The 122,601-nt window shown below is 36.7% G+C and overlaps 18 protein-coding genes and 1 pseudogene across 37 annotated transcripts; 9 read left to right on the top strand and 10 right to left on the bottom strand.

Annotated features, from left to right (window-relative positions):
- The first annotated feature begins 1,090 nt into the window (after window positions 1-1,090).
- Window positions 1,091-4,706, top strand: LOC114734092 (triose phosphate/phosphate translocator, chloroplastic-like). The gene is given in 13 exon segments (XM_028921599.1): window positions 1,091-1,184; window positions 1,187-1,361; window positions 1,468-1,542; window positions 1,715-1,780; window positions 2,338-2,416; window positions 2,634-2,754; window positions 2,837-2,932; window positions 3,226-3,338; window positions 3,446-3,523; window positions 3,616-3,732; window positions 3,956-4,055; window positions 4,160-4,260; window positions 4,370-4,706. Coding segments are annotated over 13 exon segments (1,218 nt in total). The 5' UTR covers window positions 1,091-1,105; the 3' UTR covers window positions 4,388-4,706.
- A 1,724-nt stretch (window positions 4,707-6,430) lies between these two features.
- Window positions 6,431-16,387, top strand: LOC114734098 (homeobox-DDT domain protein RLT1). Of its 3 annotated transcripts, none has more exons than XM_028921612.1 (18): window positions 6,431-7,188; window positions 7,347-7,772; window positions 8,228-8,307; window positions 9,230-9,640; window positions 9,724-9,813; window positions 9,901-10,065; window positions 10,176-10,398; window positions 10,495-10,595; window positions 10,926-11,012; window positions 11,114-11,263; window positions 11,362-11,517; window positions 11,840-12,049; window positions 12,121-12,789; window positions 12,895-13,431; window positions 13,935-14,552; window positions 14,674-14,778; window positions 14,875-15,141; window positions 15,325-16,387. In XM_028921612.1, exons 1-18 carry the CDS (start codon window positions 7,008-7,010, stop codon window positions 16,093-16,095), a joined length of 5,247 nt encoding a protein of 1,748 aa, XP_028777445.1. In that variant the 5' UTR covers window positions 6,431-7,007; the 3' UTR covers window positions 16,096-16,387. The 3 variants fall into 3 exon arrangements, with proteins under 3 accessions (XP_028777445.1, XP_028777444.1, XP_028777443.1); XM_028921611.1 differs by having other exon boundaries at window positions 6,432-7,188; window positions 8,231-8,307; window positions 11,837-12,049; XM_028921610.1 differs by having other exon boundaries at window positions 6,432-7,188; window positions 11,837-12,049.
- Window positions 16,388-18,454: 2,067 nt separating this feature from the next.
- LOC114734093 (dnaJ homolog subfamily B member 4-like) lies at window positions 18,455-20,910 on the bottom strand. Its single transcript, XM_028921600.1, has 3 exons — window positions 20,490-20,910; window positions 19,735-20,147; window positions 18,455-19,073 (listed from the first exon to the last, which is right to left on the bottom strand). Exons 1-3 carry the CDS (start codon window positions 20,652-20,654, stop codon window positions 18,635-18,637), a joined length of 1,017 nt encoding a protein of 338 aa, XP_028777433.1. The 5' UTR covers window positions 20,655-20,910; the 3' UTR covers window positions 18,455-18,634.
- Window positions 20,911-21,533: 623 nt separating this feature from the next.
- LOC114734095 (50S ribosomal protein L31, chloroplastic) lies at window positions 21,534-24,338 on the bottom strand. 3 transcript variants are annotated; one of them, XM_028921603.1, is made up of 3 exons: window positions 24,209-24,338; window positions 23,757-24,115; window positions 21,534-21,780 (listed from the first exon to the last, which is right to left on the bottom strand). In XM_028921603.1, exons 1-2 carry the CDS (start codon window positions 24,290-24,292, stop codon window positions 23,786-23,788), a joined length of 414 nt encoding a protein of 137 aa, XP_028777436.1. In that variant the 5' UTR covers window positions 24,293-24,338; the 3' UTR covers window positions 21,534-21,780; window positions 23,757-23,785. The 3 variants fall into 3 exon arrangements, with proteins under 3 accessions (XP_028777436.1, XP_028777437.1, XP_028777438.1); XM_028921604.1 differs by having other exon boundaries at window positions 23,778-24,115; XM_028921605.1 differs by having other exon boundaries at window positions 24,215-24,338.
- Window positions 24,339-30,382: 6,044 nt separating this feature from the next.
- Window positions 30,383-34,335, top strand: LOC114734120 (uncharacterized). 4 transcript variants are annotated; one of them, XM_028921654.1, is made up of 9 exons: window positions 30,383-30,624; window positions 31,007-31,134; window positions 31,882-31,929; window positions 32,079-32,192; window positions 33,156-33,224; window positions 33,344-33,384; window positions 33,535-33,616; window positions 33,746-33,826; window positions 33,948-34,335. In XM_028921654.1, exons 1-9 carry the CDS (start codon window positions 30,489-30,491, stop codon window positions 34,008-34,010), a joined length of 762 nt encoding a protein of 253 aa, XP_028777487.1. In that variant the 5' UTR covers window positions 30,383-30,488; the 3' UTR covers window positions 34,011-34,335. The 4 variants fall into 4 exon arrangements, with proteins under 4 accessions (XP_028777487.1, XP_028777486.1, XP_028777485.1 ...); XM_028921653.1 differs by having other exon boundaries at window positions 33,487-33,616; XM_028921652.1 differs by having other exon boundaries at window positions 33,344-33,400; window positions 33,476-33,616.
- A 3,807-nt stretch (window positions 34,336-38,142) lies between these two features.
- LOC114734119 (protein E6) lies at window positions 38,143-39,413 on the top strand. The gene has a single exon (XM_028921651.1). It carries the CDS (start codon window positions 38,158-38,160, stop codon window positions 39,127-39,129), a length of 972 nt encoding a protein of 323 aa, XP_028777484.1. The 5' UTR covers window positions 38,143-38,157; the 3' UTR covers window positions 39,130-39,413.
- Window positions 39,414-48,126: 8,713 nt separating this feature from the next.
- On the top strand, window positions 48,127-51,426 carry LOC114734121 (uncharacterized). 2 transcript variants are annotated; one of them, XM_028921656.1, is made up of 3 exons: window positions 48,127-48,238; window positions 50,158-50,316; window positions 50,891-51,426. In XM_028921656.1, exons 1-3 carry the CDS (start codon window positions 48,227-48,229, stop codon window positions 51,146-51,148), a joined length of 429 nt encoding a protein of 142 aa, XP_028777489.1. In that variant the 5' UTR covers window positions 48,127-48,226; the 3' UTR covers window positions 51,149-51,426. The 2 variants fall into 2 exon arrangements, with proteins under 2 accessions (XP_028777489.1, XP_028777490.1); XM_028921657.1 differs by lacking the exon at window positions 48,127-48,238 and adding an exon at window positions 48,941-49,704.
- Window positions 51,427-53,412: 1,986 nt separating this feature from the next.
- Window positions 53,413-56,129, top strand: LOC114734097 (protein NUCLEAR FUSION DEFECTIVE 6, chloroplastic/mitochondrial-like). Of its 8 annotated transcripts, none has more exons than XR_003739136.1 (4): window positions 53,413-53,582; window positions 53,670-53,791; window positions 54,986-55,056; window positions 55,920-56,129. XR_003739136.1 is itself a non-coding variant. In XM_028921607.1 (3 exons), the coding sequence occupies exons 1-3, from the start codon at window positions 53,431-53,433 to the stop codon at window positions 55,925-55,927; spliced, it is 282 nt and encodes a 93-aa protein (XP_028777440.1). In that variant the 5' UTR covers window positions 53,413-53,430; the 3' UTR covers window positions 55,928-56,129. The 8 variants fall into 8 exon arrangements, 3 of the variants coding, with proteins under 3 accessions (XP_028777440.1, XP_028777442.1, XP_028777439.1); XR_003739134.1 differs by lacking the exon at window positions 54,986-55,056 and adding an exon at window positions 54,472-54,545; XR_003739135.1 differs by lacking the exon at window positions 55,920-56,129 and adding an exon at window positions 55,694-55,892.
- Window positions 56,130-57,403: 1,274 nt separating this feature from the next.
- LOC114734117 (uncharacterized protein At4g28440-like) lies at window positions 57,404-60,735 on the bottom strand. The gene is made up of 2 exons (XM_028921645.1): window positions 60,379-60,735; window positions 57,404-57,861 (listed from the first exon to the last, which is right to left on the bottom strand). Exons 1-2 carry the CDS (start codon window positions 60,626-60,628, stop codon window positions 57,671-57,673), a joined length of 441 nt encoding a protein of 146 aa, XP_028777478.1. The 5' UTR covers window positions 60,629-60,735; the 3' UTR covers window positions 57,404-57,670.
- Window positions 60,736-62,515: 1,780 nt separating this feature from the next.
- On the top strand, window positions 62,516-65,983 carry LOC114734118 (protein NUCLEAR FUSION DEFECTIVE 6, chloroplastic/mitochondrial). Of its 4 annotated transcripts, none has more exons than XM_028921649.1 (3): window positions 62,516-62,768; window positions 62,847-62,968; window positions 65,247-65,983. In XM_028921649.1, the coding sequence occupies exons 1-3, from the start codon at window positions 62,605-62,607 to the stop codon at window positions 65,252-65,254; spliced, it is 294 nt and encodes a 97-aa protein (XP_028777482.1). In that variant the 5' UTR covers window positions 62,516-62,604; the 3' UTR covers window positions 65,255-65,983. The 4 variants fall into 4 exon arrangements, with proteins under 4 accessions (XP_028777482.1, XP_028777479.1, XP_028777481.1 ...); XM_028921646.1 differs by lacking the exon at window positions 65,247-65,983 and adding an exon at window positions 64,954-65,200; XM_028921648.1 differs by lacking the exon at window positions 65,247-65,983 and adding an exon at window positions 64,307-64,540.
- A 211-nt stretch (window positions 65,984-66,194) lies between these two features.
- On the bottom strand, window positions 66,195-68,657 carry LOC114734124 (uncharacterized protein At4g28440). Its single transcript, XM_028921660.1, has 2 exons — window positions 68,318-68,657; window positions 66,195-66,700 (listed from the first exon to the last, which is right to left on the bottom strand). Exons 1-2 carry the CDS (start codon window positions 68,565-68,567, stop codon window positions 66,510-66,512), a joined length of 441 nt encoding a protein of 146 aa, XP_028777493.1. The 5' UTR covers window positions 68,568-68,657; the 3' UTR covers window positions 66,195-66,509.
- A 1,251-nt stretch (window positions 68,658-69,908) lies between these two features.
- LOC114734094 (protein DEHYDRATION-INDUCED 19 homolog 4) lies at window positions 69,909-72,960 on the top strand. 2 transcript variants are annotated; one of them, XM_028921601.1, is made up of 5 exons: window positions 69,909-70,281; window positions 70,406-70,539; window positions 71,625-71,702; window positions 72,063-72,367; window positions 72,532-72,960. In XM_028921601.1, exons 1-5 carry the CDS (start codon window positions 70,200-70,202, stop codon window positions 72,641-72,643), a joined length of 711 nt encoding a protein of 236 aa, XP_028777434.1. In that variant the 5' UTR covers window positions 69,909-70,199; the 3' UTR covers window positions 72,644-72,960. The 2 variants fall into 2 exon arrangements, with proteins under 2 accessions (XP_028777434.1, XP_028777435.1); XM_028921602.1 differs by having other exon boundaries at window positions 69,914-70,281; window positions 72,535-72,960.
- Window positions 72,961-83,329: 10,369 nt separating this feature from the next.
- LOC114734099 (17.3 kDa class I heat shock protein-like) lies at window positions 83,330-84,001 on the bottom strand. Its single transcript, XM_028921613.1, has one exon. It carries the CDS (start codon window positions 83,923-83,925, stop codon window positions 83,455-83,457), a length of 471 nt encoding a protein of 156 aa, XP_028777446.1. The 5' UTR covers window positions 83,926-84,001; the 3' UTR covers window positions 83,330-83,454.
- Window positions 84,002-92,848: 8,847 nt separating this feature from the next.
- LOC114734101 (17.3 kDa class I heat shock protein-like) lies at window positions 92,849-93,662 on the bottom strand. Its single transcript, XM_028921615.1, has one exon. The coding sequence runs from the start codon at window positions 93,528-93,530 to the stop codon at window positions 93,063-93,065; it is 468 nt and encodes a 155-aa protein (XP_028777448.1). The 5' UTR covers window positions 93,531-93,662; the 3' UTR covers window positions 92,849-93,062.
- On the bottom strand, window positions 92,851-100,322 carry LOC114734102 (17.3 kDa class I heat shock protein-like). Its single transcript, XM_028921616.1, has 2 exons — window positions 99,815-100,322; window positions 92,851-93,069 (listed from the first exon to the last, which is right to left on the bottom strand). The coding sequence occupies exon 1, from the start codon at window positions 100,280-100,282 to the stop codon at window positions 99,815-99,817; it is 468 nt and encodes a 155-aa protein (XP_028777449.1). The 5' UTR covers window positions 100,283-100,322; the 3' UTR covers window positions 92,851-93,069.
- Window positions 96,444-96,961, bottom strand: LOC114734100 (17.3 kDa class I heat shock protein-like). Its single transcript, XM_028921614.1, has one exon. The coding sequence runs from the start codon at window positions 96,950-96,952 to the stop codon at window positions 96,482-96,484; it is 471 nt and encodes a 156-aa protein (XP_028777447.1). The 5' UTR covers window positions 96,953-96,961; the 3' UTR covers window positions 96,444-96,481.
- Window positions 100,323-103,596: 3,274 nt separating the features above from the next.
- Window positions 103,597-104,449, bottom strand: LOC114734103 (17.3 kDa class I heat shock protein-like). Its single transcript, XM_028921617.1, has one exon. It carries the CDS (start codon window positions 104,379-104,381, stop codon window positions 103,914-103,916), a length of 468 nt encoding a protein of 155 aa, XP_028777450.1. The 5' UTR covers window positions 104,382-104,449; the 3' UTR covers window positions 103,597-103,913.
- A 1,522-nt stretch (window positions 104,450-105,971) lies between these two features.
- Window positions 105,972-108,698, bottom strand: LOC114734125 (MACPF domain-containing protein NSL1). The gene is made up of 7 exons (XM_028921661.1): window positions 108,418-108,698; window positions 107,943-108,181; window positions 107,602-107,806; window positions 107,424-107,507; window positions 107,133-107,319; window positions 106,871-107,043; window positions 105,972-106,787 (listed from the first exon to the last, which is right to left on the bottom strand). The coding sequence occupies exons 1-7, from the start codon at window positions 108,691-108,693 to the stop codon at window positions 106,077-106,079; spliced, it is 1,875 nt and encodes a 624-aa protein (XP_028777494.1). The 5' UTR covers window positions 108,694-108,698; the 3' UTR covers window positions 105,972-106,076.
- Window positions 108,699-117,753: 9,055 nt separating this feature from the next.
- Window positions 117,754-118,606, top strand: LOC114734122 (ethylene-responsive transcription factor 4-like; annotated as a pseudogene).
- The last annotated feature ends 3,995 nt before the right edge of the window (window positions 118,607-122,601 follow it).

Genomic DNA, 122,601 nt, shown 5'->3' with positions numbered 1-122,601 from the left:
TTTCTTTGCAGTTCATATCTTCAGAGAGGTTGAGGGTATTTTAGTCTTCTAACGAATTGACAAAATTCCAGATTGATACCCCATACCCATTTAGTCATTTCAGTTATTTGTATACCCATTTTGTCATTTCAATTTCAACCGTCTTTTTCTGTTCATTTTCCCATAATACTTCCCATCCTAATTATAAAATTGTATTTATAATTTATAAATGAGATCTTATAATTAGGATCAAAGGTATTATTTTTTATTATTGTTCATATGTGAAATATAAAGTGAGAATTAGATATGGATATATGCATAACTGTCCAAGATTATATCACTGCAAACTTAAATCCAAGTAATATTGTGTTTAAGCCATATCTAGTGGAACCATGCGCCATTGAAAAATAGTTTGTTAAAGAAAGACCAACGGGATTGGGTCTAGCTGAAGGGATCATAGTATGACAAACTAAGATTCGAATTCCTGTTGAGGGATGATGTTCATATTTAGTATATAACAGTATCTTAAATAAGATTGTACATGAGGACACTTATATTTTAGTAAAAAACAAAAAAAAAAACTTCATCAGAAAGAGAATAGTAGGTGTTGTTGATGGAAACTTCACTCGATAACGCAGGAAGTCCGTGAGATTTTTCACTTCGGCGATAGAGAGGAATAGTGATGTCTGATGAGATGGAGAGGAGCAGCGGAGGAAAAGACGCGGGATAAGGCATCATCACATTGGCCAATCCTCGCTTCTCTCTCTTTCTCCTTCACATATCTCTCTCTCAGGATAAGAGGGCCCCACTTATCCCCTTCCCTCCCCCCCCCCCCCCCCGCCCTCGCGATTCCCCCTCGCCCCCCCAAAAGAACAATGCCCCTGCTCCCTCACATCTCTCACCCTTCCTTCCACATCCAACGCTCCCCATTTTCCCATCTTTTTTCCCTCGACGCACCCGATCACCCACCCTCAGGCAGTTAAACTGCAGCCACACGTCACAAAAACTGTTCCTGTACTTGGCTCTGCCATTTCTGTGCCACTCTCACCCTTCCCTCCCTACTCTATATTACGGCCGCATTTTTGATTTTTCCGTTTGGTTCTTCTCTCTGTTCGCTGCTGATTCCATGGAGTCGCGAGTGTTGTCACGCGCCACCGCCTTCTCCTCCTCCTCTCTCCCCTTCCTCCGCAGGCTCCGCGCGACTCCCACGGTGCTTCCTTCCTCTCTGTCAAGCCGATCGGTGCCGTTGCCGACGGCGGCAATCTTATCTGGGGAAGGCAGCTCCGTCCCGAGCTATGCTCGCCGGCGCTGAGGAAAGACGCTCCCCTCCGGCCTTGCCTCGCCGCTGCCTCCTCTCCGGCTGAGGGAAGTGATTCCGCCGGGTGAGGTCCGTTCCCTCCGTTCTTACTCGGTTCCCTCGCTGTCGTCTGTGTCCTTATCGACTTTGTTGTTGTGGTTTTGTTTCTTTCTTTCCTTTTCTTTTTACAGGGAGGCGAAAGTGGCTCCGGTCGGGTTTTTCGATAAGTATCCGGCGCTGGTGACTGGATTCTTCTTCTTCATGTGGTAGGTGACCTGATTCGCTGCATCCTCTCCGACTGTGTGTGCCTTTCTCTTCTACTTCTGTTTCTCTGCTATACGCTGAGCTATGCTCTAATTTCCGTTATCTAGCCGTGTTTCTCTCCGTGATCATCGCTTCGCGTTCTGAAATTATGCCTGTGTCCTTTTACCTTTGCAGGTACTTTTTGAATGTGATCTTTAACATCCTCAACAAGAAGATCTACAATTACTTCCCGTATCCATAGTAAGCACTGTTATTATATTCATCAAATTAATGTTTAATTTAGAGTGTTGCTTGTTAATACATTGATTAAGCAAGAGTTCCTGGTGTAATGTAAGATGCTAATGGCGTCCAGGTTTCAATAACGAAACGAAGAAGTCGACATACTAGCTCAATGCATTATATGTTAATTCGAGTTCAAATCTCACATTAAATTATAAGTTTCCTAGATCCGTTACAAATAGTATATTTCAATATCTTGGGACTAAACACTTAGTTTCATGCTTTTGGCGACATGCTTCCCTGTGAGCTTCTTTATTATCTTGTGAAGGTAGGTGTGAAAGAGATAATAGTAACAAGATTGAGATTGATGGTGGACAGTAAAATCTCAGGCTCTATTATTGGAGATGAGCAGTTAAAAGTTACGTAGAAGTTAGTATGAAAGTGCTATGATTTTTTTTTTTGACCAGAGAAAGTGTTATGATTTGATAGTAATTGTCGCTGCTAATCAGTACTAGTAATTGACTTCGACTAACTAATAATAACTTACGGCCGAAATAACCTATTATGGGTGTATGCAGCTTTGTCTCGGTTATCCATTTATTCGTGGGCGTGGCGTACTGTCTTGTGAGCTGGGCCGTGGGCCTACCCAAGCGAGCTGTAAGTAAACTTCAAATTCACTCGGCCCATATCTCATCATCATCGCCCAAAAACGTCCAAAATCCGCAATGTAGGAGAACGTGTTAAAACGTTTGGAGACATGAGAAACACTACTATCAATTTATCGCAATTTTCTAAAAATCATATCTACAATTTTTGTTCATTTATCAATGGCATGTATTCTGATACGTGAATGGCATATTTATATGCTTTGTAGCCCATAGACTCGAACCTGCTGAAGGTGCTGATTCCTGTGGCAGTGTGTCACGCGCTAGGCCACGTGACCAGCAATGTGTCATTTGCAGCTGTTGCGGTTTCCTTCACACACACCGTTAAAGGTGATCAAATTTCTAAAAATTGCCTCAAACTCGTTATATTTGTAATTTTGTAATGTAATCATTGTGAGCTCTTTTGTTTCAGCTCTGGAGCCATTCTTCAATGCCGCTGCTTCCCAATTCATACTTGGCCAGCCAATTCCTTTTACCCTCTGGCTCTCTCTGGCTCCTGTTGTTATTGGTATGATCGTCTCTTGACGGTGGTTGTTTCTCTCCCACGGTTCACCATCTTCTATCAAATTTTAATGTCATACATGACTATCCTCTATGAACTTGGGATAATGAATATGCTTGCTTTAGAACCAAGATATAATAGAGGTAATATTATATAAGGATAAATGTGAATCCGACGTAACATATAATAAGTTATTTGAATGAAACAGTTAAATCAAGATGATATATGTTCAACCATATCAACAAAATTTAATCAAATATTTTTAAGTCAAAGTTTGATTGTTGTGAGGGAATATGCAGGTGTGTCAATGGCTTCACTGACTGAGCTCTCATTCAATTGGACTGGTTTTATAAGCGCTATGATTTCAAACATTTCATTCACATATCGCAGTATCTATTCAAAGAAGGCTATGGTAATATTCCTCTTCTCTCTCCATTGGTCACATTGATCATTACTAAGAAATTGAGACTTGACTGAACCATATTATGCGCTCCCTGACACGACTCTATTATTCTGCAGACTGATATGGACAGTACAAATGTGTATGCCTACATTTCCATAATTGCCCTAATTGTCTGCATACCACCAGCCATAATTGTGAGTAAATTTGTACTTGCGGCCCTCGTGATGAATACAAAAACCTTCATATAACCCATGGACTTCTTATCGTTCATTATTTGATCACACAGTTCGAGGGGCCTGCACTGATGAAGGGTGGTTTCAGTGATGCAATTGCTAAAGTTGGTACTGTCAAGTTCGTGTCAGATCTTTTCTGGGTCGGAATGTTTTACCACCTCTACAATCAGGTAAGCATATGCCACCAGATGAACTTATTCGATGCCTTACCCTTTTTTTTTTTTGTTGGGAGCAAAATTTGATGCCTTATCAATCTAGCAAAAATACACTAACTTTACCAAAGAAGACATATTCTTTCACACACAATTACATTTTCTTTCCTGTGTTATTTTCTTCAAGTACATGATTGTATGATAGATGGAGTTAACAAATTGTTGGCGTTCTTATCACCAGCTGGCCACCAACACTCTGGAGAGGGTGGCTCCTCTGACTCATGCAGTTGGGAATGTACTGAAACGTGTGTTTGTGATTGGCTTCTCAATCATAATCTTTGGTAAGCATATTTTCCTCTTCCATTTTGGAGCTCTAGTTTAGTTAGTTTCAATTTTGATTGCTTTAATAATCTAAATGAATGGTTCTTGCGTTCGTACATGACAGGCAACAAGATCTCCACCCAAACTGGTATTGGAACATGCATTGCAATAGCAGGAGTGGCCATCTATTCTTTCATCAAAGCCAAGATGGAAGAGGAGAAACGAGTGAGTGCAAATGAAACGACTGAAGAATAATAATATATATTTACAGTGAGTTGTATATGATTATGCTTTTGTATGATGGTTTTCATTTGTTCTGCTCCTCGTGTGGCAGCAAGCGAAAGCGGCATAAGGAAAAAGAGACGTGCGTCTGAGCGCTGGAAATCATATCAATCATCACAGATTTGCTTCAAAAATAATAGAGTGATGGCTCCATATTGTATTATCCTTTCCTTGTAATAATTTCTGTTTCTTCCTCTCCCTCTCACCCTTGTCAATTTTCTCATCCTCTTTTTTGATTCTATCAAAAACCAAAGTATTTCTGTTTGCTGATTCGCAATCATCTCATGTTGACTGAACCATGATGTATTCATGATTCCCTCGGGACATGTTTAAGCTCTCCTTTTCAATTCCCTTGGTCTCAGAAATTGATAATAATACTGCTTCTCATATATGAAAAGTAGCCAGCTATACATGGAAGTCATTGGCTTGTTGAGTGGACTAATAATGAGTAGAACGAAAATCAACGCAAGGGGATTAACAAAATTTATTCCTTAAATGAGCATATAACATGGCTTTAAGATATTTTATTCTTGTTAATATGACTTTGATATATATATATATATATATCCAATCAGCTAAAAAAGTTGTTTATTCATACGAAAGAGGAGTGAGGAGCTCAGTTCCCGCCATGTTTTATTTTGTTTTAAATATACAAAACTTATACATAAATTACTTATTTTTCGTACATGTTCGTGTCATTTTGAGTCCATTTGATAAAAGTTTTCCCAGTGTAAACTTTTCAACCTACGCTGTTGTTATCTATAGTTTGCTTCGTTTAAAAAAAAAAAAAAACCTCAGAAAACTGCTCTGCGTCTACTTTTCTTACTAGGTTGTGTCAAAATATTTTATGGAGCAATTGTACAGAAAAAAAGGATACTCCTCCGGTTCTAAATGTAAGATCCTTATACACACTAGTATAAAGGTCTTATATTTAGGACCGGAGGAGTATTTTATTATGAAACAAAAAGACATCGAAGTAAAATAAAATGTCGAGATTGGCTTTGTGAAGTATTCTTAATTCTTAATATAATTTACCTCGTTCTTTATTACTTTTAAGCTTTAGATGGTTGCGGCCAAGCTACAATAATAAAAAATTGTGGCCAACCCATGAAACTGCTTCTGTAGTTTGAGGAAATTGAATAAAGAGTTAATATTTGAGTGCCCCTTATTTTCTTGCCTATTATATTTTGTTATGATTATTTAATAACATTTTTATTTCTTCAATAAAAATATAAAATGCATTTTAAACACATTGTTGTTCTCTTATTCTTACTCTAAAAGATAGAATTTATTCTGCACACAAAATTAAATACTACCTCCAATGGTCCTTAATATAAGGGTTGTTTGAATTTTATTTTGATCCTAATTATAAGATTTCAATTCACTTTTGTTTTCATATTATTCATTTTTTCTAAAGCAATCTTAATAATAATGGTTGTTATAACCAATATACTTGGTTAGCAAGAATATTTTAAAAAATATAAACTTATTTATTATAAATAATTAACTTAAATAATTTTAATCTATTTAAATTAATCAATAAACTCTTATATTAAGGAACATGAGATTTAGTATAATGAAAAATAAAATTAAAATGACCCCCCGCGATATCCACTTTCTTGACCCAAAACTAAATGACTTAATCCGTATTAAAGCCCAATGAAAAAGCCCATAGGAGGGAAGAGAAAAACGGAAGGCACATCAAACTGGGCCCAAAGAAACAAAAACACGAAACATCGATTCGCTGATCGCATCAGACGCGAAAGATCCCAAAGAGCAGAGCCAATCAGAAGGAGCCTTCAGAAAAATTTAAAGAACTCCATTCAAAACGCAACAAAACACAGTAACTTGTAATTCAATTTCAAACACTCGCACATCACCATGATCCCACACACACGCACACTAATTAAATTCACCGAAACAACAACCCCCGAAATTGCTAAACCTTAAAATTAAAAGAACTTAAAAAAACGAAAATTCTGACAAGAACCGTGGAATAAAGGTTCATCGAAATTAGAACAACGTGTAGAGATAGAGAGAGACAAGTCAGACAACACAGATTTCATCTCATCAAATAAAAAAGGAAAAACGCAAAAAGAAAAAAAAACTGAACTTGTTAACAAAAGTCATCTCTTTTTTTGATTTTTGTTTTTAGTCATCGTTACCGAGTTCTCGTTTGACACGAACATTCATCACACCGTTAATAAAAAGAGAAACAAAAAAGCCAGTATTTAGTATTTACGAAGGAAAATAAAAACGAATTATGAAAGGTGGTGGAGGAATTGTACTTGTAGGAGTCAAGGGAAACTGTTGTTGGCTTATCTTTGTTTTTCGATTTTTGTTATTAATATTATTATTGTTTTTCGGTTTGTTCTTTTATTCTTCAATCGTTGTTCTTTCTTTTCAATCCCTCATTGTACGCTGATGCTTTTTCTTATTTATTATGTTATTTCTAATTATTTTTCATCCCAGGATAATAATCTTGTGCCTTTTCAATCCTTGACTATTACGGAATTTTGGTTTAAGAGAGAGGAAGGTAGAGATGAGACGGTATAGATAAGGGAGAAATATTGATTCTTTTCGGTAGCCCTAATTTTCTGTTTTGGTTCCTTTTTCTTGAGCGTTCTGGATTTCTTCTGGGGGTTTGAAGAAGGTAACTTCAGGGAACCTTCGATCTTGATCGTTCTTCAATGGAGGCCGAGTCTGTGTCTGACGGGGAGAATAATCGGAAAAGGGACGCCGCTGATGAGTACAATGACAACAATAATGGAAGTAACAAAAAAATTGTAAATTCCAATGAAGGGCAGAGCAAGCCCAAGCGTCAGATGAAGACTCCTTTCCAGCTTGAGGCTCTGGAGAAAGCTTATGCTTGTTAGTTCCCTTCTTCAATTTTTTGATCTCCCTCTCTATCTGTAGTTTTTTGTTTTATTTAAATTTTTACGTGTTTTTTTTATTTTTTCAATTTGAAGATTTTGTTTGATATGCGTTCAATCCGTTTGCTAATGGAATGGACTATTTCTGTTGATTAGTGGAGACGTACCCGTCGGAGGCGATGAGGGCAGAACTGTCGCAGAAGTTGGGGCTGTCGGATCGGCAATTGCAGATGTGGTTCTGCCATAGGAGGTTGAAAGACAAGAAGGACGTGCCCAAGTCTTCAAGAAAGGCGCCACCGCCGTTGCCCGCTTCACCGACGGACGAGTTGAGGATGGAGACTGAACTTGCCAATGATTATGGATCCGGGTCGGGTTCGGGCTCAAGCCCGTTTACTCGTTCAGAGTTGCGGAATGTAGTACCTAGGGGTGTTCCTGGGTACTATGAGTCGCAGCAGGCTCTTATGGAGCTCAGAGCAATTGCTTGTGTGGAGGCGCAGTTAGGAGAACCCTTAAGGGAGGATGGACCTATTTTAGGAATTGAGTTTGATCCATTGCCGCCAGATGCATTTGGAGCACCTATCGGTATAACGCTTAGTGCTTTTGTTTTTTCCTCACATCAAGATTGTGTTAACTCATCTTCAGTTTATGCCTTGTCTTTATATGTTTTATTGTTCATTTTTATTTGTTTTTTTATTTTTTGCTAGGACTATCGGTCTCTTACAGTCTTGTATATAACAATTTAACTGTTAAATCAAGTGGGCATGGTTAGAATCTTCACATTGTTCAATTACTTAGGTATCATGAGTTTGTTGGTGTCTGTTTTGTTTCTTAAACATTCTGTATTGTATGAATGTTGTAGCGATTAATGTTCATATACAGCATCTTTGACCACCTCTGGGCCTTTTTTGATAGTAGACATGGTTGCTAGAATCAATAACTTATGTGGCATGAAGGGTTGATAAACTTCTGTTAGTTTTGCGTGCTTCTGTTTTGTTTGGCTGCTGACAATTTGGCGACTTGTTTTTTTCTTGGAGCAGCAGTTAATGAGCAGCAGAAGCGGCCTAGTCTTGGCTTTGATAGTAAAGTCTATGAAAGACACGATGTTAGAACAAACAAGGTTGGTTTTCTGTTATCTGTATTAATAACAGAATTGTTTATTAGATTGCATGCAAGTTTATATGCATTTAGTTGCATGTGACTCGCAAGAGATCATTTTTTGTCATCACCGTGGTTGAGTGAGAGATACTTATGATGATTGAGTACCTTTCTGAATGCTTATCCTATTCACTCAAAAGCCCTTAAGATTTTCACTAGTTAATCCACTTGTACCAGGTATTGTAACTTGCTTACTGTTTTGATTTTCGCCGTTTTTCAACATCTTGTCTCTGTTGTTAGCATGAAACATGAAATAAAGTGTTTAGTAACTTCACAACCATATAATCGTGTTGGAACTAGTTTTGACATCCTCAGCTTGAGTGATTATTCATTTGTATTCTTATGTTTCGATTCAATTCGCCGTATTTTTGTTGTTTATTCCACTTTTGTCCTTTTTCCTCTCTGGTTTTGAAGATTATATGTTTGAATGCTCAGTTAATGCAAATTCAGATTGTAGAATGTGTTCCTTTAATTCATAGAAAACATGTTACTGCCTCCATTATCAAATATAAGTAACTAATGAAGCTAGTCACACATATTAGGAAACAGTTTAGTGTCTAAACCAGTATTTTATCTTTTCTATTTTGCCTCCAATAAAGATATGTAGTTGGCCCAATGGTTATTACTCTTCATTGGAAAATGGAGAGTCCAGTGGTTATTTATGGGGGGCATTTTTGTAAAAATCAAGTGAAACATTTATGGAAGTTTGCAATGTTTCTTATTTCTGATAGCAAAGGATTCTCTTAATTTATTGCTTATATTTGATAATAAGGGAGTATTTTTAAAATATAATCTTAAAACTGCTTGTTCTGCTAGATAAGAATTTTGTTTACTGCTTGGTTGCTTTTCTTAGAGTCTTTGATTTTAATTTAGCTCCTTTCCAGGCTATGACAAGGGCCTTCCATGAATATCCATTTCTCCCAAACCACTCCAGTATTAGATCTGATGCTTATGGACAATTGACACAATCTCATTTACTTGATCCGATGGATGGTCCAGCCAGAACTCCGTCTTTTGTAGTAAAAAATGAACAGCTTCCCAGGATTCATGCTGCCCAAGGCCATTCGTCACGTGTTCGTGTTTCATCTCTACAAGATAAGCAAGGGCTTCCCTTTCCGTCGCCCTCTCGTGATGATGATGGCCCTTCTCAAAGGGAATCTTACCCAAACCTAAATATTGGAATGAACTCTCACTTTACTGATCACCCAATTGTTGGACCAGAAAACCCTTATGGGGTAGTTGGTGGACAAATCTTCCCTAGCGATGCAATATTACGGGTTGACAGGAAACGAAAGGTATTCTTTATTGAGCATCGTTTTTATGTTTTATTTCTCCAAACAGTCTTTGCCGAGAATTTATAATTATAAACTTTATGCAGAGTGATGATTCTAGAACTGCAAGAGAAGCTGAAGCCCATGAGATGAGGATCCAGAAGGAGATAGAGAAACAAGATAACATTAGGCGAAAGGTTGTTTTTGAAATGAAGTGTGAAATTTATGAATAGATGTTGAATATGCTTGATCTGATTCCCTTTTGTTCTTCCTCTCGGTTTTAGAATGAAGAGAGAATGAGGAAAGAGATGGAGAGGCAAGATCGTGAAAGAAGGAAGGAAGAAGAGAGGCTGATGCGTGAGAGACAGAGAGAAGAAGAAAGAACAAAGCGTGAGCAAAGACGTGAAATTGAACGAAGGGAAAAGTTTCTGATGAAGGAAAATTTAAGAGTAAGTCTGTTTGTGAGCCTTGTAGCATGATCATCTGTTAGCTAATATTGAAACCTTTGAGGATATGTAATGTATCCTACTGACATGTATCATGGTCTATCTGTTGAAAGGCTGAGAAAAGGAGGCAAAAAGAAGAGCTTCGAAAAGAGAAAGAAGCAGAGAGAAGAAAAGCTGCTCTTGAGAAGGCAGTTGCCCGCAGAATAGCTAAAGAATCTATGGAGCTTATTGAGGATGAACAACTGGAATTGATGGAGTTGGCCGTAGCAAGCAAGGGACTTCCCTCAATTATAAATCTTGATCTTGACACCTTGCAAAACCTTGATATGTTTCGGGGTGAGCAATATAATTTTAAATTGTCTAATTAGCACAATTTGGTTTGGGGTGAAGGCGAATGAGGTCCCAATACTGATACTCATTTGTTTACTGTAGATTCATTGTGCACTTTTCCACCCAAGAGTGTAAAGCTGAAAAAACCATTTGCCATCCAACCCTGGATCAAATCTGAGGAGCATGTTGGCAACCTTCTCATGGTTTGTCCTTATTATCACTTTTACTTGTTTGAAGCGTTAATTGTGGTTTAGCATTTAAGCTTTAGTTATTTAATTAACAATTCTTATAGTCTTAGATTAATTTTGTATTTATTCGTGATCCTTTTTGAGCAGTGGCTCTTTCGGCATGTAGTCTTGTGTACCCTGAAAATAATAAAATATTCTTCGGTTGCCTTGCTGTTATGTCTGGGTTTCTGGATGCGCTGCTTTCTCTAGCTCATGTTATCTTTTTAGTTTTATTTATTATTTAGACAATAGATTGATTTGTGACTTCCGAGTTCAAGGTTTTAAAGCTTTGGTGGTATATTACAGGTTTGGAGATTTCTGATTACATTTGCGGATGTCCTTGAGTTGTGGCCTTTTACTCTTGATGAATTTTTGCAGGCATTTCATGACTATGTGAGTCCATATGTTTTGAGCTGTTAAAATGAATTGTTCTATGCATTTTTTCCCTTCCCTTTTCACTTTGTGGGTTCAATCTGCAAACCGTTGGATCTCAGGATTCAAGATTATTTGGTGAGATACATGTTGCTCTTCTCAAGGTGATAATAAAGGACATCGAAGATGTTGCAAGGACACCTACAGGATTAGGTACTAACCAGAATGGGGCTGCTAATCCTGGTGGTGGCCATCCAGAGATTGTGGAAGGGGTAAGTCTATATATTTCCAAAATATTCTGTACTTTTTAGTCAATCAGTAGGTTTTTTCAATGTAATGTTGTTTTAATTTATTTATTTTTAAATATTAGGCGTATGCCTGGGGCTTTGATATAAGAAATTGGCAGAAGCACTTGAATCAATCAACATGGCCAGAAATTTTCCGACAGTTAGCATTGTCTGCAGGGTTTGGACCACGGCTGAAAAAAAGAAATATCACATGGTCATATGCAAATGATAAAGATGAGGTTCATCATTCTTCTTTATGATAATTGACTTCGTTAATTTCAGGACTTCTGGTATTTCCTATGTTACGTTAATACTCCATTGTTTTAATTCCAAATTTGAGGGGAGCACACTATTTTGGATATTGCTTCTCTTTGTTGCAGTCTTGAGATTTTTTATGTTCAATTTGAATCTTGGGACGAGAGCATTTCTGTTGCCATTGAATGGTTGGCTGAGCAATTTGTCTGCATCTATTTATCAACAATTGAACTTTTTCCTTTTTATTTTTTATTTTTTATTGTGTTTCACGGACTAAATGAGGAATGATTCTATGTGTTACAGCAGGGTAGAAGTTGTGAAGACATCATCTCCACTCTTCGCAATGGTTCAGCAGCTGAAAATGCTGTGGCAAAAATGCAAGAGAAAGGTCTGTTAGCCCCTCGGAGAAATAGGCACCGGTTGACTCCTGGAACGGTCAAGTTTGCAGCATTTCATGTTTTGTCTCTCGAGGGTGGCAAGGGCTTGACTGTACTAGAGCTTGCAGAGAAAATTCAGGTGAATTGTCTCTCTTAATATTTAAATATTCCATTAAGTTATCCTCTTTATTCTTATGCTTTTTTTGTCAGAAATCTGGACTTAGGGACCTGACAACCAGCAAGACACCTGAGGCATCAATTTCTGTTGCTTTGACCAGAGATGCTAAGCTTTTTGAAAGAATAGCTCCCTCAACATATCGAGTTCGAGCTGCATATCGAAAAGATCCTGCTGATGCAGAGGCCATTCTTTCAGATGCTAGAAAGAAAATTCAGATATTTGAAAATGGGTTTCCTGCTGTTGAAGATGCTGATGATGTTGAAAGAGAAGAAGAGTCAGAAAGTGATGAAGTTGATGAGGATCCTGAAGTAGATGATTTAGTAAACCCCCTAAGTGATAACAAAACATCTGAACAGTATGATGACCTGAACAATTGCTCTACAAATGGGGGAGAAAACATGAGCCATGACATGGAACTTGTTCAAAATGAGTTTGGCAAGGATCTTCCTTGCGTTCCTGAGAGTTGTTCTAAAGATGCTGATTGCCCAGGTGCTGTTACTGGACAGCAGGTTATTGAAGATTTGAATACTGCAAATCCTGACGATAACATGGAAATTGATGAAAGCAAGTCTGGAGAGTCATGGGTTCAAGGCCTTACAGAAGGAGAATATTCTGACCTTAGCGTAGAAGAACGTCTTAATGCACTAGTAGCATTAGTTGGTGTTGCGAATGAAGGAAATTCAATACGTCTTGTTCTTGAGGTATATTTTATTCCATATAGTCTTGAATTTGGATTGAAGCTGCATTTATTTACTTGCCCTCTCCTTTTTTCTTTTTAATATATATTGACATGAAGAGCTTTACAGGACCGTTTGGAGGCAGCAAATGCTCTGAAGAAGCAAATGTGGGCAGAAGCACAGATAGATAAAGTTCGGCAGAAAGATGATAATTCTAATAAATCAGATTTTCCATCTCTTGCTGCAAATAAAGTTGAGACACAATATACGGGCCCATCTGCAGAGGGAAACCAGAGCCCATTGCTTGACATCAATATTAATAATAATGAGGCATCACCCAGCACTGCAGAAAATCAAAAGGAAGTTCTGGGTGCACAGAACATGCCTATTGAAAAGCCCTCAGTAGTTCAAGATCTCTTTTTAGGTCCAGACAACCCGCAGATTCTATCTGCACATGCTTCAAAAAGGTCTCGTTCACAGTTGAAGTCTTATATTGCGCATATAGCGGAAGAGATGTATGTATATAGGTCCTTGCCCCTTGGTCAAGATAGGAGACGTAACCGATATTGGCAATTTGTTGCATCCGCTTCCAGCAGTGATCCTGGTGCCGGCAGGGTCTTCATGGAATTGCATGATGGCAGTTGGCGGCTTATTGATTCTGAAGAGGTAAATTGTGTGTTGCTGAATTGTTGGTCTCAGTGGTTGATCCATTCATTTCAGACTAATTACTGGATATGTTGGTTTTAATATGTTTCTCATGTTTCAGTACATGCCTTAGCGACCTGCTTACCACATGGATGCCTACTCATTATTACTTCGTTATGCTTCCAATGTTGAGTCAAATCCAGATTTTTTGAAATTGAGTCCTCAAATGATGGTTCTAATGAAGATAACCACTGGAGATTGAATACCTGCTCTGGCCTTTAAACACGAGAATATTTTTTGTTTTGACACCCCACGGGGGGGAAAAGGAAGAATATTTTTGTTATTCACAAAATTGTATTGCTCTACATTCTTAACTTTTTGGGCACTTAGTCTATTTTTGTGACTCTGAATCTTTGAGCTAGATTGTTATTTTCCTCAGGTTTCAAGGGTTATGTGAACTTGACGTATTCTTGTGCTTTCATCCTAGTTGATGAGATATAATTTTTTCTTCCAACTTTATGCAGGATTTCGATGCGCTCTTGACATCCCTCGATTCACGTGGAATTAGGGAATCTCATTTACGCTTAATGTTGCAGAAGATTGAGAATTCCTTCAAGGAAAATGTTCGAAAGAATGCTCAATTTAATAAAAATGCCACCAGATCAATTAAAAATGAAGCTGATGAAGTAGAATTGGTTCCTGAATGCCGTGCTGGATCAGACAGTTCTAGCAGTAGTCTCTGTGGTTTGAGTTCTGACTGTACATTGGAAACAACTTCATCATTTAAAATTGAGCTGGGGAGAAGTGAGAGTGAAAAAAAAGCTGCCTTGACCAAGTATCAAGATGTTCAAAAGTGGATATGGAAAGAATGTTATAATTCATCAACATTATGTTCATTGAAATATGGGCAAAGGAGATGCAAATCACTTCTGGAAATATGTGATATGTGTTTGAATCCATATTTCTTTGAGGATTCCCATTGTAATTTTTGCCACCATACTTTTGCTACTAATAATGGATTTAATTTTTCTAAACATGCATTTCAATGTGGAGAGAAGTTAGATTCCAAAGGTATTTCTACTTGGGATTGTTCTCTTCCCTTGCGGATAAGGTTGCTCAAGGCCTTCTTGGCTTGTATTGAGGTAAACTGACAATAGCTTAGTGTGTGCTTTTAGTGATTTTCATTTAGACCCGTTATCTCTCCAGTAGTGTATTTTTCCTAATAATTCAGTGGTTATTTTGTTTTGTCATTTTGTATTTCAGGCTTCTGTTCCTCTTGAATCATTGCAATCAATTTGGACAGAAGAGTATAGGAAGCAGTGGGGTGTGAAGCTGAGCAAATCATCTACAACTGATGAACTCTTGCAGGTTTTATGGAATATCATTAAGTGCAAGTTCATCTTGCAAATCCCTGTATCATTTTGACGTTTTTTGTATTTATAAATTGGGCAATGCATTCTGCAGTTATTGACCTTGTTGGAGAGAGCAGTACAGCGAGACTTTCTGTCATCAAACTTCTCCACAACAGAAGAAATGTTGGGATCAAGCTGTATGCCAGATGATGCTGTAAATGCTTCTACAGATACTGAATCAGTTCATGTGCTGCCATGGGTGCCACAAACCACTGCAGCTGTGTCGTTGAGAATCTTTGAATTTGATGCATCCATCAGTTACATACCAGTTGAGAAGCCTGAGCTACCTGTTGAGGAGAAAGAAGTGAGAGAATATGTGGTGAGTTCTTTCTCTCCTTGTTTATGTCTAGCTCATTCACCAAGCAGACTAGATTGAAGGCTCCCTTTATATGCGGGTTCCTTTTGTTATGCTTATATTTGAGTGAGGTGGAAGTTTAGCTGAAAAGCTTTTGTGCTGCTCATATTTAAAGTTATAATCTTGTTCTGGTTTTCTTTTCCGCAGAAGCTTCCTTCAAGATATGCTCCCTTCAAGTCTGGTAGAGCTATTGAATCAGCAGAATTGGACCATGACGAATTCATCAAGGAAGACAAATCTAATAGAAGTGTTCGAAGGAGCAATAAACGTGGACGGGGGTCTCATGATCAGGGCCGGGGCAAGAAGTTGTCTAGAAGAACACAAGAGCCAAAACAACATGCTGGGCGCCGGAATGTTAAAGGCACTGAGAGTTTGGGTGCGGGATTAAAACAGCAGGGGAGAGGGACACAAGGACAACCTGGTGGACGTGGTCGCCGAACTGTCAGGAAAAGGAGAGTGGAAAAAAGGGCTGTTGAGGACTTATTACTTGGCCACAAGGGTGTCGGTCGTAGTCCCAAAATTGGCAGAGGATCATTGAGAAGCTTGGAAGAGGAATGGGATGGCGAGAAGGAAGCAAGTCCTATCCAAATGGATGGTGTTGATAACAGTAACAGTGCTGAGGAAGTGGAATCTGATGACAATGGACAAGCAGTGGAGTATGAGCAAGGAAACTGGGAGGTAGGTTTCAATGGTGGTAGTTCCAACAGATGGGATGGGGATATGGTTGGAGCGAGCGATGAAGAAGTGGTGGGTGCTTCTGAAGATGACAATGGCATTGAGGAGGGAGAAGAGGAGTTGGAAGAAGATTCAGAGGAGGAAGTTATGAGTGAAGGAGAGGATTCAGATGGTGATGCCAATAGAATGATGGTAAATGAAGAGGGCTCAGACTCAGCTGTCTCTGAGGATTCTTCTGATTAGAACATTGGATATTTTAATTGATCAAGTGAAGGGAATTGAATTGCATCCCAAGGCTGCATTGCATTTTTTTAACATTGCCGCTGGATAAGTGCCTGAGAAGTTATCTCATGGCTTGAGGGGGAGAGAGGAGCCAGTAGAATTATGATGTATATGCTCCATGCAAAATGGAGCCCCTGTATTTTTAAATTAGAGTTGAAGTTGAGGGCTTTCGTAGCCCAGCCTCATTTCGATTTTGTTTTCTCATGTCATAGATATTCATTAATTTATAGAAATATAATACCTTCATATATAAGCTCTTCTTTGTGGCCCCAAGCAAATCTTCGGTTGGAAATTATCACGCTTAAAGGGTTACCTTTGTGTGGAGGAAACAAAAGGGTATGCTGCGGGTAATTCGAACTATTCATATGAAAGGTAGTTTGGATTAATGTTATTACGAGGTCATACCGTTGGCAGGATGTAGCATTCAGACTCTGTTGGAGCTTCACCCCATATTTGAAATTCTTAAAAGTCCACATCTTTAGTATTTTTATTCTGTAACTATATTTTCACATATGATAATGAGATGGAAAATCAATATTCTTAATTTATAAAGTGATGATTCTATTTATTGTCTTTATAATTTGCTTGTATAAATACCACCTCGCTAAAAGCATGAGATTGGCAAATTCGAATTAATTGGATTTTTAAACGAAGAAAATCCTTAGAAAAAAAAATTTCATGAAAAAAAAATCATTTCAAAATTCTAAATTAGTTTTGTTTCCTGCATTTTAATAATGATTTAATACATTTAAAAATTAAATCACAATATATTTTTGCTACAATTCTTAATTTGAAATTTTAAAATATTCAAATAATATTTTTTTGGAATTTTTCCAAATTCTTCTTATGTAACATGAAATAGAATTGGAAAGAAATAAAATAAAATAAATTCTGTAGATGCAAATATTATTTAATGTTTTGGTAAAAAATGTTATTTAATGTTTTAAATGAAAAATAAGTATGTAGAAATGGCAGAGATATAATAAAAATATACTCTTAATTTCTTATACAGTAAAAATAGCTCCTCTTTCTCGATAGCACTGCATCTAAATGGGGCCAAAAATTATGTTATCTCCAGCATTGACCTTAATTTTTTTTTTAACCATTTGGATTAATTTAGACAATATGCATAAGTTATGTAAATATTAACTAAGAGTCGGGACCCTTTGCTGATGGGAGAATCTAATTGGTTAATAAACTCTCCAGCATTGAATTTTTTTTTTTTTACCCATTGGACTAATTTAGATAATATGAATAAGGCATGTAAAATCAGCCTAACTCTTCGAGCCATGAGATGAGGCTTTCTCCAATCCTAATTACGCAACTCATTTAAATTATTTTTGCACCAAAAAATATCTAGATTATAAATTCTCAAATCAAGGGAAGGCTGGTCAAATGAAAAGTTTCAAAGACCCACCAAGAGTTCATTAATTTTGATTTCTGTACATGATTTTAGCCCTTTCTGATTAATTATTTTCTGAATCCTATTGATTAAGCATCTATCGATGACTTTTAAATGCAAGTCAATAATAAAAATCCTTTTTTAGCCAGAATAATTGAAATCAAAATGGAATTCATATTACAATCATTAAGGATGATATTTACAATTTATACAGTGATTGAAATTAAAAACTGATGAGAAATACTACATACTGCCATGTCATTAATGTTCTCTCCAATAAAAATGCTTCCAGTGCCTTTCTTGTGAGCTCTACAAATTTCTATCATAATGAGTTATGAAGAAGAAAAAGTAATGAAGAGAAAATGGAGCATTTCCATTAGGGAGAGCATGGATTACATGGCACTCCAAGGGTATATTTCTCCTTAAAATATACAAATAAATCCTTATATATTTATTTTAACTTTCAAATTAAAAAACAGCTAAGAGGAGGGGTAAAATTGTCCCAAGGCCCTCCCGGTCAAATTAATGAGCAACATCTACTTGCACTTGTTGGGTGAGAACAAGTGAATATGACATCACGACAAAGTTTTTTAATGGGTCTTTTATCAGTAAAATCTATATTATTTTTCACGAATAAATGTCGAGTGATTGCTTCTTAGATTAGCAGTATAGCACCATGGTTAGTGCCTGTTTGCATTAAAATCGAAGAAAACTTAATAAAACAAAATCAGATTACACTAGATAGCAGAGAGAGAGAGAGATATATATATATATATATTTTCCCCTTCCTCCCCTTACATAAACACTTTCTTATAAGCAATGACCAACCAAATGGATTTAATTTTTGACTATCTGTTTCGATTTTCACAAATTCAGTTATTCACGTCCAAATGCTTCATCCTGTGCAAGACTGACTCCTTCAATCCTCAATCTAATTTTGCTGGGTTTTATTACTTGTGAAAATGTTTCAACCTAACACACAAACCAGCGACACAGAAAGGCCATCTAACAGGAGATGGAAAAGGAGGAGGAGAAGGTGATGATGATATACACAAGATAGAGAATATTATACACAGCCTCCATTAAGGCACTAAGGTCTCATGGTCCTAAAAGTCTCTTGATTCCAGCTTTCTGCTCCGATGTCAACCTTGTTGGGAATTTGATATTGAACTTAATCCTAAGGTTGCCCCTCCTTGAAGGATCTTTAGCAATTGGCATGCCTTCCTTTGGGACAACCTCTTCATAGGTTGGATGTATTACGTTGTTAATGGGAATGTTCAAAGTCCTACCATCCAGAGTAGTGAGATGCACGGTGTAGCCTGTTAGCGCTTCTGCAAGTGATATCTTTTGTGTCACTATCAGATCATTGCCGTCCCTTGTAAACACACTGTGGGGTTTCTCATCGATGATGAATACCAGATCTGCAGGGGTCACATTTGGCTGCTCGTTTCCTTTCTCCGGGAAGGTGATCTTCGTCCCCTTTTTCCAACCCGGTTTGATTTCAATGGTTAAGATTTCCTCCACTGGTAAAGTTTTTCTGCATAAACATGCCAAATAATAAAAATGCAGCTTGCAAATGCAATAGAACAAGTGGAAGAACAAAAACTAGTTTCCTACATTATCTGAGGCAGCTAGAAAAATCCTGTTACACAGTTAATAATGGCAATCTCATGCTTAACACCAAATCAACTCCAGCATCAATATAGGTTATGGCACAGCGGCTATATTTATAGATACTGGACACAACCCTTATGTGGCCCAATCGGTTTGATGACCTAATAGATGTTTTAAGTTGATCCAATGAATTTGAAAATTTCCAGTCAACTTGTACTAGACATTTGACAGTTTCTTCCAATGCCATGGTGAAAATTTTGTCAACCAATGAACCAAAAGAAAAGGAGGAAATAGAAAGGAGCTGGAGGAATATACAGTTCAGACACTGCAGTACAACCAACCCCACGCATGCTGCTTGAAAAAAAATCATAACCTCTACTTATCAAAGCTAGAAAGTCAAGAGTCAAGACATTAACCAATGCCCAAAGCGAAGATAATAATTTGTGAGTTCAGACCACTAAAACGAAAATTCAACATTCAAAACTTTGGTTTCATTATTATTCAGTCTGGTCATGAAAGGAAGTTTGGCCACGCTTTGCGTAAAAGCTGCAGTGAGATTGGAAGGATGAGTAAATGATACTTACCCGCTTGCATCTACAAGTTCCCTTGAGATCTTCATCTTCTTGGTAGTCCCCTTATAGAGCTCCTCAAGGCTGCAAGGCAATGTGTTTTCAATAGGAGGCGCCTTCCGTGGACCTTGACTCATAGGCCTGCCTTCTCCAAATGAGCTGAATATATCATCCCCAAACATTCCACCAAAGGACCTTGAGCCGCCTCTCATGCCGCCTCCGCCGCCCATTCCACCAAATGGACTTGAAAACCCGAAAAATTCAGCAAAAATGTCGTCTGCATTTCTGGGGTTAAACCTAAAAGTTGTTGGACCATTTCCAGGATGGAAGAATGAAGCCCCACCAGCATCTGGAGGTGGCACCTGCCCTTTGAGCCCTTCTTCTCCATACTGATCATAAACTGCTCTCTTCTGGGGATCACTTAGAACCTGCACAAGATCAATGTACAAAGTGAGACCCTTCATCAAACACAGTTACAGATCCTGGACAACATAAAATTTTAAATGTGTCAAGCTGATAATAGCTTGGGCAAGGAATAGCCCAAACAAAGTCCAAAAATACCTGATCACATAAAAACATGGCAAAAGAGAGAGACACTCACTGAGATTGAAAATTTAGAAAATCTCGATAGCATCGTCAAACTTCTGGCAACCGTTATTAAAGTGAAGGAATCACTTGATAAATGGACGAGCTAACACAGATTGAATAGCGTCTACAAATAGTTGACTAGTGTTCTTAAAGTGAAGGAAGTAATTGATAATTAGCTTTACCTCGTAGGCTTCTGAGACTTGTTTGAATTTGGCCTCGGCCTCTTTCTTATTGTTTGGGTTCTTATCAGGGTGCCATTTCATGGCAAGCTTTCGGTAAGCTTTCTTCAAGTCTTCATCGGTGGCATTCTTGTCAACCTGCAGAACCTTATAATAGTCCACACCCATACTCGTTCGTCTCCAGAAGGCTAGAACTTCGGAGTTAGATTCTGTAAATACTTAGATTTTCCCTTCAAGGGAGTCTTCCCTCAAGCTTCGCTTCTGTTCGTTTGCCAGTAAGTGCGATGGATAACAGGAAACGGTAGAGAGAGTTAAAGCTATACCCCGATTAGCGAAGGAAAAAGATCTGTCTGGAAGGTGCGCATTTCTCCAAAACGACCAGAAAAATGTGGAACTTTCGAGAGGAGATGAATATAAACTGTTTCGGGCCGGGACATGTCTTGCGCGGTAAATTAACTAATCCGGATGCAATACGGTTATCGCCTCAGTCCTCAAAACGGCAACAATTACGCGTCGTTTAGTGATCTCCTTTAACGGACCCGTCCTCCGTTGCAAAAGAAAGCCATCGTTTTCTTTTATATTTTTAGGATGAGATATAAACTAGAAAGTCACCCGTTTTGTGTCTGGAAAATTTCTGCCCCTATCTGCAATCTTCATGTTTGTTCCAAGTTTGAAAAAAAAAAATTTCCTAAGATTACGAGCAATGGGATAAAAGGTTGCATTTTTTCAAAATAATTAAGTTCTCATAAAAATTGCATTATTAACATTCCTAATGTAATGCATCCATGCCCCATATCCTGTCATTGTCCCATTCAATGAATATTAGTTTTTTTTTTTTGCCTTACTGTAATACTAATAGCTGGGAAAATTTTGTTTTGACAACACCTGCACCTTCGCCCTCTTATTGAACTCTCGGAATTAATATGCTATATGCAGTTATGATCATTACTGTATTGTTTTTTAAGTACAAAATTATATACGACGGTGCAAGATTTTCTGGTAAAGAAATGGTTGTGTTAAATATTCTAGTCATCTTTCAAATGACGGTTAAGAAAAATGTCATCTTTCAAATAAAGGTTTAGTTTTCTTCAACTAGGAATTCGCATTAGATGTTTGTGTTGCTCCTTCTTGTAATGAAGAATCATCATGAGGTTACAAAATCAAGATAAAACTACCAAGGAAAATCTACACGAGACATCATCTGGGTTCTCAGGCTAAGAATATCGTAAATATGTTATATTCCCAGATATCTTTACACCACTTTCAAGTCTTCATCTATGGCATACTTGTCAACCTGCAAAGCTTAAAAGGAGATACATGAGAAAAATATATAAATATTTAATAAAATTCAAAGCTACACTTGTATGTGATTTGTGAGGGATGTGTAGAACAATTCTGCTGCTCAAGTATAATGCATTATGCAAGCTCCTTTTTAGAACAATATAAAACAACTTCTGAGATTATATATCCGTGGCATAAAATCATTAGCATTGAAGAGATGTCAGCATTTAATACAGGCACATATATACATCTAGACAGAACCACTTGTTGTTCAAGCTTAAAAGGTTAAATTTAGATGTCAATGATGGAATTGAATCAGATGGTGTGGACCACTGGAACAAAACTGGCACCCGGCAAGTATTGATGGCCCAGATCTTTGAAATCTTTGAAACATGTTAGCCTGAGTTTTACAAGTTCAATTTTGTTTTGAACTAACTAACCGCTCCTTGTTCGCGCTAAAATATATGTATGTAATGCTCAAAGCAGAAGATGCATTGAAAATGAAAAATGTTTGCGATGAAAGCCTACAGCCTGAGGTCAAACTAGCAGCATGAATTTTCATTGGACCGCTCATGATGCGAGCAATCCTCTGCTCAAGCGTGTGGGTTTTCCGCCCATTTTCATTGTCAGTAACAGTGGTATACTGACACGTCAGAAATCAGAATTTGAGTTTGCTGTTGTATAACTATTCTTCAAGTCAACAAAATAAGAGACAGAAGGACCTAAATTATAACAAGATTCCATCATGAGGTCAGACAGTGTTTATGTTTTCGTCTCCAGAGTTAATGCAAGTATCAATGAATGAAAATGCTTAAACCCCTAAGACTTGGGTGCAATCACATGCGCACACAGATTATGCCTAAGGTACTCTCTCTAGCATACGTACGTGGTGGGTTCTTGTCACATCAACACAATTATTTACTTTGTTTCATTAACCATTTATACAAAATTGAAGTTGTAGATAACATCGATTATTTACTGTTAAAACGAACCTTTGACTTCAGTCTACCATTAAATAGTTTTGATGATTACAAAGAATCTTAAATCATTTCAATCTGATTTACCAAGAGATTGTGGCTAATCAAAATATCTGTTTTGATTGTAGTTCAAATCAAAATATCTGATTTGAATGAGCTGTGCCATGAGTAATTGAATGAGTTGTAGGTGAACTTGTTATAAAACTTACAAAAGTTGTGGTTAGTTGGTTATAGTGGAAAAATCTCTTGAAAGTTTCAAGGGAATTGGAAGGATAACTTGACTGTGTTCATTTTTCTACTCTTACTTTAATTTCCATCATCTATACACAAACACACACTATCATTTACTGATCTTGGAAATATTAGTCTTGCCTCGGGTTATTCAGGCACAATAGTTTGTTGAGTATGCCATTAGGATTTATAACGTTGTAGGGAGGGAAAATTTGCATTTCAGAAGTTACATTTCCAGTTTCTGTTTCCAGTATTTATTCAGAGCACATGCAAGGGGATCACTACAGCAGAACTATCTATTGGATATGCAAACAAAGCATGCCAATCATGTGGATAGCATCAAGAAAATGTCCTCCGTCAGAAGCAAATTTTATGTTTCTGATTGCAAGCTTGTACCTTAATCTCCATATCAAGCCACTAGACATGTAACAACCAAGACTGTGTTTTCTTCTTTCAAGTTCAAGAAAGGAGAACCAGGATCCAAGACGCTATAAAAACATCACTCGGACAGAACAATTTAGTCTCATTTACAAGGCCAAACCATAAATTGCAAGTCACGGTAATGTTGTTATATAACCAGGTAAACTATCCTGTTTAATTTATTTCAACAACTAAAATTATGCCACATGCCTACATATGATAAAAAAAACCGATTACTAAAACATATTGCAGCAAATTAGCAAACAGTACACGGGCGTTTATTCGTACTGGGAACACCCCGTGTGGACTGAACAATCAAATCTCCCCAAAGAAATAAAGGCATAGATTTATCGTGAATTACCAGGTGAAACGAGCGTATTACGACGTCGCCTACTTCTTCTTGCCTCCCTTGGGAGAAATTCCCCTACGCCTAGAGGGAAGGACAATCTCTCCTTTGAGGACTGGAATCTCCATAATCTGAGACAGCTCACCGAACTTCTTCCTGAACTTCTCTACTTGGTCGGCGTCCACCAAGACGCCGGATCGGTTGCCGAGGTAGAATGGGTGGTTGCCGGACCAAACATCGACCGCATACTCCTTCTGAGTACCTCCAGTAGTCATCACCAGCTCTCCATTGCAGTACACCTTCGCGTCCTCGTAGAACTGTGGGTGTATGTCCTTCTTCCTGCATGTCACGGAAGTTACTCGTGTGCTCCCCACCTGAAAGAGTTCAAGGATTTTCCGAGTAAGGGACAGAACAGAATTTCAGAATACAAAGCAGAAAAGAGGAAGAAGGACTCTGAAAGAACTCGCCATTACATTGCTGGTGGGGAGAGGCCGAACTGGAACGACAGGTTTTCCCCGCAGAAAGGTGTTTGTTAGTAGAGCCTGCGCCATTTTTCCGCTTCGGATGAGAAGGGTGAGATTATGTGGTCTCCAGACACCAAGGCCACCTGTGTTATTCTCGCCGGTGCATTTATATTTTTACATTAATTATTAATTAATAATTAACAAATAGGGAAAATCACAAATAAAGACCCTGAATATACAAAATCACAATTTAGGTCCTTGAATTTATATAATGCTTGTCAGAGAGCCGGTCCCAAATAAGAATTATGAAATGTTGGTTAAAATACCCTTTTACTTTCTTCAATCCTCTGCCCACATGCTCTTTTTTTTTTTTAATACTCCCCGACTCATCTTCCTCTTCCTTTCTTATGTTAATAATGGGGAAGACGGTTCGCAATTGAATGAAGGAAGGCAACATGAGGGAATGAGCGACAGCAAGGATGACAAGTGATTGTTTCGGGTTCAATTTTCCCTCCCCGAGTCGTCTCCCTCTTCCTTACTAGGGCCCCTCGTGGCTGCCATGGATGCTATGAGAGCAGAGTCATCCCGTCATCGTCATGTTGCTACTACTAGTCCCCCCTTAATTTCATTGTAGCAAGATCGATTAACTTGAACAAGAGGTAATAGTTCATTACCCATACTTTGTTCAAAACTTTGATCCTTTTATTTTTGTAATCCACGGAAGATGTCATTTAATTGCGGGTTTCACCAAGGGGAATGGGTTTTCTGCTTCATCTTGTTGCACCTAGTATTCATGCGTAAGTTTGCTGCTTATGATTCCCTGGTTTCACCGGGGGGAATGGGTTTGGTGGTTCATGATTTTCTGTTTGAAGCTTATTGTGTGAGGAAAAAACCCCTTGGAGTTCGGTGAATGGCTGGCTTTTCTCAATTATCTGCAATCGCGTCTTTTTTCCCTAGGTCTGTTTGGTTTGAGGGGGGAAGGGGAGGGAAGAGGAGGGAGGGGGAGGGGAGGTTTTATCCTCACCTTGTTTGGTTTGATTAAATTTGGTTTGATTAAAAAGGAAGGGAGGGGAGGGTATTTAATGATCCCTTGTTTGGTTCAAGGAGGGGAGGGATAGTAATAATCAATTTACCATTTTACCCTTACATATTAGTTATATTTTTATTGATTTATATAAAATTAATTTACATCTTAATTTAAATTATATACTTAATAAAAATTCAATCTTATCATGTTAATATGTGTATTAAAAAATTGGTAGTATAGTAATTTTTATTCTAATTAATATAATAATATATTTAAAATAATCAAATTAACAAATTTTATATGTTCTAAGAAAATGAAATTTTATTTCTTTAAGCTATCTTTTTTTCAGCTTTAAAATATATTTAATAAATAATATATTTATAAAAAACAATTAATTTTATATATTATAATTTTTTATTAAATAATTTTTTATTTTTAAATAATTTTTATAATATATTTTTAATTATAATAAGTATATATTTTTTATTTTTTTACTTAGGATAATATATTTTTATTTGAAATAAATATTATAATAATATATTTTATGGATAGAAGTGAAATATTAAAAAAAACATAAGGGCATAATAGTCTAAAATTTTGGCTCCCCTCCAAAAACCCCCAATTTGGAGGGGAGCCAAAATGGGGGAGGGGAGGGAGGGGACATTTTAGCTCCCCTCCCCTCCAAAAATTTTAACCAAATGAGGGAGGGGCTCCCCTCCCTCCTCCCCTCCCCTCCCTCCAACCAACACACCCCAAGACAACTCTTGAGTAATAATTTCATTTTTGAACAGCTGCAAGGCTAGCTGATGAGACGACTCTCGTGGTAATGAAAATATTAAGCTCTTCTTTGTTGTTTTCTTTAAAAACTTTCTTTAGATTATGTAGTTCATTGATATCCTCTATGACATTTGGTGTTATTGTTTTTACTTCAGCATCTTTTGTTTATTTCAAACAAGGTCCCTTGGTAAGGCTGCTAGCATGTTTTTTGGGACACAAAAGAAATGTGCTACCTGCAGCAAAACTGCTTATCCAATGGAGAAGGTACAGTTCTAGATTTTCCAGAAGCAAATTCTGTGATGATATTTGATTTAGGTTATGTTTTTGTTATGATATGTGAGCAACAGAAAAAATGGTATTCATATTACAAATTGATGTTTAAAGGATGTAGGCAGTTAACTACTCAGTGTTGCTTATTTATCATGATCACCATGAACATGTTTAAACTAAAAGGCTCGAGTGCTGATGTGATATATTAATTCTGAAAACAATAAATATAAGGAAGTGGTGACACTGGTGTTCAACTCAGTGAGTAAGATCACAACCAACTCTTTCTTCACTGAAAGTCAGTAACTAAATATATTTTGTGCTTTACCGAAATGAACAAACCCCGTATCGTCGTAGTCATGTTGAACTAAAATGTCCTAGTTTATTTGTCATCATTTATAAAAGGCAATTATTCTGGGTGTAGGTAATCGCGGAGGGTCAAGCCTTTCAAGTGTTCACATGGTGGCTATCGTATATCACCATCAAATTATGCTGCTCTTGATGGTTTTGCTTTAAATGTTCAAGGCGGCTATTCCATGTTATGTTTTCTAATGTAATAAAGCGAGAAAACTGACAAGAAACAGGATAAAAAGTGTTACTATGATGATTATGGCAATGACTTTTGTTTTGATGATGGTGAAGAATGTTATTACGAAGAATATTTTATTTGTATTATAAAAGTAGTTATTATTATAGGCATGCTAGTTTTTTGTTATTAGCCATAAGAACGTTGTTATTTTTAATATAAATGTTGTTATTAGTATACTAGTGATGATGAATATTTTATTTGGATTGCAAAAAGTTGTTATTTCACTAACGTCTTGTTATTTTTAAACATAAACTTGTTATTTCTAATTATGAATTTGTTTTTTTATATCAAATTTGTCAATTCGTCATATTCAACTTGTTGTTTCCCAACAGTTTACCAAACTTGTCATTTTCAATTATAAACTTGTTATTTTCTATACAAAATTTATCAATTTGTCATCCTTAACTTGTTATTCCCAACTGCTTAATAAACTTGTTATTTTTAGTTATAAAATTATTATTTCCTATACAAAATTTGTCAATCTATCATACTCAACCTCTTATTCCCAACTATTTAGCAAAGTTGTTATTTCTAATTGTGAATTTATTATTTTTCATACAAAACTTGTCAATTCGTCATATTTAACTTGTTATTTCTAATTATAAACTTGTTATTTTCTATATATAACTTATCAATTCGTTATACTCAACTTGTTATTTCTAACTACTTAATCAACTTGTTATTTCTAATTATAAACTTGTTATTTTCTATACAAAACTTGTTAATTTATCATACTCAATTTGTTATTTTCAACTACTTAACAAACTTGTTATTTCTAATTATGAAATTGTTATTTCCTATAAAAAAAACTTATCAATTCGTCATACTCAACTTGTTATTTTTAATTACTTAACAAATTTGTTATTTCTAATTATACACTTGTTATTTTTTATACAAAACTTATAAGTCCCTTGTACTAAATTTTTTATTTCCAACTATTTAACAAACTTGTCATTTCTAATTGTTATTTTATATACAAAACTTGTCAATTTATCATACTAAACTTGTTATTCCCAACTATTTAATAAACTTGTTATTTCTAATTATGAACTTGTTATTTCCTATACAAAACGTGCTAATTTGTCATACTCAACTTGTTATTCCTAACAACTTACCAAACTTGTTACTTTTAATCATAAACTTGTTATTTTTTATATAAAACTTGTAAATTCATCATACCCAACTTGTTATTTCTAACTACTTAACAACCATATTATTTCTATTTATGAACTTGCTATTTCCTCCACAAAATTTATCAATTTGTCCACACTTCAAAAACTTCTCAACAAAATAAAGCTTATCATCAAACTTGCTCACTGCCAATGATCACGCCTACACGACCAAATTTAACCTTAAAATCAAACATTATTATTCATGGTCTTCCTTCCTTTGCCTTGTCACCTTCTTTGTCTCGTATAAACTTCCTTCCTTTGACTTGAAGGACGAGTAATCATTTATGACCAAAGAGAAAGAACAAATCAAAAAATATTAAAGGGACATCCTCTGCATTCAACTTCATCTCTGCTTACAAAACTCGGGAAGAAAAAAACAAAGACGAGCATATTCAAATCCCCCTCTTTAGATATAGCAAGGAACTAATCAATGAATCCAAAGGACAAACAAGAAAGCTCGATTCTTATGGAGGAAAGCACACCCCCAAAATCCATGAAGGAACAGAGATGGCCTTGAAGCAACAAAAAAAATCATGGGGTTTTGATCGGTTCAAAAGATGAAAGAAGAGTGAATTAGAAGATGAAACACTTTCATCTCAAGCTACGATAGTGAATTAGAAGATTAAACACTTTCATCTCAAGCTAATATACATGGAGAGCATCTGCCGCGAAATGAGAGCGATTCCTTCCCGTTAGCAGCACTTGCCGTCGTCGCTGCAACCATCTTCGACTTCAACGCAGAACTCGGTGACAAAGTGGAACCCAATTCCTTGCCGAAGCTAGGCTTCAACAATATCCAGCAGGAATTTTGTTGAGCTTAATTATTGTTTCCCTTGGCATCCTTCTTCTAAGTCCTGTTATTCACTTGTTTTGGGAGAAGGAACAAAGAAGATGACAGAGGGAAAAGAGAGAATGAGAGAAGTTGGGGGAGATGGGGTTAAAGACAAGGAAGTGGGACTGGAGAAGAAGGAGAAGGAAGGGAAATGAGATGAGGAGGAGGAAAAAGAAGCACGGAGAGAAGGATAGAGGGGAAGAAAAGGAAAGAGAAGGAGAGGATAAGATGAAAAAAAGACAAGGAGAAGCAGAAGGGTATTTTTTACTTTTAATCAACATTTCATAATTCTTATTTGGGATTGGGTCTCTGACAAGCATTATATAAATTCAAGGACCCAAATTGTGATTTTGTATATTCCAGGGTCTTTATTTACGATTTTCCTAACAAATATATATACTAATATAAATATCTTACGATAATTGTAAACATATTAGTCCTAATTTGAATTGATTAAAAAATTTATTAAATTAATTATTTATAATAAATAAGTTTTGTTAAATATATTTACTAATCATATATATTAGTTAAAACTATCATTAATAAAATATTTAATATATATAATTATTATAAAAATTATTTAAAAAATTATAAATAAGAGTGACAAAATTAAAAGTGAAATTAATTATTAATTACTGTAGGTAGTACATATTAAAGACTAAGGGCCTGTTGGTTTGAGGGGAGGGAAGGGGAGGAGGGGTAGGAAAGGGGAGGGGAGGTTTTATCCTCACTTTGTTTGGTTTGATTAAAAAGGAGGGGAGGGGAGGGTATTTAATGATCCCTTGTTTGGTTCAAGGAGGGGAGGGGAGGGATAGTAATAATTAATTTACCATTTTACCCTTACATATTAGTTTATGTTTTTTATTGATATATTATATAAATTAATTTACATCTTAATTTAAATTATATAATTTAATAAAAATTCAGTCTTATCATGTTAATATGTGTATTAAAAAATTGGTATAGTAATTTTTTATTCTAATTAATATAATAATATATTTAAAATAATCAAATTAACAAATTTTATATGCTCTAAGAAAAATGAAATTTTATTTTCTTTAGGCTATCTTTTTTTCCAACTTTAAAATATATTTAATAAATAATATTTATAAAAAATTAATTTTATATATTATAATTTTTTATTTAAATAATTTTTTATTTTTAAATAATTTTTAAAATATTTTTAATTATAATAATGTATATATTTTTATTTTTTACTTAGGATAATATATTTTTATTTGAAATAAATATTATAATAATATATTTTATGGGTAGAAGTGGAATATTAAAAAAACCATAAGAGCATAATGGTCCAAAATTTTGACTCCCCTCCAAAAACCCCCAATTTAGAGGGAAGCCAAAATAGGAGAGGGGAGTCCAAAATTTTTAACCAAATAAAAGGAGTGGCTCATTTTCCCTCCCCTCCCTTCCAACCAAACACCCTAAAAGTTCTTATTTTTGTTGGCACTTTGCAATTCCTTCAAGTCTTTGATGTGATATTCGCCTGCAAAGAGTTTGTCTGACTGGGATTTATTGATGATCGATGCATCTTATGTTTTATAGCGCAGTATAGATTTCACAGGGAAGACCTCTGAAGGTTGAGAGTGGAGACTGCGGAAATGTATCGCTTCGCATTTCTGCTTCTTACTATATCGGCAACACTCTTTCCTCTCCTCAGCATCACGTTTTCAGCTGAACCAGTTGACGATTTCATCTCCCAATTGCATCAAGCCAAGTTCCGAATCGCTCAGTTAGGTAATGGATGATATGCATTACTAATTGCATATTTGTCACTGTTTTTACTCTTCTTCAACGGATGGCTCGGATTCAATCGTTTTTGTAAATGCCTCTAATTTCTACTGGTTTATCTTTTGGATCATCTTTGGGCAGTAGTGTTATGTATGGTCCGCTAATTTGCAAATTGCTTTATATATATATATATATATATATATATATATATTCTCCTGCATAGCTTTGTTCTAAGCCTGCTTGTGAGAATCTAGCAGAAGAAAATAAATAGAGTATGAATCTGCCGTTTTCTTCTTCTCCGGCGTATATTAGCTCCTGCATGCCAATTCTGTGTTGAGAAACCGCTTTCTTTTCTTTGCATATCGTTATGAGAGATAATTGAATGCAGAATCCACTCTTGAAGAAAACAATCAGAAGTTGAGCGAAAGAAGCCTCTATCTCAAAGAATGTGAGAAGCGAATAGATGAAATGTCGGAAAAAATCCATGATCTCCAGTCTACTCTATCTAGCATTAAGGTTGGTCTTCTAGCAGTTCTAAATAACTCGACCTTCATGCTTTAAAAAATTTCCAAATTTTTGTCTGCTTTTGATCATCCCAAAGCCAATTCAACTATTTTTCGTCAGCGTTAGAGCATGATAAGGTAGCAATACCCCCTTAGCTTTCCTTTTTGTTCACGCCTATCTGATTATTTCCCCTTATTTAGGAGACCTAGAGTTCCATGCTCGTCGAATGTATATACCTACCATGGATTAGCCTCCTGTTTTAGTTAGGGAAGTTAGTGAACCCCACTCCCCGAAAAAAAAGAACATTGCAGAAGAAAATTTATTGAAGAGCTGAACAATGGATCCAAAATTCCAAATCAATGGAGACTGAGCGAAAACCTGAAAAATGAAGCCCAACATTTCAAAGTTCCTTTTCAATTGAAACTTCCTTGAAGAGACCTTAAATAGAGGTATGCCAAAAGAACAATAATCTTATCCAGCAACTTATTTATGGATAGGAAAAACACTTAAAAATAAGAGCATTCCATTCCAGCCTAAAACAAACATCATAGGTATCATATCAACCCAAATGAAATCAAATTAATGAAATATCTCCAAATGTGCAGGGCAACACCATGAAATGAATTTTTTCTTACTTTCGCTGTTAGTAAGAATGTTATCTAGACAACCTGCAGGGAGTGCTTTATTCTGACATATGCTCATAGCGATAACTTCCTGCAAATGATATGTTGGTTAATCAGATATTGGCCTGTCTTGCAGGCTGATTCGTTTCATGCTGAGAAGGGACTCAAAGCTCTGGAGGAAGAGGTTTTGGTTTTTCTCTCCCTTTTGTTACTCTGTGTCGTTTTTCTTACATAACTAGTTATGGCATATGAAGCAGCATAGATCACAGAATTTTCTCTTCTAGAATATTTAGAAATTATTAAATTATTTGAGCTGGACTTGATGATATTTAGGTACAACTTCTTTGGGCTAATTCAAGAAAGAACAACTTTGATCTCCATATTTTGGAATCTAAAGCACAAGATGCTGAAAAGAGACTCAAAGAGGTCACTTCAGTAGTTGAAAAGGTTAGACAATTGTATGATGCATATTGAAAATGAAGTCCTTCTATATAGTGAGGAAATAAATGATTTCCCACCAGTCTGGCCCCTAAACATTGAAATCTGCAGTGTAGTTCCACAAAATTTACTAAATCTTGATCATTCATTTGTTTGGCAATGGAGTTTCACCTTTGACAAGGGCTGTGGAGTGGGGGCCTTAAAAAATGTATTCAATGAGAGTGAGCAGAAATATTGCGCAAGAGAAAATCAGTTTTTGTGGGGGGTGTTTGGCTAACCTGAAAATCACTTTTAAGAAGTACTTTCACACAAGTCTAGACAAAACTCCCCTCATATACTTCTTTCACACAAGTCTAGACAAAACTCCTCTGATATACTTATTTCTCATATTGTAAAATCACTTTTAAAACTATAATTTGATCTCCATCCGAACATCCTTTTTGTTTGAAATACATCAAAGAGACCATTCAGGAATATTCAGTCCGTTCAGGAGTATTCTAGCTGATGCTCCAACATTAATTTGGCTTTTGTTTTGCATCATTTTCCGGCAGAGGAGCTTCTGTTGCATGCCATTCTTTCTCTTTTCTTCCATCTAACTTTGGGGTTTGAGATGACCAAAGGGGAAATAGTGGCGTTGGAACTAATTACCAAAGGTGTAGTGTACCTTGCTACCTTGGGGCTTCTAATTTAGCCTTTCCTAGTGAGCCACCTGCTATTGAGTTTTTTAGTTCTGGTAGGATTGATGAGTGAAATGGAATGCATAAAATAGTATTTGTGCTGCAAGAAAAGTTGGAGGGGATTAAGATTTAAGAATGCCGGCAATCCCTTTCATATGCAGCGTGTAAAACATGGTTTCTCAAAAAGGGGTCAGCTATTGTGATTGTGCCATTATGATATTTCTTGTTTTCATTCAGTTTAGCGTTTCTTCCTATCTACATTAACTAGCTGTTATTGTTTCACTCTTCCATTCAGATAGGTGACATAGTGACAGAGCAGTGGATTCAAGTTCAGCATCTTGAGCAGGCTCTTCATATTACTGAAGTAATGTTCATTTCATAGTTTCTAATTGGAAACCTTGATAAATAATCATTACCTTGTCCTGTTTTGGATTCTCTAAAATTTGTTATTGTCCTTGTTTATGTATGTCTGTATATGCAAAGATGAGGACAATGAAGGCTCGAAGGTTAGGAGGCTTTACAAGGTGCACATTCTTCAAGGTATTTTTTATTTTTTTATTTTTAAATAACTAACTTGTTCACCTCAATCACCTTACATATTTATTTGTCCTCAAGTTCTTCAACAGCATTCTTGACGATTTCCGGGCAGTACAATCATATCTGTTTGGTGACAGGAGTACAACCAATTCTCTCATCTCACAGGCTACGAATCAGATGAAGAGATGTTTTTTATTGGCCAAAACCTATCACCACCAGGTCTGCATGATAATATCATATTTATCTCCATGTATGCATGTTATGTAGCTTCAAGCTTTCATCAAGTTTACATGTTTTCAGGCTAGGTGTGTGCACTAACAAATTCTTTGCCGCATGCATGTTATGTAGCTTCAAGCTTTCATCAAGGATTTGATGAAAAGACATAAACTGACTGCAGCGTTTGCGAATGATGAATTAGTTTTCTTCCTGGTATGATTTAGATATCCTTTACCACCCAATTTGAAAATTATAGATAATTCACTAGAACATCTCTGCAGATCTTTGTCATTTCTTATGATATCACCCTTTGATCAAGTTTACGTGTTTTCAGGCTTCTGCTCTAATTACCTTTCCAGTGATGAGTGCCTGGATGTTGCTCTCATCTAGAACTTAAGAGCACCAAGCACACAATACTGCCTTCCAAAGGAGAGTGTCCTCCATGCTGCTTTGAGTGATAACCTTCTCCCAACTCGTGCTAGGAGGACTAAGTGGTAGATCGATCTAATTTTGATATTTAATAGTAGATAGTAGCGGCAAATGATTCGCTGGGTTTGAATTTTGATAGCTGAATTTTTTTTGTTGGGGGTCAATTTGTATGATTTAATCCTCGGCCAAGATAGCTGAATTTTGATTAGTGAAGCTTAACTGCTCTAGTCGAATAATATGAAACCCAAATTATGTTTATCTTCTTGAAAGATGCGAACTACATGTTATTAGTCTGTCTTGTCGGCATCATCTTCGTTTTCTGCTATTTTTAAGGTGATAAATGAATTATGGTACAATCTTATAATAAATAGATAAATAATTGAGGGTAAAAAAAATAGAGTGAATTTTATGGACTCACTTCTCTTTTTTTTTTTTTAAAAAAAAAATGATGATGAACTTTATTAAACCACATGAAAGGATCTGTTAAACTTGGCATCACCAAAGCAAAAACCAACGAGAGAATCCAAACTTAAACGAGTATATAAGCGAAGCTAACAAAGCATCACAGATTCAACGCAGACGCAGGGTGAAGATCAGAGCTGAGGATTCAAATTATGTCCAGCTTCTTATCCTATCAACGAGGATACAGGTACCACCCATCTCCTTGAGTGCCTTCTACAGTGAAGGTATTCCGTAGGATATAGAAATGGCCACTGATGACAAGAACCGAAGCTTAACAAGGAGATAAGTGCGCTTCTCATTCTTTTACATTGCTCTTGTCTACTTGCCTGAGAAATTGACAATGGAAAGCTCGAAGAAACCAGAAGTTAATCCAAGCTTTATTAACCTGAAAACCGAGAAGCATAAGCAAGACCTGCAAACGAACTAGAAAAAATTACAAAGAGACCAAAAGCCGAGTAGCCTAACAAAGAAAAGGACGACTTGAAAAAACCCAGAAGTCAATCCAACCAAATTTTTTATGTGATATGTGGATCATGGATGCTTGGTCTGTTTTTGGTAAAATGTAGTAGCGGGTTAGCATTCAAGTTCTGTAGTTTTCTCGTTTGAGAGGATTTGAACTGACCGTGCCTCCCGCGCTACCTCGACCTTATTGCTTAATTTTCAAAGGTGGCAACTTTAGGAACTTTGATTGAACCTTTCTTTCGGGCGATGGATTCTGAATATATTTTAAATTTGAGTTTGATAAATTTGAAATGATGAGGGATATAAAAAGAAGAAAAGAAAATTCTCATGGAAATTTTATTCACTTTATCACTCCTTAAAATACAAAAAACAATTCACAAGCATCTTAACTCTTTTTTTTTTTTTTCAAAAAAACACCTATCCTACACCCCCTCCCCAATAATTTTGCACAACATCTTCTATGGGGCAGGTCTCACAAGACTATAAATAAAATTACTTTCAAAATGATATTAATGCGTTTTTCCCAAAAATATACTCTATTAAAATTTTTATAAAATATTTAAATTACATTATTCCTTCATATATGATGACTATATATTCTTAAAATCAAACATGACCACACCATTTTTAAAAATATGAACTATTAAATCATGTTATTAATTTGTGTAAAATTTTATTATTTATCTGTTTGATGTTTCAAATTTGATGTTTATCTGTCAAATAAACATCAATTTATGCTATAAAAAACATATATAATGTGTGTTATAATCCTAAATTAAAAAAAAAAAAGAAGAGAATTGAGAAACGATGCTGCCGTCAATTTATGCTATAAACCAGGGAGGAAAACAAGTTAAAAAAAATAAAAAATTAGGGTTGTATTCTTAAATGCGCCCCTCCATTCCCGAGTCAAAACGGCGGGATGGACAAAAAGAAAAGTGAACGCCTTGGTTTACTTTTTCCCCCCACCATTTGGACTTTTCTTATTTGCTTCCTCTTTTCACTTTGTTCTTCTTTGTTCTTTTCTTTATCTTTCCTTCCTTTCGGAAATAACGCAGAAACCAGACAGTGATTGATTTCGCCAATTACGATCCCAATTAAGCTCCACCGAAGACAAAAATGAAATATATTAATATAACCCAGCAACACAAAGCTAACAACTCCAACTGAACAGAGCTCCATCATGAATAATTTTAGTCTTAGCATTATACTTGTTTATCTGAACCATACCGTACAAATCATAAAAGCCTCCAAGAGGTTTCTTGGACGGATTGCTTACTCTTATTTCTCTGTTTCAAGATATTAATGTCTAACCTTTTATGTGTGCAGGGCTTTAGACTGGTCATGTAGAGGAACTTTACCCCTTTTACTTTTATAAACTAACTGGTAACAACCATGATTCTAGGTGCACCTTCTTCAGTCTCTTTAGTTAAGTAATAATTAAATGAGAAACAGATTTTAGGTGGACGAATGAGAGACAGAAGCTTCTTTCCCTTTCATTTCTTCTTTTCATATTTGTTCATGATCCCTCCTTTATTTCCCTCTCTATCCCTTTCTATTGATGGGTATTCCAGTTCTTTCTTCAAAGTCTCAAATGCATTAAAAGAAAGTGCAACATCTGACCAAATCCGTGACCTACTAAGAGGAATCTGAATTTGGTTGTTATTTCCTTCTTGTTGAAATTATTCAGAACATGCCAGAAATTATCCGGATAATGCATATCTTGCTCAGTTATAGGTTGATCCCCAACTTACCTGCTCTTCTATGACCTTAACCAAGATGATGTATTAGCATTTCACATCACTTCCCTCAATTATTGCACATGGCCGACCCTGAGTAGTTGGCTGGGCTCAACTGCAACTTATAGATGGATAGAGAACTGGTGAATGGTTCAATCTACCAGATGCAGGAGGAGGTTACAGGAGGTAGAAACCATAATTTGATTTATTGAGGAAAGCTACTTGTCTGTAAATTTGGTTTGAAATAAAAACCCAAATGAAATGCAGGAGTTTATTAAAGAAAGGAACCATATTTCTCAATTTTGATTTATGTTAAGGGAAGTTGTTCCTTTGTCACGGTTAGGTTTGATGTCAATACTCATTAATGGAAACTTTCATTGCATAAAGCTCTTCCATCAGATTGATCAGCCTTGATTTCAGAGCCTAAAGCTCTGATCATAGAGAGGATAACTTGAAATTACATACCCAATTGATAGAGATGTAAGTTTTGATTTGACACGTGAATTACCTTGTCTGCTCTTCAATGCTAGGCTCCCTTTGTAAGCTACATTGCTCGAATTTTAATTTGATATTCACTGAACAGAAAACTGTAGTTTTAGCAGTAGTCGGACTGTTTGAGAAAATGCCAAAGACAAAGTCAAGTACAATTACCCCTCCAAATTGACAGAGATGAATTTAGAAAAAAGTTAAGTGAGGAGCCTTCATTAGGGCAATCGCTCCTAAAACGTAGTTAAAGGAGGGGTAGGTGCATCCCATATTGTAGACACGGCAAAGAGAGCACATGCTGCGTGCACCAGATGTCATTATGCTCATGTCCCACACATTCCTCAATCAACGCATAATTACTCGGGCCATTCCTCCTTCTTGTTTCCATACTATCATAAGAGCCCTATCCTCCCTCATGGCTTTAACTTTTTTGGGAACACTATCAGGTACCCCACAATTTAAGGCTGTTCTGAAGTCTTGATCACATTCACCAGCTGGGTTTTACTGGGGCTAACTTTTGCTTGGTTGAGAACAAATGATTCTGGTTTCCCAATAGGCACCATGTAAAACATTGGTAAGTAGATTGTATCATGCCTAAGTTGTGATGGGTCTGCCTGCAGGCCACAAGAAACAAAATTATGAAAGATTAGTTAAAGGTATAGGTCTCTTTGGATTCTGCTATGGCTATGGAAGGATTTGGAATTCATAATGTTGTTTACCATTAGAAAAAACAGTAGAATCTTGACAAAATAATTAAATTTGATTAACGAGAAGTAAAAAAATTGAGGAGAGGGGCCCACTTCAATCAACTAAATTTTCTCTTGTGGAGGGACCACAATCATCCAACATCATCACAAACGTCCCCGTCCCATTTGCACCTAATGAGCGGAAAAATCAGAAGGAGAGAGGGAAAAAGAAAGGGTTAAAGTTCTCTATATAACATACTTACTACCATAGTTGCTCATCAGTATGCACACACTCCAAACTCTCCAAGCCAAACCCACCTTCCTCTCTTTCACTGTCATGGCATCCATGGCTGCCTCCTTCTCAAATTGCATTTCTCTTCTTCTCCTCATAACCCTTTTCATGTCTCCGCAAATTCATGCCAGAGACAGTCAGTTCTTCAGCAAAGTTACCCATGTCACCATCCCCACCCACAACAACAACAATGTTGTTAAAGAGACAGAGCCTCCCAAAAAGGAAGAACCCGTAAACAAACCAGAGCAAGAGCCTTCTTTCATGCCTGAGACTGAAAGCAGCTATGGCCTATACGGCCATGAGTCTGGTCAGTTTGCCCCAACCACCACCACCACCACAACTTACAAGCCATACAAGACAGAGCCCGAGCAGCACACAGACAAGTACCCCAACAAGTACTATTTCAACAACGATGCCTACAATACCAACCAAAATGAATTCACCAACACCAAGCTCACAGGAACTGGTTACAGCAACAACAACAACTACTACAACTACAAGACTGACGCCTATGGAAGAAACCAAAATGAGTTCAACTCTGTGGCGAATCAGAACAACCACCAGAAATATTACTACAACAATGACAACAGTGCAGTCAACGACAGGTACTTCGACAACAACAACAACGCTGTCAATGACAGATACTTCTACAACAAACATGCTACAAAGAACAGTTACCACTCCAACAATAATGTTGCAAATAACAGGTACAATGGTGAGAAGCAAGGCATGAGTGACACAAGGTTTATGGAGGGTGGGAAATACTTCTATGATATTAACTCAGAGAAGTATGACCAAACCCTCTACGGAGATTCATCCAGAGGAGTGAACTCTAGGGGCTGGGAAAACAACAAGGGTTATTTTGGCAACAACAATGCAAAATCCTATGAGAACAATAACTCATTTGAGGGTTACCAGAACCAGGAGGAGTTTGAGGAAGAACCCGAGGACTTTGAGCCATGAGCATGTTGGATCGTGGACAGAGTGAAGAATTCACTTTGCCTTTGGGTGTTGGGTGTGTCTGTTTCATGTTTTCTCATGCTTTAGATTAAAAGATTTACAAAAATGTCGAGGAATATGTTTATTTATGGTGGGTTCTTACTTAGCAGTAATACTATCAGATCTTGTTTCTGGATTTGCGTAGTTTGTGTTATGATCTGGAAATTTGCATAAAGTATATTGTAAACATGATATTTTTGCTTATAGCTATCAGTAAGTGGTATGACTGAGGTAAGCTTGCTTCTTTCTCTCTTTTATCTTAAATTTTCCTTTTCCGGGTTATTTTGCTCCTTCAAAACATCCCACTATAAAAGGAGATAAAAGAAAGGAAGAAGAAGCAGAGACGGACAAAACCCATAAGGTAGTAGCATAATATCCCAATTGTTGTCGTAATTGTCCTACCTAGCGACCTAGAAAATCATAATTCTGGATGTATTAAGTTTATCAAGTGTCTGCATTTTTGTTGGATGCTGCGAAGGAGTATTGTTAGACTCTGGAGTTGACTGATGATACATGTCCATTTCCTTGTTTGCATGCCCGTTGGCAGCATATTGGACAAATCACCTTCCATTAGCTGCTGATATGACCATCTCTTGCAACTGGAGACAAATCAATTTCCCTAATTTTCCTACACTGCTTTGTTCACATTTGTGCATAAATTATCTCCTTTCCCTTGAAACATTTGGTTCGGGGACACTGGACATGGATCTCTGAACTTGATACTCAACTTTAATTTCATGACTTAAACAAATTAGCCAAATTTGATGGGTTCAGGCTCAAATTATCTGTTAAAAAGACAGATCTAGATATGGCAAGTGATTCTTGTCTTGGGACCCCTTTTTTCCTTTGATAGTCACCAGACAACATTATTATGGAACTACATTATTAATCGGATGTGAAAATCATGCATCAAGCAATAAGCCATACCCGGCAAGGAGCAAACTACATAATCACACGTTACATCAGACAAGCCAGTAATGCCAAAACATGTTAGGTACTATTTTCAGATAAATGTTTAAACTATTAAGCAAGGATTCAACGAGTTTTGATATAATCTCTAACATCATCTGTCCCTAAAGCAGTGGGTTTTTACACTATATATCAATCTTAAGTGGGCAGTTAAAAAAACTAAACATTATTGCAAAGGCTATTTCAGCCTAAAAGTTTAATACTACCTCCTGTCCTAATTATAAAACCTCATTTGTAACGACATCTTATAATTAGGACCAAAAGTAGTATAATAATTGAAAGGTCAAATAATTTGATGTCACTGAAAGTTTAAATAATTCTACCTCCATATATTGATAAAGTGAGATATAGTGATCAATGTGCTTGCTTGTAGTGGGAGCTAACCATAAATGATGAACCCACTCCCCGGCCATAAATGTGACAAAGCAAAGGTAAAAAGCATTAAAAAAGAACACACATTAATTATTTACTTTGGCAGTTGTGGAAGGTTGTACATGTACCATCATTTTCTGCCTCTTCAGTTGTCCCAGGCGAACTATTTGAAGAAATAAACCAGAAACCAAAAACTAAAAAAATTTCCTTAATTCCAAGGAAATTTGAAGCCATTGCCCTTATGGCATTAAGAAACAAATTACATTTAATTACTCAATCTTAGTATCAGCTTCTTAATGACAGGAAAAGGCTGAAAGTTCTGCCAATATCAGTTTAAAGGAATAGAGCTGTGAAGATGCTGCCAATTTGGCTTTACAGTATGTGCACAAGTCAAGAGAATGAGCTATCCTTTTCAAATGCGAATTGTTCATTTAATGATTTAGTAAGTGGGAAGAGGCATTATTAAAATAATGAAAATATTGGCGCAAATATGGTTGGTCTTTTCTTTCGCCCGTGATTGGCGGAGGGACAAGATCCCATGTTTGATTAAGCTTTGTTATGGTCATAACTGGGGGATTTGGGTCTGCGAGTGGGTCACCAGTTTTTTTGACTTGGGCAATCTACAGCACTGGCATGTTTTGTGTCCTCAGCTAGAAGGCAGTATTTAGCTTTTGACGCCTAAAAAGGCTAAAAATCTTATATTAAAATAAAAGAGAGAGGGGAGAGGGAGAGAGCACTTAAGAATGTTGTTAGGTTTTTAGGTAAAGCAAACATAAAGACATATCAAACTAACCTAACACGTTCGGGCATTTTAATATGGGGCGATGTCTCTTTTAACGAGGCTGTGGCTATGGATTAATAACTTTCACCAAGGAAGGGTTAATTATCATTTTGATGGCCCAGCTTATTATCTGTTTGTTTCAATTTAGCCACCCCCTGCTAGCCAAAAAAAACTTAGCCACCCCCCAAATTTTTTGGTTTTAATTTGAATATCATATTCATCTCTTAAATTTGCTTCGGTGAAAGTAATGACCAAGAGTGAAATGAGGGAACTTGAAAGTTAGGAGCCTAAGTTGAAATAAATTAATTAATTTAGAGATCAATCATAATTAAGTTATACAGTTAATATAATCTTTAATTCATCAAGTTTACCTTCAGTTGGTTTTAGCTCCTCAAATTTCAAATCATGGGTTTTGATCGCTCAATAGGCAAAATGATCCAGGTTTTTATTACATTACAATGACTAATATTTTAAATAAAAAAAATTGAGAAATCAAAGCTTATAATATAAAACTTGAGAGATCAAACCTAAAATGAAGGTAAATTTGAAGGAGCAAAAATCATATTCATTATATATACAATTTTAGAGAATTTAGAAAAGACTCGGGATTTTTTTTAATTTTAAAAATTTATAAAAATGATATATATTATAAAATTAAAAAAATTTCCACTTTTTTAGTATTAGATTTAATGATTTTTCTTCATAATCTCTCTCTTTTTTTTAATTAGGTGAGTTGCTATGAAGTCTTAAATAAAGAAAATAATTATTAAAAAGTCCCAATAATAAATGAGAAGTTAATATTTTTTATACTAAAACTTATCATTACATGATACCATTAAGACTTCTTGGTGATTATATTCTTTTACGAAGTTTTATAGCAATTCTCTCTCTCTCTAATTTTGTGGGTTGGGAATAAAAATTCAAAACCCTTGCGCATTATACGAAAAGTTGCTCTGGTAGTGACATCATCCAAGTCAAGAAGGTGTTATATTGCCCTAAATTCATTTGATATTTTGAAAGTTGAAACCATGTTATTGGCAATTAAGGCGAGAATAGAGATCAAGTTTCAAATATTTGCGTTGAATGATGAATGGTGTTAGTCATTTGATGAGACAGAAGGCAAGAATTAATTTAAAGTGCAAGTGCAGGCCTTTGTAATAAATAAGCGATGGATGGCTAATCAATTTGGTAGGCCCAAATTAATGTGTGCCCTACAAGGACGCCTTAATTTGAGTCGCTTCCATTCTTGAAGCGGCGTATTTAAGGGTTTGCCCAATCCACGCAATAATAATAGCAGCAATAATACAGCATCATATTTTTTCTCTTTCGGCCAACATTTGTTTTTTTTTTTTTTGGTTATTTGTTGGGGGCTCTCAAGCGTGAAAACCAGGAAGAGTGAGATTCCAATGCACCCTGGTTATTACTCCTTCCGTTCCTTATTATAAGAGACAAATAACCGAAGTACGTTGATCAAAAAAACAGTTAAAATTAGTTAAGAACAATTAATGTGTAAAAAGTATAATTTTTTTCTAAAAATGCCCTCATTAATAAGGAGAGAGAGCATAAGAGAGAACAATTAAATTATTAAAAAAAAGAGAAGTGGGAGGGAGAGAGAGTGTGAGTTGGAGATAATAAATATGGGTAAAATAGTAAATCAACACAAAAAAGTAGAGACAACTTGTAAGTGTCTCTTATATATAGAAACATGCCATAAGCATCAAATGTCTCTTATAATAAGGAACGGAGGGAGTATTATAAATATTACTTCGCTGATCCTATTTCTAGAGTATTTTCAGTATGTTTCATATAAATTAAAAAAAAATTAAATTGCACTAACTCTCTCTTAAAGTAGCAACTTTCAAACTTTACTCTTATTTAGTATATGTATCTTTTAAAAAAAAATATCCGCAACATAATAAATAATTAACAAAATAATATGTTCATGCTAAAAATCAAATTAAGTAACTTATATATAGGATCAAGGAAAGCATTCTCTTTATAAATAGGACAAGAAAACTATTACTCATCATCAATATATACACATATAATTGAACCCCACCAAATATACATGTTCCTTATACGCCTCATATAAAGAGAAAAATGATTTTTTTGCCGCCAGAAAAAAGAAAAATTGGTTTTTTATTTTTATAGTTTTAAGTTTTAACTCAATTGAAACTTGGTGTCTTGAATGTAACTCTCCCAATTTTTGGTTCAATTAAAACTCTAATTTTAATATTTGTGATGTTTATATTTTTGTGTGTTTATAGTCTCTATCCACTAACTTCTATATATAAAATGTATAAATAGCAGTCATTATCTACGGAAAGGAGGAAGTGGGACTTAAAAACCGAATGGTGCTTATTCCTAGATTAAATTATAAATGTTTAAGAAACTTCAAATGATATGTAATTAAATAAAAAATATCAAAATCAATCAGTTGACAATCCTTCTGTCTTTAATATAAGACATAATTATTGAGTTAATCTTAGTTTTAAATGTAAGATATATTTCTTATATTTATCATTTTTTTAAAATTATTCCTATTAATACTCCCTCAACCATAATTAAGTAAGAAATATAGGGTTAATATTAAGAAAGATAATTATGATGTTTTAAAAAAATATATTATATTTTTTATAATTAACTAACTTATCTAACTTATTTAATCTAATAAATTAGTTAAATGAGTTTTATATCAAGAATGATTACAATAATTTATTTGACTGGCCGATTCTGATTTGTTTAAATAGTTGAATCTGTTTGTTACTGTAGCAAGTGTGACTAAATGACTTATACGTGTATTTATAATGGCAGGAAATTATAAGCAATGTCTGGGTTTATTTTATTGTCTTCTGTTTTTGTGGGGTTCTGGTTTCATTGACTAAATAGCCGAATATGCTGAACTCAACTCTTCTCTTTTCTTTTATATTCTTTTTATTGACGTATGATATGAAGGAGAACTTTTTTTTTTCCCTTAATTGAAGATCGACTATTTTAATTTCCTTTCAAGGTAAATTAACATGATGAGAAATTTATTAGTAAATGCCAAAAATATAATACGTCCAATATCATCATGTCGGATTAGTTTTTTTTGGGCCGAATGGGTTTTTTGGGCCGATGAAATGGGTTTCATTTATAGGCTTTTTAGATGGGGCTTTAGAGGACAGTTATGTTGGGCTCTGTTGATCTTTTTAAGGACCAAAAACAAAACTAGGAAATAATACGCTTGTTATTCGGTCTGTGCAAGCATGGTTTTAGAACACTGGTTAAAAAAAAGGCATGGTTTAGAACACAATATTTTCTTTTATTTCAAAATTAAGTATTTTCTTTATTAAATTAAAATACACGTTAAATAAACCTTACATGAATTAATAATAAGTTACAACTGTTCATTTTCATTAAGATATTTATACATATTAATATTTAAATAATAGAGTACGGGTATTTTCCACTACCAACTTATAGTATTTAGTATTTACTACTCTATTATTGTGGATGGCAAGGCAAAATGTTGCTTAATTTTTGTTAGGTGACAAAAATGTTGCTTAATTAAATTCATTAATTCCTTGAAAGGAGACCATGTTTAGAGATCCAAGGAAACAAATGGCATGAAGCCATTATGAACCTCCCTCGCTCAGCGAATGATCCCACAACTGAAACTTATTACCTCCTGACCTAATTTTAATACCTTGTTTGTATACTACAATGAGGTTTTATAATTAAAACCGGAAGTAATATACTTTTTAGTGTGAACTTTCACTCAACAAAAATATTTTTTTTTACTAACGTATAGGTATCATTTTATTACAGACAATCCTATTCGAGACATTAATAACTCAACAAAAGAATTTTTTTATTAGCCCATGGTCATTCTCCATCTTTTTTTTTTAATTTAAACAATTTATTAAGGAAAGCATCACACACCCACATTTAGTTGACAACATATACAGGGTACAGAACCCACAACCTCTTAAATAAGAGGAACTGTGGGGTGTCATGTAAGTTATGAGTTCTTATTAGCATTCTCAACCTTTCTATAATAGGTGAAAGACAATCAAAGATATTAAAAAATAATACCGTCTGTATCACGACTATGTTTAGATGATGATGCTAGTTAAATTTGATACGGTAGTAAGAACAGCCTTTTAAAATTACAGCTTGCACCCAAAAAAGCCAATATAATAGCAGATAGGCTAGTAAAGGATAATCTTAGTAGCAGTCATAGTTTTAGGTTACTCACATGTTGAGATCTTTATCCTATAATTTTGCAGCACATGATTGATTGGGATTTTGCCTTCTCTTATTATATTGTGATAGAAAACGAGGAGTGTGCATTGGTATTTGATTTCCCTGGAAACAAAAATTCACAGAAATTAACATGCCACGATGTCTTGAAAGGGGTGATTTATGGTAAGGTGCCTTTCATTGCAACTATGTTTCCGGCCTCAACACAATGACACGGGAAACTGGAAACCTCCGCAAAGCGAAATGAATCCTCGGCACCACCAAACCAATCCTCAAAAACCTCACACATTGCTACGTGGGGCCCCTTCCCCCGAGGATGAATGCCAATTGCCACACGTAACTCATGGATACTAGGCGTAACTCACGGGGACAACCCCAAGCAGAGACCCAGGGAGGAAGAAGGTCAAGTGAAATCCAGGTGGGGTGATATGATTGGCTCGTAACTGTGACAGACGTGGACGTCTTTCCCGCTGCCTTGGCTGACGTGGGACCGCCACCCCCCACCGGACCTATGAGCTGTTGCTGACGTGGCGGACTCTTCTGACCCCCAGGCGGTCAAATATGCAGTAGGAGTACGTTAGCCCATGTTGGCTCATGCCGCCAACTATGAATAACCGACACATTCGTTTTTTGGCCTCTTCCTCCTTATCACGACCCGCACGGCGCACACACTCTCTTTTCCTCTCCGCCTTTTTAGGGCCTCTAATTAACTAATTTTATTATATTAAAAAAATTAGTTAAATTAATTATTTATAATAAATAGGTATTTGTTTTTTTAATTATCTTTGCCAGTTAAGTAATTAGCTAGAACTACTATTATTATAAGAATTATTTTGACAAAATAGATAAATACGAGAGAGACAACATAAATTGAGGTTTTGTATTTAAAACCAAAATAAAAATCAAATACAATTTTATATTAAGAATCAGAGTCCAGAAGTAGTAATGTAGTATTTTATTTGCTTTCTTAAATTCAGCTCCCATTTCTATACCCACAATCATACAAATTTTCGCTTGTACTTAAAATCTTATTACTAGAGCCAACAAAAAGATTAGTTCAGTTAGTAAGAAGTTATCTCATAACCCCTGAAATTGTGAAGTTAAGTCTCAGTGTCAATAAAAAAAATATTGTTGATAAACGATTTATAAATATATATGTAAAAGCTCATTAAATTTGGAGACATGTCTTAATACTATTAGGTCTCGGGCCCACTTACCTAAACTTCTTTCTTGTGAGAAATTCTTATTACAGGAGAAAAATGAACTTGTCTCATTTGCTATGGGGTCTTGCTTCACAATAAGGCTACATCCATTAATTATACTTCTCCTCATGTGCTGTCAACGCTAATCTTTTTAAAATACTGACGGATTGTATCTAGATTATCACGATCAATTATTCAATCCCAACCAAATGACAAGGGAAATTATCAAATTCTCACACCAGTTTGTGGGTTTGTTCATGACTTTTCGTTCGACTAGATAACGACTACATGATTTGTTATTACATTAAAAAAAAAACTGGTATATAAAAATAACTAAGTACTTGTCACATGACAATTAACTATTCCACATGCCATTTGCCTCCTTATATCATAAAAACCAAAAAAAAAAAAATAACATTTCGTATCACTGTACTGTAGTGTCAATAATCTTGAGGGGAAAAATTAATTAACATGAGAATTTTGGCCTTTATAATGATGATTAGACATTAGTCCGGGAGAGAAAGAAAGCCGTAGGTTTCAAACTCTTGATAATTAAGGTAACGGCAAACAAATTACTGATTCTGGGCAAAGAAAAGAAAATCATGTCGCGGGGAAAAGTAAAGAAAAGTAATAAGTGGTTAATTATATCAAAATATAAAGTAAATAGTTCTTTCCCCTGCTTCAATTGTTTAAGAAAAAAACTCGTAACCACAAGATCAAAACATTCCAATTAACACAATCAAACAACAAGGCCAAAGCGCGTACCAAACAGTACTTAGGTAGTAAGTTTGTTTCAGTTTAGTGCAATAATCAAAATTATTAAATAAAAAAATTGCATCACTAGTTCCCCAAGTGGGAAAAAAAATTAAAATTGCATTAGCTAGTATGTTACCCCTCAAAGCAAGGTGATCTACACTGATCACCATCACTTGCGATGTAAGTTCTTGTTTACCAATCAGCAGCGACAAAAATTGCTTGTAACCTGTAAATGTCTCGTCACTCCTTTTACTACCAACCAAACAGGCCATTAATGTTCTTAAATCTCAACCGTTTTGATTTATACGTCGACCCCATGCTGGAAAAGCTAGAATATAATGGATATAATGAATAAGTCACTTGAAGGATGAGGATGATCAGAAACGGTTCCTTTTCAGTTTTCACAAACGGCTGTTCAAGTGTCACCACCCCAAGGAGAATTTTAAAATATGGGGCTAAATTAAGGGTAAAGTCATTCCTGTATTTATTGTAAAAATGAATTTTTTGGATTTATAGAAATGCGTTAGTTTAGGTGATTCAGTGATTGATATTCAAGGCTGAACATTCAGGTGGGACCCAAACTCTTAAATGTCTAATGTTTAAGGAAGGAAGAATACTAGTTAGGGGACACGTAAATACTCGGGCCATTGATTTCTCCAAAACAAATTTCTCTTCGCTCTCTGTGTTCTCTGTGATCATCATTAAACTCAACTTCTCGGAGCAGGGCAGAGAAGCCATGGTTAGAGAGGTAATAATTCTTCCCTTCACTGCTGCAATTCTGCACAAATAGTAAGAAAGAAGATATTCTCAGCATGCCTTCTTTCTTTCTATCTTCTTCTGCTATTCAGCATTCTCTCTTCTGGGGTTTGATATTTCACTGTTGTCTCGCTGAAAGATCGTAATTTTCTTGGTCTGTTAATGTTAATTCAGCCACAGATGTCAAGTAATTGGATTGGAGTGTGTAAATTGGAAACTGAAGCTTTCTTCCTCTGGTTTAGCTCATTGTGCGTTGTTATTACTTCTTGAGTCTTGTTGTTTACCGTTTAGCTTCTTAAAGACTCAGAAAGATTTTTCTTGTTTGCTTATGGGTATTCTTGCATGTCATTTCAGCGGAATAGAAATGAATCTTTGCTGGAGGTAGTTATTTTTGTGTTGGGAATTGTGAACCTTGGCAATTGTTTGTTGAAAGTAATCCTCGAACATTATGCATCTGGATGTCTTAGTTATTTGAGTTGGGGGGCTAGTGAACGTGGAAGGAGACCATGTCAATCAATGTAGGTAAAATTTGTATTTTTCTTGGTGGACTGATATGGAGGACTGACCGATTGCTGCTTCAAACCAGGAAGATGATGACAGTATAGTCGGCAAATCAGTAGTCCTTTGAATTTACATTTCATTAAAACCCATCCCAGGTTCTTGTCAGAACTTAGTACCCGAACTCATGGAGTTATCCTAATTATGTTAATATGACATCAATTAGAATGGGGTCCTGAAAATGAGGGGGTAAAGCCTGGTCCCCTATTTGCAAGACTATTACTTAAGAATCTTGCTAATTAATGGTTATAGTCTGATGAGCATCAGATAAATTATTTTCATTCTCAGAATAACATGTAAACTGGATGGTTTAGGAGTATTTATTTCTATTAATGATAAGTGATAACTCTACTGGTTGCGGCAATCTGGCAGGGGCACATGATGTGGGCCAAAGCTAAAGACTCAGAAGTAAAATAGAGAAGAGTTATAAGTTGTAAGGCATGGGTGTGGAATAGATCTGAAAAATATCTGAACAAATAGCCCATACTAACCACTAATGATTCATTTTCATTTTAAGAACCGTCTACTGCAGACTGATGAGAAGATATATTTGCCGACAGTTCTTTCTAACTAGGTTATACCATGAACATGCTTTTAGCATACCGGAGTAGGATCGATGTACAGAGGAAGAAATTTATGGGATTGTTTTGAAAGTTTCTTGGAAGCTGTACTACTAGCGGTAGGGTTGTTTTGAAGGTTTTCTAAAACCTGGAAGAATCATCTGCGTAAGAACTTTGCTGCATCGAAACTGGAATTTAAAACACGGTCAGTCAGAACAAACTGCCCGTAACAACTGAATCTTACCAACTGGATTTCCATAGGTGGATTTTGTGAAATTGCTTAACCCCTGGCCAAACCTCTGCCATTTTGTAATAATCTTTGCATTTACACTATTTAATGGTAACTTATTGGATCACCTTTCTTTTGTTCTGGTTTCTTTCTGTTCATTATAAACATTATAGCAATTTCTCCTATTCAGTGACGTTCTGTGGTAGACCTGCTTAGATCAACTCAAGGCACGTATATCTCTTTGGTAACTAGAAGATTCAGCTGCTCATGCTGCTTCCTTGCTAATATATGGGGAAGAAAAAACTTATCTTCTTGTAGTTGCTTAAGTTTGAACTGTCTTCATTTGCAATGCTGATAACAACAGATGAAATAGTAGTACAATTTTGTTTATAATGGATTTCCAACTTCACTAGGAAACTTTTCTGACTGACCTGCTAATGATTTAATATAAATTCAAACATTGACGCTGATTGTTAGTCATAACTTTTAGGTAACCTTCTCCGTAGAAAATCATTTGAAATATGGTTATAGTATGAAGCAATTTTAATGTGTGTCTCTTCTCAGAATGGTGAGATGCATCTCGGATGGCCACTTGGGCTCAGCTTTCTGTACACGAGGCTTAGAGTTGCAGAATCACGCCCAGTTGCTCCAGTGGAGTCTTACTCATTGCATGTACCATCTTCCAGCTTCTCCTCATTCTCATCCTCCAACCTCGATACAGAGGTAATCTGAACTCGCCTTCTTCATTTTTTTTCTTACTCTTCCCCCCATCTACTTTAGGAATTTTACTTCTCATCAAGTTTGTACTTTCCACAGATGAACCAATTAACTCCACTAAAAGTTCGTAGATTTATTTCACCTGGGTAGATTAACCTGATAATCAAGAAAGTGGTTCTGCAGTTGACATAATTGAGCTGGTCTGCTTGTATTTTTACTGCGTCTAATTAAGTCTGTATCTAACTACGTAGTTTATAGGCTGTACAATTATCTTAGACATTTATGGAAAGGAATCATGTACAACGGCCAAGTGGGTAATAATCACTTCCCTGTTTTCCCAAAGAAGAGGATCCACTTGTCCTCATAATTGCCTGCCATAACAGTGGTTTTAAACTTTATGTCATAGAGTTAATGCAGGCTTCCAATTTTGGAAAAATGAACTTCCCACTGTAAAAGCATCAGCAAGTCCCACCAAAAATCATGTGAAATAATTACTTCTTTTACATGTACCAGCAAGAAAAGTCAGGAGCTTGTAATCTTCTTGTTCTCACACTTTTAATCACGTTCTTGTTACAACCAGTCATCTGCATCTTTCTTCCAAGACAATAGTGTATCCCTCGGGAGGCTAATAGGCATTAGAGCTGGTGAAAGAAGAGGACGCTTGTACATCCCAAACTCGTTAAGTTTTGAAGAAAGTGAGAAGAACAATGCGTTGGCAAAAGATGATTCTAAAGTACATGAACAAGTGGAAACGTCTCCAGGCAATGTTTGTATACCCATACTACTTGATGCATTGCTGCTCAAGAGCAGCAGAACTAAAAGGAGTTCAAGGAACTAAGCATTATTATTGATGATGATGGGGCAAAACACATATCTCATGCTGTGCCACTTCAGTGAAGATTCTCAATTCTGTTGTTGTAGTCAGAATTCAAAAATGGGTTTCAGTCAATTTTTCTTGAATTCACCATTTTAACTTTTGCCAAGACCGTTATTGTAACTTTGTTCCGTTTCATATTACGAGCATATAATAGAAGGGATGTGAAATTTCTTTCTTAATTCAGATATATGATGTCAAGTACTTCAGAAGAATAAAGATTAATAGCTGGGAATTATTTAGCATTCAGCACCTTCAAGTATTGAAGTATTTTCTTAGGTGCTAAGTATTTTGTGGTGCACTCCAAAGTTTTTTTTTTTTGTCTTGGTACTAGATGCACTAAAAAATATTTTTAGATGTACTAAAAAATATTTCAAAGTACTAAACAAATTTAAAAAAAATATTTCATGGTATTGGATATACCACAAAATACTTTAAAATGTTGAATGCACTTTTCTCGAGCTAGTAGATACACTTTAACCTAATTATTTATAACGAGTTTAAGTCTCAATGAAATGAGACCTCAAATCTGCTGTTAAACTGGACTTTGTTAGACTCAATTTGCTTTTTGACATTTAAAATTGTTACAGTATTTCTAATTTAAATATATTTTATTCATTAAATATAATGGTATTATTTAAAAATTTACGGTATTTCTAATTATTTTAATTTCATTGTATTATGTAAAATTATTTTTTAAATCATATTTCATTATTAATTAAAACCCATACTCATTTTGATAATTTTACAACCAAACTTACTTTTACTTAATCATAATCCAAACAACTTTTTACTAATCTCACTTTTACAAACTAATTTTTTTAAATTTCAATCCAAACAAAATTCAACTTATCCAATTTAACTTTTACTCAACTTCACTTTTTAAAAGTCAAATTAACAATAAGCTACTTTTTCATTCGCTAATCCAAACAGACCCATTACCAAGAGGCACTGTGACTCAAGCTATTTAATCATGAGATCAAGTTTTAATCTCCAAGTTTATATATTTGGTCATTATGTAAATTTATTCCTCGAAGCGAATGTACCAAATGATCATAAACTTAAAGTGAATGCAAATTATTCCTCTCTGTTTTTTTTTATTCCTATTCTTCTAATCTCAATTTCTTGTATTTTTTTTATTTTTGGTAATATTATTTCAGATTCCTATTATTTTTATTACTAAATAAACATGACAATTTTTCAAAATAAATTTTAAAAGAAAATAAGTGATTTGTCATCGAAAAAAAATTAAACAAACGAGTCCTATAAACCATAAAGTACTCGTTCATTATAAAAATATAAGTGGATTTGTTATTTGGAAAAGAGGATTAATACGAAAATTAGTTAGAGATAAATCATCTAGAGTTAATATAATTTTTAATCCCTGCCTCATTTTGGTTTTAATAATTTAAATTTTAAATCATAGGTTTTGATTCTTAAAAAAAACATGATTTAAGTTTTTATTGAATTATAAAAACTAATATTTTAAATAAAAAGAATTTAAGAGACTAAAACATATAGTTTGTAACCTGAGGATTAAACCCAAAATGGGAGTAAACTTTAAGAACCAAAAATTTGAATTAACTTAATAATCTATTATAAAAATATACATGTTCTACCTTAATTGAAAACATGTATGATAAGTGTATAATTACCTTATTTCCCCCCCTTCTTTTCCCTTCATTTCATCCTATTTGTTGCTTATTTTAAATGATTTAAGAACTTGAATATAATTAATGAGGTTTAAAAAAATAAACTTATCCCAAACTAATATGCTTTTTAGTTTTAAAAATGTTTTTTAGTAAATAACAAAAAATCCCGGTCAGAGTTAGAAGAGTAAATAAGAATTCTCCAACCCCCAAAAAAAAAAGGAAAACCATTTTGTAGTTACACTTAGTTTTTCTCAATTTTTAATTTAGTATCTATATACTTTTTCTCTTAATTAAATATTATAATTTTGTTTTGTTAGTATAATTAGTTTTTATATAGGAGCTAACAGTACTAAGAAAACAAAATTATAAAAACTAACGGCATTAGTAGGGTAAAATTAAAGTATTTAATTAAAAAAATACACAAATATTAAATTACATATAAAATGGTTTCTCAAAATAAAAAGCAAAATAACCCAAAAGTACAAAAACCGAAAAAAGTAAAACCTTCTCGTGAAACTGCAAAACCCCTCCAACCTCGGTGCCCTGCTCCAAAACCCCGAGCCGCTGCCCTCCTCCCCCCACCCCCGCGTGACGATGTCGTCCTTCGCCGCTGCCAGGTCCCTCGCGCGCTCCGCCGCTGCCCGATCAATTCGGACTATGAATTTAGCTACTGGCGCCAGAGCAAGACCAACGTGTTCGCCATTTGGGATCCCAAAGCGGAACCCACTCTCTAATCGCATGTTCAGGTAACCGAACAATCCCAATCTGGAACCACCTCTTCCTCCGGAAAAAATATTGAGAGTTAACAATATATGCTCATTGTTCCATGAAAGGTCGCCTGTGGAGCTGAGCTGCTGCGTGGAATCGATGCTTCCTTATCACACTGCCACAGCATCTGCATTGCTCACTTCCATGCTCGCTGTATCTCGCCGATCATACGGTTGGACCCCTGAAGGTATTCCTTCTTTCTCTTTAGGGAATTATGTGTTCAAGATTATTACTGGTCCGGATTAGCTTTTTGAGAGCGATGGTGTAAGAGTATGAGAAAATGCTTCTGAAAAGCTTAAACAAACGCCCCTTATTTCTTTTACATGTCTGGTTGGATGGAAGGGTTTTGTGGTTGTTGTTATGATATTCATTCATGGGGAAATCTAATCCGGGAAGGACTTGTTTTCTTTTGGTCTCAAACAAGCTAAATTATATTTGGAGTGTACAAGTATGCAATATCTGCTCTCTTTAGCACTCAATTCTATTGACTCATTGAGACTTTTAATCGTTTCTTACCTCTGTAATATAGCAGCTTTTGTTCTTTTGTATCGTAGTCAACAAACACATGAAGCAGTTTTAAGGTATAATAAAATGAGGAATGTCTTCCGATTCTAATAACAAGAGTAATAATACTAGTAATAAGTAGGAGGAGGGAGAAGGACCTCACTGAAACAATATCTATTTTCGCCCAAACAATTATTTTCCTTTTGGGTGGAGCAGGGTAGGTTGTTTGAGTTGTTTAAGTAGAAATGCAACAATTACGTGTATGTATGCAATTTTTTTCTTTGGAAACTTAGTTTTGCTTTTCCATTAGGGTCTCTCTCTTGCTCCAACAATAAAAGGATGTATATTATTTCCTTTTTGTAGGGCAAGAGGAGACTAGATGAAGATCAAGCAACGAATGTCTCTCTTGGGTTGAGAACTACGCTACAGTGGTTTAGGTGAGATGAGTGGATTTCTTGATCTAGGATTTTACAAATTGATATGGGCTAATGGTGCATCTTAATGGTATTTCTTGATGTGTTCCTTGTACATATTACTTCAGCATTTCCTTACGATAACGAATCTTCATCTGAAATTATTGACCAATATCTCATCCCATTCCCTCAATAAGGAACTACCACAGATTGACTCAACCAGTTCCTTCCATAAAGTGAAACTTGTTCCATGGATGATGTTTTTGACTTCGTTTGCAATCATCTGAGCTTTTCCTTGGAATAATGAAATTTCTTAAAACAGTTTTCTGTCTGCTTATATGGATCCTAGAGCTGCTAGGTGACCATGCTGGAATATTTATTGCATCTGATTTAGCCTTGGTAAATCAATGCTTAATAACAAAGTAATTATCCGAAGATCATACTAATTTATTGTATTCGCCCAGATTGCAATCATGATGTATAATGAATGACGAAGGGTTCGCGCAAAGTTTTATGTAGATGCTCTCCTGAAAAGGTGGTCAACTAAAATTTTGTTATAGGATTTCACTTAATTTTTGCTTCATTATGTAATGTAAGAAAAGCAATTACTGGGAGTTGTTGAATGGCACCAAACCCCCACCAATAAGTTACTGCATTATAATTTGGTTTCTTTCTCAAAATGGATAACTTAATGCTCTTATATGTTGGAGTGCACATGCTTGCAGTGTAAAAGAGTGATAAATGGTACACTATATTAGGGTGCTATAATATAAATGATCATAGTCCTTGCAGGATATTACTGAGGTCTTTCTGTAATGTGTCTTGATTTTGTAGAGCCAGGCATTTAGTGAATCCCTAAGGAGCATCAATTCTGTGGCGTTTATCCTTCTGCTTTTACTGTTATCTGGGCTGCGTAGGTTGATTAGAATGTTAAAAGCATTAATTTGTTAAATCTTAGTTGATGTTATTATTATAATGCTTCTCACATACCAAAATTTTTGCTTAAACACCTATATATTGTTTTTCATATGGCAAGGTAACTTCTGCGGTGTGTTGGTGCTGTTACAGAATAAGATTCTATTGTACTGCTACAAACTTAGTGTGAGAATACAAATATTCTGATTTGCCTTTCTTTGCTACTTCCATTTTGACCTGACTGTTTTTTTGTTTAGGGTCGTGAACGTTTGCTCTGTGGCCTTAGGATTGGAGAATACAAATATCCTTCTTTTCAATTTGCTTTGCTTTGACTTGGTGGTTTTATGATGTGATTCTAAACGATTTGTGTTTTAGAAAATCACAGTCATGCTTAACTAAGATTATTAATAATGATAATCGTTGTATCATTTTGGATGACATGGAGCTGCACCTTTCCTAAGTTATCTTCTTCTTGAAATGTAGATGGATGATTCTTGTTTGTGGGTGCGACCCGTGCGTACTTTGCATGCTCCGCTTTGCTAGACCTGCTTGGAGATTTTTGTTGTTCTCCTTGGTTGGATGTGAATTTTTTAATACTTTGTTGTACACGCATTGAAAGCTGAGTATAATGCTCGAAATTTGAACATGGTTGTTCTATCATTCCAAACATAGTTGAAACTTTTGGAAATAACAGTGATCGATTCTTCCCTGTTCTTCAAAAAATGACCTCCTTTAGTGGAGTGGCGAAGATTTCACTTGTTGTCAATGATGTAAAAGCCAGTTTGGCATTGTGGCACACTGCCTTTGCTGGTGCTAGATTACGGGTTTGATTCTGCTTGTTACTACTTGTAATAATATAGCAATAATAACAACAACAACAATACCAATAATAACAACAACAATAATAAATACATTGTGATGGTCGGTTGCAGTTTCAACCGTGCATGATGAGTGGGAGCCTGTGTTGCAATGACTTCGCCATATGTAAGCGTCATGTAACTCACCTCAGAAGAGTGGGCAATAAAAAGTGGGGAGATTTATCCGGTCAAAAAAAAAAAAGTGGGGAGATTGAGAATGTAGGATGTTTTTTCAAGAGAAATGTTTCAAGTTAAAACCGGGGTTTCGCAACAATTTGTATTCTTTTGACAATTAAGTCGTTTAATTTCTCACAATCGGGAACTCATTTGTACATCACGCTTAAAAGTAGCTGCGCGCCAAAGATTATATTATTGGTTATTTATCATTTGTTTTAGGGAAATGAATGTAATTTTGCCTGTGATTTAATATTTCCAAAAGTATCACGTGGTATTTCTTTTTTTTTTTTTTTAAGAAACTCGAGACAAGGATTTGAGTCAATTAAAGTATTAAACTGCTCAAACCAATCAACACTTTCAAAGTTAACTTTTACAGAGTTGTACACTCCCTCCGATCCTTCTACACTTTAAAAAACTAATATATGAATAATAAATAATTAGTTAAAAATAATAAATAGGTTAACAATATGCTTTTGTTTTCAAATATACTTTAAAGTATGATTAAAAAAATTCAAAACAACATTGAAAAAAATACTTTAAATGTTAAAACAATAAAATGAATCATGCATCTTTCTAAATTTGAAATTTATAAATTGAACTAGACGAAATATTATTGTTTAGATTACTCTTGATTCTTAAATTAGAATGAACTTAAAAACTTAGTAACATCATTTTTTTTAATACAAGAACTTAATAACATCATTAATAATAAATAATCAACTCCATGCTTCCACTTCCCTCCAAGTGAGTCTACCCATCTACTCCCAAGGCCCATAGAAAAGGAAAAGATAGTATCGAAATTTATATGGCGCCCCATCTTGAACTCAAAAGGTCCAATTTGTTGTTTATCCTCCGCCCCACCCCCAAAAAAAAAAACTGGAAATGATGTCCGCGAAAATGCAGGCGGCGAAAATGAAAAAAACAAAAGACAGATAATTGTATTAACACAATATTATATTTTCTCTCAAGATCTCTGCATACAGTTGACAAAGGTTAAAATATCATAACCCCATAACACAACACCTTTCTAGCGACCTCAACTTCACCCAAAAAGATGCCAAGTAGTTATAAGGGAATCACATTATGTAAGCGAAGGTATACCCAAACCCATCCTTCGTCACAAGTCAAATACTTTACCTTGACAATATCCATGTGCTTGGTAAACAAATCATCAAGTCATCTTTCCACTATCCAAAGGAATCATTCTTCAACCACGTTCACCAACTCGTATTCCACCAGAGAAAGGTTGTTATCCTCTTTGACCACAAATTTTGCAGGATCAGTGACCTCAATACGACCCCATTTGTCAACAGCAAGCCTCATAGATCCTTTGAACATGTCAATCTTTGCATTTCGAAGAATTACTGTAGTACCTGGCTTCATCAGGTCCACTGTAACAGAAAAAACAAGCCACATCATATACAAATACACATGTTGGAAAAACTCTTCAACAAACTCGGGCTAGTAAAATAAAAGGATCAAGTAAGTCACAGAGGTGCGCATATAAGCTTTCCAAAAAGTTTATGTAACACGTTGTTATGTAATCATAATAATATAAATGACAGTTAGGAGTTAGCTAGCTTTAAGATTCAGGTCTATAGCCGTAGGGAGGGGATTATTAATACCTATATACACAGACCCATTTAATTCAACTGTAGCCTGTGGTGATTTGAATCATTCAGTCCTAATGTCCCAATCTCTCCTCTCCCCTGTTCTCTCTTTACCTCAGAATTTCTGAGTCTCTTCCCCTTTGTTTTCCCCTTTCTCCTCTCTTTCTCTCCTATTTCCCTCGCTTTTCTGTCATAGCTACGATTTTGTAACACGTTCATTCATTTTTTTCGTTGTTGGTCTGATTCATCTCTCTTACATAGTCTTAAATGAGAATCTCTCCTTCAGCTGGTGGGCCTTATTTCTGCTCCCCCAACATCTGTACCTATCCAGTATGCACATATTACCAATTAACCAAAGCATCAGAGGTCTTCTATTCATTAAACTTTATGTAAATCAGACCACATATCTACAAACAATATAAACCCTAATTACTCTGAAAACTGTTTCAAAAGTGAAGATGAGCAGGAATACGGGTAAGTAAATTCACACAAATATCTTGTCCACATTTCTTTAGTATTCTGATCCCATTTTCCTTCCACTAGAAATTGTCATCCATACTCCTGTTGTAGATTTCAGTATCCTACAAAATAACCAAATGATGGAAAACTGCATAGTTTGGATGTTTTAGATTGAAGATTCCTTTTTGTTTTTTTTGGGGGGGGGGGGGGAAGCAAATAAAGTTGTTTACCTGCAGATTCCTGACACACACACACACACACAGTGTGTATATACACACACATATAGAGAGAGAGAGAGAGAGAGAGAGGATACAATCAAGGGCCCTTTGATTCAAAGAACTAAAAGTACCCTTCTACATATTTGATACAGAAATTTTTAATTATCATATATAGTTAAATACTAAGGTAATTCAGACATTAGTTTAAGCAGAAAATTAGTTAAAAAGATGTTTGATTTGGGTAGGAAAATATAATTGACATCATAACCATATTGTTAAAAAATATCCCTATCTTCTCAACAACTTTTGTTCTTTGACTCTGGACTAGTGTGATACCAGTGTAATGACACTCAAGACAACTTCTGGTTTTATCGTGAACATGTGTGCGTGTGTGTGATTTTGAATTGTAAGTGTGATAGGGCCCAAGTATGAGCAATGTCTCATGTTTGTGTGTATGAGCACAATATCATGTTGTGCTTTTGTGTGCGTGCGCATTTAATGACATCATGTGAACATGCTGCATATTGTATTATGTATTTGCATGCATGTGTGTTTATTGACATCATTTGAACGTGCCGCATATCTTTTACATCTTTTAAATCTTGACGTGCTAAGAGTGCATCTGAAATTCAAAAACAAAGTTTAAAGAGTATTATGGTAATATGGTAAGTAGCGTGGAAAAGTAGGATAAGAAATAGATACTGTGTAATATTTAGAAATATGTTGAACTTAATTAAAGAAAACTAATAGCAAATTAGGAACATTTTTTTAACCAATAACTTCCAAAGAAATCTAGACAAATCCCCATGCCAACACGTGATGTATTAACAATAGAAGCGCTCCAGATGAAGCATAACCAATGAGAACATAATTGAAAAAAATGGACAAAGCTCACGAAAATGTCAAACTGAATCACAGCAATGCAGCGATAAGATAAGAAACATTTTGCAGCAACCAGTTACCGCAGTTAAAAAATTAGGGACCCCAGGTGGGATTTTTTTTTTTTTTTTTCTTTGGGAGGGGGGTGGTTAAGTTGCCAGTCATCATTCCCCTCACCATCACACAAAATGTTCACCGAGGATGCCCATTTTACACTGCTGAACAAAACAGCTCAAATGCATCCCGTGATCAGCTTATAGAGAATGACATTGGAAAAAATTAATAACATGAACACGATCCGTTCAGTCTATAAAGCTTCATAACCTGCACAAAACTTCGTCAAATCTCATAAATACGAATCCTACAACACAAAGAAGCAAGACCTTTACATGTAATTGTGGTTCCATGGTAATGGTTCCAATGAGCTAGGAATTTGGATTTCAAGGACCCGGGCCAGATAATTAAAATTAGGCATTTTAATCGGAGCAACTACATATAATCATCAACCTAGATCCAGATAAGCAAAACACCTCCGAATAAACCCCCCTTCAAAATTTCATAATCGGTACATCATCGAAAATGAAAGAGTCACGCAGGGACAGAATCACAATATAGGACCCATGATAATGCAGATCCTATCAACAAAATCTCAAATAAACACAACAAAAATTTTAAACAATCAAAAGGCGTCTTATCAGAGAAGTTTTCTTTTTATATATAAAAAAGAGGCTGAGTTGAGGACCTTGTTCGTTGCGAGCGGTGAAAAGGATGGTACCAGTCTCGTCGCCGACAAGGCACTCGGCGATGAGAGTGGGACGGAGGCTCTGAGAAGAATTGGAGGGTCGTCCTTTCTGCAACACGGTATTGGCGGACAAGACCTTAACGACCAAGGTGTGACCGTTAGTTCCCGGCTTAAGTTGATCCACTTTGACGAACACCGGCTTCCTCTTTGCGGGTTTATTTGCCCCACCGCCTTGCTGATTCGATGCCATTGTTTCCGATCCCGGATTTCTGTGTTTTTCTTTCACGGATTCACAAGTTCAGCAAAAGCAATATGCTTATGGGCTCTATCAGTCTCATATTTGCTTGCACCTAATACTGATCGACGTTTCTTCGTCTCTTTCACTTTTCCGGTTTGTTAAAAAGCGACACGTCGTTTGTGTCGAACCGTGCACGTCACGCCTCACGTGAGACGTGACCCGCCCCAAGGGATGAAATGTTTTTATAGCTCTTTTTTTTTTTTTTTTGAAAAAAATCCGTGCTAAGAACGTGACTGCCGTGAGCTCGCTCTTTTGAGACTTCAGTTAATTGATTCTTTCTTTAATTTTTTTTCCATCCATAACTATAACGGTTTTTTGGGCTGCATGCAACTAAAATGTTAATTAAATAAACAGATTCATTAGAAAAATGTTGAATCAACAGGATTGGGGGATGTTTGGTCATTAATCTAAATCCTCAAATCAATTGTTAACAAAAATGAGTCTACTTAATAAGAATTTGATGTATGATTTATGAGATTGTAAGTTCAAATTTTATAATCAATATAAAATTTTTATTAATAAGCAATCTATAAATATTTTTCTAAGTTTTTTTTAACTCGAAAGTGTCTTATTTTAAAGAGCCATCATCTAAGTTTGTGTCTTTTAAAAATATAAACGTTCACGTCCAATTCTATGATTTTTTTTTTATGGTTGACTTGAATCAAATTGAGTGATATACTACTTCCGGTCTTTAATATAAAATTCTATTTGACTTTTATTTAGTCCTAAATATAAGATTCTAATTTATTTTTTTATCATATTTATATATTTCTTTCTAAAATAGTTTTTCTAACAAGGATAGTTCTAGTCAATACACTTGATTAGTAAGGATATTTTAGGAAAAATAACACCTATTGATATTTTAGGAAAGATAACACCTATTTAGAACAAATAACTAATTCAACTTATTTTCTTAATCTCTTCAAATTAGTCAACTGGCTCTTATAATTAGAATCGGAGCTAATATACCGTGGCTCAACTACTTTTTAACATAAAAATTAAAGTGAAGCGAATTATAAAAGTTCATTAAAATCAAGATATTTTTTTTAGGTGGGATTTGTGCTTGAGTTGTTGATTTTACAAATAGGTTACGAAAGCTAACTTTTTTTTTTTTTTTTGCCGATTGGTTAGAAAAACCAGCTATACTTTGTTCGGCATGGTTGTGAATTGATTCTAATAAACTATCAATAAATTAAGAAATAATATTTAAGATTGATAAATCCACTTTGATTCCATATCAATCAAATAAGTTATAACCATTAATATGGTTAAGGCTAACACAAATATTCACCTAAAATTTTTGCGGGATAACGTTAGCAAAAATCTACTTGACATGATGAAACAAAATCCACTCAATTTGTAGAAAGCTTCATAACCGGCGTAAAATTTGGGAAGCAGAAAATTTTATAATTAGGCTAAATATTTATTTTTATTACTTGCATTAGTGTGAATCTTATGTTGTATGGAAAATAAGAAAATGACTGATATTATTTATATAATTCATAATTTTGTTAAAAATTTTATATATTATACATAGACATATATAATACGGCCTGAAGTCGGAAGTTAAATTACAAATTCTTGCTTACGTAATATAGTGAATTTAAAATGAATCATATGATCATGAGATTCATGACTTATAAAAAAAAAATTTATAACTTATATTATAAAGTACACATATTTTTTTTCTAACTGTGTAATAAATATTGCATATCGAACTCAAATATATAATTAATTGTTTTGACCCAAAAAATATACTTTCCACTCGGTTGAAACGTAAAACTCAATTTATAATATAATTTATATTATAACCGGAGGAGTATAAATGAATTAAGGTTTTTTCGTTGTAACTCCCTTGCAAAATTGTAATCCGCAAAAACCTCTCGCTTTGTAGCTCCCTGTTCTGCCGTCCAAACATCTCCTGTCCGATGATGTCCGCTGGAACCGCCGCTGCCGCCAGGTCCTTCATTTGCTCCGCCGCATCTCGAACTGTCAGGAAAGCCAAGTTGGCCGGGGGCCCTAGAGTTAGTCGATCGACATGTTCACCGTTTTCGATCCCGAAGCAGAATTCATTCTCTCATCCCTTGTTCAGGTTACCTCTCTTCTCTCTTGGCTATATGCTGAAAACTTACCATGTTTCCGAATTTGCTGACTTGTCTTCTCTGGAGAGGTTGCCTGTGGAATTGAGCTGTTGTGTGGAAACGATGCTCCCATATCATACTGCCACTGCTTCCCCATTGCTCACTTCCATGCTCTCGGGATCTTGCCGATCGTGCGGTTGGAACCCAAAAGGTATTCGTTCTTTCTCTATATGGAATTATCTGTGTTTGTGGGATGCGTTGTAGATGATATATTGGTTATTTGAATGATTGAATTTAAGGCTTTTGTTGTTGATGATATCCTTGAAATTCCCGGGGAAATCTAAGGGAAGGACTTGTTTTCTTTTAGCTTCAGGCAAGCTAAATTATATTTTTTGCGTCTTTAATCATGAAATATAATTGACTTTCAATACTTTTTAGGGCCAGCCAAGGAATCATGATGTTTATGCTTCGTGGAACGGGGTTTAAAATAAAGCTGAACTTTACCGGTCTTATGTATGAAGTGTTCGAGTATTTAACAGATGTTCTTGGTACCATGCTCCGAAATTTAAACTCTTTTAGGTCGTTGAGCCTTTAGTCGTTTCTTACCTTATCATAGCACCTTCTCTTCTTTCTCCTCTTGTTTTGTAGCCAAAAAACATACAGGTGGAATTAAGGTAAGATAAAATGGAGAATTTCTTTTTTATGTAACGTAACGATATGATGGAAGATTTGGCAGACGCAATACAAGATGCAAATTTGTCCATACAATCTTATTTTGACCCCCCCCCCCAACCCAAAAAAAAAAAAAACCTGTTGGATTGGAGAGGGCAGTTCATGTTAAATGCAACCGTTTGTTGCGCGCAAACTTTTTCTCCCTCCTTTACTTTGTCCCGCCCTAGCTGTGGAAGGATGCCGACCATTTCGCCTGTCTTGGGCAAGAGAGAGACTAGATGAAGATTGAGCATCAAATACGTGTTAATGGGACTGCTCTGCAGTAAATGAAATGAGAGAACTGGATTTATAAATTTAGGATTTATTAAGATGACAAGTACCATTTCCCTTGAAAAATGATTTGAGCTAATGATGCAACCAAACACATACATGGTCTGCATGCTGCAGTTTGCAGCATCTCCTCACAACAAAAATCTTCGCCACCTTTTCTTATACCCTCAGAAAAGAACTACCACTGGACCACAGATATCACGTATGCATATAACTAGAGTAGCTTTGTGCATTTGTGTAGAGCTCAAGATAAATTACACTTTTCATGACATATGAGTAGTGTGACTTTCAATGACTTTTTATTGAATAGTGCCTTTCATCCTGTGTAATAGATACATAATTCCATGCTAATAACGATTTTGAACTAGTTTGGAACGATTCTTTTTTTTTTTTTTTGGGGGGAATAATTCTTAAAATTTTACTGACTGCTATGATTTCTTGGGGAACTGGTTAACCATGCAAGGAGATTGATTGCGTCTAATTTAAGCTAGGGAAGTCAATATTGAAGTAATCATATGAAGATTGTACTGATTTATTTGATTATCAGTTTGCAATCAGGATATCTAGTGAACGACGGAGGGTTCCAGGAAAGTTATACATAGATGCGCTCTTAAAAAGGTGGTGAAGTAAAATCTATAGGATTTCAAATGCTTCTTCCTTCATGTTTGTATTTTGTAATTTCAGACTAGCAATCACTGAGAGTTGTTAAATGGCCCTATTGCCCTGATTCTCGACGAATAAATTTATATTCTATTATGGCATTTTGATTTCATTCCCAAAATTCATGCATTTATGCTATATTGGAGTCCCCTGCACGCAGTGCAAGTTGATAAATGGCGTACCATATAAGAATCCAACATTATGAATTATCATGACCCTCGCGGATTACTCATGTCTTTCTTAAATAAGACCGTGTCTTAAAATTTTATTGCCTAACTGGTTGTGTTATTGAATCCTTTCGAAGCATTTATTACGTTGCTTTTATCTTTAGGCCTGTATATCCCTTGGCTGCTCGTGTCGCTTAGAATGTTAAAAGCATTATTCTTTTTTCGGCTGTTTTGTACTCGTAGAAGTTAAATGTTGCTTATTAGATGCCAGAAGTTTGCCCGAACGAGAATACCCATATATTAGTGCTGGTGCTTCAAGTGTCTCGTCCGCTCCTGAGAATGATTTTTTTTTTTTTTTAATATGCAGGATATGATTCCATTGTATTGCTATGAACATTGTGCGATACTGCGAACATTATAATTTTTCTTTCTTCGCAACTTCCTTTTTGATCTGGCTGTTTTTGTGTAGGATTGGAAACTACCAAAATTACCTGTCTCCACTTGTTTTGCTTTGACATGTTACTTTTATGATGTGGATCTAAACGATTGGTGTGTTGGAATTTGATAACTATACTTAAATATGATTAGTTACTTGCTCTTTTTTCTTTTCTTTTTTAATCTCAGAGTTGCACATTTCTTAAGTTTCTTCTTGACTTGTAGATGGCTGATTGTTGTTTGTGGGTGAGATGTATTGCGACTGCGTTTCAATGAATTTGGCCAGACCTGCTTGGAGGGATTTTGTTTTTTCCTTGTTTAGATGTGAAATTTCTCAACCAAAAAAAAAAAAAAACAAAAGAAAAGAAAAACAAAATAGAGAGGAATTTCTCAAAACTAACATGCATAAGTATATTCCAGAGCGTGATGTAACGCTTGAAATGAGCGTTCTATTATTACAGCCAACAATTACTAAATTGGAATGTGTATTGTCTGCGAGTGACGATGATACTTTCTTGGGAAGCTGCTTTAAATTAGTATGGCGGTATGAGGACCTAGAGACTTGGCGAATAGCCCTGCTGATTTTGCATGATATACAAGTTGCTTGGCTCAAGACCTGTTTTGTTGGCTACAGTGTTTGAATGGAGATGACTGGGAGCAGGGTGCCCGCCTTTAAATGGCTTGGCCTACAGTTTCTTTCTTTCTTTCTTTTCCTGTTTCCTTGGACTGGCCATAGATGATAATGTAAATAATCACGCAGAAGTCAGATTTTCTTAAATGGTTTGTGTGGCTAGACCTGTTTGGAATCCCAAGGGTTGGTAGCTTAGTTGCGACTTTCTTTTAGGATTCATTTTGTTTATGAAAATGCAGATACAAGGAAATAATTTTTCATTTTCAGAATGTAAAATTTTAAAGAGAAGTATGAGTTTTGTTGATTCAATAAACTAGAGTTCAATTTCGCATGCGACTCATACATCACACTTTAAAGTTGAACAGCAGTGTATTGCTATGCCTTGGAAGAATTTGCTTTAACTCTGATGCAATAAATAAACCAACATCGAAATTTGGAAAACCTGGAAATTTAACGGTAAAACGTCTTTGAACTTGATAAAAGTGGGAAAAAAAACCTAATTATCTTGTCCTGGCTTATGCGATGTGAATGCAAAGAGCGCGTAGGAAAAGCCTGTAAATTGCATTCAACTACAAGCAATTCTTGATCCAAAGAAGTATTCACACGATATTATAACCCCCTAGCGTTCATTGGATACAAGTGCTGACAAAACTAACAAGTCAGAATCCCTTGACGCAGACGCGTTTCTAGTGGCATCAACTTGTCTCAAAAAGATGCCAAACATGCAATGGAATTACATGCTGATTTAAGTAAAAGAAGGCATATCAATCCATCCTTCAAGTTAAAAGTTTTACCTCGGGCAATATCAGTAGCTTGGTAATCAAATCATCAGGTCATCTTTCCACTCTAAAATGGTATCATTCTTCAACCACGTTCACCAATTCATATTCCACCAGAGAAAGGTTGTTATCCTCTTTGACTACAAAATTTGCAGGTTCTGTTACCTCAATTCGGCCCCATTTGTCCACAGCTAGCCTCATTGATCCCTTAAACATGTCAATCTTCGCATTTCGAAGGATTACTGTGCTCTCTGGCTTCATCAAGTCCACTGTAGCAGAAAAACAAGCATCACGTCATTACATAATTGAGCATATCTGATATCTCTATTCACTGAAGTATGTTTGGATGGGGAAAATGGAGAAGGGAAAATTTTATTGAATCTATCTATTTGGGTTATTTTGCAGGGAAATTAAATGACCATATTGTCGTTTAAACTACCCACTTTCCTTCCTTTTGTGTCTAATTTCTCTGCAATCTTCCTTTCCTTTCCCCTCCTAACTCCCAAATGTACCGCAGATATAACATCTATAGCCATATCACTAATCAAAGCATCCATGGATTTTAATTAATTGAGTTTACTAAAGACTTCAAAGCTCATGTAACTTAAACGACATCTCTACAGACAATATAAAACCCAATCTATTCCATCTCTATGAGTCAAATCCCACTTTTCCTCTGCTTTTAGTTACCCAGTTAAGCCTAGAATACGTCTTCAACGTTGTCCTGTTTGCTTTCTATATTCTTCCAAGTAAATAAATGAACAGAAATTTCACACTGAAGAGTCAATGTCGACAGCACTATCTTGATAATCATTAATCATCAATGATTAGTTCTTCATCTTAAAGAGGTTAAAGAATGTGTACTTGAAACGGGAGGAAAAACACTTGAAAGTAAAAAATATAAAGTTGTTTATCTGCAATATATTAGCTTACTGGCTAAAGTAATTCTAGATTTCGAGATCTTTTTGCTTCAAAGAAACCCAGTGTTAAAGTAAATTGACGAAAGAGGCATTACTGGCTAAGTGGTGACGTGAATAGTGATGACATGATAGTACTAACTGAAGAAAACTTAACAATTTTCTGAATCCATGACCTTGTAACACCAATATTGGATCGCATCAACTCAATCAAATAGTAAAAAAAAAATTGCGGTAACAAGTTCAGTGCAGCTCAAGAAAGAGACATCAAATACCATTCGCATAACCTTCAAAGCAAAACTTAATCACAAAAGCACAAAATACAAACATGTTGTTACTTGTTACCATTATCCTACTACCACAATGACCCGCATGTTTCCCCAAGCTATCATTATCACACCCTTGGGCAAAGCAACTCAAGGGGAAGCGCAAAATCCATCCTTGATCAACTAAAATTGGCAAAACATACATAAAAAAATGATCAAGGTCCACTTTATCTATAAAATTTCACAACCCACACAGATCCCGGCAAAATCTGATAAATTTGACTCCTGAAACATAAAAAGCTATGACCTTTGGATGTAATTGTGATGCCATGAGGATCATTTCAATAAGATGGTATATAGATTTCATGTAACCGACCCAGATAATAAAATTTAACGCTTTTCATCGGGGCAGCCACATTATAGTCACCACCCTAGATCCGGATGTACAAAACACCTCCGAAGTCTCACTTTCCGATTTCCATAATCAGTGCATCATAAAAAACCGGAAGAGTCCCACAGAGAAACAATCGTGATTTCACAGAATCCACAATAATGTAGATCCGATCAACGAAATCCCAAATAAAAGGAAACATTCGAGCAATCAAAAGGCAGCCCCCCAGATAAGTTTGCATTTTTTAGAAGCGGAAAAATATTTTTAAAACAAAAACAAAAAAAAGGAAAAGGAAAAGGGAGGGTCTAGGACCTTGTTCGTTTCGAGCAGTGAAAAGGATGGCGCCGGTCTCGTCACCGACGAGGCACTCTGCGATTAGCGTTGGACGAGGGTTCCGAGAAGAAGTGGAGGGTCGTCCTTTCTGCAAGACGGTGTTGGCAGACACGACCTTAACGACCAAGTTGTGACCGTTGGTTCCCGGTTTCAGTTGATCCACTTTAACGAACACCGGCTTCCTCTTCACGGGTGTGCTAGCTGTACCTCCTTGCTGATTCGACGCCATTGATTCCGATCCCCGGATTTCTTTGCCTTTCCTTCCTTCACCGGTTCACAATCACAGCGCTGTATCAAATTATCATTCACTTGCTTGCAAGTGGAGACTCATGCTGATAGATAGTCATTTCTGCTTTTTCGGTTTTCTTCTTCGCAATAAAGCGACACGTCGTTTGGGTTTGAGCCCAATCGTGAACGTCACGACTCACGTGACACCCATTGGTGGGTTAGATCGAACATCAAATTAAATAAATTTGTTGAGTTAATTTAATATTTAATTTGATCTTAAATATAAGATTTTAATTCACTTTTTATTATATTTATTATTTTTTTAAAATAATTGTATATATTAAAGGTTCAATTAAATAATAGTTCTAATTAATAAAAATTATTAGTAAAAATATTTTAGTAAAGACAATACCTAATTATTACAAATAACCAACTTAATAAATTTATTTAATATATTGAAATTAGTCAAATGTTTCTTGTAATAAGCACAGGAGGTAGTACTGTTCATCCGTGTATTACTATATAAGCTCATCCATTTCCAAAATCACAATTTGAAATGAGTTATTTGTAAATATATAATTTGATTTTCTAAACTTGAAATGAATTATTAAATTTGAAATTGTGATGGGAAAATAAAAAATTCTTCTCTTAACTTAACAATTAAAATCACATGCTGATGGATACAAAAATTTGATTGATTTGATTAACTCAGATTTAATGCCCGAATTTAACAAATTCACAAGTACATTATAAGATATAGGAAAAGAACGCCAGAATCACTAAAGCAGGTGAATATATTGAAATTTCATGTGTAAATTTAACATATTCACAAGTACATTTCGATTTAGGTACGTCGACAATTAGGTTTGAATTAATTTCAGGAATGTTAACATTATTATAAATCCAAATTAACCTTCTTTTTTTGCCTGAATTTAACCTTTATTTGAGTCTATGCACATGAAAGAATTCCTAAGTTACGATTGTTTTCTATTTGTGATATAATTTGGCTTAACTTGAATTAGTTAAAATTATAATGTAACTTCTACATATCATATAGGGGTTTACTTTTTTTTTTTTTAAAAAAACCTCTTCTCGACTTCTAATTTGTTTTGACTCAAAAGTAAAAAATAATGTTCTATGTTCACTTGGAATTATAAAAAGGAAAAAAATTAACAAGCTCGTAATTACAATACCAGAATCGCTAAAAATATAAACAAAGCGGCAAAATCTCTCCAACCACCGAATGAAAAAACAGGGACATGTTCAAAACCGACCGTAAGCTTGTTTTGCTTTTATATCTTCCCCGAGACAAACCCGACATTTCCTCACAAATCCCCTCCTGGCCACGAAAACAAACAAGCCCACGTCTCTGTCCATCTCTCTCATTTCATTCCGCATTTCTCAAGTTTACTTCCTTTGAACATATAATCTCTCTCTTCTCTTACAAAATGTCAAGGTTCCTAAGAAGTTGACGGAACCACTAAACAAACAGCAATAGGGGTTGCAACTTTCTTATTGTGAACAACTTTAGGACTGATTTGATTCCATTCCATTAAGCATTTGCGCGAGTAGGTGGCTTCCATCAAGACCCATCTTTCAGAAAGCTTGATATTTTTGATCGTTCATTGGTTCTATGGATTCTGATTTCTGGACCTCGCGTCTCGCCGCCGCCAAACGCCAATATGCGTTTCAGCAGCATCAAAGTTCCCAATTAGGTTCGTTTTGAGCTTAGTTTCAATTTTTCCTCCCAATTTGTCTTATTAAGTTACTACGAAATATCAAAGATTTTTAAAATTTTGGTGGGCTAAAAATCTGACTTTTAACTTTGCGGGGAGTCAGATCGGTTGGGAATCTATGATTTCGTTGTGGAAGACGAGGTTCGACCTGATTATTCAAGCTCCTATGAAGACGTCGACATCGCGTCCTTGTGTTCGAATCTCGAAGACGAGCACGCGTGTGAATCTAGAGCTACGGTACGATGAGCTGCTACTTTTCCTCCCGTTTTGATGTTATTTTTCCTGGTCGCAAGCCTAGATCTATGAGTCTTTTCAAATGTCTGTTTGCTTGCAAATTACTAGAATGGTGTATTGGTTTTATACAATCCATCATTGTTGTGAAATCAATATCGAGATTCGTTTATTCCCATTTAGGAAGGCCAGCTTGGAGAACTCATGATGGGATTTAAGCCGTGAGGTGAGCCATTTAGATGGATATTTCTTAACATTTTTGCCTCACCAATTTCGGCGAAAAAAGAACTCTTTTCTACGTTACTTGCATGATAAAACCCAAGTCAATGACCGTAGGATATTTATGAGATGCTCTGCCTTCTTGAGTGACCATTGTGTTGCTTTCTCTACTTTTTGGATGCCCTGCAATGATCAATGGCCGGAATGTTATGTGTGCGATGGCCAAAGTGCACTTTTATTCTCTGAAATTTCAGCCTGTAATGCCATTTCAACGCTTAAAAAGAGTTAATGAATGTTAAGGAAAAGGACAGTATCAAACCTTTTGAAGCTTTGTAATTGAAGACTACTAGGAGATTTCGGATCTTAATACACATTAGATAATTCAAGTCGTGGGCTTTCTCTATTTGGAAAAAAGTTGTCTCGTAATAGAACTTTATGTGCTGAGAAGACCTTGTGAGCTTAGAAGCACATCATGAAGAAAACCCAACAGTTATCAAATATAGGTAACAATAGCTGGAGAAGAGAAGCGAGGCTTGAGAATCATGTGAATTTGAGGATAAAGAATTTGAGCTATCACAAATTTGAGATGTGTTTTTTTTTGTTTAAAGCTCTGAATTTATATTGGCTCATGATTGATATGCTTAAAATTTTGAGGTCTTTTGGGATGGACGAGTTTCTCAATTATGGTCGGTTTGAAGAATGTTGCAACTTGAATGATATTAGGGAAAACCAAAGACGCTGAAGATCAATGCATAGCAACTCACTTCTTTGTGGTTACTGCTTGTTAACACATCTCTGTATTAGCTATTTAGAATTGAACTGATCTTTAGTTTCAGTTATAAGGTCTCATTCTTCTATTTTTTGCGATGCAGATTTGTCCAATATGCTCAGTTAAAGTTGCAAGGGACATGTTAAGTCACATAACACTGCAGCATGGACACTTGTTTAAGATATCCTTTATATGCGTTTTCATGTAAAATTGCTGGCTAGAGAGAAAGGGAGATTTGAAATTGCTGGCTTTTTAGATCATGGGTTGTTATTGTCAGACACTAGATTAACTCAAAAGCTGTAGTTTTTGGTACAGCTCTATAAATGGTTTTTACAGAACTCTTCAACATGCCCTTTAACACAAAAAACCATGGAACTTGAAGGGTTGGCAAAAGATACATTCGTCATACTTTAGACCACTGAACCATAGAGGCTCTGATATGATGTCGAATGACAGTTCAACTCAAGCTTTTAATTAATAAGCCATAGACATTTTTATTCAAATATCTAACAGTTGATTGCTTCCCTTAACTAAGGAATACTTGCAGAGGCGACGCAGGTTACGTAGAGTTGCTGTTCCAAGCAGTCAGGCTCTATCCCTCCTGGGCCGGGATCTTCGCGAGGCTCATTTGCAGGTCCTTCTAGGCGGCGGCGGCGCCAGCAGTGGTGGAGGATACCGGTCAAACAGTGTTAACGCGTCCAGTGCTGCAGCTACTGATCCATTCCTGTCCTCCCTTATTTTTAATGTTCCTGCTTCTGAAGCAGAAGATATTTCAAAATCCGTATTGACAGCTTCTGAAGACTCTTCCCCAAAGAACCCAGCGCCATCGCATATATGGAAATCAAGGTACTATTAACTTATAATTTTAGTTTTTGTTAAACAGCTCAACATTGTGAATTTAATGAACTTGAATTGAAGCCCGTCCCACTACTTTAAGGCCAACTCGAATTTATTGAATGAGTCTATGCCCATAACCTAACATGCTTGTTTGATATTCTCAAACTCTGTAGCAGTTTTGATGCGTCGTTGAGTAATGAAGAGCGAGAGAGAAGGATGAGGCAGGCCGCTGGGAGATCTGGGTTTGTGCAGGATTTGTTTCTGTCAACTTTGTTAGGCGACTGATTTGGAAGATGCAAGTTTCTTAAAAGAAATGAATGGCAAATCCCCATTCATTCTAAGGATCTTGATGAAGGATTTCAAGATATTCGTTATAATTGTCCATTTACACCAACCTTTTATAGAGAGAGAGTCTCCTTCGTAATTGTATTATTTCTTTCATTATTAAAGAAAAAAGAAAAAAAAGGGGAAACTAGTTTTTTAGCTGTCAGTCAATGCTCCTTGTAATATATGCATCTGCTTGTCTTGTTTTATTATTGTTTGACGTATTGTTTCCTCGCGTTCAAGTTATTTCAATCAAATTTTACTAGTTTTGCAAAAAATTAAGTTTTTAGTAATACATCACAAAAAATAAGCTAAAATTAGAAAAAATTACGATGAGGTCTCAAAAAATAAATATAATTACTAAAATATTTTAATGAAGAGTTAGAAATTGTCATTTTTTGCTATAAAATTTGTGATTACAAATTAAGTTGACAATAAAAACTTTACATGCATAAGGTGGTTCAAACTTCAAAGTCCCATTCTGTGCCATACTGAGAATGTCAGCATCTTTTTTTCTTTCTTTTTTTGGGAGCCAAAAGAATGTCAGTCCTTGAGTAAGCGCTTTTATCTAGGGCTTTAAATGTGGTCCTAATTAATTCGATTTTTAATAAAGTCTATCTAAGGGTTTTTGTTTACATTTTCATTCATTTAGTTTATGCTACAATTAATAAAATAAAACAACAGGATTTCAGCAGATCTTGAGCAATTTTTTTCCAAAAATAAAAGCAAAAAGAGGGCAAGTTATCCGATTATAAGATAAAAGATTTTCCAAATTATGCAAGTGACATGGGATCTGTCTTGATGCAATAATACATGCTTGCGAGATGGTCAATTAAAATTGTGAAGTTGCTTGCCTAAATAAACATGCGCCTCATCCAACCGTGCAAGGGATGTCACCTAGTCAGTTGTTGTCCTGATAAGACCAAATAAATAATGCCTTAGGTGCACTATATTCCCCTCCAATTGACCTTATCTTTATTAAATATTATATATTTTAATGTTAAGATGTAATTTTAGTCCTGATCTTATTTTTCAAATATAATTTTGTCCCTATTTTTTAGTGATACAATTTTGCTCCTTAATTTTATTTTTCAGGTGCAGTTTTACCTTTGAACTTTTTTTGGGTGCAATTTTGTCTCTAATCTTTAGATGCAATGTTGCTTCTAGAGTCAAAATTACACCACTAAAAAGATCACAAACAAAATTATACCTGAAAAATAAAACTGGGATTAAAATTGCACATCAACCCTATGTTTTAATCTTAACTTATATCTGAATTAAATTTCACATGAAAATGGTTTGTGATTTTGTTCATCAAAATATAAATTTGTGGAGGATCCGCAATGAATAGTATTTCACAGAATAATATTGATTCACGCGGGCGTCACCGACCAGCCTCGGCCGTGAACCAATTACCATCTACGAATGGCAGGTGGGATTGAAACGATGACGTATTCTCTTCTCTAACCCGCCGCTTCTTCTTTTTCTCGTTTTTAAATGGCTTGTTTATGCCAACCCATCTCTATATTATATTTCATCCTCTGGACCAAGTCAAAGGCCTTGCCAGTTTCTGTCTCCTCTGTTTCATTTCTTCTTCTGAAACAGCTTCTCCTTCCCCTCCCTCCTCCTTGTTCACCAGCCTGCCTGTACAAGGAAACTGCATCATCATGTTGGCCCTGATCCTGCTGACTTGTACCGGCTTCGTTCTCTTTATTCATGGAGCTAGTTTCTTATTCCACCTTCTCTCCCCACACCTCTCTCTTCGCTCTCTCAGGTCCTCTTTCTTCTTCATCCGCTCAGCCTTCCTCTGTTTTGATTCTTCATTTTGGCTTCGACTAATTTTCTGCAATTTATATCTATATCAGCTTCTACTGATCAATTCGTTCCCTTTCTGGGTACTGACTGTTCTCTTACGCTTCATTGCAGTTTCTTAGGATTTACTGTGTGGTAAAGTGAACAAGACAAGATAAAATTATCTGCAGAAACTAGCTCCAATGTGCACACCGAATTCTTTAATTACATAGATTATGATGTAGCCGTCACCGTTTTGTAAAGGAATCTATATTTATTTGTAGGTAGCATGAATAATAAATTTGAGAAAGCTCTGCACCATAATTATTCATATTGTCATACTAGCTTCAATATATATATATATATATATATATGCGTTTAGCATTTGGCTGATAAACTATCGATCAAGAGGGTACTGAATTCAATTCAAAGTTTCCAGTTACTTGGAACGTGCAGGTGATATGATCTGCTCTCCTAAATTTCATAATTAGAAGCTTTCGTTACGAGTGCGACACAATCTTCCAGGTCAAGAATGTGAAAAAGAGCGATCGGAGGACGACGAAAATTTTGATTCAGAATTGCTTATAGCAATCGCGGGAGAAATCAAAAGAAATTTATGGTCTCAGATGAGCAGGGAGGAACATTTTGGTGAAGGTCATGTGATTGGAGATACAGTTAATGACACAAGCAGGGATCCACTTCCCACTTGTGTTTTTTTATGTGGTTCTTATTCATGCGCTAGCTAGTTCCCAATCACCACGTGACACAATGTTTATCAACAATTAACCAATAACCAACGCGTGATTGCGAAAGGCACGCAACCTTATCCAATAATCCATAAAGGTTTCTTAATTACCTAGAACTCTCTAAACCTTATAACCTCAGGCTTCTTAAGTAACCTTGGCCTGGCTTGATCCAATCCGAACAATCTCTTATTGTTACTCTCGGCCAGCTTGCAATATGAGCTCAAACAAATTTGAGATATTGAGGATATACGATTGCTTAAATCATTAGTTTGATTCGGGGCTCCTGTCGAAATTAAGCGACGAATCCTAATCTAATATTCTCCGGAATGTCTAACAAAATTGCCTCTCTCTCTCTATGTATATTGATGTAATTAAATTATGAGCTAAAATGCAAAATTATTCAAGAAGTTTTCACCTATAAGCGCCGGCCACCAAAAGTTTTCAAAAATACAAATGAAAACTTCTAAAACAAATTTTCTCCTTAACTCTTAAATTGGCCAACGCCCCGGGGGGGGGAAGGCATTTCCGTAATTCTGGGCACTGACGTTCATCAATCCTCGTGCAAGTATTTAGGCCGTCATCAGTCATCACCGCGTTGCCTATCTAGACGATCCCTAATCACCAAAATTAGTGAATGTCCATTTAATATCACTTGACCAAGTACAAAAAATAACAGCAAACCCCTTTTTAACTCTATACGACATATAAATTCCATCTTATTTTCTGTACTGTAAGAAAATGGGCCAGTCCACCCTTGGTGGATTGGACCCAAGCCCATTTATCATTTGAGACTCCAGTGTAAATAGCAAAACTCTTGGGTCTTTAACTGTAATTTTCGCCTTTTCATATATTTTGCCAAAAAGCGGGAACGGTTGTGCAGAGGAGACGGTTATGGGGAGTTACATAACTGATACTGATAGATAGGGATCAGTTTATGAAAAAAAGTGACTTGCGTTTTTCTTTCTCCCAGATTCGACTCCGTCACCGTGATCGGACCTCCGCGTGGCAACCTGACTTCATTGCAGACTCCAGGTATGCCCGAAAACCTTCATTGGTATCAGAGCAAGAAGCTTATACATGGATAATGCAGTTCTAGGTAAAAATGAAGCAAGAAGCTTCTAGTAGCACTAAAAATATCCAAGATGGTTCATTGGAATACTTATACATGGATAATGCAGTTCTAGAACATGAACCAGAGGATGAGGACCCTGAAAAGGTTCCTCAAGAAATCCCGGAGGAGTTAATGGATTCTGGACCTGAGTCAGAATCTTTATTTCCCACTGAACCCCTCCGTACCGAACCTCATTTGGTCTGTAATGATTCACTAGATCTTCCTAATAAAACCGAAGTAGAGGAAGGCGAAGAGGTGGATCAACCCTGTACCCCTGCTTTAGCTATGAGAATAGCTGAAAGAGATGCAGCTAAATTAACAAACATAAAAGGCATCAATGGTGTGCTCGCTAGCTACGTCCATTACATGACGGATAAGAAGAATACTGAATTCTACCTTAGAGTCATGATGGAGTACATAAGAGCAATAAGAGTTAGAGGCGGACCTAAAGGCAAACCCATAAGAAAGTCTTACTGGATTTGGGCCATAGAGCTAGTGTCCTCCTTTATGAACAAAACGAGCAAACTTAGAAGCCTAAGAAAAGCAATGCTTGATTACCTTTATGTTCATATCAAATGATGTAATATTTGTATTCGTCTTAAGTTTGTGGTTTCATGCATTGTAAATAGACTAAGTATGTTATTTCATTTAATGAAATTACTTGAATTATTGTTGTATGATTATTTATGAATATCATATGTATGCCTTTTATAAGTGGGAGTTTTTAGAAGATGAGACTTCTAAAAGTTACAATCTTTGAAGTGATTATATAAAATCCTTGATAGGACATGATGATTATTGCTAGTATCTGTGTGATGAGAGGTACAAACGTATTTTCCTGATCATAGATCTAGTAATTTCATTATTTACTGATCGAGGATAATATAGGCACATTACATTGTATACTTCATTGTGCTATATAACTAAAATGTTCTTTGGTTCGGTTCTCCTTTAAGAGAAAATAGATTAATGTGGGATAGATTTGTCACAGAACTAAGAATGGCAACCAAGAACATAATTGCTGAATTGAACAAGGGAGAAAAGCTTAACGGGGACAACTGGGACATCTGGCACCGAAAGGTCCAGTATATCCTAGAGGAACAGGATGCGATAGAGCCTCTCACCACTGCTATGGTTGAACCTGAGACTGGCAACACAAACCAGCACAGGAGAGACCAAGAGGCATATCTAACCCGGAAAAAGAAGAATAGCATAGCAAGAATCACGCTTTTGAGCTCCATGGCTGATGACCTAATGTGTGAGTTTGAGTCGCACAAAACTGCACAGGCCATGTGGATAGCATTGAAGGATAAGTTTGGCGGAGTCTCTACGACCAAGCTTAGAAGGTTGACGATTAAGTTTGATACCTATAAGCTCAAGCCAAACAATCCTATGAAGCAACATCTGAGAGAGATGGCCAATATGATCCGGGAACTGAAGGAAGCTGGACATAACCTGTCTGATGAGCAGCAAGTGCAGGCTGTCATCAGGTCACTCCCTGCAAGTTGGGAGCACATGAAAGTCAACCTAACCCACAATGAAAACATCATCACTTTTAATGATGTAGCTAAGCATCTGGAGCTGGAAGATGAACGTCTAGAGGCTTACAAGAGCTCTGGACAGACTTATTTAACTGAGGATGCTGGTACTTCCCAATCTAAGCCCAATTTCAAAAGGGGCAAGAAGCCCAAAAGAAAGGGAAGAAGGGCGGTCCCCAATTTAAAAAGGGCAAGAAACAATTTAAGAAGAAGGGAAAGAAAGGCGGGAAGAAGAAGTTAGACCTGAAGAAGGTCAAATGCTTCGCCTGCCAACAAATGGGCCATTTCGCACGTGACTATTCCAAACAGGCTGAAAACGAAAAGGTATTAGTAAATTATGTGAATTCACATGTTTCATATGTTTCTAGTACTGTTTTTCTAACAGAACCTGTTTCTTCTTCTTGGATTATAGACTCAGGCTCCACAGACCACGTAAGCAGGGATCGGGGATCCTTCGTGGAATACCGTCGGTTGCCGTATCAAAGCAAGTAGCTTTATGTTGGGAACAATACGAGAATCGAGGTTCGAGGCATTGGCACCTGCAAGCTTGCTTTGCGTTGTGGAAAGACCTTGATACTCCACGATGTGCTTCATGCTCCCGACATCTGACGGAATTTAATTTCTGTTATTTGCTTAGTAGACTTTGAGTTTAATGTTTATTTTCATGATAAAGTTGCAGACATTTCCTTCAACTCTGAATTTTATGGTTCAGCATTCAAATTCCAGAAATTTTTTGTTATGGATCTTGCTTTTGGTTTTAACGCCCATGATTGTTTTGCTATTTCTTCAAGCAACCCTGATATGAATATCTAGCATGCTAGACTAGGACATATTAATCAAAATAGAATGATTAAACTAGCAAAAGAAGGAATGTTGGGCACAATCCCTAACATGGAAATGTCCTTATGTGAAAATTGTCTAGCTGGTAAGGCAACTAGAAAACCTTTCGGTAAGAGAACAAGAGCTGAAAATCCATTGCAATTAATCCATTCTGATATTTGTGGTTCGATGAGTGTGAGGGCAAGACACGGAGCTTGGTATTTTATTACCTTTATTGACGATTTTTCACGATATGGTCATGTCTATTTGATCTCGCATAAGTCTGAAGCTCTTGAGTGCTTTAGACGATACATAAATGAGGTAGAGAATCAAATGGACAATAAAATTAAAGCATTACGTACTGATCGAGGTCGTGAATATTTATCTGATCAATTTAAACAGCTCTGTGAGGAAAAAGGGATAATTAGACAACTGACTATCCCTGGCACTCCACAACAGAATGGAGTGGCTGAGAGGAGGAATAGAACTCTTCTAGACATGGTTAGGTCTATGATGGCTCAAGCAAACCTACCAATTTCATATTGGGGTGATGCTTTGTTAACGGCAACCTTCATACTTAACCGTGTGCTCTCAAAATCAATCGCTTCCACACCCTATGAATTATGGACAAAACGCAAACCGGATCTAAGTGTCCTAAGACCCTGGGGGTCAGCGGCATATGTTCATGATGATTCCCACAAGCATGGGAAATTGGGTCCTAGAGGAAAGAAGTGTATCTTTATAAGGTACTCTGAACAATCTAAAGGATACGTTTTCATAGGTGAAAACAAAGATGGAATAGTGACTGAAATGGAATCAAGAGATGCCACATTCATTGAGACTGAATTTCCTAATAGAGGAGATGTTGACCGTACTGTATCTCTTTATGAGACACAGGAACAAGTCAGTACAGAACAAATTGACAGACCAGAATCGTCTAAGTGTGTCAATCTGAGTGGGAGCCAAGAAAGGTCAACACCAAGACCTGAACAAAGAAAGAAAGAAAGCAAATAGCTCCCGTCAGAAGGAGTAACAGGGAAAGTGTTCCCAAAAGACGCTTTCAAATAGAAGGCGAATCTCTCTTAGTTACTCCAGAAGGGGATGATGAGCCCCGTTCTGTACGAGAGGCCTTGTCAAGTTCTACAAAAGATGAATGGATGAAAGCTATGGAAGAAGAAATGGACTCAATAAAAAAAAACCAAGTTTGGGTGTTAGTTGATCTTCCAAAAGGGCATAAAGCCATTGGGAACAAGTGGGTTCTCAAAATTAAAAGAAAAGTGGATGGATCAATTGACAAATACAAGGCTCGATTAGTGGCAAAGGGGTACACACAACAGGAAGGAATAGATTATGAAGATACATTCTCACCTGTTGTGCGTTTCAATTCTATTAGACTTATTCTAGCAATAGTAAACAGTTTAGATCTAGAATTACATCAGATGGATGTAAAAACCGCATTTCTGAATGGTGATCTGGATGAAGAAATCTATATGGAACAACAATTACATTTCATTGAAAATGGAAAGGAAAATAAAGTTTGTAAACTCAAAAGATCCATTTATAGATTGAAACAATCATCCAGACAGTGGTATTTGAGGTTTCACAAAGCAATAACCTCATATGACTTCCAAATGATAGAGGAAGACCACTGCGTCTACATTAAGCGGTTTGAGGGTAATTTTGTCATATTATCCTTATATGTAGACGATATACTATTAGCCGAAAATAGTCTAGATTCGGTGGTGGCTATTAAAGAATGGCTTTCGTCGAATTTTGAAATGAAAACATGGGTGAAGCAGAGTATATACTTGGAGTTAAGATCCAAAGAAATCGTTCAAAACGAATCCTCTCTTTTCACAAGAGAATTATATCAACAAGATTCTTGAGCGATTTAACATGAAAGACTGTCAATCCCATGAGTACACCCGTTGCCACTGGAGTGGCTTTGAGTTCTAACATGTGTCCCAAAACCGAGTCTGACAAAAAGAAATGGAAAGAGTTCCATATGCCAGTGTTGTTGGTAGTCTGATGTACGCAATGATGTGTACAAGACCAGACATCTGTTATGCAGTGGGACTGGTGAGCAGATTCCAATCTAACCCCGGTGAAAAGCATTGGAAAGCAGTGAAGAGGATCTTGAGATACTTGAAGGGCACTTCCAATTATGCACTGTGCTACGAAGGAAGTGACCTGCGTCTTGTTGGGTACTCCGATACTGATGTAGGCGGAGATGAAGAAGAATGAAGGTCAACTTCAGGTTATACCTTCTTGCTCAACAATGGCGCCATATGTTGGAGTAGCAAGAAGCAAACGTGCATTGCCTTACATTCAATGGAAGCTGAGTTTGTGGCATGCACTGCAGCAGTGCAAGAGGCTTTATGGCTGAAGAGATTTATAGAACACCTTGGATTTGGAAACAAGAGTACCAATCCGGTGATGGTATACTGTGACAATACTGCAGCCATAGCCTATACTAAAGATTCTAAGTATCACAGCAAAACCAAGCATATTGACATCAAACATATTGACATCAAGTATAATTTTGTTAGAGATTACATAGCACAAAAGATTGTTACTGTACAATATATTTCAACCAAATGTAGTAGCAGATCCTCTGACAAAGCCAATAGGCGAAAAGTTTTTAGAGAACATGTACAAGCCCTTGGCATACGTAAAGTGTAATATGAATGCTTCATTAATGAAATTGTATTTCGTTATCACTTTATGTGCCTGTCCGAAAGTATACAATGTCTAGTATGTCGTACAGGTTGAAAAGGTTGGCTCTCTCACACTGGCAACCGCCTTTGACACTCAGGTGGAATGAACAAAGATGAGACATTTGTGTTCACCAGTAAAGCAGCAATAAATGCTGATATGGTAGGGAATAAACACAAACCTTATGTCGCCTTGACTAAAGTGTAGCAAGTTAAGATGAGATCCACGTTAATAAAGCTGGATCGAAGTTTGGAATCCCACTTCCATAATACCTGTAGCCAGATAACAAACTCTTCAACGTTGACGTCATAACAATGAGCAGAGTTGAAGAATTTGGGTTTAGATACTGAGTGTGTCTAGACCTAAGTCTGTACGGTGTTAATAATAAATCCAAATCGACATACGCTCTTATAGTAAAAGAGTAACACCGTAGCATGTGTTTCATACCACATGTGCTGGGAGAACCGCAAAAGGGAAGCAAGTGAAAGATCCCTACTTCATTGCTGTGTGAGTCCTAGGGAGGAATTATCCTCCTGCTGGTGTCCTTTGACTTTGACAATATCATGAAGATTTGTTTCAGTGACTACTACTTTGGCATATGTTCTATGGTCATGATTGATGCAATCTAAGGTAGTATGCTGAGAAAGCGACTGATTCATTTCAAAGTGATATTTGGGCGAAAGGAAGATTGACTGTGATATACACACCTATGCTAGTATCTGTGACATGTCCCTTATGACATTTTGTGGTCGTAAGTGTGGATACTAGACATACGAGAAAGGTAATCTGAGTCAACCATTGACTCGAGAGGGATTAGATCTACCGTGAAAAAGTGTATATAAGTAAATCTGGGACATCTGAGGCATAATTTTAAAATTCAAGCTACACAAAGGAGAGGGTGACTTGTGCTGGTCCTTTAAAAGGGATTTCTAGTACAGGGACCCAAGCGAAAACGTCATGCCCACGCGGTCACGGCAAAGTACTAAGTATGAAATTGAAGGAAGATGAAGAGACTAGACCCGCGACATCTAATCCACCAAGTGTGAGTGGGAGATGTAAGAAAATGGGCCAATCCACCCTTGGTGGATTGGACCCAAACCCATTTATTATTTGAGACTCCAGTGTAAATAGCAAAACTCTTAGGTCTTTAACTGTAATTTTCGCCTTTTCATATATTTTGCCAAAAGGCGGGAACGGTTGTGCAGAGGAGACGGTTATGGGGAGTTACATAACTGATACTGCTAGATAGGGATCAGTTTATGAAAAAAAGTGACTTGCGTTTTTCTTTCTCTCAGATCCGACTCCGTTACCGTGATCGGACCTCCGCATGGCAACCTGACTTCATTGCAGACTCCAGATATGCCCGAAAACCTTCATGTACAATATGTAAATCCCTCCTTATTTTTTGTACTTGGCTGCGGTACAACTTTAAAAAGGGGACCCGCTACTTAAAGTTTTTCGTTTGAGCAAAGCACGCAAAAGAGGTTTCTCTCCAACAAAGCACAAATGGATACATATCTCAAAACTACGGAAACAACCCAAAAGCGCAATCAACCTCCCGGCAGCACACTACTGCAAACATAGGGTGTGAAGAACAACCCAATTTTGCATGCAACCATGCCTTCATCATATGGAGGAACTTGAGGGGAAAGCAGAAGAAGTTAGATTACTAATACCAAATTATGAACATCTCGATTGATTCCGTACTAACGCACCACGACCGTATTCTAAGGACTTTTATTGGGCCAATGACAATGTATTGCAAAGCTTGCTTGCAAAGAATCCATAGACCAAGATCAACTTTCATGAACTTAATCGCTGAAGTGTTAAGAGAAAAGGCACTTACGTACGAAAGCAACGTTATGAAATCATTTATTGAAGCTTACAGGCACGCATAACATATTATACAACAGACGACCATCCTCTGTTTTTTTTTCCCATCCACACCGGAAAGCAGAACACCCTATTATGCAGACATTAACCTTCTATACTAAGACAAATTAACACAACGTCGAATACGAACACAGAAAACAGTAGAATGCATTCCTTGTTTTAGCCAGAAATCTGGATGGCTTTAACATCAGGCTTCTTAACTTCTGCCTTAGGAACAGTCACAGTGAGCACACCGTTCTCCATGGAAGCTTTCACCTGATCCATTTTAACATTCTCCGGCAGCCTGAACCTCCTCATGAATCTGCCGCTGCTTCGCTCGACGCGGTGCCATGTGTCGTTCTTGTCTTCTTTCTCTACGTTCCTCTCTCCACTGATCTGAAGCACCCTGTCATCTTCGACCTCAACCTTCACCTCATCCTTCTTCAGCCCTGGGAGATCCGCCTTGAACACATGCGCCTCTGGGGTCTCCCTCCAATCCACCCGTGTGCTCACGAATGCAGAATTATCCCCAGAAGGAGTTGACAGAGAAGAGGGGAAACGAAAATCTTTGAAAGGATCCCAGACGTCGAGAGAGAAGGGATCAAAGACGCTGCTCCTTTGGCCCCCGAAGAAACTGGGGATCAATGACATTTTCAGCTTTTAAGAGTGAAAACGAACAAAGAAATATTTCAACAGACACTAGTGCTATAACACGGAAACGCTCTCGATTGTGCTCTTCCTTGCAACGGAGAAGGGACGGGCTGGGTATTTAAATTGGTGGAAGGAGAAATCTCGGACTTGCGAGTGAAGTAGCAGGAATTCCAGAATATTTCGGAATGTTCAAGGCCAGCGTCCACCGACCTCCATGGAAGTGTCCAGAATCGAATCCACATAGCTTTGAAGCCCATCTCTTTGGATGCTGGCGATGTTGGGCCCGGGTCCAAAAAGTGATTTGGGGTGCTTTTAAATTAATAAGTGATTACAAACGCATGTAGCGAATCAGAATCCTTGTTTGCGAGTGAAGTAGCAAGAATTCGAGAATATTGGCTAGTCCTCACAACGAATTAAAATTCAAATCCCTGCGAAGAGAAGTACTTACATTTAGTATCCGACAGTGCTTCGAATATAATTGCCTCTAATAAAAGAACACCTATGTTTTAAGGGGACAAAAAAAAGAATCCTTATTGAAAGAAGTGCTTCTCTAATAGGATTGTTTTTAATAAAAAATACCAATATTTTAGCCAAAAAATAATAATAATAAGTAATAAGTATATTTATGTCGGTACAACTTATAATAATTCACCACTCATGATATGGGGATCGTTCTAAGGGATTATTAAAGATCTATATTGCTTGTGTTGCAACACCAGGTCTAGTTTCAATTAGAGTTTTAAGCTTGAGGGTCCCCCTGTTATTGAGCCAAAAAAATAATAAAATGTAATTGAATATTGATTGAAAATGTTAACATTTGAAGAACAGTTTCAGACATCCATGTGGTATGATCCTTTCAAAGCCATTAATATACCAAGTTTTAATTTTATTTTCTAATACAATATGTCCTTAATTTATTTTAACTATTTTCTCTATAACTTAATCACCTGTCGTATGAGAGTGCATAATTGGAAAAAATAGTAATTAATGTTATCTTACAGACTTACACTTCTAAAATAGAAGATAATTAGGCATAAAAATTTTCAATAGTAATATTTGAATATTCAGAGGGAGCTTATGTATGAAGATAATTTTTAGTTTGAAGTTCAACTGGGAGCCCTTTAAGGTTAAATTATGAAAATTTGAAAGCAAAACCTTAGCTTGAATACTTTCACTCTCATGCATAGATACATACATGTGTGCGCGCGTGCGTGTATATATGTCAATTTATCATATGGTCAATACGGTTCTAATTTTTTTTGGCCAAAATTTCCAATTTCTTGAAGCACACCATATCATTTTGACGCTTTAATAGTTTAATTATAAGAAAATAAGTTAGAGTATTCATGCCTTTTGAATTGATAATAATCATATATTTAAGTATGCACAGTGACAAATTAATGTTGATATATTGATTGTTTATTGATGTTACATGCTTCCATCCAAATCTTTTCAGGTTCCGGGTGGGGGGGTTCAGCTTCAGTTTTTTCTCTTCTCTTTTCCGGACGAAGAATCAGAAATCACTAAAATAAGGCTTTAAAAAATTGGTTTCAAAGGATGACTAACAAATAAACTCAAAGAAGATATAAAAAGTAGCCCTAAATGAAAATGAAGCAACAGCCGGTGTTGATGGAAAGGCTTCAAAGAGCAACGCACAAAAACCAGAAAATTTCTACGTACTGTGCTGGAAGAAGGATGCAAAGCTTTTTTTAAAGAAAAAATTATAAGTATTCTCTTTTCACAGGATGGCAATCCAATCCAATTCAAGATATTATTAGCCACTAAATGTAGACACATTTTTTAGCATATTTTTTAGCAGATATAACAGACGTCTCTTCCTGCAAGAATTCGAATAAAAAATTAATCTCTTTGATTAGACTTGAAAGTCTTTTGTTTTTGCTGCTTTAGTAAGCAGCGCCTAATACCAACGCTTGAAATTATCGTGGCTATGAGGCTTTTTAATTAAGGTCGGCCATCCCTCAAACGAGCTCAAGGCGGTGGTGCTAGTTAGTTCTATAATGCAGGGCCCAGCAGCCGGGGGGATTGATCCTTTTTGGCGAGTGCCTTCTGAAAAACACCAAGTGCGCACTCTCATATTTGTGTCAAAGAATCTTCCTCTGGTCCTCATGTCTAGAGAGAGAGAGGAGAGAGTCCAAGCTTTCAAAGTTTTCAAAGTTTCAAAGTTTTCATAATGGAAGATGATAGGGGTCCTCATAAACTCCCACCGGATCGCCCCCAGGGTGATATGGTGGAGTTGTTGGATTCCCCAAGAACCATTCCGAGTACTCTAGATAATGTAGGAACTGTGGTTCCGTCGACATTCCCTGAACTAATGAAAAAACCCATTGAGACGGGAGAAGGAAAAGAAGAGAGAGGAAAACTCCAAAGAGTTAAAGGACAATACACGGGAGAAATTTCGCTAGCAGCAAGAGAGGAAGATTGGATGATGGATCACGACATGGAAACGGTAGCCAAAGGGAACAGCCTCTTTCTTATAGGGAAGCCTTAAAGCCCAAGTCAGTGACAGACGAGAATGTAAGGGAGAAGAGATGTGATGAGGACTGGGATGGAAGCTTATTGCTCAACAACAATGAGGAGATGTCAGATGGTGTGACGATAACAGACTCTGACATGGGGCCAAGGATCGACTTCTCCGAAAAAGAAAGGAGACGACTCGAAAAAAGATGGGATAATACCCTAATAATAAAACTCCTTGGAGGGACAATCGGTTTCATGCAAATGAGAAGAAAAGCAAAGCTTATGTGGGGCAAATCGGGAAACGTGGAAATAAATGACATAGGCAACGGGTTCATGACAGTTACATTCCAGAGCCGAGACGATTATTTCTTTGCTCTAGAGGGAGGACCTTGGCTGATCCAGAATCATTACCTAACTGTGCAGACGTGGAAGAGAAACTTCAATCCCTGGAATGAAAAAATCCAGAAACTAGCTATATGGGTCAGGCTCCCAGGACTGCCGGGTGATTACTATGATAAGAAGTTCTTCTATAACCTTGGGAATAGAATCGGTACCGCCATTAAAGTAGACGAGATGACCCTCACAAGAGCCAGAACCATGTATGCTCGATTGTGTGTGGAAATCGACCTGAACGCACCTTTACTCCCCTCGTACTTTGTGGATGGTAATTGGTTGAAAATTGAATATGAAGGCTTGCACATGATTTGTTTTCAGTGCGGGAAATTTGGTCATAACGCAGAAAGATGCCCGTCAAAAATCTCTACCCAGAACCCAGAAGCGACTAAAACAGCACCGGCAAAAGACCAGACCGCTAAAGAGGCAGAGGTTATTCGGCCACCGCAGGATAAAACTCCGGCAAGCCCGTTTGGAGAGTGGATGGTTGCACAAGATTCGAGAAAAGGACGAAGGGCCATCCGCAAAGATAGTAGGTCGGCCGAAGGACAAGGAAGGGCTGACAGGAACGAAAGAGTAGCTGGACAAGCTTCGAGATTTGCTATATTGGAGGTTGAGGATGACAAGACGGATGATGGAAGAGGAATTGAAGGTGACAACCGTGACAAGGTTGATACCACCAACGAGACCCAGGCCAGGGAACTTAACAAGAGAGAAAAGACACAGTTAAAGAAGAAAAGTACTGAAGGGAAAAAGGAATCAGAAGCAAAGGAATTGAAAGGAAAGGGACAATCTAAAGGGAATAGGAAAAAGGAGACTGTAGGGGGATGGGAAGCAGGGCAGCCTCGGGACCTGAAAAGAGAACAGAACACAAGAAACTCCTATAAAAAAGATGACGAAGCGGGGGAAAAAGAGGAAAATATCAGGGCTGTTAGTGTCGTGGGTATGGGCCAGAATAGTGGGAGACATAATGGGCCAAAAGGGGATGGTAATAGTGACAGTGGGGGGTAATGCAGCGAGGGCCCAGAGAGAGCCAACAAGGTCCTAAAATCAGTAAAAAATTTAATAATTCTAATGGACCAGGGGGAACCCAAGCCTCAGAAGATATGGATCTTGAAGAAGGAAACCCGCCTGATCCGGGAGACAGAGGAGAAACTTTGGGCCTAGGGGAAGCAGAGGCGCAATTGAGAGCCCAGGGTCAGATAACCCCAAGGAGTATAGAGGAGCATCAATGTTCCAGTATGGAAGATTAAGAAGCGTACGTGGACCTCTCCATATCTTCTTTATCTTATTAATGATTGTAGTTTGGAATGTTAGAGGAGCAGCCGGAAAGGAATTCGGATGTGCTCTTAGAGACATGAAAAATAGATTGAAGCCTACCGTTGTTGTATTACTAGAAACACGGTGCAGCGGAGAAACAGCCCAGAGAGTGATCAAAAGACTGGGGTACAAAAATCAAAAAATTAGTGAAGCTACAGGGATGTCGGGAGGGATTTGGATTTTGTGGAATGATGATAAAATCGAAATCTCTATTTTAGAAAGCAATAAACAATACCTGCATGGAGTAGTAACAGGTTTGGGGCAAAGCAGGTGGGCTTTCACAGCCGTCTATGCAAGCCCAAGAGAGATGGAAAGAAGAGAATTATGGGAAAATTTAGAAGGTGTAGCGCAACGTACTAAACTCCCATGGCTTCTTGCGGGAGATTTTAATGACATTAAAGATGGCAGTGAGCAGAGAGGAGGGAGTAATCCTAATGATAGAAAATGCAGGAGATTCCTTGACAATATTAACCGTTGTAGGTTGATCGATTTGGGCTCAGAAGGGCCTAGATACACCTGGCGAGGTCCAGCCACGAAGTTTGGGGGAAGACTTTATAAGAAACTAGACCGAGCACTCTGCAACCAAAACTGGAGAAACTCTTTCGGTGAAGCTAGGGTAAGAGTGGGGCCAAGAGTGCAATCTAATCACCATCCTTTATTCATCTATTTAACAGGCCCCCAGAACAACAGGTCCAAACGTCCATTCAGATTTGAAGCCATGTGGCTCACTCACAAAGAATTCAAACCGTCTATCCAAGATATATGGAAGAATGAGATGGAGTTACCAAAGGATTTGAAAGGGCTAGAGGAGTTTCTGAAGGAGTGGAATGTCAAGGTCTTTGGCCATGTTAAGGAAAAAAAGAAAGAAATCCTAAGAAGGATAACGGGCATACAGAAAGTTTCTGCTGACCATAATAACCGATTCCTGGAGGAACTTGAGGCAAATCTCCAAAAGGAGCTACAGGAAATCTTGAAGCAAGAGGAGATCTTGTGGTTCCAAAAAGCTAGAACTAAATGGCTTAATGATGGGGACAGGAACACAACCTTCTATCACTCAAAGACCAATGTGAAAAGAAGAAGGACGAGAGTCTCAGTCTTGAAAGATGAACAGAATGAAAGAATAGAGGGGAAGGAGGAGGTAGGCAAGCTGATCAACAGGTACTTTCAAGACTTGTTTGAAGAGGAAGTGACGGATAGAAAGTGGGTCAAAACGATGCATAGCTGGCCAGAAGTTAAACAAGAAGAATGGGATAGGATTGGAAGTGTGTTATGTAACGAAGAAATCAAACAAGCCATGTTTTCTATTGGCGGCTTGAAAGCTCCCGGTTCAGATGGGTTCCCGGCAATATTCTATCAGAAGTGTTGGGATATAATGGGTGAAAGTGTGTGTAGAGCAGTGAAGAACATGTGGACTGATCCAAAGAATTTGAAAGCTGTCAACTCTACCTTGATCACTTTAACTCCCAAGGTTGACAATCCGGAGAGAGTAAACCAGCTAAGACCTATCTCACTCTGTAATGTCATCTACAAATGTGTCTCCAAAATTTTGGTGCAAAGATTGAAGGGTATCATGCCAACAGTGGTGTCCCCCTATCAAGTTAGCTTTGTCCCAGGAAGAATTATCCATGATAATATCATCATTGTTAATGAGATGATTCAATCCATGAGAAGGAAAAAAGGAAAGAAAGGTTATATGGCAATCAAAGTCGATCTTGAAAAGGCCTACGATAGGATGAATTGGAATTTTATTGGTAAAATATTGGAGGAGATGGAATGTCCGGAGGAAACAAAGGAAAGAATTCTGGGTTGTGTTCTGACCGACATTACAAATATTCTGTGGCATGGCGAGAAATTAGAAGGCTTTCAGCCCACACGGGGAATTAGACAGGGCGATCCCATTTCTCCTTATCTTTTTGTACTCGGAATGGAAAAACTTACCCATATGATCCTAGATAGAGAGAGAGTGAAACAGTGGAGAGGTTTGAGAGTAGGCAAAGCAGGACCCATTATAACTCATATGATGTTTGCTGACGATCTTGTTCTTTTTGTAGAGGCGAGTCTTTCTCAAATTGACAATATCTTAAATTGTTTACAGGAGTTTGGGGAAATATCAGGACACAAGATTAGTCAAGAGAAAACAGTGATCTATTTCTCACCAAATGCTCTGGTGCACTCAAGGAGGGCAATTTGTTCCAGAAGCAATTTTAAGGAGGTTGCTGAGCTCGGTAGATACCTGGGGGCAAATATCTCTCACCAAAGGAAAAGACGGACCCGCTATGCAGGCATGCTGGATAAACTCAAACAGAAACTGGGTGGATGGAAGGCCTCTAGTCTCTCAATGGCAGGAAGAATCACTCTGGTCAAAGCAGTTACTAGCTCCATGGCAATTTATCCCATGCAACATGATAAACTGCCAAAGGGAGTAATAGAGGAGATGGAAAAAGTGCAGAGGAGGTTTATATGGGGGGAAGAAGGAAACAAGCACTCATGGCATGCGATTGGATGGGAGACGCTGTGTAGAGAGAAATCTCAAGGAGGGATGGGAATTAAGTCAATGATAGAAATGAATGATGCCTTCATACATAAGCTGTTATGGAGATTAAATACCGAACCCAACGCATTGTGGGTTAAGGTGTTGCTCGGTAAATATGGAAGAGGGTCAAGTACTAGGGACAGACCTATAACAAAAGCCACGGACTCAAGACTCTGGAAAGAAATGGCTAGAGCTTGGGATAGCTTCCAAATAAATGTGTCTGAGGCCAGAAGTCCGAACCAGCAAGATACAAAGGGTCTGAAATGGAGGTTAACTAGCAATGGGGTTTTCACTACCTCGAGTGCGTATCTAAATCTAAAAGGTATGCAAAACTCAACATATGGAAAACACTGGAAGTTGATATGGAAATTACGCTTACCAGAGAGGGTGCATGTCTTTATCTGGAGAGTCCTTCACAAAAAACTCCCCACGAAGGATGTCACAAGTAAATGGGACGGAAGCCAAGGTTGGTGTGAATTATGCAACCGCGCCAAGGAGAATCACCAGCATGCCCTGAGAGATTGCCTTTATGCCACTTCTATCTGGAGGAAAATAGTGCCTTGGCAAGCAAGACCCAAGTTCTTCGGTCAGGATTGGAAGGACTGGGTAATAGGGAATATTCTAGACAAGCGACGAGTCTCTGAAAATTTCAATTGGAATGAACTATTTGCAATGGGAATTTGGCAAATATGGAACTGGAGGAATCTTCTGATACATGATGAGGAGTTTGAGTTCCCGTCGAACCCGGAAAAAGTTATTTACAACGCTTTGCAGTACTACCATCACAGGTGGGGGGAGATGCTGATAGAGAGGGTCATAGAAAGAGATAGGAATATCAAGTGGAAAGCACCTGAAAAGGGGTGGTGTAAGTTGAACACAGATGCGACTGGTCCGGAACAGGGCATGAACGGATGTGGAGGTGTAATAAGAGGGGACTGTGGCGAATGGTTGGGAGGATTCACGATGAAAATCAGACAAACCAGTGCTACTAACGCTGAAGCCAGAAGCTTATTGGTAGGTCTACAAGAATGCTGGAATCTGGGGTTTAAGAAAGTCGAGGTGGAATGTGATGCCAGCCAGGTAATTGAGGCCATCAACAGTGACAAACCCTGCAACGGAAGTCTATGGCTCTTTACTATGATACGCAATATGTTACAGAAAGATTGGCAAGTGAAGGTTAATCATATCTATAGAGAAGGAAACGGTTGTGCAGATTGCCTGGCAACGATAAGTCTGGAACAAGTTGAACAGTGGGTCAGATGGTCGGCTCCCCCGAGTATGCTGGAGAAAATGCTCAAGGAAGAAGCCGCTGGAGTCTTGTAGTTGTTTGTTTCCCTTAGTTGTTTATTTTGTATGGGCTTAGCCCCTTTTTCTCACCTAAAAAAAAAAAAAAAAGAATCTTCCTCTATGTTCTCGAGGAGTTGCTGTTACGGTCATTTGGTGTTCCCTTGGAGTGATACTATTATTAATGCTTATAATTTATAGTTTAATTGACTTTTTCATTTTAATTCCTTGCAGTTTTAAATTATTGCATTTGGTTTCGACAATTTCACAAAATTTTTATCTGATTTTAACAAATGATCCATCCGCTTTAACAAGTTATATCTATAACCCCTATATCACGTGTGCTCATCTAATTACGTACGTGGAAGTGAAAGTATTTCAGATGAGTGAGATTTTTTAGGGTACGTAAATGGTTGAAGACTTCAAAGTTAAAAATTTTAGCCACTCTAATTCAACCTTTTTGGTTATGTAGTTTCCTTTTTTGTTGGCCAGTTCGAATTTCAGACTCGCCCTTCAAATGTAGGTTAGAGAAGGCCCATTTCCCACGCAGATGAACTGATCCTTTAAGCTGAGAATTTTCGGAAAACGCTTTAATGCGTCGACGTGTTCTCATATGAAGAGAGAGGAGACAACTCCACACACTGAAGCTTGAAAGCACGCAAAAACAAGAAATGGAAACATATTAAATCACTCACTTGCCTCCGCAATCTGAAAATAGCGTTTGAACCTTTTGCGTCTTAACCCCTGGGATATTAGCAAGATTGAGTTCGAAACTTTTTCAGAGTGAAATGCAATTTGGACCTCCAACTTATCTAAACATTCCATGATAGACAAGCATTTTTCATTTACAGCGCAGAATTTGAATTGCTTAGACATCAAACATCAAACGAAGTCAAGCAAAAACAACAAATCAAAGATAACAAAAAAGGCACACTTTATTTCAATAACACAGATCAAGACTCATGTAAATTTACACAGACACACACGCGTCAAAGCTTACAGGACGCTCTCCTTTCTAGACACACCTTATTGCAGAGCACACTATTTTACAAACATAGACGATTCAGCACTTACAAAGACATGCATATTCTCCAAAACAAACCCACAAAAACCCAGATTACCATTCTTTTTAAGAAATCTGGATGGCTTTAACATCGGCCTTCTTAACCTCTGCCTTGGGAACGGTAACAGTAAGCACACCGTTCTCCATGGAAGCCTTCACCTGATCCATTTTAGCATTCTCCGGCAGCCTGAACCTCCTCATGAATCTGCCGCTGCTTCGCTCGACGCGGTGCCATGTATCGTTCTTGTCTTCTTTCTCCACGTTCCTCTCTCCGCTTATCTGAAGCACCCTGTCATCCTCGATCTCAACCTTCACCTCATCCTTCTTCAGCCCTGGAAGATCCGCCTTGAACACATGCGCTTCTGGGGTCTCCCTCCAATCCACCCGTGTGCTCACAAATGCAGAATTATCCCCCGCGGTGGTTGACAGGGAAGAAGGAAAAGGGAAATCCTTGAAGGGATCCCAAACGTCGAGGGAGAAAGGATCGAATACGTTGCTCCTTCGACCACTGAAGAAACTTGGAATCAACGACATTTTCCAATCTTCGAACTTGAGCAAGGATTATATCAGGAGGAAAGAGTAGAAATTGCTTGGGATTGCTGCTTGATTTCTCAAATTAGTGACGTTTCTGTACAGGTCACGGACGGGATACACCAGCTATTTAAAGCAATGGAAGGAGATTTTCCGGAAAGACCTATATTTTTCCAGATTTTTCTTTTTAAAGGCTTATCATGCGATTAGACCAGGAGAGTTTCGAGCTTGACCCGTCCATAGAAAAATGTGGAAGAATCGAGATTATTTTGTATATGAGGCAATAAGCCCAATTAATTGTCGCCCGAGTTTCTTTTAGGGGAAATTGTAAAAAAAGACCTTGGAATTGCAAAAACGCAGATAGGGACCCTTGACAATTTCACTTTGGGTTTTGACAACTTCAGGGCATATTATTTTTGTCAAAACCTAAAGTGAAGTTGTCAAGGGTCCCTATCTGCGTTTTTGCAATTTCAAGATCTTTTTTTACAATTTTCCCTTTCTTTTATGTCTTTTTTGGCCCTGAAATAATCTGTGTTTACTTCTTCACCTTCTTTTTTTTTTTTTTGACCTGACATCACCTTTATCTTATTTGCAGTTGCCAACGCATTCAAGTGGTTGTCATAAAACATATTTCAAGGCTGAAAAATCTATGCAGTGATATAATCATGTAATCTCATAATCTAATTTATTAGCTATAACCTTTTAAAAACTTGTTGAGAATTAGATTTAATTTTAAATACAAGACTTAATCCAACTTGTCTATCAAATTTATAGTATTTTTTCAAAATAATCTTATTAATTGTAAAAAAATTTATTTTTTATTAAGAGTTAATTTTAACGTACATATTAAATAAGATAATTTAGAAAAATCAATACATGTGTAATAAGTATCCAACTTAACCATTTTATTAATCTTTTCAGATTAATTATTCAACTCTTATGTTACAGATTCAAAATAATATTTTAATTGTAAATAGAAAGGTTATTACAAACTCGAATATATGATGTTGAAGCATACAGACTCTTGTGATTTTTGTGACAGTCAACAGACATTTTTGGCTTCCAACTAAAAGGCCAGCGTTGACTAAATTAACGCGTGTTGTTAATATTGTTTCGTTTTTACTACTTTAATAGGGACATTGCTCTGTTGTGCTATAGAATTCAGAACACCAAGCATCTATTCACAGAAAATAGTCTTTTCTTTTAATTCTCACATCTTAAAATTAAATTATTTATGAGACAAATTGGGACAATCCCGCCCTAATAACCAAAATGGGAGGACCTCTTCATCCCGTGTCCCATCCCAACTATCTTTTTCTTTTGTTGAATTTTTTGGTTCAAAACCAATTATGTTTTACATCATAAAAACTCAAACTAACAATTTTATAAAGAAAATATATAAAAATTGGTTAAAATTTGATAGTAATAAAAAAAATAACCAAAAACAACGTTTCTCTGAAAAATATATAAACTCAAAATATCGCCTAAAATACATCACATTACCCATATAAAAGTTGCGAACAACATAATTATAATGTTATAATATTATTCTATTAATAATAAATAAAATAAATTCATAAAATTATAAAAATAAAATATCAGGACAGAACTGGACCAAAATCCTGTCTCGATACATTTTTATCTCAACCCAAAATAATTGGCATTGAGATACTATGACCGAACACGAGTGACCTGCTTCAAACCGAAGCCATAATTTCCGATGTCAGATGATCGAATTAATCAGTGACCTGACTCTTACACGGGCGCCCAGGCAAAAACGTTCTTTAACTTCATATATAAGAAAAAAGAATCTAAAAAATTCCTAGGAATATGGAAAGATGGAGTTGAGCTATGATTTGAACTCCGTCTTTTTTTCGTTCTTTTTTTTTTGCCAAATGATTTGAACTCTGTTAATCACGCACTCGTTACAGTTTTTTCCTTTACACAACAATATCCATTCTCGTTTCAGATATACTCTTCATATCTTAAATATAAAATCTTTTTTGTAGTGTAACTCACACTGTAAAAAGAGAAGTAGTTATTTATCCACTTTCACATGAGATAACTACTTTCTACATGCCAAAAAATGATTTTATTAGATAACTACCTATTTTATCTATCATTGTTTATCAATATTTCAGTATATTGACACGTTCTGTTAAATTCTTCTCCCTTTTTTCCCACGCAATCAATAGCACTGTACAATATGAAATCATCAAAGCTGTTATTTGATCACTGATTATCGATTTACCAGTCTTTACTTGAAATACTCGCACAATAGAGATGAAATTATTCTAGTGCGGGTCAAATTTTGGTAGGGAGTATATTTTTCACTTTCCACGTATTAAGATAGATAACGAGAGAATATGACTTGTTCAAATTAAAATAAAAACAAAAAATTCGGAAATACATATAAAATATATACTTGAAAATATGGTTTTCATCTCTAACATTGATCACGTTTTGCCACCAGAAGAAAGGCCATGTACGCATATTAGTGAAGTACGTCTGCACAAATCTGTGAAATCTGCCTGCTACACTTAGATTCTCACTCTCTGCTTTCTCAAAGATCCAGATGCACTGCACAAGAACACTCTGCAATTACCCATCGACCCTCTTTAATGTTCAATCCAAACTCCGATTGTGACGCTCGAATTCGCATCAGTTCGTTGCGTAATGAAAGGGACAACAAAGATGTCGATGGATTTTATTGAACAAGAACCAAAGGAAATTAAGTTTATATCTTATTCCAAAACCACACTCATCAAAACTCACAAGTAAATTTATACGGACAAGTTATATGAGAGATCACAGTCTCTTTCTTTGTCCGCTCTTAAAGTAACGACTGAGACGAACATTCTATTTTACAAGCATAAAAACCGATACTTCTAATGTGACGGATAAAAACTCGTCAATATAAAACCAGAAAAGAAACCAGAGAATGTCGTTTATTCTTAACCAGAGATCTCGATGGCCTTAACTTCAGGCTTCTTCACCTCTTCCTTCGGAACAGTGACAGTAAGAACCCCATTCTCCATGGAAGCCTTCACTTGATCCATTTTGGCACTCTCCGGCAGTCTGAATCTCCTCGTGAATTTGCCGCTGCTTCGCTCAACGCGATGCCATGTGTCGTTCTTGTCCTCTTTCTCCACGTTCCTCTCTCCGCTGATCTGAAGCACCCTGTCATCTTCGATCTCAACCTTAACGTCATCCTTCTTCAGCCCTGGGAGATCCGCCTTGAACACATGCGCTTCTGGGGTCTCCTTCCAGTCCACCCGAGTGCTCACAAACGCAGAATTATCCTGAGAAGAAGTTGAGAGAGAAGAGGGGAAAGGGAAATCCTTGAAGGGGTCCCAAACGTCCAGAGAGAATGGATCGAAAATGCTGCTCCTTCGGCCACCAACAACACCTGGGATCAACGACATCTTCTAATCGTAGAGCATGAATGTGTATAACAATTGAAGATAGGAGAAAGTGCGCACACGACTTGATCGCTGAAGTTGATTACGATTATGCTTCTCACCATTGCCGATACATCGGCCATTTAAAAGGAATGGAGGGAGAAATCTAGTATTTTGAGGTCGGTTTTTGATATTTCCAGAAGGGCCCCAGTATTTCGCGATCTTACTTTTCCAGCCAACGTCTTGATGCTTTGGTACCGATTGGAAGAATCCAGATTATCATCCGAGCTGGGGACTGGACCCACAACACCTAAAAAAAAAAATAGAAAAAAAGAAGATTCAACCACAGAGTGATCTTGTTGTCTACCAAAAATGTAAAATATTTTAGAAAACTCAATTAAATTACATTTATTGTTTTATTTATATAATGTAATGATAATTAAGGGTATAAAAAATAAAAAAAGTAAATCCTATTTGGACCTGCTTAAAAAACAGCCCACCAGGAAAAATGCAACTTCAGGATGAGTTTTGGTAGAGATGTAATTTAGAGTGCAGGGATTGTATTCGGAGATTGGTGTGGAATTTGAAGGTTCCGAGACGTATACAGGTTTTCGTACGGATTGCCATTCATGGCAGGCTCCGTACAGCTGCAGCACAAAATAGGTTATTTGGTAGAGAACAAAAATGTTTGAGAGGTGGAGCTGATATTGAGAATCAGAGTCATGTTCTAAGAGAGTGCCCTGTGTTGAGAAAAATTAGGAATGACCTGGGGATAGCCAACTCTAATGTGCAGTTCTTTAATGATAATATGATAGAGTGGTTTATACACAATCTGAAGAGCAGTGATTATAGAACTGGAGGAACAGTGCTTTATTTGAGGAAGGATTTTGTCTGCCCACAAGCCCTGACATGATTATCAAGAAGCATATGTTTGAATGTGGCATACTGGCAAAAAAAATATGACAACAATGGTTCATGCAAGCAAGTCAAATATGTGAAGTGGGTGTTTCCTCCTGGAGGATGGTCAAAACTAAGCTTCGACGGAGTTGGCAAAGGCTGCCCAGGTGTGGTGAGGCGTGGAGAAGTGCTTCGTGGCAGTAGCAGCGAGTGGATAGGTGGCTCTATAAAGAAGGAAACTCTAATGCTTTGCTCGCAGGGCTCTGGGGAGCCATTTTTGGGCTTAAATTAGCCCAGGAACTTGGTATTCATAAAGTTGTGGGGAAAGGGGGCTCTGTCACTGCGGTAAGATGCTATTGCATTATTCATTGTCGGCTGCGTGATGCTCATAGAAGTATGCAGCTCCTGTTCTCTCATACTTTCAGAGAACGGAGCTTCGTAACGAACTGGCTTGCTAATAAAAGTCTAAAATATATCTGGATAATCTTATTTCAAATAATATCAAATATTAAACATAAATACTCTTTCTATTAAAAATTCAAATCTTAATTCAGCAAGTCACATTATGAGAAGCTAAACCCAGCTCCTATTACTTTACTTCCAGATATTATATGACTAATGATTGGATGATTGGGTGTTTGCTCGTCCCTACCTGTAGGGAAAAAAGGAGACGTAGTTTAAAGATAGTCAACGGTGTTTTATTTTTTTATGATGGAGTTGGAATTTTAATTTTAGGATTCATAATCTTCCAAACGTTTTGATTCTAGGTTCATTTTTTCTCCTTCTTCTCAGCATTCCAGCTTCTAGAATATTTTTTAAAATTTTTTACCTAAATAGGAATAGGATAAAATATGTGCACTGCAATGTTGATAAGATGCAAGTGATTTATCAAAACATTTATGATTGAAAAATATCCCGTAAAATTTAAAAAGAATTTAAACTATTGTAAACTAGCAAATATTATATTGTATGAATATTGAACTTTAAAAAAAGTTGATCTGATTTTCATAGAAGAAAATATAATAAAGATTCATCTGAGGTAATTTCAGATAGAAAAGGGCACTGGCAGTGCTCATGAGGAAATTAAATTAGACAACATGAAGTCACAAATAAAAGGGCCAAAAAAACACCAAATTGAATGAGATTTTTTTATTAATAATTTTCCCAATAAATTTATAGCTATTGTATTTTCTCCGGAAAAAAGCAAAAGACCTTTTATTCGTTCCCCTTTTTTATTGCTTATGTAGCTTATCTTTTAGACTTTTTTTTGAAGGAGGTCTGTTACTAACATGTTTACTTCCATTATGGTAACGTATTTGGAATGCCCACTTTAATCTATTAGTGTGAAAATTAATATTAAGTCTATATATAATACTTATTTTATATGTTTATCCTTTTTTAATAATAATTAAATAAGAAAGTGAGTGAAAGAATTAAGAAAAATTATTAAAACGTTTGAAAAAATATTAACTACTATGATTAATATTCTCAACCTATCAGATCTTAAGACCAGAGGAGAATCAATTATCCAATTCAGTCAAACTTCAGTAGAAATCAATTTAAGTTCTTAGGGAAGCAAAGAAACTATGGACAGAATGCCCCCCAAATTCGCCCGGCAACGCAAGATGCCGCTTTTCAGAAGACCACGCTGTGTCCCATTACAGACTCAATGAAGCAAGCTTCCCCCATCCATGCTCGGGAAATACTGAACTGTGAAAAACTCAGGCAAAAACACAGATTGGAGAACAATTACAACAAGGAAATGACGCTCTATATTATTTATTCCCCAACCACAAAACTACCAATTTTACAGATTATTTATAGTATTACAAACGACAGTCTTTTCCCGATCCATTCCAAAGGTAATAACTCTCAGAAACACACTGCACACAAACATAGACACTCTCTCACTTCTCAGTTCCAACTCCACACATACATTACCCGGGGGGGGGGGAGAAGAAGCAAAGAATACTACAATGGCATTCTCTTTTAAGAAATCTGGATGGCTTTAACATCGGCCTTCTTAACCTCTGCCTTAGGAACGGTGACAGTGAGCACGCCGTTCTCCATGGAAGCCTTCACCTGATCCATTTTAGCATTCTCCGGCAGCCTGAACCTCCTCATGAATTTGCCGCTGCTTCGCTCGACGCGGTGCCATGTGTCATTCTTGTCTTCTTTCTCCACGTTCCTCTCTCCGCTTATCTGAAGCACCCTGTCATCTTCAATCTCAACCTTCACCTCATCCTTCTTCAGCCCTGGAAGATCGGCCTTGAACACATGAGCTTCTGGGGTCTCCCTCCAGTCCACCCGTGTGCTCACGAATGCAGAATTATCCCCAGAAGGAGTCGAGAGAGAAGAGGGAAATGGAAAATCCTTGAAGGGATCCCACATGTCGACCGAGAATGGATCGAAAATGCTGCTCCTTCGACCACCAAAAACACTTGGGATCAGCGACATCTTTTGAACTGCGGGCTTGAGTGAATCTAAAAACGATGAATAGTAAGATGTTCTGGGACAAAAGACTGCCACTTGATCGCTGAGGTTATTGCTGCTCTGATTAAAAAGACGCTGGATACATTCGGTATTTAAAAGGACAAAAGGGATAATTCTAGTATTTTCGAGGTCGGTTTAATGCTTCCAGAAGAACCCCCTCTCGATTTTTCTTTTCCAGCTGGCGGCCTGATGCTTTTTTTTATTTTCCCTTTTTGATATTTGCTAAAAAGATAATATATTCTATAAAATTCAATTATAAACAGCTATATTTATATCGGCAAAACATATGCTTATATGTATCGTGTAGAAGATTTGGCATGAATATTTAAAAAGTGTATATATATGTATAACTTACTTTGGGAAAATGTAACTTTAAAATAAATTTCAACAGAAACGTAATTTAGATATCATCACTGGTATTTTAGGAACCTTTCATAGCCTATTCGTTCAATACGCAAAATAATAATTTTTCACTCCCTAATTTTCTAATTTTCTTTTTCAGAATAATAGTATTGAAGCCGGGACGAGTGGAGGGTAAGGAGGCACCCTCGACCCCATGTCGCAACTTTTAAAATTAGCCTATTTTTAACTGCAAGTGTTAAATTTTAACGCCCTGAATAAAAAGAACTTATATTAATTGTGTTTCTTCTCTTTTATTTTTCTAGTATTACGTCAATATCATTGGATTAATATCATTATTGGTTATCCGGCCTTTGAAAGAAATTCCAAAAGTATTATATGGGAATTTAGAAATCTGCTATTTTGATAGAGAAAAGAATCCAGAATAAAATAATTTTAAATATCGATTCATCGGTGAAAAACTGTCTCTAAATTTTGAATTACAAGAACAAAAACTTTATGTGAGTGGTTAAAGCCTCAAAGAAGAATTAATTTTTCTATTAGTTTTATTATTTATGAATTTGGCTTCACTTTAGACTTAAATAATTAACACTTTTCAGTTTATATAGAAAATAAAAAGGTGGTTTATCGATGTCCAATATTAATTAGACAATAACGTCACTTGGGCTTAAGCTACTCAATCACCATTTCAAAAGCTTATGAATTCGACTCCTACAATGAATTTGTCATAAATAGATTTAGAATCTTAGGGCCTTCCTCCCTGTCTTCCAAATCCCAACCTCCACCAATAAGATCCCATCAAATTTTAAAAACAAATGAACAATGCGATTAAAATTGAGAAAAGAAAATTAAAGATGCAACAGAAGGAAGAAAAAAAGTGCTCCAACATATGTTTTTCTTGACCAGGGAAAAGTACCCATTAACAAAAAAAAAAAGACTTACAAGAAAAAAAAACAGAAACGCAAAAAAACACAGCCCAAACAACTAAGCCCACAGTCACAAATGCTAATCCTAAACAAAGAACAAGGGGAGCAATGAGCCGACCTTCCATGTCGCTGTACCACCGCATCAAAGCCCATGACAGAGAAAAATCAAAAATGCCGCTAGTGGCAACAAGACCACCATAAGGGGTGGGGGTTCAGAGAACCACCCGCTAGGTCCCAACCCTTTTATCGCAAGAATAGGAGAAACCCATTGTCGCAGAAACATCCATAGACAAAGGCAAAGGAGAAACAGCAGAGGGAAGGGAAAACCTGACCACCAACCAAGCAAGCAATAGCACCAAATGGACAGAAAGCTTTCTACCTCTCTCATTCTCAACACGCCACCACCAAACAGAGCCAATTAAAACCATCTGAGGAGTAGAATGAGCAAAATCGCCAACAATCTTTACAAACCCGACCTCAAAAATGCCAATCAGAGCAATTAGAAGTAGATCTAAGAAAACCACCATCGAGTAAGAGCTATTGTAAAAACAGGTCTTATTTCTGAACCGATAGAAAGAAGCTCCATCAGCAAAACCAAACAAAAGACAAGAAAAAAGGACAAACAAAACAAGAAAAACCAAAGCACAGATGTCGCCTCGTCCGGCGGAAGCCGCAGAAGAAGACATCGTGTACTCACACTCGTGCCCACCGCCTTGGAAAGGAAACTCGAGAGTGGGGGAGCATCTGATAGAAATGCTCCAACATATCTAACGATGAGAAATTTAATTATAAATCAGACTAGTTTAAAATTCCCGACACTCTAAGTCCCACTCAATTACAAAAAACCAAGTCTCCTCCATATGTCATATATTTTTAACTTCTGTAAAAGCCAAGTGTCAACAATTGTCTCATGTTAATTTTATGTCACTAGTTTTTGCAAATAACACATATAAGCTGTAATAATTTGGTTGTTGTTTTTTTACAACCTGAAGTCTATAAATTCGGGCTTTTGTTATTGTGAAAATACATGTTGAAGCTATGTTAAAATAATATTAGTGTATTCCCCATGAACGCCATCTAAATCTTCTTCACTTTCCCAATAGCTTGATTCGGTAATGTATGAACGTTGCAAATACTTTTTTTAGGAAGTCTGTCTTGTTTTGACTTGGATTTCTTAGGCGAAGGTTGTTTTGACTTGCAGGTCGTTGAATTGGGGTTTATCATCTTAGAGCCTTTGTGTTTTTCTTCCTGCCGAGAAGATTGGGTCTTGGGATTTGGAGATCGGCGTTTCTGAAAGAACCTCTATGGAAGTTTCTAACTCAAGCAATAGGGGTCTGCTTTTGACTTCAGCGGTGGCATTGGAGTCGATCTACAGTGGAAGTGGCGGCACTTGAGGCCATCAGGGTGACGCTTCAAGACTTCCACAGCAATGACGCAGCAGCCCACAAAAAATAGGAGATATTTCACAAGAGGTTGACACGCTGTAGTTACACATGGAGGAGCTGAATATATTTGATGGCTAAACTGGCACGCTATTGATGGGAGGGGGAATGAGAAAATAGCAGCAGAGGAGGAGAGAGGCGCACTGCAGTAAGGTCAGGAAAAAAAATACAACTAGGAAACAAGGTGACGCAACTCGGTTCGTACTTTATTCATAGAAGGCTAGTCTAAATTTGTATTTTAATATTTGGATCTTATCGCTTCCGGGTGCAAGTGCCAAGTGCTACCTCCGACGTTAAATATTAAAGTTAATTAAAGATTTAATTTGTTAAAAACACACTAGAGACTTAATTTATTTTTAATAATAAAATTTCAATTTGTTTTATTTTTTACATTTATTTATTTTTTTAACCTGCTCCTTCCTTCAAAGTTGTCATTCTTTAAGGGAAAAAAAACCTCAAAATATACTTTTAAAATTTCAGGAATGATGACCACAACCTGTCTGTCCATTATTATTAAAAATGTAAAACAAAAACAAAAAAACAATGCCCATTTATGAAAATTCAATTTAGCAAACTCCCTTCACATGATATTACGACAACCAAGCACAATTACAACGACAAAATAAGCCTGTACTTTATTCACAAACTAAACTTCCCAAAAGCCAAATATCAAGTTTACAAGACGCCATCATACTATCGCACGGAATCGTCTTCCGTTGTTTCACTCCCATTCCAAAGGTCCTAACTCCCAGAAACACGCTGCTTCACAAAACAAATGCCCTTTTTCACTTTATAAGTTCAAACTCCCACCCAACCCAACACACTTTCGACTATAAAACAGAGAGAAAGCACAGAATGGCATTCTTTTTAAGAAATCTGGATAGCTTTAACATCAGGCTTCTTAACCTCTGCCTTTGGAACAGTCACAGTGAGGACACCGTTCTCCATGGAAGCCTTCACCTGATCCATCTTAGCATTCTCCGGCAGCCTGAACCTCCTCATGAATTTGCCGCTGCTGCGCTCCACGCGGTGCCATGTGTCGTTCTTGTCTTCTTTCTCCACGTTCCTCTCTCCACTTATCTGAAGCACCCTGTCATCTTCCACCTCAACTTTCACCTCATCCTTCTTCAGCCCCGGAAGATCCGCCTTGAACACATGCGCCTCTGGCGTCTCCCTCCAATCCACCCGTGTGCTCACAAATGCAGAATTATCTCCAGAAGTGGTTGAGAGAGAAGAAGGGAACGGTAAATCCCTAAAAGGATCCCAAACGTCCAGAGAGAAGGGATCGAAGATGTTGCTCCTTCGGCCTCCAAAGAAACTGGGAATCAGCGACATTTTCGAATTTCCAGAAACACAACGAAGATGAAATATTGCAAGTAAGGTAAATGTTTTGCAAATGCTTTCGGTTGTGTTCTTCCTTGATGCCAAAAGGAAGGGACAGGGTGGGTATTTAAACTGATGGGAGGAGCCATCTAGCCCTTGCGGGTGAAGTTGTGGGAATTCGAGAATGTTTGGGAATGTTCAAGGCCAGCGTCCACCGACCTCGAAGGAAGTGTCCAGAATCCACATTAGTGCGTGGGCTCTAAGGCCCAAATATTTGGATTCGGCCCATGTCAGCCTTCCTTCAATAATCAATACTTGATGATTCATTTTGCATTTAACAATTGCTTTGACGTTGGATCAGTACTAACTGAATATCTCCCGGTGTTGGGTCCAAAATTGCTTTGACTTGCTTTTTAATATTTAATAACAACTAATGTTAATAATATGCAGGTTTATATTTGTATAATTAATCATTCATAATATATAAATCCTTTTAATTACGAATATTTTTAATTTTATACATTTTCCTCTATTCAAGGGGGAATAATGTTTAATAGGGTTCTTAATCAAAGGTACAGGTCTTTTCACATTTTATGAGATCAAAAATAAACTCTTCAATTTTGGTATAATTTTCTCCCATAAATCTGATTGAACGAAGACTGTGACCACTTTTGTTGACAGTAATCAGATCATTTCACACTCAACCTATCAAATTTAATATCCTACGGCATGATATTTGAAGCTTCTTGATTTAAAAATTCAAGTCATGATAAACGAAAACCAACAAACAAATGGAATGAAGGAATGGTATAAAAAAGACGATAATCATGTTCCGGAGAGAAAACAAAATGAAGATATTAAAGACAATTAAACTAATTCTTAAAGGGATCAAATAATTTAGGCTTTGAAAGAAAGGCGGGGCATATGCATAGCAATTAAACAAAGAAAGTCAAAAGCCACATGTATTTGTAGACAAACAGTAAGATATAGTTAAAATAATGGATATAAAACTCCGGTTTGAACAATGAATTCAGCAACAAGAAAATTTCTCAAAAGGCATTTCCTAAAAATATTAGGTAAAAGTATATTTTTAATTCAGTTTGCTTTTTTATTTGCCACATCCAAAATAGATAATCCCCAGTGTAGCAAAATCATTATCAAAAAAAATAGACGTCCATCTTTATTGCTCAGTGGAGGAAAGAAAGATAAATAAGAAAAATGGAGTTAATAATAATCAAAGACTGACATTTTGTAAATAAAAACAAAAAAAAAAACCTTTACTTGATGAGAAGAGAATAACACATTCCATTTGCATCACAGAAAAAAAAAAAAAAAAGAATAACACATTCCATTTGCAATCCCTGAGCAAACTAGTCAGCGAAGACCTGAGATTTAGACCTGGATTAAAACAAATAGAATACACATTCCATTCAACTTTTTTAGATGCCTCGCTATCTGTCTTGTTTATAATACAGTAATACTCGTATTAAGGACGCAAAGTCAATGATCACCATCCTTAGGTTGCCTCTCGTGAGAGAACCACTTCGAGCTACCTATGCTGTAGCTGGCCCTGCGCTACAAAGATGATGAAAAAAGAATTTGAATGAATAATATTTACAATTATCAAACAACTCATACTATAATATCGTCATCAACTCAACACTACATTCTGAAATGTCACTCCTTTTTCCCAACATCATCGTTTTCCTAGTCCTTCATGTTCATGAATGGCAGAGATTCCTCTGACATTATAGTCAGCAACGAAAACTTGGCCTTCACTGAGATTCTGCTATCCTCCACGCAGAGCTTTGCTCCGGTGACCACCCAATACCCCGGTACATCCTCCGGGCCCCTCACCATCTCTTTCGTGTCCACATAGTTCAGCATCTTCTGAGCCCTCGTCGGCACCGGCGGTCCATCTTCATACACGGCCGAGTTTATATTCACCTTTGTTGACTTCTCCGGCGTGTTCTGCAACAACTCCTTGCTCAACCTCGTGCTCATCAACGCTGAGAAAAACCCCGATTTTCGAGACATTGTTGAAGCTCCGGCCCACTCTGATCGGCGAATTCTGGCCGATGCTACAGAGGAGTACCCAAGTCTGAGGAAGAGAACCTTCTTCATACCTACGAGCTTTACCTCGAACCATGCCCTAGTGACTATACCGATGGACTCATCAAGTCGGGAGGGGTTGTACTCAACTGGTGCTACACATACGTGAGAGAACATGTTCCATTTCACAGGTTCATAGTACCCTTTGTCCACGGATTCATCTGTAGGATTATAGCTATGGTCGTACGAGATGTCGAGGATGCTGGGAATCTCTGAAAGATGCTGAAGATGGATGGCTAGGTGGTCGTTTTTTCTACCTTCTAAGTACAAGCGAATACCAGTTACAGGCCTATTTCCAGTGTCAACCTGCAAAATTGTAAATAGCTAATTAATGGATGACTTCACAGAAATTTCCGTGTTTTGTAATTTCATCACTCTAACTTAATTACCTTGGCAGTATTAACAAAAAGCTTGGGTCCCATGAGAGTGAACTGAAGTGATGGAGACATGTTCCTTCTCTGTATATGACCAAATCCGAGAGGCAGATCACCATACATGGGAGCCCATAACCGAGGCAACTGGAATTCCAGAAACTGATGAAGCTCTTCAATTGGAGGTTTATCTGCAAAATTCACGCATTGTTTATAGGATCATCCCAAAGCATTGTTTATAGACCAAAACGTATCATCACAGAGGGATTAGTCAACTCACATCTAAGGTATAAGTTCACCGCATGACTCAGAAAAATACTGCCTGGAACAGAACTGCTTAGCAGGGAAGTAATAGGTACAAATGACATCGATATCACATCAGGAGACTGTGATATGGTTGAGAGCCACTCGTTGAAAGATTGGCCAGCATCAATTCCTCCCTTTCGAACGGTAATGCTTTGAATCTCCTGTACAGATTATAGGAATTTGTTAAGTCAAGTCCTATCCAAATCTGTCACATGCAAGTTGATCAGATATTGCTCAGTTAATGAAATTTGAGAGAGATACTAACATCGTTCTTGGAATGGCTTTTCACAATTGGTCTGCCACTAAAAGGGAAAGATTTGCGAAACCCCCACGACTTAGCATGATCGTCCTGCATAAAGGGAAAAAGAAAAGGGAACATTTAGCAAAATTGCAAGATGCGGTGTCCCCTTTATTAGAAATTAAGCAGTATGATGAATCTGCACCTTGAGTTTTCCTGATATTTCGGCGGCATTGACATTGAAAGTTTGGTTTGAATTACCAGAAAACCTCTCGTCAGCTAATTGCTTTAACAATTTCTGCACGTCCTTGGGCTCAAGATCTGACTTTTTGGACTGCTTGATATGAATCACATCCTTACCACCCATCTTCACCCCAACAACAACATGAGTCCCATAATTGGCAATAAACCTGAAGAATCACCAAAACAGTTCAGTGCTCATCCAAAATTAAGAATCCAAAAAACATCACCACAACATCACGAAGAAGATTTTGGGGGGGGGGGGAGACAAAAAACCAAGTCAACACCAAGAACAAAGAGGCTTACTCAGCAAGGGCAGAGGGGTTCCACGAAGAAGGCACTTCTCTTATCAATTCCTCTGAAAGAGTAATATTGGATCTGCTTAACTCAATGTTATACAATGTTATGAACCAACCATCTAAAGCCAGGCTTTTTGTGGAAGCCGCATCCTTTGGCCAGCCATTTTTCATGTCAAACATCTGATTGAATTGTCCAGATGGAACCTTTCCCGATAGGCCCAGCTCTTTATTGAATAGCTCCGACATCTGCAATATCACAAATTCACTTAATTCTACCACATCTCATCTAATCTTCCAGATAATGCCTCTTGATTTTATTCTCAATCTCTCAAAGACAGCGACCCCATGACATGATCAACAGTACTAATAACTGTTTCAAATTATCCAAATAAAGAGAACTAAGTGCTGCTAAGAGGGAGCTACAGCTAAACCACTTAACCGGACATAATCATTAGCAAGAGACGAAAAAAGTTAACAATCACCGGATTAAACTTCAGCACGTCGGATTGAAACCTAGTGCGCTCCCCTTTGTCGCACCTGATGGAAGCTGACACGTTAGGGACGACAATCCCACCTGGGAAAACGAGGTCCCTTGTCTGATTCGAATCGAACGTTATCAAACTAGAGCCAGAAGGACCCTTCATGCAAGCCGAAAATCGTATTCCTTTGCATAGATCAAAACCAAGACCAATGACGGAGACGGCTTTTTCCGCCGTCAAGTGAGGCTCTAATCCGGCATTATTACTAGCGAAACCCATTGTTAGTTCTTAGCTTAGGTGTCGCTCTATTGAGGTTTCTGAATTTGCAGCGACAGAAATAAAAAAGAGGAGGAGGAGGAGGAGGAGGAGATGACCCCATTGGGGAAGTCTACGCTGTTTGGAATTCCACGGTTGGAGGTTCAAAGGTCTACGCGGGGAGTTTTTTTTCTCTCAAAAAGAAGATAGATAAATAAATAAATTTATTTTACATTGTTGCTTTTGCCGGAGTGAAAGTGACTGAGAATTGTTTTATAAAGGTTGGACCTTTGAAGAAGATGAGAGACGAGAGCCGAGACAGCTGGAGTGAAGACACAGAGGTACAGGGAGGCGGCGGTTCCGAGGAGGGGGTTTGTCCACGTGGCAAAATGGCATTTGACGAAGACAAACACAGTGGAGCATAGACTGGGAGAACAAGTCATAACTACCGTGCTGACTGTTGACTCGGAAAACGGTTAACGCGAAAGAATCCGTGTGGCACAGTAGTGTGAAGTGTGAACGTAATTTCCCCCCATCTTTTCTAGCTCTATCGTACCACCCTTTTTTGGAAACTGCGACTTCATTTCATAAAATTGTTTTTTATTTTTTTGCCAACCATATGCAAGAAAAACACGAGCAGGACAATCAAGGCGAAGTAACAGTTTAGTTACGAAGGTGTCTTTATTATTATTATAATTATATTATTCTTCTTTTAGGCCATATTTATTGATTAGTAATATCACGATCAATGGGGTGTTTGAAATTCCCATTCAATATAAGAAATTATTGGGCCACAGACCTAAAGAATTTGAAATTACTCTATTTATGGCAGATTAAAAAGCGGGTGCTATTCTGCCATCTAAAAACTTCTCGTTGATATACACTAAAGGATGAAATAATTAGCGCAAGCATTATCAAAACATTATAATTAATAGGTTAAACTAGACACTTTCACATGCATTGAACGAAATTTTAGATGAGTACTCCTAGTTTTTATTTATTACTATTTCTAGTTCAAAATACAAGTTAGTACATTATAAGCTAGATTTTACATCTAAAACTGAAAGTAGTAAGAATTACTTAACTGGTTTAAATATATTAAAGAAGTTGAATAAATTAGTTAATTATGATTTTTTTTCAAAATATTTTGTATAACATTGAATTATATACCGATTAATAACTTGAATAAACTAATTTAAAATATATATATATAAAGATAAAAGACAAAAGAGATTCCTATCTTATATTTAAGATTAAATTCTATACATTTACTGACTCTTATATTAGAAATTAAGGTAGTTGTAATCATAATTTATGAATTAGATGTAAATATTTCAACAATGCCCGGTTGAATCCGCGTTCTCACAAGTCATAAAACGATAAATCATACGGGAGACTCTCGTTTGGACAATTACTATTGAGGGGGAAAAAAAGGCAAATACCAGGAGACTTGGTCTTCTCCTATTTTGTCCAAACTTCTCTGCACCCGTCGTGACAAAAGGTGCCGGAAATTTTGGATTATTATGATTTAAAACCGCGTGGAATATATAATTCGGCAAAAATTGTTTCATAGCAAAGTGACCAAAAAAAAAAACTCCTTTTTTGCTTTTGGTACCAGGATTATGTTGGGTAAGCTTTCCTATTTTATAATCAGACTTCGACTTGCCTTCATTTGACTTTAATCAATGATTACGTGAAGGCCTTTTATTTAGGACGAAACTTGACGTCTCAGAAATTTGATTCCTGCACATAGGAACACCACGTTATGAGAAAAATCAAATTGTTGACTTCGAGGCGCTTGCCATTGTACCCTGGAAAATTACAAAGGATTTACGATGAAGCTACATGGGTTTTTTTCACTCACAATGCAAAATTAACTGCCGAAATGCTACATGGTGAGATTTCTCCAAATGCTATAGCGAAAGTTGTGGAGAGTAGCAAATGTGCTCCCTCGCATTGAGAAGATTATGTATTTACTATTCTGGATTTTTAACACAAAATTTAATTTAATATTCAATTTGGTTTTAAATATAAGATTTCAATCTAATTTGTCTTTCATATTTATTCTTTTTTTTTAAGGTAGTTTTTGGAGTAGTTGCACTTGCATATGTTAAAAATTTCATCAAATGATGGTTCCAACTAATATATATGATTGGTAATGGTATTATAGGAAAAACATAACATATTTATTACAAATAACTAACTTAATTAATTTATTTAATTTACTTAAATTAATTAAATAACTCTTGTATTAAGGACCGATGGTAGTATTTGGAATGGCAGTAAGATCCTTGAAAAGCAGCTTTTGTAATTGTGATTTATAAAATATAAAATAAATTTGTTATGAAAATTTTGTTTCAACTTACGTAAATATATTTGTAAGTGTTTTTATTTTAAACAACCCCAAATAAGCATTGTGTGTTGATGAAATAAACTTTTAACACTGCCTCTGTTCCTAAATATAAGAGTTGATTTATAATATACATTATATTTTACACTATAAACTAGCTCACATATTTGGGATTGGAAGCAGTGGGTATTTTATCTTCACTGCTTTTAAATTTTAAGCGCGAATTGCCCTAAAGGAAATTCAACAAAAGTGGTCTAAAACATCGCCAGAACAAATGGTATTTGAACTGGTCTCTCAAGGCCTGCTTCGTGTCAGTTTTCTAGGCCGTAAACGGGCTTCTTGTGTTTTGTAACCACAAATGGACTTTAATAGTCCACTAGAGTGTTGGGCTTCTTGTCACCAAAAAAGAGTGTTGGGCTTCCACCCCCCAAAAACAGGGCCTTCGTATCCCAAAACCACTTCTGCTGCTCGGGAGTACCACTTTGTTGTGGTTCCAGTCATAGCATTTAGGGAGGCATCTTAGCTCCTGGATATCTATGTAAACGCCTGAGGGTAATTGATGGCTCGCCCTGCCCAACATTGGTATGACCTAAGAAGAAGGGAGATTTCGCCCTGCCTTTGGATCGTGGATGAACCTAACCCCTTTCCAAAAATTTTTGTACCAAAAAAAAAAAACTCCTATGGCTTATATAGGATGCCGATTTAATTAGTTTAGCTCGTAGCAGTGCTATGATTAATATTTAGCCCGTATTAATTACGTGTTTCGCTCTCTTGTGATATAAGTTACTCTAAAAGATGCGTACTTCTTGTTCAGTTTTTAAAACTAGTGCAAAACTGCAAATGTTGCTTAACTTTGTATTGCATGCTTGACAATGTAACGCGCACAGGTCCAAAACTAGTGCGACTTTATATTTAACTAATGAATATATATTTAAAAATACTTTCACTATTCATTTGTACAAGAAACAACTACTATTACCTACCACTTATTTCTAAGATGCATTTAGAAGATTTCTTATGCTTTTTTTATTAATTTTTCATTTCGCCTATTTAATTACTTATTTTAATGGCAATGTAGTTATTATCACACCGCCCTTTAAGATTTTTCTCCATCATATATTTTCTCTCTTTTACGGTTATTTTTATTTTAGTAATTTTTTTATTTTTTTCCTCATGCTTTCGTCCCATAAACAAAGATATGTAAAAAAAAATTACAATTTTTATATATTTATTATTTTTAATCAATTTTAACTGACTTTTTTATCAATATTTTTTGGTCAAATATTCTTATAAAATGGAATGGAGAGTGTATTTCTAAATGAAATGAGAGAAATGTTACTCAGAATATATGGAGTATGATAACGTATACATTTTATAACAGGTATTTTTTTTCTGGCCAGTGATTATTGCGAAAAAAATAAATTAAAAATGCGGAGTAATGCATATGGTCCATGACTCCATGGAGGGTTAACATCTAATACATAAATCCGGTCTCCACGTCCATTTTACCACATAAAAATGAACGCACTTGATAGATATTTATAATATTTTTTTTTGGTATTTATTTTTAGTCACTATTTTAACAAAGGGCATTACAATGTTTTGTGCCCATTTTCTTTTTAATCTTCTTTCCTCCCCCATTATGTCGATGTACCAAACAAGGAACAAGATTCTGTTTTTTTGGGTTCCAAATCCAAAGTAGACTTTGCAATTACACAATAATTATGTTTTTGGTAGACAAAGATTTTCCATTACAGATAATAAAAATATTCATTAATGTTCATTCGCTCGCGGGTCTCCGCTATTCATTTCTGATTCGTTATCTGCCCACTAATTACTTATCATTCATGCTGCTGATTTTTTTCCCCTTTGAACGTGCGTTACAAATATTTTTTAACTATTGATTCCGTCAGAAAAAAATTAATATCCTTGATTTGAAGGAGATATTTTCAGTCTAATTCAATGACAAGAAAAGATGGGAATAACTGTACGAAAAAAGAAAAGAAGAGAAAAGGTAGGGTGGAAATAAACATTTTTTATATCCGTGGCTGGAATTATTAATTTTGCTCCTTTTTTCCTTATCTGGATTGCGTGAAGAAGTTGGGATCGGAATATTTAAATTCTTAACTTTTTTTATTGAGTGAATCGTAAGTTGTCCCGGTAACAAACCCATAATTAATAAAAATGTCGATATACAAACCCATAACTAATTTTAAAAAAATGTTAGATATAAACAAACCATCTCAATTAAATTAATTATATAAACCCATAATGAGGGGTGAATGGCATTAGCAGTCAGGTCCTGCCTTGAAATTTCTAGTAACCATATAATACTATTGTGCTTTATTACAATCTTTCTTATTTTAATATTTCGCTCAACAATTACAATCGGTAGTACTTCATAAGGAGAATCAGCTTATAGAATTATTTAATCCGTTTTTGTCCCAGAACAAAAATTACACCGCGACACTTAAGATGGTTTTGTAGAAAAAGAACGAGACGGGCTTCTAAGTTTCATATATTTCCCCGGGTCCTTAATGCCCTATATGTATATTTAAATAAAGAGGCTGTATCATATTTATTATAATTTATTTATTTATTTAATACATTTAAGATAATTAAGCAGTTATTTATATTAATAAGTTTTGAAAAAACATACTACATCTGTTTTTAAATATAAGAACTGAGATCGAGTTTGTCTAGTTTAAAAATCTTATATTCAAAATAGAAAGCAGCATACATTTGCTGGTGGCATCTCAATATTAAAATAAAAGTGGTATTTGTTTAATAGGGTGCCGAGTGTGGCACGCGCTAATAAAGTCCACAGCAAAGTAAACAATATTCTTCCACAAAAATTAGTCAACACGTTAGTGTGGCTGCTCCCTATGTGCATCACATGCGTTTTTTAACTACACGCAAGAGCTTGCCAAGCAAACAGTCTTGTTTCATACGTGTGCGCGCGCGTAATTTTATAATTATAACTAGTTTATTGTATATTCACACGTGTTCGATATCGTACTCCTGTCATGACTTCCAAACGGACGGTCCCGGTTGCTCTGCTCGACACGTACTGAACCGGCTAAAATCACGTACGGATATATTGGGTCAACGACGTCAATGCTAGCATTCGAGAACGCGGATTTTGATCTGTGGAGCCCAACACCTGCGTCCCCTGGGACCGCACAAATTTTTTCCAAATCCGCGGCTCCGTGAAGTCATCGGGCCACTGCGGCGGTGCCCCACCGCTTTTATCCTGAGGCCTTGCGCAGATGATCCCTCTTCCATGAACACTTCCGTCAAAAGTTGCGTTTCTCTCTTCCTCAGTGCAGCCTTCAAGTTCAAAGGCTCCAACGAACGCAGTCGCCCCCTCGCTCGTCAGTCTGGCTATTTCCTTCTTTTCTTACTAAACGTGCTCAAATTTTAAAGTCCACCGTGACACCCCCATGGACCCGCGTAGTAAATACGTCTAATCTTTAATATAAGAGTTAGTTTTAATTATAAATATAGAATCTTAATTTATTCTATCTCTCATATTTATTTATTTTTTTAAGATAGTCCATGTGATAATTACATATGTTAAAAAATCTATCAAATAATAGTTTTAACTAATATGCATTATAAGTAAAAGTATTTTAGGGAGGACATCATATATTTATTACAAATAACTAATTTAATAAACGTTCTTAATATACTTAAATTAGTTGACTAGTTCTTAACTAATAACCAAAGGTAGTAGTAGTATTATATTTAAATAAATTGTATATTTAACTCACATGCCCACACAACAAATACCGGCAAAATCCAATCTAATAAAAGAGATTAGTCTCTAGTAATAAATATCAACATGCATCTAGTGCAAATTGTTTTTAACAAGAGAATATTTGTGTTTGTGGAAAATAATACCGATGTGACAAACAAGATCTGTAAAGAATATTACTTATAGAAATTTCAGGTGAAAAAAATATAAATTATAATATATTTTTAAGCTGCAATGAACTCGGATTGAAGTGATTATAAATTTAACCCTGACACAAACACATTAAAATAAGTGAATATTAGTTGGTGGTGACGTGCTGTGAGTAGTGGGAACTCGGTAAACTCGACGAGTTGACTCGTGAGTTTGACAGGGAAGTGTGAACAAGGGCCTTAAAACAGAGACCTATTAATGTGGAGGGTTGTCTATTTCATACGCAGAAGCTAATTAACTATATGAATGCGATTTCGTCTCCGTGTACCTAACTTGGATTGGAAGCGTGCAGTATCACAGTGGGGAGAGCAAAGAAGAAAAGAACTTGTTTCCAACCGCAACTGGCATCCAGGGAAGGCTGACTATTCTCGTTTCAAAATATAACATTGGACTGACTACTCTGAGGTTCCGTTTGACATGAGAAAAACAAAAGAAAGAAACAAAAAATTTAATAAGCTTAGTTTAAAAAATTAAAGAAGTGGTATTAAATATTTTTAACTAATTCTGATCACTCTTTTGTCTTGCATTTTCTCTCTATTAAAATTCTATAGCCCTGCTTTTTTAATTTTTTAGATTGAATTCATTAAAATTGTTCTTCCGTCCCAATTTCCTCGCACCAGACATGAGCAGAATGGGAAATGTTTATTATTCAACCCCCAAGATTTCCAGCGGTAAGTGAAAACAGCAATTTTGAACGGCTGTTCTAGAACCTAATTAAATCACGCCAGTCGTACATAGTTAAATTCAATTCAACATATTCAATGGACTAGATTTTAATGTGATGTCATACACACAAACACACACACACCGCACTTCCGATTCTTAGCATGACATCTATTCTGGATGGCTATCTCTTTAAATAAAATGAATTATAACTCCTGTGAATGGGGAAAATTTGTTTTGGGAGAGTTATATCCAATAAATTCTCACACAACTCAAAACTGATGACTAATTAATGTTTTGATATTTTACAGTGGTATAAATAATACGCGCGCATAGTACAATCCTTCATTTTTATCATTTATTTTAGCGGTATTCGATCCTCTTGCATATTTGTTTTCATCAATCATGCCTTTATACAGGCGAATCGTTTACGTGACTGACGTGTTTCCATTTTCAATTTATATTTTCTGGTCACTATCGCATCATTTGATTCATTTGTGCTGCTCAAATACAGTATAGAAATGTTTCGGTGGAAGTAAAAAACATTAATTGCAATTAAGGAAAAAAAAGAACGATATTATAAAAACAAAATTATGAAAGAGAAAATTTTGCTCAACAGTAGAAGTGAATAATCGATTTGATATGCTGTGATCTGTATTACTCCTCCGGTCCTAATTATAAGACCCTTACATGTTTAGGATCGGAGAAGTAATATTTATTAAATTTCGAGTAAATTATACCTGGTTTCTTTGTCACTTTAAAAAATTTTCAATTTGAAGACACAAATTGCTTGTTGTCTTCGTCTCTATAGTAAGAACAATAAACATATGTGACTTACATGAATTCTTTATGGAGTTTATATCAACCACATATTTATGAATTAATATGTATAAATGGACGCCAAGTGTACAGTGAAATGTTATTTTTTTTATTGTTGATTTTATTCTGTAAGAGTGTCCCTCACTCGAAGGATAAAAGACTAATTCATCCGGTTGTGGAATTCACAGCCCGCCGTTTTGATAACAGATTTTCAATGTGTTCAAACTCTTTCAACCAGAAAAAATCTTCATACATTTCAAATGCATAACTTCGCATTGGAGTGACTGCAGGGGAACAACGGGACAAACATTAAAAGGAGGACGCATCACAGCGTCTGGGTTGGATTTACAGTCCACTGGAAATGGAAAGTTTCACAGCATTGGATCATTACTTCCATTCTGGGCGTGGAATTCACAAATTCTTCATTACATACTCCTTTTTTTATATCACATCATACTATTTGTAAGATACCTATAAGAAATATATAAACCTTTAATCATTTTTTAAAAATATTTAACTAATTTTTAAATCTCTGTATGTTATACGGAGGAACGGAGGAAATATATGTGAATATGATTTTTAAAAGGAAAGATATCTAGATCCAAATGAGGCGCAGCCGAAGTCGGCGAGATGGAGCGAAGGAGCGACCCTCGCCCCACAGGAACTTTGTTTATTATTTTTAATATTTCTTTTTCTTTGGGGGGCGCAAACTGTAGGCATGATGATAGGATGAAGGTGAGGGGGAAGGAGGCGTGGGCGCGTAGGCAAATGGAATAGTTAACTGAATCCAATAATGAAAGTCAAGTAAAGGGCGCAGGCATAAAATAGAGACAGAGAAACGAGGAGACCGAGTAAAACAAACATCATGGTTTTTCACGTGTCAGACGGAGAACGCAAAACCACCGAATTCCTATGCCGCGACCTCCTTCCTGCTTCCCCCTGACGCGTGTCCTCTCCCCTTCTTTTGTCTTTTTTCCGCCCCCCACAGAGCGCGAGCGCTTCCTCTGCCGCCTCCTCTTTCTCTCTCTTTTAAAAATCGCTAAAGGCCCGGTGGGAGCCGTTGGATCTCACACACACACCGTTTTGTTTGTCTGCTCTCTAGCCAACCCCCGTGCCACGTAATTCGGAGACTGCCATAGTAAATTGCCCCCACGCACTCTAGCACAGCCACCCTATCATCCCCTACGCCCCCAGTCAAATCCCTCTCTGACTCTAACCTTTCTCTCCCCCCTCTACCCCGCATTGCCCATTTTACCCTTCTTCTCCATCTATAAAGCCCACACCTGCTTCATTGCTTCCTCCCCACTCCTCTCTTGCCGCTCACCCATACCTGAATCCGACAAATCTCTGTTGAGTGCTTCACGTCGCCTTCACTCATGGCGCCCAGGGAGAAGCCCGCCGCGGTTAAATCCAACGCTCACGGCGGCCTCAAGGAGGTGCATTTTAGGGGTGTTAGGAAGAGGCCCTGGGGAAGATACGCCGCTGAAATTAGAGATCCCAGCAAAAAGAGCCGTGTTTGGCTTGGCACCTTTGATACCGCGGAAGAGGCTGCCCGGGCCTACGACGCCGCCGCACGGGAATTCCGTGGAGCCAAGGCTAAGACCAACTTCCCTTTCCTCTCCGAGCATGCTAGCCAACAGACTAGTCCGGCTCAGAGCAGCACGGTCGAGTCTTCCAGCCGTGACCGTGAGCCGGATCGCGAGATGGATTCCTCACCGCTGGACCTCAACTTGTCCTCCCAAGCCGGGGGATCCGTCACCAGCTCCGTGCGCTTCCCTTTCCAGCAGCAGTTTCCTCTGCCGGCGTCGGTATTTCCCGGCACGATTCCGCCGGTGAATCAGGCGTTTTACCTCGACGCGGTAATACGCGCGAGCTTGGCTGCGGGTCAGGCCTTCCGTGGCATCGTTTTCGATGGGCGTCGCTCCGGTGGAGTGCAGAGCGATTCCGATTCCTCCACGGTGATCGATCTCAACGTCCGCGATGACGAAAAGACTCCTCGGAAGGAGTTGGATCTCGATCTCAACAAACCCCTCCGCAAGAAATGGCGTGAAATTATCATCTCCGAGCCCACCCATACTGTTTTAACCTTCGAGATTATAGATATTCTCTTTAGTTTATGGTAAGAGAAAGGCAGCAGTGTCCGTACGAAACACGATGAAGAAAAGTAGAACAGATCAGGAAGAAAGGAGCACGATGTGAATACATAAAAAGATTGTCTCCATTTTTGCGACAGATCCAGAGACGACGAGTTTCAATCTGTTGTTCTAAATCGCGAAACTGTTTGGAGTTTTTATTTCTTACGACTTGTCTAAATTGTAGCTCAACATTGGAGGCTCAAATGTAGTAAAATATTATATTTCCAGAGAAATTCATCGTCTATGAAATTATAGCACGGAAATTTTTTTCTCTCGACATTTTTGTTGATTATTATGGTACCGGAGAATAGCCGGTCACTCGTCCGAATTTAAGAATATATCGGCGACGCTGAGATTGGGAGAGACGTCGCACGGGTTATTTATGTAATGCGGATGATGACGACGACGTGGATAGGAACGTACTTTTTGGTCAAACCCAAAAAAAAAAGAAAAAGAGAGGAACGTGCCTGACAATGGAGCGTTCTTAAGGCAGAGAACTGCGTCGCCGCCACCTGCCACGTGGCGGTTGCTTAGTTACTCGTTTTCCCAGTGACACTGGTGCCCCACATCACTCCTTACGTCATGACTGTGGGCCCTAAACCGTCCTCCCCCTTTCCTAATGATTTCCCATATTAACAAAAAGATGTTACCGTGTATGGACAATCTCTGTGTGATTCTTTTTTGTGGGCATTGTCAGTGGTAGATAAATTACTAATTCCGATGTTTGGTTAACTGGAGCGTACTGCTTTGTTAATATTGGGGGAATTTGATTTTTACGGGGAGAGAGAGAGAGAGAGGAGCGTTTGCTTGAAGGGTACTCCCTCCCGTTTTATTTTTAAACTTTAAATTTGAAGAAAAGTATAATCCGTTTATAAATTTTAATTTAAAATTTATCTAAATATTTAATGTATTTTTAAAATTTTATCTTTAATTATTTATTCTCTTTCATTTACCATACTCTCTTATCATATTTTTCCAAACATTTTTTTATATCTTTTTTCTCATTTATGATATGGGTATATTTTAAAACAAAATTATATTTTTAACCTATTTATTACTTTTAATTAATTTAAACCACTTGTTTATTATTCATGAATTAATTATTTAAAATTTATAATAAAAACAAGAGGAAGTACTTGGTAGGCAGTTGTATTGTTTCATGAGGGTGAATAGTAGGACTTGTTAGCAGGCTATTCACAATAATAATTTATTCAATAATGATTATGTTGTTAAAAAGTTATGTCATCAGAAATAAAAATTTTATATGTATAACCATTGTTTTAAATTAATTTTTTAAACGCATAAAAATTATTTTTATTTACAATACATTTCAGTAAAAAAAATTAAATTCAGCTTGAAACTACGATATTACTGCTTTTTACTAGTGTTATTTATTACTGTCTTGAATCAACTTTAATCCTAAAACCATCCTAAAATCATTGTTTGAAATTTCGTGCGGATTTCGCCAGCCGCCGCATTCGCCACCCACTTCACCACCATAGGATTCGCAGTTTTTGCTGCGACAGTGATTTGCGGATTAAAGACTCGTTCGAGATTAGAAATAGTACACTCATCGCAAAGATACTACTTGTGATATTAATTATAAAATTTTATTTATAAACTATAAATAAAATTCTAATTTTATAAACAGGATGTTATAATTAAAAGTAGAGGTGGTATTATTTAAGGGGTATCTCCTTTTTTTCCTTTCGGCCGGAAGGGCCTCTCCTATTTCACTTACGTATCAGTGTTCGTTCGCTGTTTGATTGACTTGACGAGCACTTAATGATGCAATCCAGGGAGCGCTGTTTTGGAGATTTGGGCATGGATTCACGCGTACACACACATACATACATATGATATGTATGCATGCATGCATATATTTATATATTGATAAATGCATGATTCGTAGGCTGTGGCCTGCAACTGGCGAATCTTGTGGCAGCTGATGGGGTAATCGGAACAACGACAAAATTCAGAAATAAATTATATGCGTTTGTGGATGATGGAAGCTCACATGCACCTGCTTGTAATAAAAAAATAAAATTAAAAAAATTAAGAAAACACGAAGTTTCCATGACTGCGCCGTAAGCATTGTACACTGAAACACGCTTACTTTCTCATATGGCATTATCCTCAAACCAAACCAAACAGCCACGTACGTATCTATTGTACTGGTCCTATTTATAAAATAGGAAAGAATTTTTTTTAACCCTGTTTATAAGACATCAAGGGAATTTTTTTTATATAGATGTATAATTTTATTATTCATTTATTAGTCTGTTAATTTTATTTGCATAAAATATTATCTATATTGAGTAAGGATAAAATTAAAAATTGATTAAATTTTAAATAAAAATTAATAAAACTTAAAATATTTTTTGATTTATGTGAAACATACTATGTTATACAGCACCTTTTTTTTTAATAAAAAAGAAATTATTAATATTAATAGGTGAATTGGAATTGGTAAGATCCCATGTGGGCAGCCCGCGAAACGGCGCCCCACCCTTCTATTTTCCTATTTCCCCCCGGATTGACGCTTACGCGTAAAAGAGGGGCAAAGGCGACATAGGTGGGTCCCTCACAGAGCGGCCGTATGAGAAATGATTCGGTTCAGGGATAAAGCGGCTGCCGCTTCTCGTGGTGGGCCCGCCCCCGCACTCTCACCCCCAACTCATTATTATTTATTTCTTATTTTTTGGCCAACAATATATTTGTCGGTAATGCAGTACTGCTTCTTCCTATAAATAAAATTCCACTTCAATTCTTGCACAGTCATTATTTTTTAAGGCTAATTTACTTGATTAATAAATTAATATATGACTTAATATCACATAAAAGTATTTTAAAGAGATCATATCACATTTATTATGGTTGACTTATTTATTAAGGTTTAACCTTTTATTTAATTGAAGTATCATAAGAATAATAGAATATGCATGCCGCCTTTTGCACTGAGGCTATTATAATGTTGATGGCTAGTTGGCAGTATAATTTGAAAATAACACATCAAGATGAGATGAATGGTTGTAGATATTAATCGCGTGCATGCACCTTTATTAATCATGATCTGTGTCCGCTATGTTTGTGCTTGTTTATTGGTCGGGGCGGGGAGAAAAAAAGGGAATATCAGAAACAAGTTGGGGGTGACAATAATTGGGATAGTGTTGGGCAGCCATGGTTGGTTGAGGATATTATAGAAATATGATCACATCTAGTAGATTTTTGTGGGCGAATGAGAGGGGGGAAAAAGAGAAAGGATTAAAATATTGGTGAATTATTATTATTATTATTATTATGAAGCAGGAAGGGAATAATGAGAGGATGAGACTGATACGTAGCAAATAGTTGCAGCTCGCAAGGATGGGGGGTAGAGAGAGAAGGAGAAGCGGCGCACGCCACGTTGACGTGTCCCATAAAAAGGCAAGGCAAGCCTGGTGGGTGGGTCCCAGGAGGGCATGGTGCTGTTGTTGACTCCATGCTTTGCCCTCCATGCTTTATCTGTGTTTTCCTTTTTAAATGAAATATAAAATTTATTATTAAAAGAGTGCTCACAAATAAGTGTTTTTGGAATGAATTGTCTAGTCATCCTTGAACTTAACGTCATATATTTTCATATACAAAAAAACATATATATATTCTGAAGGATCCTGTGCTTTTTTTTTCCCTAGAGTTTAAGAATTGTTAGGAAATTAATAATCTAAACGGGTAATTATGAGTAATTTTTCCCTTTATCAGACTAGGATTTTTTAAATAAAATCTGACCAGTACGATTTCGTTGGCAGATACGGAGCCATTTGTATTAGAAAACATACCATGTCAGTCGGCTTGAGTGGCTGGAGATAATATGGGAGGGCAGACAGAAGGGGGTGGATGGGAAAAGGGAAGGAAAGGGGGAAGGAATACCTCGTGATTCGCCACGTTTGGATGGGCAGGGAGGATAGTTTAATTAACTAATTAAGTAATTGCTTAATTAAGTACTAATGGGAACAAAC

Source organism: Neltuma alba, unplaced genomic scaffold, assembly GCF_004799145.2.
Source record: "Neltuma alba isolate B1F8T4 unplaced genomic scaffold, ASM479914v2 tig00013076_pilon, whole genome shotgun sequence".
Classification (NCBI taxonomy): domain Eukaryota; kingdom Viridiplantae; phylum Streptophyta; class Magnoliopsida; order Fabales; family Fabaceae; genus Neltuma; species Neltuma alba.
The sequence above is the reverse complement of the archived record's forward strand: the minus strand, read 5'-3'. Positions and strand labels throughout refer to the sequence as shown.

What these genes read in the sequence shown, in the direction of transcription:
- LOC114734098 (XM_028921610.1), top strand. Translation starts at nt 7,008, where the DNA reads ATGGAGGCCGAGTCTGTGTCTGACGGGGAGAATAATCGGAAAAGGGAC. An exon ending in TGATGAAGGAAAATTTAAGA is followed by an intron (nt 10,066 to 10,175) that starts GTAAGTCTGTTT and finishes ATCTGTTGAAAG; the next exon opens with GCTGAGAAAAGGAGGCAAAA. An exon ending in CAATACGTCTTGTTCTTGAG is followed by an intron (nt 12,790 to 12,894) that starts GTATATTTTATT and finishes AGAGCTTTACAG; the next exon opens with GACCGTTTGGAGGCAGCAAA.
- LOC114734093 (XM_028921600.1), bottom strand. Translation starts at nt 20,654, where the DNA reads ATGGGTGTGGACTATTATAAGGTTCTGCAGGTTGACAAGAATGCCACC. An exon ending in AAGTCTCAGAAGCCTACGAG is followed by an intron (nt 20,148 to 20,489) that starts GTAAAGCTAATT and finishes GATCTTGTGCAG; the next exon opens with GTTCTAAGTGATCCCCAGAA. An exon ending in GAACTTGTAGATGCAAGCGG is followed by an intron (nt 19,074 to 19,734) that starts GTAAGTATCATT and finishes ATGTTTATGCAG; the next exon opens with AAAAACTTTACCAGTGGAGG.
- LOC114734095 (XM_028921603.1), bottom strand. Translation starts at nt 24,292, where the DNA reads ATGGCGCAGGCTCTACTAACAAACACCTTTCTGCGGGGAAAACCTGTC. An exon ending in TCCCCACCAGCAATGTAATG is followed by an intron (nt 24,116 to 24,208) that starts GCGAGTTCTTTC and finishes GAACTCTTTCAG; the next exon opens with GTGGGGAGCACACGAGTAAC.
- LOC114734120 (XM_028921652.1), top strand. Translation starts at nt 30,489, where the DNA reads ATGTATCGCTTCGCATTTCTGCTTCTTACTATATCGGCAACACTCTTT. An exon ending in TCAAAGCTCTGGAGGAAGAG is followed by an intron (nt 31,930 to 32,078) that starts GTTTTGGTTTTT and finishes GATGATATTTAG; the next exon opens with GTACAACTTCTTTGGGCTAA. An exon ending in TCACTTCAGTAGTTGAAAAG is followed by an intron (nt 32,193 to 33,155) that starts GTTAGACAATTG and finishes TCTTCCATTCAG; the next exon opens with ATAGGTGACATAGTGACAGA.
- LOC114734119 (XM_028921651.1), top strand. Translation starts at nt 38,158, where the DNA reads ATGCACACACTCCAAACTCTCCAAGCCAAACCCACCTTCCTCTCTTTC.
- LOC114734121 (XM_028921656.1), top strand. An exon ending in CCTCCAACCTCGATACAGAG is followed by an intron (nt 50,317 to 50,890) that starts GTAATCTGAACT and finishes TGTTACAACCAG; the next exon opens with TCATCTGCATCTTTCTTCCA.
- LOC114734097 (XM_028921606.1), top strand. Translation starts at nt 53,431, where the DNA reads ATGTCGTCCTTCGCCGCTGCCAGGTCCCTCGCGCGCTCCGCCGCTGCC. An exon ending in CTCTCTAATCGCATGTTCAG is followed by an intron (nt 53,583 to 53,669) that starts GTAACCGAACAA and finishes GTTCCATGAAAG; the next exon opens with GTCGCCTGTGGAGCTGAGCT. An exon ending in ATACGGTTGGACCCCTGAAG is followed by an intron (nt 53,792 to 54,985) that starts GTATTCCTTCTT and finishes GTATTCGCCCAG; the next exon opens with ATTGCAATCATGATGTATAA.
- LOC114734117 (XM_028921645.1), bottom strand. Translation starts at nt 60,628, where the DNA reads ATGGCATCGAATCAGCAAGGCGGTGGGGCAAATAAACCCGCAAAGAGG. An exon ending in CACCGCTCGCAACGAACAAG is followed by an intron (nt 57,862 to 60,378) that starts GTCCTCAACTCA and finishes TTTCTGTTACAG; the next exon opens with TGGACCTGATGAAGCCAGGT.
- LOC114734118 (XM_028921646.1), top strand. Translation starts at nt 62,605, where the DNA reads ATGATGTCCGCTGGAACCGCCGCTGCCGCCAGGTCCTTCATTTGCTCC. An exon ending in TTCTCTCATCCCTTGTTCAG is followed by an intron (nt 62,769 to 62,846) that starts GTTACCTCTCTT and finishes TTCTCTGGAGAG; the next exon opens with GTTGCCTGTGGAATTGAGCT. An exon ending in GTGCGGTTGGAACCCAAAAG is followed by an intron (nt 62,969 to 64,953) that starts GTATTCGTTCTT and finishes TTTAATATGCAG; the next exon opens with GATATGATTCCATTGTATTG.
- LOC114734124 (XM_028921660.1), bottom strand. Translation starts at nt 68,567, where the DNA reads ATGGCGTCGAATCAGCAAGGAGGTACAGCTAGCACACCCGTGAAGAGG. An exon ending in CACTGCTCGAAACGAACAAG is followed by an intron (nt 66,701 to 68,317) that starts GTCCTAGACCCT and finishes TTTCTGCTACAG; the next exon opens with TGGACTTGATGAAGCCAGAG.
- LOC114734094 (XM_028921601.1), top strand. Translation starts at nt 70,200, where the DNA reads ATGGATTCTGATTTCTGGACCTCGCGTCTCGCCGCCGCCAAACGCCAA. An exon ending in AGCATGGACACTTGTTTAAG is followed by an intron (nt 71,703 to 72,062) that starts ATATCCTTTATA and finishes ACTAAGGAATAC; the next exon opens with TTGCAGAGGCGACGCAGGTT. An exon ending in TCGCATATATGGAAATCAAG is followed by an intron (nt 72,368 to 72,531) that starts GTACTATTAACT and finishes CAAACTCTGTAG; the next exon opens with CAGTTTTGATGCGTCGTTGA.
- LOC114734099 (XM_028921613.1), bottom strand. Translation starts at nt 83,925, where the DNA reads ATGTCATTGATCCCCAGTTTCTTCGGGGGCCAAAGGAGCAGCGTCTTT.
- LOC114734101 (XM_028921615.1), bottom strand. Translation starts at nt 93,530, where the DNA reads ATGTCGTTGATTCCAAGTTTCTTCAGTGGTCGAAGGAGCAACGTATTC.
- LOC114734100 (XM_028921614.1), bottom strand. Translation starts at nt 96,952, where the DNA reads ATGTCGTTGATCCCAGGTGTTGTTGGTGGCCGAAGGAGCAGCATTTTC.
- LOC114734102 (XM_028921616.1), bottom strand. Translation starts at nt 100,282, where the DNA reads ATGTCGCTGATCCCAAGTGTTTTTGGTGGTCGAAGGAGCAGCATTTTC.
- LOC114734103 (XM_028921617.1), bottom strand. Translation starts at nt 104,381, where the DNA reads ATGTCGCTGATTCCCAGTTTCTTTGGAGGCCGAAGGAGCAACATCTTC.
- LOC114734125 (XM_028921661.1), bottom strand. Translation starts at nt 108,693, where the DNA reads ATGGGTTTCGCTAGTAATAATGCCGGATTAGAGCCTCACTTGACGGCG. An exon ending in GGTGAACTTATACCTTAGAT is followed by an intron (nt 107,044 to 107,132) that starts GTGAGTTGACTA and finishes TGAATTTTGCAG; the next exon opens with ATAAACCTCCAATTGAAGAG. An exon ending in TTTTTGTTAATACTGCCAAG is followed by an intron (nt 106,788 to 106,870) that starts GTAATTAAGTTA and finishes ACAATTTTGCAG; the next exon opens with GTTGACACTGGAAATAGGCC.